At 40.7% G+C, this 106,526-nt stretch overlaps 11 protein-coding genes across 13 annotated transcripts; 8 read left to right on the forward strand and 3 right to left on the reverse strand.

The window, feature by feature from the left end:
* The first annotated feature begins 415 nt into the window (after positions 1-415).
* Positions 416-2,641, forward strand: chchd10 (coiled-coil-helix-coiled-coil-helix domain containing 10). Its single transcript, XM_068574549.1, has 4 exons — positions 416-634; positions 1,602-1,818; positions 2,035-2,176; positions 2,423-2,641. The coding sequence occupies exons 1-4, from the start codon at positions 594-596 to the stop codon at positions 2,440-2,442; spliced, it is 420 nt and encodes a 139-aa protein (XP_068430650.1). The 5' UTR covers positions 416-593; the 3' UTR covers positions 2,443-2,641.
* Positions 2,642-3,396: 755 nt separating this feature from the next.
* Positions 3,397-8,877, forward strand: cdc37l1 (cell division cycle 37-like 1). The gene is made up of 7 exons (XM_068574254.1): positions 3,397-3,737; positions 4,676-4,975; positions 5,119-5,212; positions 5,500-5,615; positions 6,015-6,137; positions 6,274-6,447; positions 7,842-8,877. Exons 1-7 carry the CDS (start codon positions 3,645-3,647, stop codon positions 7,953-7,955), a joined length of 1,014 nt encoding a protein of 337 aa, XP_068430355.1. The 5' UTR covers positions 3,397-3,644; the 3' UTR covers positions 7,956-8,877.
* A 2,448-nt stretch (positions 8,878-11,325) lies between these two features.
* ak3 (adenylate kinase 3) lies at positions 11,326-17,908 on the reverse strand. Its single transcript, XM_068574255.1, has 5 exons — positions 17,267-17,908; positions 15,687-15,806; positions 15,381-15,553; positions 13,444-13,562; positions 11,326-12,638 (listed from the first exon to the last, which is right to left on the reverse strand). The coding sequence occupies exons 1-5, from the start codon at positions 17,412-17,414 to the stop codon at positions 12,527-12,529; spliced, it is 672 nt and encodes a 223-aa protein (XP_068430356.1). The 5' UTR covers positions 17,415-17,908; the 3' UTR covers positions 11,326-12,526.
* A 303-nt stretch (positions 17,909-18,211) lies between these two features.
* rcl1 (RNA terminal phosphate cyclase-like 1) lies at positions 18,212-25,397 on the forward strand. 2 transcript variants are annotated; one of them, XM_068574224.1, is made up of 9 exons: positions 18,212-18,433; positions 18,928-18,999; positions 19,215-19,390; positions 19,550-19,624; positions 19,753-19,877; positions 20,237-20,362; positions 20,631-20,787; positions 23,914-24,017; positions 25,192-25,397. In XM_068574224.1, exons 1-9 carry the CDS (start codon positions 18,304-18,306, stop codon positions 25,343-25,345), a joined length of 1,119 nt encoding a protein of 372 aa, XP_068430325.1. In that variant the 5' UTR covers positions 18,212-18,303; the 3' UTR covers positions 25,346-25,397. The 2 variants fall into 2 exon arrangements, with proteins under 2 accessions (XP_068430325.1, XP_068430324.1); XM_068574223.1 differs by lacking the exons at positions 18,212-18,433; positions 18,928-18,999 and having other exon boundaries at positions 19,310-19,390; positions 19,554-19,624.
* On the reverse strand, positions 25,343-29,571 carry anxa3b (annexin A3b). Its single transcript, XM_068574222.1, has 14 exons — positions 29,325-29,571; positions 28,947-28,979; positions 28,812-28,859; positions 28,544-28,631; positions 28,308-28,402; positions 28,111-28,224; positions 27,725-27,815; positions 27,530-27,609; positions 27,234-27,290; positions 26,914-27,007; positions 26,631-26,726; positions 26,430-26,488; positions 25,977-26,099; positions 25,343-25,810 (listed from the first exon to the last, which is right to left on the reverse strand). The coding sequence occupies exons 2-14, from the start codon at positions 28,956-28,958 to the stop codon at positions 25,754-25,756; spliced, it is 1,014 nt and encodes a 337-aa protein (XP_068430323.1). The 5' UTR covers positions 28,959-28,979; positions 29,325-29,571; the 3' UTR covers positions 25,343-25,753.
* An 850-nt stretch (positions 29,572-30,421) lies between these two features.
* On the forward strand, positions 30,422-41,375 carry si:ch211-282j22.3 (ER degradation-enhancing alpha-mannosidase-like protein 3). The gene is made up of 20 exons (XM_068574577.1): positions 30,422-31,339; positions 31,457-31,502; positions 32,360-32,460; positions 33,157-33,196; positions 33,315-33,427; positions 33,674-33,827; positions 34,085-34,219; positions 34,409-34,514; positions 34,665-34,762; positions 34,885-35,010; positions 35,119-35,202; positions 35,909-35,992; positions 36,158-36,282; positions 36,456-36,621; positions 36,868-37,025; positions 37,451-37,568; positions 38,203-38,376; positions 38,507-38,672; positions 38,828-39,019; positions 39,139-41,375. The coding sequence occupies exons 1-20, from the start codon at positions 31,245-31,247 to the stop codon at positions 39,411-39,413; spliced, it is 2,556 nt and encodes an 851-aa protein (XP_068430678.1). The 5' UTR covers positions 30,422-31,244; the 3' UTR covers positions 39,414-41,375.
* A 1,419-nt stretch (positions 41,376-42,794) lies between these two features.
* On the forward strand, positions 42,795-62,524 carry npdc1a (neural proliferation, differentiation and control, 1a). Its single transcript, XM_068574885.1, has 9 exons — positions 42,795-43,152; positions 52,650-52,799; positions 59,494-59,604; positions 59,799-60,011; positions 60,583-60,649; positions 61,302-61,383; positions 61,541-61,620; positions 61,783-61,882; positions 61,992-62,524. Exons 1-9 carry the CDS (start codon positions 43,047-43,049, stop codon positions 62,061-62,063), a joined length of 981 nt encoding a protein of 326 aa, XP_068430986.1. The 5' UTR covers positions 42,795-43,046; the 3' UTR covers positions 62,064-62,524.
* Positions 62,525-67,489: 4,965 nt separating this feature from the next.
* pou5f3 (POU domain, class 5, transcription factor 3) lies at positions 67,490-69,909 on the forward strand. The gene is made up of 5 exons (XM_068574216.1): positions 67,490-68,248; positions 68,413-68,524; positions 68,953-69,083; positions 69,375-69,539; positions 69,649-69,909. Exons 1-5 carry the CDS (start codon positions 67,490-67,492, stop codon positions 69,907-69,909), a joined length of 1,428 nt encoding a protein of 475 aa, XP_068430317.1.
* Positions 69,910-72,056: 2,147 nt separating this feature from the next.
* On the reverse strand, positions 72,057-74,365 carry fut7 (fucosyltransferase 7 (alpha (1,3) fucosyltransferase)). The gene is made up of 2 exons (XM_068574176.1): positions 74,270-74,365; positions 72,057-73,187 (listed from the first exon to the last, which is right to left on the reverse strand). Exons 1-2 carry the CDS (start codon positions 74,363-74,365, stop codon positions 72,105-72,107), a joined length of 1,179 nt encoding a protein of 392 aa, XP_068430277.1. The 3' UTR covers positions 72,057-72,104.
* A 4,217-nt stretch (positions 74,366-78,582) lies between these two features.
* clic3 (chloride intracellular channel 3) lies at positions 78,583-82,553 on the forward strand. The gene is made up of 7 exons (XM_068574128.1): positions 78,583-78,669; positions 78,808-78,890; positions 79,491-79,600; positions 80,789-80,914; positions 80,993-81,099; positions 81,211-81,386; positions 81,557-82,553. Exons 2-7 carry the CDS (start codon positions 78,852-78,854, stop codon positions 81,719-81,721), a joined length of 723 nt encoding a protein of 240 aa, XP_068430229.1. The 5' UTR covers positions 78,583-78,669; positions 78,808-78,851; the 3' UTR covers positions 81,722-82,553.
* Positions 82,554-83,609: 1,056 nt separating this feature from the next.
* On the forward strand, positions 83,610-106,113 carry LOC137783639 (patatin-like phospholipase domain-containing protein 7). Of its 2 annotated transcripts, none has more exons than XM_068573803.1 (36): positions 83,610-83,773; positions 84,358-84,476; positions 84,564-84,638; positions 85,550-85,637; positions 85,773-85,855; positions 86,159-86,259; positions 87,082-87,222; positions 87,315-87,474; positions 88,295-88,375; positions 88,712-88,840; positions 89,058-89,138; positions 89,593-89,722; positions 89,816-89,887; positions 90,056-90,132; positions 90,277-90,432; positions 90,530-90,607; positions 90,872-91,077; positions 91,753-91,884; positions 92,045-92,168; positions 94,243-94,356; positions 94,598-94,664; positions 94,756-94,905; positions 95,422-95,485; positions 95,708-95,876; positions 97,308-97,490; positions 97,669-97,787; positions 98,007-98,163; positions 99,233-99,349; positions 99,497-99,566; positions 99,811-99,927; positions 100,098-100,246; positions 100,395-100,547; positions 100,661-100,780; positions 102,163-102,247; positions 103,237-103,352; positions 104,195-106,113. In XM_068573803.1, the coding sequence occupies exons 2-36, from the start codon at positions 84,420-84,422 to the stop codon at positions 104,300-104,302; spliced, it is 4,029 nt and encodes a 1,342-aa protein (XP_068429904.1). In that variant the 5' UTR covers positions 83,610-83,773; positions 84,358-84,419; the 3' UTR covers positions 104,303-106,113. The 2 variants fall into 2 exon arrangements, with proteins under 2 accessions (XP_068429904.1, XP_068429903.1); XM_068573802.1 differs by having other exon boundaries at positions 84,419-84,476.
* Positions 106,114-106,526: the final 413 nt, after the last annotated feature.

A 106,526-nucleotide genomic window follows, 5' to 3' on the forward strand; every position in this document is an offset into this window, starting at 1 on the left:
AATTCATTAGTTTATTTATACTTTCTATGTGTTCTATTAATAACCTCAATCTGCGAAGTGACCCAAATCTCAAACGTAAAGTCCCTCTGGGATGTAGTGCAGTAGAAAGTACTATACAAGTACTTGTATCCTATTTTCAGTACTGTACATTCCACCAGCTTTAATAAATTGAATAACTTTTTTTCTACACAATGAAATGGTGGACTTTTCCCCCAATACTATTAATTCTACTGTCATTTGTAACAACACAATTCATAAAGCTTCAGTTGATGCGTCGGCTGGCCCGCACCTGCCCTCCGGTCCAACAGATGGGGTTGTGTCCACAATGCGCGGCCCTCAGCGGAAGCAGCGGAGGTATTTTGGGTCAGCGTGTTGAGGTCTTATGACATCTGTGCGTGTGCGTGTGCGCCGGCAGCGTCAAACCCAAACCCTTGGGCAAGCCGCACAAGGTCAATGGCACGTGCGTGAACTGCTTGCGTCAGCCGGCGCGACCAGAGCCGAGCAGACCGCGAGGAAAGCACGTCGTGGAAGCAACGACACAGCAACCCCCGACTTTAGTCAGCCTATACACCCGACTTTGAGTCGCTTTAAACATGGCCAGAGGAAGCCGCAGCCGTCCCTCAGCTCCAGCCAGGTATAGATACACTTACCATCAGGGCAAAACGGACTTTTCCCGGGGTGTTGGGATATTGCAAATGTTGATATTCTGTTTGAAACGCAGGAAATATTGCTCATATAGATTTAAAACAGATATGACATTGACCGTATAGAGTACATTTGTAAGTCAGGCTAATAACCACATCATCATACACCGGGAAGACATTGTCTAATTGTTGCGTCACAGCTCCCTGAGACAATGTCAACTCCGTTGGATGACTCAAGTAAAACTATACACACATATGAGACAGTTTATTTCTGATTGGTGATGGATTTAGTTTTATGACAACACAGGTACGGGACTTTTTTGGTTTGGTTGTTTAGTGTAACAGAAATGTATAACTTGAAATTCACCAAAACAAAAGAATAGTGAAGTTAGCCATTATAAATGCCAATGGGGTTACTAATGTTAGAGAACACTGATGTACGTAAATCAAATAGTTATACAAAAATATGTAAATGAGTTGACAATTTAATGCCATGTGGCTTTATTGGCATGAAAGTTAAAAAAAAAACAACAACAATGTTGTCAAATCATTTAAGGAAAAATATAAGTCTATCATGACCATGCAATTTCTTTTTTAATTTAAGGAAATTCACTACCTATCATAAGCATTAGTTACTTTTTTCGATATGAACGTCCTGAAACAATTATAACCCTTGTTGTTATGAACAGATTCCTTAGGACTTCAACTGTAGCAAAATAAAGGCATCACTGTCTAGTGCCTTGTTATATACATTTTATAGACAACAAAAATAAGCATGAAGCTGAGACTGAAAAGTCCTGAGTGATATGTGATACACATTCTCATTGTAATGGTATATGAAGGTATAATTCAATACACCTCCGATACAGCGGAATGGACAGAAATGTTATGTCCCCTAATGCCCCGTTGAACTTCTGTAATGCTAAATAAATGTACTGTGTTTTGCTACGTTTGTAGTCCTGCAATGTCTCACGCTCCGGCACCCGCTCCCCCACCTCCCGCCGCGCTGGCCCCGGCTCCAGCGGCGTCTCAGGGTCCGGGCATCATGTCCCAGATTGCCACCACAGCTGCTGGAGTGGCGGTGGGCTCGGCGGTGAGCCACGTCCTGATCGGCGCCCTTTCAGGATCAAGTGGTGGAAGCAGCAATGCAGAGCCAGCCAAGCCTACAAACCAGGTAAAGTAAAATCCATGAGATGTGTTGCTGCTTATGGTCCTACTTGTGTATTATTTCTTATGTTATTAAGTAACTAATATATTACCGACATTTTGAATATGCTTGTTCATTGAAAGTAAGACCCAGACTGTCGCTTGTTGAGCTGTGGCTTTCCAGCTGCTCTGCAATTCTGACACAATGTGTGACGTCTTTCGTTCCTTGCTTGTACAACTCCAGGAGCCTCCCCGGCCGGCTCCAGCCCAGCCTGGCCCATGTCACTTTGAGGTCAAACAGTTCCTTGACTGTGCCACCAACCAGACCGACCTGAGTTTATGTGAGGGCTTCAATGAGGCGCTCAAACAGTGCAAGTTCTCCCGCGGTGAGTCCATTGTGAATGATGGATAGAGTCACATACTACAGCACTACTCCAGCCATGCACACCTTTCAGAAATTATGTACATATGTCTCATATCATATGATCAGGAACTTTCGCTGTTTGTACACTTTTACAGTTCAGATGGTTTTATTTCGCGACTTCTCATAAGGAGCTACAGCAACTCTCTACAAATAAGTCTAAAACAGCAATGATTTTGACCTGTATCATGTTGACCTCTTTCTGTTTTAGGTGTGACGTCACTGGTGTGAATGATGGATCATCAGCTGTCATGATGGACATACTTCAATAATGAAATGTACTGTAGACATGACCACATAACACAAACATGTGAACGTGTACTGCAAGTAGTGAGCATGTTGGTTTTCTTGATTGACGACAGTGTATGTATGAAATGTTTTTGGCATATGATGAACCTTTAATAAATAGCTGCTATCTACTTTCACATTCTGTCAGAGTGGGTTGTATTTATTTCATGTCCCGTTTTTAGTATCAAGTTATCCTTTACTGTATGTTTTTTTTTATAATTGTCAATTTATGTATTTATTTTCCATTAGTTTCTTTTGGTATCAAGCTTCTTGTCAGCTCAGCTGTAATGGTGATTATAAAATAATTGTTTTGTGTACCCTCAACCATCACAGCCTGCCATTATAAATCACTTTTAATTTATCCAGGGTCATATATCCTCATCTTGCTTTCGAGGTTTTATTGACTTTTATTGTCTCCTTCATCATTGCTTCGTTTCAAAGATTGTTTAATTAAATCCATCTAGCAGTACCTCCACACCCCTCTAGATGGCGGTCTGTAGCGCACCAGTCAGGACCTCTTGTTTTTATTTTAGGACTTTGCATTGACAGATGATGACCAAAGAAAACGGACAGAAAAATGTAGATTTGTTAACCCCCATATGAAACGCTTTCAGCATTCCAATAAGATAAGCTCAAACAGACTTATTTGGGAAAAGATAGTACCGTGTAAAAACTACTGTTCCCACCAATCTCTGATATATTAGAGCATGTGAAATTTTCCTGAGACCTCAAACAGAAGCAGTGCGACTTTATCTTTCGTGTATAACACGTCAACAATTGGCGTTTTTAAGTAAAATTAATTAAGTCGAGGTAAAACAAACAGTGCGCAGTTTTAATACGCGAGCGCTTGTCACGTGGTCAAAGTTGTTTACCACGTGCTCCGCGTGTCACCCACAGACTCCTCTTAGGACGTCACAGCTGAACAACTTGGAGAAGCCAGACTGCTGCTGTGTGTAGCTCGCGATGTTATTAACTGGATCTAAACTAGGTGCGCCATATCCCCCTGTCGGCTCGTCTCGGCGCTGCTGACTTTTATTTCAGTTTGGTATTTAAATCCTACATAACTTCGGCCGACAGCTGACCCCGGAGAGCAACACAGAGCTTCCTCCGGCGCGCGCAGCTAGCAGCAGCAGCTAGCTGGAGCGATGGAGTGGCTGAGTAACGGAGCTCCGGTCCAACGCGACGGGGACTCGAACTGCGGACCGCAGGGGTCTAGTGGCGTCCGTCCTCACCGGCAGGTAATTAGCTCATGCTAGCGGCCGGGTTGCCTACCCAACTTGGCATCGCAGAGGTAACTTAACGGCATTAAAAGCGCGCTAGCTAGCTAAACCTGTTTGGTGGATCAGTGAAAGGATTTAAAGCCGACCTTGATTCCTTGATTGTCTGGTGTTCAACAGGGTGAAGATATACTCCATGACTCTGTACCTTTTGTCTTCTCAGCTAGTTAGCTAACTAGCTAGCTAAATGATCACATTCAGCCAATGATTGTCATGCTGCACTACCCAAGTGGTCCAGGCTGCATGTCGGATATAGACTGGCCTCATGCACACTCAGACTTGTGCCATCAAGCTCTCTTTGGTCCCCCTTAACGCGGATAAAGTGGTTACACAGAAATCACTTGCTGTGTCATCATCCTGCCAGGACATGGCTGAAAGAGAAACCCTCATGTGTGGGATGGTGAGGGTCCCCGCCCCCCCCCCTCAGGTCCTGGATTTGATATTCTCAGACACCAAGTGACAGCTGTGTGTGTATGGTTGCTGTTGACTAGATGAGGCTTTCGGCTGTTTTGGTAGCCATGAGTAAAATGGATACAAGTCTTATTTTTATTTTTAGCCCTCTTGCGCCACCCTGTACTAAATACAGCATGGTTGTGGTCAAATGGCTTACATTTTCTGTGTGTGGTTCAGAGGGAGAATGCAGTTTGTAGCTTTTGACTTTAAGCTGAGCCAGTCTTTATATGGGGAGGATGTATATAGGCTATTTTGAAAACTTGGGGAGAAAAAAAAAGGATGGAGACTAAAACTTGAAGTTATAGCCTTTGCAGTATGTTGTTAAAGTGGCCTCCCCTTGCAAAGTGTATGTCATTAACTGCTAAATTGACGAGTCCCTGACACTATATTACCTTTCTCTCATACTGCTAATGTTCTCCATCCTTCTTCCATTTACCTCACACCAGTCCCCATCATCGCACGTTTGTGATTGTGCCATGGCGTCACTTTGCCAGAGCCAGCACCGCTGTGTGAAGGCCTCCATCGTCTCCAGCTGGAGACTGGCAGAGGCCCAGGAACAGCTCTGCTCTCTTGGCGTCCACAGCTCCGAGTCCCTGGAGCAGGAACGTGCTCGGACTCGGGCTTGCCCAACTGAACTCACGCACACTGAAGATGAATGGCGCCGCAAGGAGAGCATGCTGGGATGTCAGGAGCCCAGCCACAGTCCTGTGCTCGGAGCTGTCCGAAGTTGGGATGTTTTTGATAAGGTCAGCAAACAGATTCCAAAAGAACCATTATATCGTGGTGTTGTCTAATAACATTTTCTTATTACTTGACTGTGTGTACCTACTGTTTATTAACAATTTCATAACTTTATCAACAGTTAATTAATGTCGTCTCTCTCTTCCAGAGCATCATCAATGGCCCAAGTCAAAATATAGAAAGGGATCAGGACAAGTGCAAGAGCTTTCTCCAAAAGTATGACCAAGAGCTCAGACATTTTGGTAAGTGTAATCTCAAGACTGGTGCCATCAGACTAATTGTAAAAAAAAAAGGTATAAAGTATATTTGTAAGTACATACAAGATCATCACGTAGCTGTTTTAGCTGCAGAATCTATTTTCTATTTTTACTGAAATATTTACTTTTCATGTGCTCTACTATGTCCACTTTAGGTACCCAGTTACAGAAAACTCTCACTTTTAATTGTTGTAAATATAATGCAAAGTAATGGTTTGGTTCATAAAAACGTGAACCGATATGTTTTTTGTTAAATGTTATCAATTTATCAGGTATGTTGCGGAGATGGGACGACAGTCAGCGGTTCCTCGCAGACATGCCTCAGCTCATTTGTGATGAAACTGCCAACTACTTAATTCTGTGGTGCATGAGACTCCAGCAAGAAGGGGTGAGATACTGAAAGGATCAGGCTGGTGTTGTTTTTATTCTCACAACAATTATACTAAAGGTAATCGAAGTCGGATGAAGCCTCTGTGGCAGAGAACTCTTTTGATGGCTTCTTTCAAAAACTGAAGAAATATCTTATTCTGCTTTTTCAAAGTCTCATATGTGGGTCTCAGTTTTATCCTAAACTAAGTATCGCACAATATGAAGGTGTTAAATACAGAATTCACCATTGTGCTTCACGTAGAAATCTTCTGAGTAGGATCATTAAACACTGAAAGTAGCCAGAAACTCACTATATACAAAAGCACATCCTACACAGATACTAGGTATCAGAATTTATTAATCATGCAGCACAAGTAGCTTGAATCATTCCTTTTTAAAATCGTGTATTGTTCTGTAGAAACAAGCACTGATGGAGCAGGTGGCACACCAAGCTGTAGTCATGCAGTTCATCCTGGAGATGGCCTCGAACTCTCAGCAGGATCCTCGAGGCTGCTTCAGACGGTTCTTCCACAAAGCCAAAGTAAGAAAAAAACATTGCATTAATACTGTGATTGTACTGCTCCTCCCCCTGTATCCACCTGTGGCTCTCATTCTTACGTATGCAGGCGTATCCACAGGGCAGCTTTCCTAACATTGATACCCTGGTTGTTTTGTAGGAAGGACAAGACGTCTACTTAGAAGTCTTCCATGCCGAGCTTGAGGCCTTTAAACACAGAGTGAAAGAACACACAGTGAAGTCGAGAGATGATGCAACCAACAATGTGGAACAACAGAAAACTGTCAAAAACTGCAAGCTCGACCCCAAAGAAGCCTTGGACTCTTTCCCTTCAGTAAGTGCTCCTTCCCTCGTTTTCATGGGTTGTTGCAGTTACTCCACACAGCTGTTGGGTGGCACCATTGAGCTGTTGTATGTTAGTCCTGTGGTTATGTACAACAAGGGTCCTTTTATTTGAATGCGAGATGTTACATCGTCAGCAGTCATGTTCAATTTCTTTGTGATATCTTTGCCACAAAAAATACACAGAAATATATTTACAGAAAAATGCAGCAGCTGCTAAACATTGATGCTGTGTATCAGGACCTGGAGCTCATGCTGCTGATGTTAACCGCGAGACCAAACAGCCTTTTTGTTGTCTTGCTTAATTTAAAACCTGCCATACACATACTTAATGGAACATCCTGGCTTTTAGTTCTAGCCGACTCAGTCAAATGTGCTGCATGTGTGACGTGCGTCCCAAGTTAAAACTTGATAACCTAGCAGTAATGCAAAAGGAAATAAAGGAGCAATTTCATTTGGGCATCACAAATTCCACTGCAGGGAAATCTTGAAACTGTTTAGCAGCGCTAGAGTGGATGTAGGTTTCCAAACAATAGATAATGTCCTCACATCAGTGTTTGTTTACTCCCACTACTCTAGTTGTCAGCAGCTCGGGTAACACAGAAAAAACCTATGCATCATGATTAGATCATTGTGTTCATCAATCAGAGGAGCTTTACCTACTCCACCATGTTAAAGGGATATGTGGGTAAATGTTAATTCTCTGGACTCTGCGGACTAATTTATGTTTTTGTTTAATTGTCTCCAATGCCAGACATGAAGGATTCAACATGCTCTCTGCTAAACTTGATCCTTGTAGTTTCAAAGCCTTTTGTAGTCTAGAGAATGAGACCTTTTCCCCTCTGTTGGCCCCGAAACTTGACTAGTTGCCAAATTTAGTACGCAGAGAAAACAAAAAAACACCCTCTCCTTCTCCCACAGAGGAAAGATGGCCCCCCAGGAATGTGATCCGGCCTGTTCAATGCGTTGCTTGGCTCTCCAAGTCTTGCTTCTGTATTTCAGCTGTTTTCTTCTCATGTCATCTCAGTTTGAACTCCGTCTCTGAGGGGGAAAGAAATTACACATGCAAAGCATTTCTCTAAAAGGAAAAGCAGGTGTTTGACTGCTCCCAGATTTGTTTTAGTTTATTGTAAAACACTGGAAAAAACATGTGACTTCATAATCAAAAATTCTAGTTTCAGATCAGATTAGGGCATTTCGTGTTTAGGAGGCAGAGTGCAGTTGCATCATAATCCCGGGACTAGGAAACAGTGTGTTAATCCCCCAAAGTCTCTCTGCAGCTTAATTTTAAACCTATATTTGATTTAAATGTGCGCATGACATTCCTCATCTATAAATGTTTTTGGCTCTTCATTGAACCCGCCTGTCTTCCTCTCCCTCCACTAGGTGGCAGAATATCCCATGAAGCATTGTTTAGAGGCTGGACTGTGGACAAGCACAGGGAGGTGGACAAAGGATGATGCTACGGAAACAGACGATATACTCATGATGGAAACCTAGGGATTGTACGCTCAACCCCGCTCTCCCTCCATCTCCATCGCCTTCCTATGTAGGAACAACCTGAGTTTTAAGCCCTCTTTACACAGCAGACCAGGCTGAATAACCGCAGTGCAAAGCAGGAATAAAAAGACAGGATCAGTCTTTTTAAACTGCAAGAAATAATGTTTGCTGATGACAAACATTTCTCAGTGTTGTGCTGCTGTGGTTGTTTCACTGCAGTGTCTCTTGCCAGCTGAACGGACGTGCAGTGCTGTCACCCTGCTTCTATAGGTGGAGTTCTTATTCCATCTATATATCTCACTCCATATCTATATCTCACTTAGATGCCAAACAAACTGACAAATTGAACATTTCGACCAGGAACACAAAGAATACTACACCAATAAAGTCTCTGGGCAGTTAGGTACCAAATCTAATGGCTGACACAGCAGTGGACGTCCAAGGAGTGTTGTGTTTTTTTGTTTTTTTAGCTGCTTAAAATTAATCATGTGAAGCACGACTGACAAATCAGTGGCTTTGTATCCTGTGTGCTGAGCTTTGGTTAGTGGTGAACGTTTCCTACACATACAGGTCTGTTACACCGTTGACATTTATTAAGACGATATGTCTTACAGTAACATGAAAGTACCTGATCATGTGACCATAGACTTCAAGCATAAAGGAAAAGAAGGTGACACTGTGGTGGTATGTCTGGAATGAGAGAGAAATCTTTCCAGAGAGTTTCCGACTTCTTGTCAGTCTCTCGTCCGCTGTCATACCTGTTTTATATTTTGGCATACATGACCTCACATATTTTGTATTATTTTACTAAAAGCTTTCCTGCTAGCTGTATGCTAATAAGCAAAGAGCAGTTTGTCTGTGTTTCATTGGCGTAATACCTGAATTTGTACAAATACAGTTCCAGTTGTTTCTCCTTTTTTTAGATTTGTGTTTTTCTTCAGCATTTTACTTGTGAGGCTAAAAATAAATTGCAATCTTGGAGGAAAAAGGTTGATTTAGGAGTTTGGGGTCAGATTCACCCTGCAGGCCTTTGCTCTTCCAGCTCTCAGACTCACAGCTGATATGCATGTATTGAGTGGCACACAAACCACAGGTCTCTCAGGCTTATCAAGCAAAATGTGTGGATGGCTGGTCAGTTAGCTGGCTCAGAGTTATCTCCAGTAAGCAGACAGCAGGGATGCTTCTAAATTATAGCTTTTGGTGCAAATGCTGCTCGAAGAGTTGACAATTGTTTATCTTTGAACACTTTGCAGGCAGAATTAAGGTCGAGGCATGTTGTAGATTTTCCTGAACGATTGCACAATAGTGGTTTTAGTGGTTAAGCTTTTCTGAAAAAGTATTCCTTGTGTTGTCTGAAGAGGCTTAAAGGAGCAATTGAAGTGCTGAGTAATCAAACTACCTCCTTTACATCTTCCATTAACATCTTTGACATTCAGAATGTTTCTAGTCATCGCTGTTTGACAAAAAACACAAATTCACCCAATATACACAATGCTTATGATATTACTGGAAAAATAAATGGTATTTCCACATACAACAGAAGATGACACCGGTTGTTCACTTGGCTGCATCTGCTCATATTGTCCTTTGTGACACAAATAACACAAATTTACGGAAGCGGCTAACGATAATGCACAGACAAATATTAGGCTACAGACATGAGTGCATGCTTTTTCATGTGAGACCAAAAAACTCTGTTTTTATTATGTGGTAAAGCAAAGAGGGACATTTTAAAGGGACAACGTCAACCTGTTGTGTTTAATGTCATCTGGGTGCAACAGGCATGTCATGTACTGTGTAAAGAGGGCACTATGATTGTTGGCTAATATTCATCAAATTAATTAGGCTCCTCCTCCTAATGAGTTATTTATCAGATATGCAAATGATCGCTTCAAATTTAACTGGCACACAGGTGATGGAAATAAAAGGGTTTATAGGCCTGCATGGGCTTCGTGAATTTATTTTCAGCGACAGGCTAGAGTACAGGCTAGAGTACAGCCATCGTACGTTTTCTTTCCCATCTTTCTATCCGGAGTGCCCAGCATCTGAAACGAATCACAACAGCTGTGCAGACAGAAGTCAGTGTTGTGTTGGTTAAAAAGTTAATAATTCTGTGATTTACACCGAAGAAGGAGCTGAAAAGCACAGCTATGAAGGCGAGGGATAAAAAGGGCTGAGCCCCCCACAAAGACATCGTTGTATGTTTGTATGCAGAAAGGAATCCTCTGCATCTGAATGTGTCCTGCACTTTATATTTCTCTACCGAGGTCGAGATGGAGTATTTGAAGCATGTGACTTTATGCTTCCTCCTACTGCATTTAGATTTTTATACTTTTTTTTTGTTGTGTACCCTGTTGTCTAGAATTTAAAGCAGGCTTGAGATTAGCTTGTGTTTTGAATTTCACATTTTCTTTTCTTTTTTGTATGCCATTGTTTGCTGACCTTATTGTTTCGTATCAATGTTTTCAAGGGAGCTTTCGTCAGGTTTACCAGGCTTCCAATTAACTGTACCCTTGTTAATAGTTTCTTTTTTTTTCACAAGACAGCCAAAATCGGTACGAAAATCTGCTTGCGCAGTAAGATCTTCACTGCAGACGGGGGAATCAAATACACCACGTGATGCATTAGTACAATGCATGTGTGGATGACGTTGTTCAGCGGCACACCTGTCATTTCACTACTCATTATTTCCCAGCTTTACATGTAGGGCACGGTGCTGGTGTCGGGCAGTATCATCCAAACTGTAAACATGAACAGATGAATTGTAAGCAGTGAAGCTGAAGCGATGTGCTATCGTGGTTTAAAATGTACTTTATTTTTTTGGTCCAAAGTGACTAATCCACTATGCAAACTTAAGGCTGTATGGCTTAAGGCTGTTGTACTGAACCTGTGGTTTATGTTTATGGTTGCTCAATGTCCTAAAATATTTAAAGATTATCACAAACGTGAGTGAAGATTGATACACTTGATGTAGGAATTTCAGTCACTAATCTTTGAGTTATAGGAAAAGTATACACTTCTCATTCAGTGACTACTGTAAGATGTGTCTTCTCTTGATGCTGTAAATGACTCAAATATAAAACAAGTGCTAAGTGTTTGTGTCTTGATGTCAACTGCTACAGTTCTTTGACCTGCAGACTAATTCCTGTATACAGCAGGTTCCTCTTAACACCGAGGATCCTGAAATGTCATCTATAAATCCTTATTGAAGTAATTTAACACGTCACCTGTTTAAAACATTATTTTTTTAAAACTGTCTAGAGTATGACGGTTAAAGAAAAATAAGTCCACCGATGTGTCAAAATTAGTTAAATCTATGACTAGAAAGTTACTCGGTTGTGTTATTGGTGTACAATAATTATACTACATATAGTGACTAGTGTCGGAAGTTTATTGTGACTCATAACAAATACAAATGACAGTCTGAATAGGTGTGCTTTTAAATATTGTATTCAAGTGTTTTAAGAAATACACAGTACAATTCAAGAAACATTCTTCAGTACATTTGAAAGGCAACTTTTCTGTAGCTTTCCACAGTGAAACATTCTGACGACTTGAGTGCAAACACACTGAACTGCAGATAAACTTTGAATGCTACAATCTCCTCGAACTATACGATAGCACACTACAGTTTAAAATGTTTTGGGTAAATTCAGTTTTTAAATCAAGTTTTCTGTTGTCAAGTCACATTAAATGGCAAATTTCAATATACACTTATCGACTTTGCCATAACAAGGAGTGCCTGGTTGAAATGGAAACATATTTCAGAGGCAACGTAATTAAGACTTACGGTGGTTAAAAGAAGCGGTTACACAATGATGGTTTGATTAAGAAATAAAGAGTATTTTATACAAATGTGGTTTATAAATTATTTGATCTGTGGTCCACATTTAGTAAAAGTATCATCAAACTACAAACTACATTCACTGAGCTATTTGTTATTTGTCTTTAACTTGTTACCCTTCAGTGCAAAAGTGAACTTGCATTAATTTGTATCACAAATTCCCTTTAATAACACACTGCACAAGAAACAGTCCCGAGTTCTGCATACATTTGTCATGCTTAGGCAAAAATGTTGCTTTCAAAAAGGAGTTCTTTGCGCAGAAGCAGGAGAGTCTATTATTTAGATCAACATGTCTTATTGCTTGGGCCCACTCTTTTCATCAACTAAGAAAATAAATCATGATTGCGATTCACAAAACCTAAAAAATAAAATGTTCATTTAAAGACTTTTCTAGTCGATTCTGTGAAGACTTCTGGCTTTAAGGCACATTATGATAAAGATCCTATCTTTAAATTCTAATGATTAATATTTGAAAGACTGCATGCACACCGGAGAGTTTCCCGAAACTAATTTCATCAACGCTGTGGAAACGGTGCACCGGTGGCATTCTCTCCAACAGCATCTGCAATCTCACTTCTTGACAAACGAGCTTGGTCCTCCTTAAGAACATTAGGAATATATTATTACACAGGTGGTGCTCTTGTTTCACAGGAAGCGGCAGCTGATTGGACAGAGTGGTTTCTGGAAGTAAACGTTAACCCTTCTCGTCGGCGTCTGTTCAGGCTGTCTATGCAACGTTCTGCTTGGCGGGGGAGAGTTTCCGGAGGAGGAAAGCCTCGACGTGCGGCCAGATCTTGTTGGTTTCTGTCCCAGAGAAGGTCTCCAGTACGCCTTTGCTCCTGGAAGGACAAAGAAAAATTTAAAAAAAATAAAAATCGGATTTTACTACATGAACTCCCATTTCAATATTACACAGCAACTAGACTCATGTACACAATCCATTCATAGTTTTTAATGTGCAGAAGACTGAACACGACGCAAGATATTTTGTACAGCAAATAAACAAGTTCAAACAAATTTATTTTTTATCCTATTAAGTGAACACTCATTCATTTCTATTCCCAGTCTGTGCCTGTACGTCTTCAAATGATGAACGGTCTCACACACGCTGTGGGTCAAAATAAGTGGGACACTAGCGAAGCATCCCTGTGGTTAGAACAAACACAGACTAATATGTTTTCCTGCCTAATTAGACCAGAAATAGAAATGATGATGCATTATGTACAAACTGGGTCGGAATCCTTGCAAGTCTCGTATTTGTACTTTTTGTTTTATTCTTTCTTTGCTTGGGTTATTGATTCTGGTAAACTGTCAAGATAGAAAAATATATTTTAATGAATCTTTGTATAGTCATTCAACTAGAAGAAAATGGGTGTTTGCACTTATTAACTTGTCCTCTTGGTTATTTAGCAATTTTTCAATCAAGCAAGTAAATAGGAGGACTGTGTAGAAGGATAAGGCCAGAGGGTCAAGGTTCAGTCAGTGGCATTATCTTTTACTTCATGAGGAGTACACTTCAGTGAGATATCAAACGAACTAGGTTATGTGTTGGGCTGTAAAATAGGTTACTGTAACAAGCAATGTCTGAACGTAATTGACACAGACGGAAATAGGTGGATGTACATTTTGAATAATCTGTACTACCTGTAGTACTCCAAGACGGGCTCCGTCTGGGTTTGATAGGCCTTCAGTCTTCGCATGACCGTGTCTGGTGTGTCATCGTCCCTCTGGACCAGCGGCTCCCCCGTCACATCATCGAAACCCTGAAAGGACACACAAACTCCTGTTTATGCTGACTTAATTAGTTAAATACTACAACTGTACCGCATGCTGTAACATGCTCTACTTTTTAAATGCACTTTTTTTCAAGCCTCAAATGGATGGGCGCTGTAAATAAGAGGAAATATATCATACATTTTTTGCCAGGGAAAAAAAAAAAAAAAAAAAAAAAAAGTGACAAACCAGCTGAGCCAGAATTGCTTGCGAAAGGCTTAAGGCCCCATAACCTCTAGCTATGAAACTAGTCCACAACTGAAGGAATTGTGCAGCACAGACACAGTTCAGGCACTACAATGTAAACATCACTCAAGACACATAGAAGTCCTCTTTGCTTTCAAAGTTGTCCAAAAAGGAGACACAATGCCGATAGTTGCGACGCTAAATAACGTCATTTAATGGGTTGCTCTGCGTGAACAACATTTCAACCCAGTGTCAGCCATCATCTCTGCGTTACCGTTGAATACACGTTGACAAACGTAACCCAGAATAGCAGTTGGTCATTAGATAACAACCTCGAACAAACAGTACCACATCATATCTTTTATAGCCACATGCTGGCCAAACCCACAGGCCTGATTCACAGCAGCCATTTCCCCTTGTGGGGAACAGCACAGGTGTTACTAATAACATTAACGACGGCTCTCCGCTATTCAAGCGTCCCAGCGACTCATGCCAGTGAGCCAGCATGCACCGTGCCAGGAGCCTGAAAGTGAAGCAGCTGAATGAAATTAACCCATCATCAATAATTTACACCTGTGGCATGTAACAATGTTGTGGGAAAGATCAAATCCACACTCAGCGTATTAAGTGGATTTCTGTCTTCTGTATCATTTATATAACATTTGTGAAGATAAACCAAACACAAAGTGCAGCTGTGGCTGAAGTATTAGACAAATACATGTCTTGACATGCTGGTTGTGTGAGAGGAAAAGTTGGGAGACCAAAGTCAGTCGGTTTCACCATCTGGAGGACATGTTCCACATTAAATTTCCCAGGAATCCATTCAGTAGTAGTTGGACGGACCAACAGATCAAAATTGCATTCTCTAGAGCCGCGAGCATGATTGAAATTCAGGTGTATTAAACTGACTTAATTCAAAAGAGGAGATGGAAAGTGTGCAAATATCTCCATACTATCTCAAGCCAGTCTAAATAGAAACACGCGTCACACAGAACAGGGGTCATAGCAATAGCTTGAGGTTTTTAGTAACCACCTGCATACCTTCATAGTATCAGTCTACTCATGTGTGTATTTCAGCAGATGTTATATAATATATATTATTATGTTTTGAAGCATGCAGAGACTCTCTTCTTATGTTTACTCAGACATGCACAGGCCATGAGGAGCACTTTGAGGTGTAATAATGCCTCAAACTATTCAAGTTGTTCTGAGTGCTTAAGTCCGATCTCTGCTACTAGACGTACCTGATGAAATTACCTCTAAGTGTGTTCACTGTTTTAAGGGCAGGTGACAGCTGCTTCAAGAACTAGTCGAAGAAACACTGCCATTTTTTTTCCATTCTTCATTCCTCTTATTACATCCATTTCTTTCACTTTGCTCCCTCTCAAGCAGGACTGTGAGGAGTAGACTGAAGCCAATGATTAACTCCTCCAGACGGTGCAATTAATCTAGCAGGAACGTGCTACAAAGCACTGCCACAGTGAGAACATGTGACCACAGGCAACGTCAGTTATGAAACATCCAGCAGTTATACAAACAAGCGGAGTACTTTATAAACCTTAACTCTGCATTTATGGTATGTATAGTTAAAGGGAGTAATAGCTGAGAGGGGATGTACTTACAGAGACTTTAGGAGGGTTGAAATCTACGTTGTAGACTCTGCCACTGGGAAGGTGAGTCCAGCGTGAGGTGAGCCTCTGTTTGATGGTCTGGAAAGGTACATTGAGGTTTATGACTGTGTCCACACTGTAGGCGTTATCCAGAGCTTCTGACTGGGATACGGTACGAGGGAAACCTGGTAGAGATGGGCAGAATAAAGCAAGGCAAAAGTTACAAGGAAGAAAGAAGGTGATAAACAACTATACCAAAATGATTACATCATGCAGTTGGGTTCATCAATAAAGCCCAGTGGATCAGATCAATCCTACCATCAATCAGCCAGCTGCTCTGATCCATCGCTCTTAGGTCCTTCATGATAAGACGAGACATTACGTCATCGGGTACCAGCTGACCCTGATCAATAGAGGACTTCATCAACAGGCCGAGCTCTGAAACACACACAGGAAAACAGAGACAAAGAGAGAGAGGAGATGCTGTCAGTTACAAAACTCGTTGTCTTTTTTCTAACAGTATTGCTACTTACACCAAAGTATTAAATATGAACTGTCCCTCTTGCTGACAAGACAATGTTGACCTTTTGGATTTGAAGGTCTTACTATAAACATCATCCAATCAAGCTGCACAAGAAAACATTGTGTCTGCTCTAAAGCTACTTAATGGAACATTTTGCAGGATAACAGATATTAGAGGTTCAAGAAATGAATTTCTTGCAACTTTGCAGAAATGACCTCAATGTGCTAAAATACTGCTGTGATGAAACCATAATAAAGATCAATGGGTAAAACAGAACTCACATGCAACATATAACTAGAATGCAACAAGGAAATAAATTAGTACAGCAATGACTGTTATTCTGTGTTGTGTGTGTGTGTGTGTGTGTGTGTGTGTGTGTGTGTGTGTGTGTGTGTGTGTGTGTGACAAACACAGACTACTGAATGAGTTACTGTTTCCTTTGTTTGTTTAGCAAATATGATAAATGAAGACAGCACACCAGTACGCTCGAGGCCGACACACTGAACCCAGAACTAGGTGTTTAGAAAGCAAAGGCATTGTTGCGTGGCAACTAGTTCCTAAAGACATGTATTGGCAAAGTTAGGAGAAGTCTAGTCCTGATAATGTATCAGTCAGTTTCAAACGTGATAGTGTTCATTTGCAGTGCACACACCCAAACGGGCATTTCTGAGGTTCAGTTTGAGTTGTGAGGAGGTTAGTCGGGTGCCTTCTGGAAGTGGAAGGTCACCGGTTCAGTTCTAAGGATAGTTTTGAAAGATTTGAACTGAGGAAATGAATTCAACAAATTGCTTTGACTGTCAGCTGCTGCAGTGGAGCCGCTCAGCTGAACATTACAAACTGAGGAGCTGGAATGTGTACAACAGTTTAACGGGACGTGAACTTGGGGAAAGCAGAGACTCCTAACCCCACTGTAACCTTGCCTTTCTGCTTCGATCCTCAGCTGTAAAAACACACCTCTTCTTCTGTAGTCCCTCCTCTCAAGGAACAAAGGTGCAACCTGCCTTATCTTTGCACCTCTCTATATCTTCCACCAAGGTGATATTGAGGAGCTGTGGGCCTTCTTGCTGAGCTGGGTAAAGTGTTTCCAGTATATACAGAAAAACAACATCCTGTATAAAACTGCAAGTCAGTTTGACCTTGGATCATGAGAACACAGATGCTCAGATTCAAGACAATAAATCAAACTGGGAAATGAGCAGTAATAAGATGCTTATATTTGGTTTTCAGCATGATAATAAATTGTGTAAATAAGCAGTGCATCCAAAAATAAGGATGTTGAATAACATTTCTGAAAGGTATGTGCGTTAAACATCTAAAGTTGCAGCATTGTGTTTAAAACCACATCGACACTGATTCAGACGGGACAGTATCTTACCGGTTTGGGCATTGATGTTGGCTCTCAAAATGTCCCCACTAGAAATGTGTTGCAGTCCAAAAGTTTTGGTTATGCGCGCAGACACTGTTCCTTTGCCCGACCCCGGAGGTCCCATGATGACGGCACGGAAAATCCGCTGAAGAACCATCTCTGGACGAGTATTTGTTCAAAGTGAATATTTAGCAACAGGATAGCCGTGTCCGTGTCCGTGTCCTTCCCATGAAACCTCTCTGGATGCTCTGTCTGGACTAGACCAGAGACGACTGTGCGCAACCAAAAGTGGGCGCGTCTTTCGCAGTCTCGACTTTTATTTCCTTACAACATTACAAGGAAGAGGAGGAGGAAGCAAACGAGAGCTGTATCCTTGTCTGTGCCCGCACAACCTAAAGAGCTTCCCTATCAGGCGTGTTGACACACTTCCTCACCAATGTCACCGTTTAGAGTGTGCTGAAGATGTAACGTATTCATCCCAGGTCTGAGCTGTAGCACGGTTATGTAACCTAATGTTATCTAATTAATATACCGAAGGGGAAAGATTGTTGTGGAGGTAGCGGCGATTAATCCCTGCAGATCCTTGATCCCCTCAGCGGACAGACCTGCAGATTGGCAGACGAGCTGGGTTGAATAACAACCAGTCTGCTCGCTCTTTTCACCCTCTAAAACAAAAAGAGAGGAGGTTTTTGAGCGAGATTGAATCGTTGTGTGTTCGTTTATTCAAAGCATTACTTTCATTTGTTTACAGTTTTGCATTACAAAAAAAACAAAGGATAGAGATAATCCTTGCACATTACAGTGGTAACCAACCTGTTTACATGTTCGATCACGTTATGTGCCTTTAAGAGCCAAAGCTTTCGCCACGCCACGCCCACCGTGTTTTAATGAATGGTTGACTGGCGCCATATAGTGGCCGAAAGCAGCGACGTACCCTTAAAAAACGCATTTTTGTCCCTCCTGCCTTTCCGTATTTTCACCTCCCACCAACTTCTTCCTGGATAAACACACGTGGATTTCCACTGACGCCAGGCAGAAACAATAACATGGCAAGCCAGGGTCTCGCCTACGACGGCTGCAATTTCTTCAGACAGAGGCTAGTTTTATCCACACTCAGCGGGAAGCGTGTTAAAATCTCAAACATACGGTCCAAAGACGACAACCCGGGGCTCCGCGGTGAGTTGCAGCTTCACTCTGCATGTGGCGTCGCAGTTAGCTCGGCGGCTAACGTGCTAGCGCGTACGCAGTTGGGAGTGTGTTTGATCACTGGGCGTCAGATGTGGGGAAGAGTCATGGGACAGTAGTGTAGATGTGAGATCCATTATATCTTATCACACTGTAAAAAAAAACACATTGTTTTGTTTGTCAAGAGCATTGAACCAGTGTGTGCAGAGGTGTGTCTCATGAAGAGTGACTCGTAACACATGTGAGGGAGGGTCATCAGAAGTTCCCACAATACTTAAGTCACTTGTGTACGTCCACATGGTTTAAATACTGAATGCAACATGTATAAATCTACGCATTAGTTTGCTCTAACAAACTTGTTAGTATTTCAATTTTTTTGTAGTCTTGGCTTTAATGGAAGAAAACATGTCTTTCGTCCTCGGATTAAGCTGGTGGGAGATGTTTGATTTGACTAAGTGGATACCTTTCTGCTGTGTCTTTTCCAGATTTTGAGGCCAGTTTCATAAGACTGTTAGAAAAAGTGACCAATGGCTGCAAAATAGAGATTAACCAAACAGGTAAGTGTTATCATTAGGACAATACCGTTTACTGCCAGAGGACTGTTAAGCTTTTTAGGATTTTAGAGGAAGTTATTTCGTGTTTTCAGTATTTCTGTTATTATTTTACATGTATTTTGAACTCTTTGCATGTGGCGTTCAGCTCCATTAAATCTGTAAAGTACCACCTACTACGTTATGGACTCACTCTCTGTCCCTGTGTCTGTCTTCACAAGGTACTGTGTTATTCTACCAGCCCGGCTTGTTGCATGGTGGCTCTGTAGAACATGACTGTAACATGCAGCGCTCAGTTGGCTACTATCTTGAGGCCCTGCTCATGCTGGCTCCATTCATGAAGACCTCCTTAAAAGCCACACTGAGGGGAGTCACCAACGACCCCATCGACCCGACGGTGAGGACACATGCATGAACCTGATTTCCTTATAACTATTTTTATGTATTTTTTACGTGGTCATTTTGCACTTTCTGAATTCGATTTAGACTCAGATTGTGAGCTTGTGAACACTTGGCGGAGCTGAAGCATGTTTTGAGGATGTTAACTCTTTTGCAGGTAGACATGCTTAAGGCCACAGCCCTCCCTCTGATGAAGAAGTTTGGCATTGATGGAGAGGGCTTTGATATCAAGGTGAGGACATAATGGTGGTCTGTTGATGAGCATGGTGTCATGTTATACATTAAAATGTCGTGCTGTAACTTTAGACAATCCTTCTCTTCTCTCTCTCTTTCTCTCTCTCTCCGTTGCTGCTCCCTCAGGTGGTAAAGAGGGGTATGGCACCTGGTGGGGGAGGAGAAGTATTTTTCTCATGTCCTGTCCGCAGGACCATCAGGCCAGTGCAGTTGACTGACCCAGGAAAGATTAAGAGGATCAGAGGAGTGGCGTATCCTTCACCTGCACTCATGACTGATGTGATACAAACTGTCAATTACCAGCCTTTTCAGTACTGTTGTATTTCGTTGTCTTATCTACCGATTATTCATGTTTATAAACAAGGATATTGTGGGAAATAACAATTTTTTCCTCCTCATAATATCCTTAAACCCAATTAGATGGCTTCAGATGTTTTGTCAAAAAGCCAAAGATGTCAAAGCAAATCACCACATTTGAGTTGCTGAATAGGTTGCTGTTGACTAATTGACAATCACTTTCTAGTACCTATCCCGTCATGAATGTCAGAAACTTTGTGGTTTCTCAAGTTTGTGCTCCTTCCAGCTTTAAGCCTTGACCTTCTGAACCCAGATATTCAGTTCGAGTTTCTCCTCAGATGGCCAACAGGATAGTGGATTCCACCAGGGCCGTCCTCAACCAGTTCATTCCAGACATCTACATCTACACCGACCACATGAAAGGAGCCAACTCTGGCAAGTGAGTATCTCAATATACATTTTTCAAAAGCGCCGTCACTTGTTGCTAAAAAAATATCTGTTGAAGTTGTACTCTCTTTATTCATGACTTTTCAGTCCTCACACCATCATTAAGTAAAATTCATACTGACGAGACACACTCGTATTGTAGCATACTGGTTATATGTAAACATAGCCCGGGAACAACACTCTTGCAGCATTAGCAATGTGCCAATTATTCCAGCATATTTGGAGATGGACACAAAGTAATTAATGTTGGGTTACTTCAGGTCTCCAGGTTTCGGTCTCACCCTGGTAGCCGAGACGCTGAATGGCTCCTTCCTCAGTGCTGAGATGTCGTCCACGCCTCAGGGGCAGGGAGACCCCATGCTACCAGAGGACCTCGGCAGGAGCTGTGCCAAACTGCTTTTGGAGGAGGTGCATCGGGTAAGTCCTGAAAAAAAAAAGTACGGTCCTTTTACACACACATTTATCATGTTAGTGCTTTTTGGCTGGGATCTGATTTATTGTTGTCTGGGAGGAAAGTAACTTGCAGTTGGATGTGAACTATCTACTATCCGCCATCTCCTGCAGGTAACCAACTATGGATAAGTAACTCATACAAGCCTGCTTCAAAACAGACCCAACTTTTAAGAGTTGCACTTTTTGTGACATTTTTGTTCATAGTGTGTGTGTTTGTGTCTGTTGCTTTGAAACTTCACCCAACCGACGGCTCTTTCTTCACCTAACCGATCTACACAAATGCCATTCAAAATATTGTGCCTGTCCTGTTTTATTTGTATAATTGTAGCCGACATGTAACCTGGTCATATTCATCTCCAACAAGTCTGTACAGATTACATCCAATGCTAATTTATTATTGGATACTTTTGAAATTATATATTTTCTTCAAACGCTGAGCAGCTACTTCATGTGGTAAACAGGTTTCCTAGTGAAACTTCGTCTGTTGTCTCTCATTTCCAGCTTGTCCCCGGACAAATCAAAATTCTTGGGGGAATACCTGCCATAGACAGTCAGGATATATTAGAGTCTGAGTATGCAATACTGACACTCACTGCCCTTGTTTACCCGCATTCTCCGGTAATGACCACAGACTGGAATTCAACTGAAAAACAGTTTAATGGGCAAAACTACAACAACTAAATAGCATTTCCATTCAAATCAATTGTTGTGGTCATGCATTTTCTCACTTCCATTTTTTCCAGGCTATAGCCAGTTTAATAAATCCTGTTTAATAAATGTTGGAAAAGGTAGCTTTGCTTGAGAAGAGGTATCCTGTCCTGTCAGGACTTGCAACTTCTGATTTATTGTTCCCAGTGACACTTTGGTTACAAGCCACATTTTCATAATGTTTCACATTGTGTGCTGAGCCAGAACAGGCCAGCTCCTAGTCGACGACAACCCACGCGTTAACAGTATCATTACAAAAAGAATGAAAGTGTCTGTTGAGAAAAATGCTGATACGAACTTGAAACAGACTTTTGTGAAGTCACATATGTCTGTTCAGAGGTCAAAGGTCAGTAATTGTTTCAGCAGTGAAGGGGCGCGTCAGCTGAAGAGTGATTGTCCGAACAAACTTGATAAATGAGGGTTCCTTGACAGGTGATTTATGGTTATGTTTCCTCAAGTGTGCCATGGGCAAACACTACAAGGCACACTTGTTCCTCTTGCTGGCTGTAAGCCTAACTAACTTGACTACGAGTAAAAATGTATACATGCAAAAAACTATTTGACATGGTGGGGGGAAGAGCTGTCCACCTCGAAATTTGTACAATTAGATCCAGTGATTGTGGGACTTCAGTGTGCCTCCACATGGCGCTTCCTCTCAGCCCCCTCTCTTAGGAGCCATGTGAGTCCAGTTAGCTGGTCAGCGTACTTGTTGGACGCATCCGCTTAGCACTTAACAGAGTGGGTAGCTAACATTTCTCTCGAACAGCTGCAGAGGTTGGTGGACTGAAAGAATTTTGTTAGTTTTTTTTTATTTTTTTAAAGTTTTTACAGCTGATAGACAAGGTAGATTTAGCTGTTCAGTTACTGCACAGCATTTGAATAACTGCTTTTAATACCCTAATTGCAGCCGGAGGACAAGGTGATTTCAGGAGCTGAGAAGAGTTAAAATGGGAGTGTGAGTCTTGTGCTGGAATAGTTAATTTTTGAAAACTGAGCAAGTAAAGGAGATTAGCTGGATTCACATTAAAGGGCATGTGCCCTCTGTATCGTGCGTCTTGTTTGTTTAATGGTTAATCAGTACCGTCTTCTTGTAGTAAACCAAAGCTACGCGATGGACATTTTGTTTTTGGAAGCAACATCAACACAGGAGCGGATGTAAGTGGTTCCATTTTTTTTGTTGAGTTTTTGATATGAAGTTAGTTTTTGATAAGTGATCTTTTAAGAGTTTAATAACTTGGCTGCGTGTATGCTTGTGTTGAATTTTCTCATGTAATCTAATCTCAATATACTCAGAACATCTCAGGATGTGTTTTTTCTACTAATGTAAAAGCTGGTGTTCGTTAAACTAACAATACAAAATGTTTATATCTCCTTAATTATTTTTTTCACCCTGTTGACATGCACTCAGTTTGATTTCATTGGGTTTTACAGGTTATATTAATTATAATAATGCTTACGTTTGTTTGCACAATCGTTTTTTCCCCTGATTGATAGTTTGATAGGGGGTTGCCAGTTGCTTGAAGGATTCAAGGGACTTTTCCATGAGGGCCCGTTGGTGGCGGCTGGCCTCTTGGGAGACTGTCTGTCTGGTGTTTTGTCTCCAAGGAACCGACTTTGTCAAATGGTGTTAATGTGTTTTATTTCTCATACTTTACTGAAATGAAGCTGCTTATTGAAAAGGATATACTGAACAAAAAGTGGGAAATCAGAAATTTTAGGGGAAATATAAGTAATTTCTGTAGCTCAGAACAGCACAAAAAGGTAATTATTAAGCTCATTTTGTTTAGTATAACTGATGGCATTCACAGACGGGGCGGGTAGTTTAATGTTGATTTGGGTTTATAAACTGCTCCCTGGGTTGTCTGCTAGCCTCTTCATACAGGCTGGGGAAGAGCACAGAGCTGCTGTCAAGTAATTACAACGACGTGATCACTTGTCTCCAGAGAGTGGATCCTCTGTCCTCTAAAATGTCTTGGATGTGGAATGGGGAGGGGGCTAGAAGAGTAGAAGGTTAGGAGGCAGGAAAAAGCAGCATTATTAAAGAAAAATAAGAAAAGTTTTTTTAACAAACTACTTCCAAAGATTAAATTATTACGGTACTAAAAACACAATAAAACTGTTAGAATACATATGCTATACAAAGTTTAATATTTGTTTTTCAGACATTTATCATCTGGAATTTGTCACAAAAACATCTGGCCTACAAACAAAATCTTACTTTGTTATGCAAGTGTAGATGGCTATCAGTGTTGGACCTGAGATGATCAATTCCCTGTCATGGGGTCGCCGAGTCCTTTTCAAACATCTCCACCGCCATGGCGTACATTTCTGTGTTTTTGTTGTTGAAACGAATCGCCCCTCCTCTCTCTTTCTCTGTTTTAGGGTGGCTACGTGGATTCATCCAATCAAAGCCTGACGCTGCTCTTGATGACCCTCGGCCAACAGGACGTCTCGAAGGTTCTGCTCGGACCCCTCTCCCCATACACGTAAGTCATCCTCACTCCTTAATAGACACAGAGCATTGGCTTTTTTTTATAAGTTACTACACAGATGCGCTTTGTTATTCTTCTGCTCGTCCAATCTTGGCAAGTGACGATTCCCAAGTTCTCGTCCCGCTGTAGAGTAAGAAATGCTGGACAAATTAACAGAGGAAAAAAAATACATTCTTCATTGACTCATTGTTTGTTTTCATGGATTTTCCCTGAAAAATAACACAATTTTCTAAAGGTTATTACTAAGTTGCTCTTAAATTAAATGTCCCATGATCCCAGAAGTTGTTTCTGACTGCAAACACACACTGGGCTCTTGCAATGAGTGCAGCTCAGAAAGTCTTCTTCTTGTTCAAAGGTAAGAGAACGCAGGGAGCAAATGCAAGTTCATAGACCAGAATTTGTTTGTGATGAAGAAATATTTTTTGTATTCATTGTCTAACAGGCAGAAGAATAACAAGACTCTGTTACATTCAATGGACTTTGGATTGCTTTTTTTTTTTTTTTTCTCCCGCAAATTGTTGTTGTGCTTTTGCATGCCTGTATCATCATGGGACAAGGCCAGCTGTGCATAGTTGGGCTAGTGTGGAATGTGTGCTTGTTGAATGCATGATGAAATAATATTCATAATACATTTTGACTGTTTTATGTAAATGAATGGAAAAGCAACTGAATACAAAGTGGAGTTCAGACGTCTCTATCATCACGAATGTGGAGAGAACTATGAACTGTCCATTTTCAGTTATCATGGTACCGGTGCTGTGTCCGTCTCAAGTACAGTACTATGATAACTGAAGATTGGCAGTGCCATCACAATGCGCTCCTCATTACTCTGGTAATGCAGATTTTTCTGAAGACCAATGAAATCCAATTTACATGTTTTTGTTCCTAGAAATTGGAATCTTTGACATTTCATACACTAGTTTTAAGAATTGATGGTAAGGTTCATGAGATAAGAACAGACTCATGCCCTTTGACGGTAACCTACGTCATTTGAAGCACACAGCATGGAGTAGACCGAGCACACAGTGTTGTAACTCCCACTGTGTAATATGTGTTGACAGTTGGACTATATTTCCTCCAATTTGAGGTGAACGCCTCTCCCTTCATGAAACTGAAATTCTATCTCCCATTTGTCTTTCTTCCCCTTCTCTCCCCACTGTCTCTACAGAATCGAGTTCCTCAGACACATTAAAGATTTCTTCCAGATCATGTTCAAGATCGATGTTCAGAAGCCTTCAGAAGACGAAAGGAAAGGAGGGGACAAGGTCCTGATGACCGGTGTAGGAGTCGGTTATAGCAACATAAACAAAACCCTGAAATAAAATACATATCTTTTTTAATAAACATGTCTTGTCTTAGTTCACTAACATCAAATGATAGAATACAGTATCTTTTTAATGTGAAAGTTATGACATTGTTACATTATTTGTGTTTTGATATAATAGAGGATAAATGGAGTTGACGGGTATTAGTCCCGTGGAATACAAACCATTTTTTATAAATTCAAAAAGACATTCAACAGCATCTTCACTTCTTAAATCTGTGTGTTAATAATCAGTCTGCACAGCACTGTCTGGTTGAACATTACTGGAATTACATTCAAAAGCATTTCTAGAAGGTTAGTTCCAGCTAAGGGTAGGTCAAATGTATCAATTTGGCATCAGAAAGTGACTGGTCGTCCTCTTTTGCTGCCATTCTTCCCACCACGTCGTCACTGGAGTTGGAAACAGTTAGTCTTGGCCACATAGACGCTTGAGGGTGTCGCCATAACTGCTTGACACTTCAGACTATACAAACAAAGAGGAAGTAAAAACAGAATTGTTTTAAGCAGATGTATCTTCTGATAACAACCCAACAAAAAGATTGTCCAACTTTCTCAGAACAAGATGCCATAACATTTAACATTTGTTGAGGTGCATATGTAATTTCATGTCTCTGGGCGTGTGCACTGACCTCTAACTGGGAGTAAAGGGACGATCCAAACAGCTTCTTATACTCTGCTCTGATGTCCAGCAGGTCTATCTCTGAGCGACTGACTAGTATCCTGGTCAGAGTGGACTCTGTGGTCCCCGCACCCTGGACAAAGGAACATTTGGGAAAGAAGCAAAAGGCACAAATTGGACCATGTGTGTTTCTGCATTATCCTGCTGCTTCTATGCCTGTGCTGTCACATGTTTTTTGGTCCTCCTGCTTTCGAGTCTGACACATTTCAACCAGTGGTGCACATTTAGTCAAAGAGGCCACAATAAAACAGTGGCTTAGCATTCCTTTCCCCTCCACTGGAGACAAACACAAATGTCTGCTGTGGCTAAAAACAGGATGCAACCAAACAATATGTGGCCTTTGTTTTGGGAGCTTATGGCTTTGTGGTATAAATGGCCCTTATGATACACATAGACAGTTTACCTTCATGCTCTTGAAAAGCCTCTCAGCCAGGTATGCGGGTACAGTCTTCACGCACTTAACTAGGCAAAAAAACAAACCAGGTTAAGAAGTTGTATGTTAAATGGATCTAGTCGACGAGGGTCATAACTACACAGACAGTATGATGCATTATAAATGATAATGTATTATAAATAGGCAGCCAGTATAATGCATTATTCTCACCAACAGCCACCAGTAGACTCTCCATGTTTCCAGACATCTCACTCTCAATGCTCTCCTGTAGAGTCTTCTTACTAATAGTCTTGTACTCTACCAGAGCTGCAGAAACACAACAATACAACTGTTGAAGATCAGATGGAGGCAAACATTTCTTTGTAAGCAGGCTAAAGTTAGCATTTAGCTCAAGCCACCATTTTACCACCTCAGAGCCGCTAACATGGCTGCACATGTGTTTGTTTTTATTTCATTAGCATCGACAGAACAAACATGTAAGGGGTGAACTCACTCTGGCGCAGTTGGGGAATACTCCTGTGGCACAAGATGTCAATAAACTTCCCCTCGTCAGTTCCCCACTTCTTCTCCCCTGCTTCATACAAGGCCTTGGAGGAAAAAAGGGGCAGAGTGGAAATACATAGCTTTAGGCCACACGTGTCGATGGTTAAGACAAAGTGCATCGTATCATCTAAAGTGTTAATTTCAGGTTGAGTATAGAAAAAAATGGCAATTGTGGTGCCTTCAGGCTTTATGAATTTGCAATGTCAAAATAACAGAAGTTTGCCAGAGAAAATAACTACTCTGTAGTGTTTTCCCAAGTAGTGAATATACCTTAGCATCTGCTTTAGCTTTGGCAGAATCCACATTGGTGCTTTCATCTCTCTTGCCCTGTGATGAGAACCAGAAAAAACATGACGTTTGTACGATGTAGAAGTAATCCATTCTGATTACTTTTTATTTCTCCACAATTCAGATTTTTTTTCTCATGGTGTAGGTTGACTTTTTGTTATATTTTTTGAAGATGGGATGAAACATTTAAACCTGTCTAGCGACAATAAATTGAATGACTTAGGTCTGATTCTCATGAGTTGGGAATGCAGCCACTGTTTTAATGTAACGTACGGTACCTCAGCCAAGATGAGCAGTGCTTTGCCGTAATCTCCCGATACCTCTGACTTCAGATCATGAATCAGCGCTTTTCCAGTTTCTTGAATGAAACAGCACAAAACAGCTGATTTCACAACAAACTAGACACATCGTGAACATTTGCCAACTGTTTCACAACAGAGTTCCTGTTTAATCTGTAAACAACAAACACTTACCTGCGAGGTATGCTTCAGACAGGGCCTTGATCTGCCTGTTGGATCTCGAGGCAAAGATTTCCGTCAGCGTACTCTCGGTGGTCCCTGCTCCCTGATGCAAATCACACAAAATGTTATACGCACAAGTTCATGATAACAGAGTGAAATGCGATTGCTTTTCAGCGGTTCTTACATCACATTGTGAGTGCAGGGAAATGTATGAATCCAAACCAATCTGAAGAAAATCAAGTCTGTTTAAACAAATTAAACTTGAAGTACTGGTGTCTCTGCTCCCGTTGAAACCATTTTGTTTGTTTTTTAAGAACACTGGCGCACCACCAGGCCAATACTCACTCTGTTATGAAGCAGGTTCATGTCATTTGAAAGTCAATCCGACGCTGTCTCACCTTGATGGCTTTGATGACTTCCTGACAGTCGTAGACGGCAGGAGGAGTTATCAGGGCGACCAACACATCCTCAAAGTCTCCGTGGGTGTCACCCTCCAGGTCAGCTGCTAATTTCTAATGGAGAAAAGTTAATGCCATACATTTTTCTCTGTCTTTGTCACACTCCGAATTGCTATTTAAAAAGGAAATGTATATACCCTGCCTGTGGCTTTCTCGTAGGCCTTGGCAATAAGCTGACGCTGAGCATTACTTCTTTGGGTCAACACCTCAATTAGTGTCTTTTCTGTCGTACCTATAGAGAAGAGACACAAAACGGGTTTATCACTGACACTGCACTAAGCAAACATGTATATAAAACATGTTCCACTATCTGCTGGTGGCGCATGTTGGTCTGATATAGCAGAGGACTGATAGTGGTGACTCATTAACTTACCAATGCCCTCTATGGCTTTCCTTAGTGCAGACACATCTTCTTCCACTTTGAAGTTTGCCTTGTCCTTCACGGTTCCTCTTGCACTGGACTGAAGAACACAGGAAAGCATGTTGGAAAATGTAAAACGTCGCTATCTGCAAGTGTATGCATTGTTTGTGGTTTGCTATTAAATACTCTAAGCTTTCTTAAATGATTTGTCACTATCCATTCAAGCGATGATGTAATCATCCTCTTAGGATCTAAAAAGGTAAGAATGTGTTTAACTTACTGTCACAGTAAATGAGGAGGGGGAGTCTAAGAGCAGGTCCAAGTCGCCCTGCAACACAAGTCAACAAATACGCTTTCATTATCAACTGTATTTGCTGTTAAAGGCCTACAATGCAATATAAATACAACTACTCACCCAGTCAGTCATTGTTGTGGTTGAAGTCTCAAACTAGGGAGATGTAAATGCGCACAGTATTAGTATCATGCATTTCCTCAGCACCAGAGTTCCGCTTCGGATTCACTCTCATCCTCTGACTTTCACTGCCTGCACGTTTGCCATCCACGTCGGGTAAAATAAACAAACCCACTAAACTATTCTTCTAAATGTAGTCGTATGAATCCGTATTAACTACGTGAACGTGACAGTTTATGGTCGACCAAGCCTTCATACTCGTGTGGACGCGTGTACGTGACTAGAACTGCACAAAATGAAAACCACAACATTGTAATGTCGACCGCTACAATCTGAAATGCCATTTTCTCGATAAGCAAAGTATAAAAACAGTATTCTTACCTCAGTAAGGGGACTAGATGGATGTCAGAGGAGTAATTTTACAGTGCCCCGAGATCGCCACACCTTTCAGAGAAGTTGGAAATTGGCAACGCCCTTTATTATATGGAGGAAGTTGAATCACGGATACGTTTATTTCCCCATAAACTCCTCCTCACTGATACATAGCTACCTGCTCCGTCACGTCTCTACTGTACTTAAGTGGAGGTTGGGGAAACTGTGCCTACTCTCTGTAACGCAACAATATACCCACTTCATCTCCAGAAGCCATTACCCTCCAGGACGGTCCGTGTACGTTTATATTGTTTTACAGTTTAGTTAAAAAAATTAAAAAAAATACAGAAGTACCCTTTTTTCCTTTTCGTCTGAATCCAAAAGCAAAAATGAAACTACCAGGTTTTGCAAATACTGTGTGTATTTTTTTTTACTTATATAAAATCTAAGGCAATAGAAGGAGGGAGTGTCGGCAATACAGGTGTACAGTCTATGATGCAAACACATACCAAGGTAACATTAGAAGAAAATAAATTAATCAATATAAATAAATACACCTGGGCCGGTAGGAGCATGTTAGTAACACATACAAACCAAGCGGTTTAATATGTATGTAAACTGCAATAATTAATGGATTTATATTAATTGTTTTATTACGCAACACAGTTTGTAATATAGTTTAATCAAAAACATTGTTGTACTATATTATTTTTTCCATTTTATTTTTGCTGTTTGTTATGGAAGATTCCTGACAGAAAAGAAATGAAAAGAAACAAGATGAAAATGAAATGGGCGTATACTTACACAAATACACACAAACTATCCCCATTTGACTCCACCCACTTTGAACTCGTGTCTCAGTCAAGTAATTTTGTTAACTGTTCCCTCAGCGAAGCCTGCCAGGGGATCTTTCTTTTGTCTGGACAATAACCCAAAATACATTCCTTGTCCAACTTCAACATTAAGCATGAACCAAATCTAAACATTATATCGTCAACCACCTGAAGAGTGTCACTTGCTAAAGAGGAGAGTTCGCGTTAGCCTACGTGGGAATACAACTTTCCTTAAATGTTAAGCTCAGGGCAAACAAACCCCATACAACTGATCAGCCGGGTAGCAAAATAGCCTGTCCATTCTTTGACAGCTCGGTACTCGACGTCAGGGTACTGTATGGCAGCAGTAATACTTGACGACGTGTCATTGCCCATTTAACTGTATGACAGTCAGTTAAAAGTTCAAGTCAAACATTTATTTTTAGCCAAAATATGTTTGCTTTATTTCTGTATTCAGCCAAATGCTAACGCTAGTTAGCTAAAAGGGCGAACTAGCAACTTGTTAACGTTAGCTAGCAACACGGACCCTCCCAACACTGTTGTGGCTAGCGAGCGTTAGCTACACTGTCTTTCAATTGTGCAGCTACCTCAATATGTGTCGTAATATTTCTTTACTTTAATTTAAGAAGACGAGTGCAGTTAAATCCAGTCAGTGTTTCGTGGTCGGTCTTGTTTATCTTAATCAGGATGAAAGTTATTGTTATCGGGGTTCAGTGGTAGCCAGCTGCCTCTATTGTTGACACGGATACGGTCAGCTGAAGTGCACTGTAGGCATGCGGTGGTGTTAACAGTACTGGATCAGCTACACAACAACTTCACTGGACATACGGAAATGGGGCTGGGAGGAAGCTAACAAGAACTCTACAGCCAACTCATACCCGAATGAGGATGATCGGGGCTTTGAAGGAGGACAGTTGCGCCTGCTGGACTGTTTGACATTGTGTGGGCGTTGGACTAAGGACAGGAGTTTGTTTGTCCATATTACAGTTTAACCTATAAAAGGCCACATTTTATAGGTTAAACCTTTCAGGTTTAACCTTTGAGGAGAAAAGGGAATCAACTGTGTTGGGATCTGGTCCACACTTCTGGCACTGGGATGTTGCTGAGGACCTTACTGATCACCAGTCTTCTTGGCTGGGCGAAATGTCAAGAGAGCCAGAGCATGACACCAGAAGAGAAGACTGTTATCAGGTAAAAACAATCTAGAGACAGAAATATACAATGCTGTTTAGATGTGATCTTGACCCTTTTTACAATGTATTTGCCATTTTCAGTTTTGATTAATTTATACTTTTCCTTTTTTTGCAGGGACCAGATTATTGAAATGTTTGACCATGCTTATGGCAATTACATGGTAAGGTGTTCACTTTGCTGTACATTAAAAAAGTATTTGTAAGAGGGAAATTGTTAAACTGTGAAGAGGTCAAAATTCTAGCCAGACTTGAAGTATATAAAACAACTTTATTGTGAGACTAACATGTGTTGGCATTTATCTTATCAGGGTCATCTGGTTAAGAAAATCTTGAATCAGTGGCTGGACAGAGTCCTCATGGTGGTCGGGTTTGATTTAGTGGGGTTGCGCAAAAAGCGAACTTGCAGGATTTAGTTGCAGTGTTTGACTGGTGCCAGCAGAACAATATGTGATTCATAGTGGTCCTAACAATTGATTAAATTCTTGTCAGTGATGAGATCACTTTCAGGAGTCATCGTTTTCCTCTCGGAAAGCAAGCAATGAGCGTGAACAGCAAGAGACGATCGGGTCGTGGATAGCTAGACTCATTTAGTAGCTCAGGGTTTAAAACTTAAGCTGCATCAACGGTCAATAGTTCTAAGTCCTCTCTGGTGTACAAACTATGCAATTCAAAAGAAAATTCCTTTTAACTGCCCCCCAAAAAATATTTGGCTTATCTCAACTGTAATTTTTTGTATTACACTGGATAATCTCTTGGCTGAGCTGTAGTCTTCAGACCTCAGCTCCATAATTAAATCAAGGAATCTCATTGGAATATGATTTAAGAACATTTAGTGTGAAAAAACAATAGTTCCACTAGTGATCCAACAGTTGTGTTCTGTGAGGTATTCAGCTTTAGGCTGCTAGTTTAATTTCTCTCCTAGAGAATTTTCAAACCCGCACCTTTCCTTCGTAATATCTTTTCTGTCGACTGCTAAATGAATGAAGCTTGAAGACAGTAACTGGTGTTTGTGTTGCAGAAATATGCCTATCCAGCAGATGAGCTCATGCCTCTAAGCTGCAGGGGGAGAGTCCGTGGCCAGGAGCCCAATAGAGGCGACATAGATGACTCCTTGGGGAAGTAAGTTCAGTTAAATTTCCTCAAACAAGCAAACTAGTCAAGCATTTTTTATTTACCAGTTATAACCAAAGTTTTACGCACTTATAAAAGTCTAAGATTTACAGTAACTGGCTTGAAGTGCTTTGTGCCTTAATAGCATTGCTTCATAGAGCTGTGCCCCATCTGCTTTTTAAACTCCTAATTTGCTGCAGTGTAAAATGAAACTACATTTTGATGAACATTGTCTTCTTTTTTTCAGTTGTTTTGTACTGTATATATTTTTGCCTGCTTTCAAGACTCCCTCTTCTCTGAGATTTGCAAGTGAATTTAGATTTAATACACACTGTGACAGTAATGTAATGTGATCTCTTGCTAAAATGTATTTTGCGCTTTCAAAGAAGACACATATTACATTTTTTAATAATACTGTGCTGCTCCAAACACTGACTCCAACATGGAGTAGATACTCCAGTTTTATAGGAATACATGAATTAAATGCAAATATAGGTCAACAAGAAGACAATAAGTTACGTGCAGTGCAATACATCATTTATGCACTATGCAGCTTAATGTAATTTAATGAAAATGCAACATATTTGACATTTAATAGTCTGTTGTTCATTAATATAAAACTGGATCTGTGATGAAGTGGGACATCAACTTCACCCTGCTGTTCCAGAGGCTCTGTTCATAACATGTTGTCCATCTCTTCTGTAGGTTTTCCCTCACACTGATTGACACCCTTGATACCCTGGTGGTGAGTTTTCCCTCCGTTTACAAGAATAACAGTAGTTTGATCGGCTTTAGTTTTTCCATTTTTTCCACCCTTTTTTAAAAGTAGATTTATTCATCCCTGTGTGTGTTTGTGTGTGCAGGTGTTAAACAAGCTTGATGAGTTTGAGGATGCGGTGAGGAAGGCTGTGACAGATGTACGCCTTGACAACGATGTAGTGGTGTCTGTGTTTGAGACCAACATCAGAGTTTTAGGGTATGAAACATGTCTCTTATTTATTTACTTTTGAACTTTGTTTTTAAACTTCTGCTGGTTTTAATAGATTCATCTTGAGTCATTAAAATATGTTTTTTTCGGTATGTAGAATTATTCCCTTTCATCACAGTGTATTGCTAATACTAGATCTAAGTATTGAAAACATTCAACCTTGATCTTTCTGTTTTTATTTTTGTGTGTTTAAAAGAAAATCTTTCTTTTCTTCCTTCATATACTTCTCCCCAGAGGGCTTTTGGGAGGCCACGTGATGGCCGACCTGCTACGGCAGCGCGGGGAGAGGATGCTGTGGTATCGGGATGAGCTCTTACACATGGCCAAAGAGTTGGGCCATCGATTACTGCCTGCCTTTAACACCACAAGTGGCCTTCCCTATCCTAAGGTATTTCTTATTGTATTGTTCAATACCACAGGGTCTGTTTTAGATGTGTAATATGTAGAAGGAACAGACAGCCGACTGACAAATCTTATCAAGGATGGCCCTGGAATTGAACTCAATGCATTGATAGACAATAGTTCCTCCACAGTCAATGCACCACAGAGGAACAACATTTACAACTAGAAATTATTTGAGCTGAGTTTATTTCCAGAACTTAGAGTAGACAAGATAAATGTATCTTTTCTTTTTTTGTTTTACAGGTGAATCTGCGTTATGGAGTTCTAAACCCACTTTCACGCACAGGCACTGAATCGGACACCTGCACGGCGTGTGCTGGAACAATGATCCTGGAGTTTGCTGCTCTCAGCAGAATGTCAGGAGATTCTGTTTTTGAGGTATTATCTCCACACTTTTCACTGCAGCTTTATTATGAAATTACTGAGCTATAAAAGTAGAGTACAGTCATTTTTGCAGAAATGTTAGCTTGCTATAACTGATGCCTGTTGTTGAAAGATTGTGTAAGGATGATGTAACTATTTTTCCAGAAACATCTTAAGGATAGAATACTTGTTACTATGTTATAGGACCATGCAAGGAAGGCTCTGGATGTCCTCTGGCAGAGGAGACAGAGGGGAAGTGACTTAGTGGGGACCGTCATCAACATCCATAATGAAGAATGGGTCCGGAGAGGTGAGGCAAAACTTTAATATAGACAAGAAAGTAAAACTGAACCCACACATAACACACTGATAATTCATAATTGCATGTACAGTACAAACCTCTTCCACAGCTTTTTACATTAACCATATTATACTAGTCTTCTCACTTCTGTGTTTGCAGAGAGTGGAGTTGGTGCTGGTATCGACTCGTACTATGAATACCTGATGAAGGCCTACATTCTTCTCGGAGACAATGTTTTTCTGGACAGGTTCAACATTGTAAGTCCTCCGTCACTGGAATTTATAGGCTGTATTGTCCTTACTGATGCAACGTCATTGGCCAGTTTGTTCATATTGTCATTGTGGGTTGACGCTATACGTTTCATGTTTTTCTTGAACAGCACTATAGTGCCATTATGAAGTACATCAGTCAGCCTCCCCTGCTGCTTAATGTTCACATGCACAACCCCACTGTGAGTGTGCGCAGCTGGATGGACTCTCTCCTGGCATTCTTCCCTGGCTTACAGGTCAGAGATCCTCGATTAATCACATTTACTACCATTAAACATTGTAGAAGGCGTAGAAATTGTTGCACACGAGTCTCTGGAGTCAAGTCACATTTATTGTTCATACAGGTTTTGCGAGGAGACCTGAAACCAGCTATTGAGACTCATGAAATGCTTTATCAAGTCACCAAACAGCACAAGTTCCTTCCAGAGGTAAATCATATTTGCTGTTTTTGTTTATTTAATGACATATTCGAGGCATATGTAGGCAAGATATAGAAAATATACTGTAATGCTCATATGGGTTGGGCAATATAGATACAATCATATATGTCAGTATACATAATTGTGTATCACAATATAATTATACATTGCATTATAGTGAGCTTACTGGAAATTCAAACGAAAAGTTCTGCTACTGCCTACTTATTATTCATTGAGTTGAATAGGACAAATACAGATGATGAGGCAAATATCCTGTAAATTCAGTGTAGCCATTAAGCAATCTTTCGAAATACAACACTGCCTACAATAACCTAATAGAGGCAGTAGTATTGAAGGGGTAACAACCTCAGTCTAAATAGTTTAATAGTTTCTATCACTGAATTAATATTGCTATATCACCCAGTATGAACGGTTACTGTACAACATATTCATTCTAAAGTGATGGTTAAAGTATCAATGAATAGATGTGCAGCAGCTGTAGCAAATCATCACGGTGTAAGATATATGATACTATGCTATGAGATATACTATTAGTTGTTGCATTACACCAAGTAAAGGAATAATAAATGGAAATGTCTTGTGGCTAAGCCTCGTTGTCCCATTGTTCATGAAATTCATTCGTTAATATGAAGAAGAAGAAGAAAGAAGCCAGTGTCACTAATGCATGTGGCTTTATGTGCTTAATTCCCTGCAGGCGTTCACTACAGAGTTTAGAGTTCATTGGGGCCAACACCTACTGAGACCAGAGTTTGCAGAAAGCACCTACTACCTCTATAAGGTAGACACTATAACGATGATACTATTCAAATGTACTATTACGAATAATTAGAAAAGTCAACTCTGTTATAAGTAGGCTAATTAACAGAACAGCTCCACTCTGGTACTATATACACTAAGCGTTTTTATTAGGTGTGTGGTTGAGATTATATTTTCCTTTCTGCAGGCCACTGGTGACCCTTACTACCTCAGAGTGGGACAGTCCATCGTGGAAAAGCTCAATGCCTACGCCAGGGTGCCTTGCGGATTTGCTGCTGTGCAAGATGTCCGCACTGGGACGCATGAAGACAGGTATACAAATGCCATGACACGCATGTTTACAATGCCGTGTTTCATTTGGATAAGCGACCTCAGAAGGTGTTCAGGTGATAAAGTAACTGTTGTTATGGAAACACATCCTATCTCTTATAAATGTGTGATCACATCTTTTGTCTCAGTGCATGTGGATTTTTCTGTGTGTGTAGGATGGACTCATTCTTTCTGGCTGAGATGTTTAAATACCTGTACCTGCTGTTTACGGATAAGAGTGAACTGCCTATCGATATTGACGACTTCATCTTCACCACGGAGGCTCATCTCCTCCCCGTTTCTCTCTCCACCGCCCTGCCGCCCTGTCAAAGCAACAATACGGTGAGAGCTCTCACTTCATCTCAAACAGTTACAAACATTATATATTCATATCGTTATATTGCCAATTTTAATTTTGATATTTTAACTATACAACATTACTTGTAGACAGTGTAGTTAATGACAGTAGTTAGTATGAATAGGTTTTTTATCTATTTTATTTATTGCCATAATTTATACTGTTTGTTGTATGTGAATTGACATTTTAGTGCACAAGCTAAAAGTTCAATTGTTGTTTCTGTGCTTCAGGAGACTGTTCCTGTTTCTAAAGAAGAAGATCTGTTCACACACTTCTGTCCCAGCATGGAGACGTTGTTTCCCAACAACCCTTCATATGCCAAAACCATACGGGACAGCTACAAGTACCTCACTGGAGTGGGACGTGCCTTCCACCCCTTACCCGTCAGGTGTGTTGATTAAGAGGCGCAACAGCTCGAGTGCTGCATGAAAGAGTTTTAAAAGTTAGTTGGCATTGGTGCGCTTCCAGTTCCCTTGTCTCGAAGTCAGTCAGTTGTTTTAATGGGTTTTTGGTTGTAAACCGGAAATAAGGTCTGTGGTTAACACAAGCTGAAGAGATTTAAAATATTTTTTCTACAATATAAAACATGTCAGTATTTAACTCTCTTGTGAATCTTGTGGTTTAGAGTACTTTGCCGGGTGTTTATATTTCTGTCACAAAACCTTACATTTGAGATTAAAGTGAAGGTCAAGTTTGAAGATGTAATGTAAAAGATGGGCATGGTCTCTAGGGAATCTCCAGTAAATTTACTGGTGAAACAAGTTTGCCTTTATTACTTTAAGTTTTAACTTGAGTGTGTTTGTACTTTTACAGGGAAATTGAACTACCGCTCCATGATAATGGGATGGAGCCAGTAGAGTTCTTGAAAAGCATGGGTATTTCTCTCACCCCACTGAATGAGGTCTTTGCAGGACAAATCGGAAGTCGGAAGGTATTTCAGTTACTTTGTACTCACCTTGTGACATTTAGATCTGCTATGTCTCCAAAACTTTAGGCAAGTCAATGGTTTGCTCTAAGGCCCAACATTGTCCCAGCAACCTCCTAAACAGAAAATGTCCATTTTGATTTCCTTTGAAACTGTAATTTTTACGAGCTTGCAAAACATGTTTTCAGTTTGAGACCTGATTTGGTCCATTTGGTTCATATGATGCACTAAAACAAATGCATATTCATGCATGAACATACAAAGGTTGGAAGCTGTGCTTTACATATTTATGCTATTTATGCTCAGTAAATATCATCTGGTATCATGAGGTGTCCTAACAGGGAGGAGGAAAAGGAAATAATGAAATCCCAATAAATGGATTAACCATTTAATTTTGCTTTTTTAAACAGTTTATAAGCATTGGGACTAGAGCAACCTTTTATGGAGTGAACATTGGGTCAATGTAATACTAATCTTTACAGTATGTCATTGTCCACAGATTCCCTCATAAACCGGGATAAAACTATCACTGGTTGAAGCATAACATTGTCACAGAACATCATTTTGTTAGCTTAAACATGTCACTTACCATCATGAGAAAATATTTAATTTAAATGTTTTTATCCATGAATCCCTTCAGGAGCATACAGCAGTGTACCGGGTAAAACTTGTGGCAGAGGTGAGCCATACCATAGAGGAGGAGGAAGTGTTGCCCCACGTTGTTCAGCTCATATCCCCCCCATTTCTGGGTAGGACAGTCCTCACAGCGGGACCTGCCAAGTTTGGAATGGACCTCACCAAGCAGGAGCACGGGGTGAGCTCTAACAATTACTTTCTAGATCTTTTCTGATCCATGCAAATGTTATCATGTTTTGTTTTACCTGCACTTCTCTTTGTCTCAACCCAATAACTTGCAATAACACACTCAAACTCTTGTGCCTCAGGTGAAGGGCAGCCTAGTGAGAGCCTCTCCATTTACTGCATGTGAGGCAATAGATAGTGCAGTGGCACTTAAAGGGCACATCGCTCTGGCACTGCGTGGAGACTGCATGTTTGCTGTAAAGGCCCGTTGGCTGCAGGAAGCAGGGGCCATAGGAGTCATCTTTATAGGTGAGTATGATTACTAGAGGAACTGAACCCCCATTTTTTATCTTATAGACCACCTCAAAGTTCAATACTAATGTATTAGAATGACTCTCGAATCCTGAAGGCTGGACAGCATGGAAATTAAATAATTCAAATTGCTCCCTTATTCTTTTTCTCAGACCACCGCGAGGGAAGTAACAGCGAGGATACTCCCCTCTTCCAAATGGTTGGAGATGGCGACTCCACTGAAGACATCACCATGCCTTTGGTCTTCCTGTTCAGCCAAGAGGGTGCCGTGCTCACAGCAGCTCTGGAGGAACATCACAATGTCGATGTGCTGCTGCTGCCTAAGGAGAGGCAGCTGGGACATGGTGAGGAGTGTTAAAGGATAAGGCTGGTGATGGTCTGGAAAGACCTCCTGATCAAATTGTAATTCCTCTCTCTGTTCTTGTTCTAATTTTGCATATCATTGGCCATCCTCATTGTTCAGATAAGACAGAAAAACATCTCGGCATGAATATCAAACTCCGTCTGACAGAGGAGGGGGAGCTGGAGGACGGATCAGCCAGAGGGCCCACCTTGGAGTTCGTCTTGGAGAAACAGGAGGTGTTTCTTCAGGAGGAGGAAGAAGAAGAGCTGAGAGGACAACAACCACAGCAGCGTCAGTTCTGCTCAAAAGTAGCAGAGAAGGACAGAACTGAACCTTGTTCAGCAGATTCCTCTGAAACCGCAAACTTTAACAGTAGACCCCACGCAAACCCTTGACCACTGCTGATCCTGAAGCAGTCAAGTTTCCTAACACTGATTTGTCGTCAGTTCCTGAAAAGGCGTGTGCCTCAGAGCCCCTCACTGCCTACACGGAGCCCACGCTGACCCAGCCTGCATGTGTACCACCGATGGAGGCGATGATAGCAGTGTGATGGCCACATTCACATCCTGTTTTGACTTCTAAACCTGAAGATGGTATTACATGTATTAGACAAAGAGTCAAAGTGGGGCTTTTACTGAAACTACTGAAATGAGGGATGGCATGAGACTAAATTAGGTAGTTAGAGGCCAAAAGCTGTAGGTTAAAATGGCTGGGCTGGTGCTGCCCACACCCAGCCTGTAGTGTTGCTAGGCACATGCTGTACAAGTGTTTGTGATGATAATGACATAGATCACTGACTAGTATTTAAAATTACCTTCCCTTAGAGAAAAACATAAATAAGGCAAACATGTACTCCACTAGTTTGTTTTTTATAGTGGAGTGCACCTTTTCACTGAAGTATTTAGTGAGGGGGAATGGAATATCACCTGGCCAGCAGGTGGTGTGAGCTGCCGTAGCTTCTCAATGGTATCATGGTAGAAGATGAAGGAGATGAGCTGGGGCCAATTTGGAACATTTTTTTTTCTTTTGTACAAGTAAATATCTTCAGGGAATTTCAAGCGTGAATGCAGTTTGATGTGTGTGTGTGTGTGTGTGTGTGTGTGTGTGTGTGTGTGTGTGTGTGTGTGTGTGTGTGTGTGTGCGCACGCATGCACACACACAATGTGTTTAATAACTAAAACACCTAAGAACGAGTCTCAGCTGAAACATTGCTATTTGATGAAACCCTTCCCTTTTTTTTACAAAGTCATGCAAGTAATAAAAAGTCTGTAGGATCAACAACCTTGAAATTTAAAAAATTAAGTTTTGATTTTTTTAGGCTGAATGCTTCTTGTTTTTAAGCCTATACATAACTTTGTAGTCCTTATTGAATTGTAATTTATCATGCTATCTTAAAACATTGCAAAAAAAAAAGAAGACCAAAACTGGTTTTCTTGCAACTGAAGTCTTCATAAGTCTAGTTTAGTTCCAGACGCAGCATCACAGGTTGGTCTGCGGTTCCAGACTGCTATGCACTTTGAAACACGGGTATGATGATCGTCTATGGCATTTGTTTGTGTGTGTTGCAATAAGTAACTTATCGTCCAATTTACATTGTCCACTGACGCAATGTTTTAAGCCATCTATACAAACAACTCTACAACGATGGTTCGAAAGCCCCCCCCCCAAAAACTATTCAAATATTTAGTGAGTCATCCATTTAGATTGCTGGAGCAATGTTTCATCTAAAATGGTAATTATGTATATCATTTCAAAAGTATGATGGATACAGTTATCTCACTCTCTACACAAACTGAACTATATATTATGAGGATTCACTTCATGTAACAATTCAATATATGCAGAACTCTTATCAGCTCATAGTCTTTTCATTTTCACTAATTAGTTGCATGATTATTATTTTGTGATACATTAAATGTTAGCTTATGTTTGTGTAGGGGGAAAAACACTTTTCATGCCAGAGTACAATTTCTTTTATGTCTTTACAGTGGACATGTTTTTGATGCTGCTGACTAAATCTTTTGTCTTAATCCAACATTTCTTTCTGTTTTTAGTTTTGTTTAGCCTGTATGAGGTTTTGCCAACCCGTATACCTCAGGACTGTGTTTTACAGTTTACACAGAAAAATGCACCATGGACAAGAAATATAGGAATCTTTATTTTTTTGAAATAATTTTTCATGATATTTTATTTTGAGCTGTTCTCAAAGATTTCTGTTGTTTAGTGGCTGAAAGACAAGTGCCAAAAAAGATGCATGACGTGGCTCCAGTTGCCGTTTTTTGCATCTTCTCTGTATTTATGTTCCAACTGTGAGCTGAGGCAGTCCTGTCAATAAATTTGAAATCACAAATATCGAAGCTTTTATGTTTTCCTGCATTGTAGGTTTAAATTACTCTGCATTCTCAGCAGCTGTGGATCATATAATTTTGGAAATGATCAAATCTGGAGCTTCTGGAGTCAAGTTTTAATTAGTCTGTAAATTGTGAGACTCGATCACTGTTACTTTGAGAGGAAAGCACTTCTTTGTAGTTTGAGCTTTTCCCATATCGATAAGCTATTCAGGCGGCACTATGTCTTTTCTGTTGAGCATTCAGAGAGGAAATGTACGGATTTATCATGCGTCTAAACAGAAAACCAAAAGCCTCTGTGCTTGAGCTAGCAGGTTGTGTATTGGTAAGTCCACTGAATGTTTATTTTTTGTTCTCTTTAGTTTTGTCTGGAGGAGATAAGACAGACCCTGAAACCATTTGTGCCAGATTGTAACAGCTACTTCAGAACAGACAATCATAAGGAACAATGACGTTCAAGATGACGTCATCGATGATGACAGTGGTACGCTTATAAAAGAAAATGAGTCATGCATTTTGTATCATGAAATTACAAACATTTATACTGTTATTTGATAAGGTATTGCTACCTTAATATATTGATTGTTGTCTACCAGTGCTAGTTTATATTTGATAACTGATAGAAACAGCTGCTGTCAAGTGATTTGCCACCTCAAAATGTTTGTTTCTGCCCTGGTCAATTTATTGTAGTCTTTCAGCTCTAAGTAAACTGTGTTTGGAAAAAAAAAATGACCAACGGTAAGATATCAGAGAAGGAACATCCCCCAAATATTTTTGGATTGTTTATTTATTCATAAAATATATCTTCATCATTATTTTACTGCACCTACTACATTTAGTTGAATTGGCAAACAAACACTACTCGCTAATCATTTTTATCAGCACATTTCTAGCGGTGTGTAAACCATGTAACCAAACACATAATAATCTAATGTTAATTAAACCAATAAACCGGTTGACACGTCATCACGTCTCACGTACCTCCTGGGCCCTGGATGTAATCTCTCAGTAAACAGCTGCCTTCAGGTGCTGTGGGAAACTGTGACGTGTCGAGTGTAAGAATTTGCAGAAGCATGGTTATTCTTATGATAAAGGCATAACAACTTATAATTTAAAGTTGCATGTCCAAAGATGACGTTCAAAATCAATATAATTTAATTTAGTTGTCAGTGATTGGACACTTTTCTCTGCAGGTTTTAGCTGTTTAATTGTCATGTTTAAGTTTAGCGGAACAAAAATATATTTTAACAGATTGATAATACATTGTCACACAGTCTCTGACCGTCTGCATACAAATGCAATGATAATAATAATCCGGAAACAAGTCTAATGTCTTTTCGCTTATAAATCCGTTTTTCATTTGGGCGTCTACGAGGAGACCCTGAAGGCAGCATGTCAAACACACGCACGCACACACAAGCACACCTCCTCTCCCCTCCTACCCTGAAGCTCCGCTATCTTTAGCACCGCCACGGATTACAGTGCGCAGTGTGTCACAGACTGCGTCGCGTTTTTCCCACCCGGTTGCATCGCTGTGTGTCGCCTCCCTTCGCTTCCTGAAGCTCTCTCGCTTACAACCCCAAAAAACGACCCCAACAAACCGAAGCATAAACCAGCAAGTGATGGGGGAATGACGACGAACTCCGTCTGCGGTTCTCCGTCACCGAGAAGACCCCAAGGATGCTGCTGCTGTGCAGCCCGCAGAGCGGCCGCCTGCGCCGGGCCTCGCTGCTGCTGCTCGCCGCGGTGCTCCTCTGCGTCGTCCCCGTCCGCGCGCGCCTTCCAGGTAAAGACGCAACGACACCAAGCAATTACCCTGAATAGCCGTGACTGGGGGGCATCAAGAGGATGCTCTCTCTCTCTCTTTTTTTTTTTAATTATTAAAGGAGACACGTGGGGTTTTTATTTTTCTAATCGTTGCTGATGAAGTTATGGGATAACCCATAAGTTGTGGACAGGTTAGACAGGTATGTGTTTGTCTTACACAAGAGCACAAAGAAAAAGACAATTCCCTTCCTTCTTTGGTTACTCGGTGAATTTCCTTGTGTTCTCACCGATTTGTAGTCTGTTAATATTACTGTAGGTCCAAATCAATAGGACATCCATGGAAATAGACAAAAGAATAGTCTTTTGCTGTGATATAGATTATGTAAATTGTTAATGGTTTGATTCAGTATTGCTTTGATTCGCTGATTAATCAGTAATATCTCTACCTGAGTGTCTTTTAAAAACAATAGCCTACTTCTCACTTAATCTGAGCAGCAGCCACAAAAAAAAAATCAAAACAAATAATATGTCTCACATTTGGAAAATGACAACTGTTTGTAATATGTATGACAATCAGTTAATCTGGATGCTGCTTCTAGATATTGTAAATACATGTGAGTGCAGTCTTTTAGTCTGTGTGAGTGTAATGGGTCTCCACACAGTGATGATTGCTGGGGAGATAATCTGCCTCTGAGCTTTTAACACAGATGTGTGGGAGAACCAACAGCTGGGTTTTCACATGTAATCGCTCTCCTTTATCTGCAGACACACACACACACACACACACACACACACACACACACACAGAACATGTATTGCTGTGACCTGGACAAAGACTTGTGCATTTATGGACTTTAATAAATCACATAAGGAGAGAGAGAGAGAGAGAGAGAGAGAGAGAGAGAGAGAGAGAGAGAGAGAGAGAGAGAGAGAGAGAGGCAATTTTATTGCTTTTCATCAAAATGTAACCAATCCAATTATCATACTTCCCCTTCGACGGTGCTGAAAAACACATCTTGGAGTGTGGGGTGTGTGGGGTGTGTGTGTGTGTGTGTGGGGGGGGGGGTGTTGGTGACATCGAGAAGCTTTCCAGTGTCAGAATGAACTCACGGTTTTGTACAAGATGGAGACACACTGTTGCCTCTGGTGTGTGTCTTGTTTCACAAAGAACAGACGAGTGTGTATTATTGTTGGTGTCGATGTCAGTAGGTGGGCTGTTTTTGTTGAGTGTAAATAACACATTTTCTCACTCCTAAGTGAAGTAAATTGATTTTTTTTTTAAGTAAATGGTACTTTATATATCGTTGAATATATTAGAGGCATCTGCAGAACCACCCAAAAGCACATTCAGTATTACCAGTGACTCAGGTTTCAGGGTGATTTTGCTGGAGTGTGACAACAGCATGAAATGCATAGCAATCAGGTCAATTTATTCAGCAAATGTCAATGTGTAAATATGCCAGAAAGCTTTCTCGGAACATTTGGTTCTTGGGATTGAAGTTGTCTAAAATCTCCATAAACCCAACTGATGCCTCGTCTGCTTGCCAAGATACAGAATGAATTTCCATAACATGCAGAATGTGTTGTATAATTCAGGCTCATTGGGGCCTGTCGAATCAGCAGCAGAATAGTCACCTTTTTTACTGGATATGTACGTAATGTTCTTGTTGCTCTAATTTGAGCATTTCCCTGTATCAACATTAATTCTCCGCATTCAAATTCAACCTGATCATTGTTGTGCTGCCACGTTTAAATGTCAGACGTGTCATTCACCAAACCCACGTTGAGCTGGTGTGATGATTATTCAGAGACCCTCTGCCTCCGGCCTTTCCTTCCACCAGGATTAGCCTTTAACGATTAAGATCTTCGATGTCTCACACACACACACACACACAGCCTGCAGTGCTTTCCAATCACCTTTTTTGTTGCCCTGCAGCATAATTAGTCATCTGCGGGCATTGGAGCTGGAATTGAGAGCTATGGAAAGTCAAGGGAAATGACAGGTGCACACTGCATGAGGTATGAAGGGCACAAAGAAGATGAGTATTTATATGTAAGCATTTGTATCGTCACTGGAGATTTAGTGGATCTATGTTAGTATGGAACTCTGTAAAGGTTTCATGACATTTCTATTGGTCAGGTTAGCCAATAATAAAAAAAAAGGAATACCACATTTAAAAGGTTTTGATGGCCACTAAATCTGCCTCAAACAATAGATTTATATTGAACTAAGTGTTGCCAGGAAGTCACATAGAGTTTAAAGCTAACAAGTGTTTCCTCTGCGTTCAAATGGATCTGCTTAGCTTGTCTGGTCTTTGAGGGGATTTGACATTACCAGCATTCTTCAGTGAGAGAAAGGATAAATGATCACCAGATTATACGTTGGTTACCCTCAATTGCAACATTCAGGCAAGATATTATTGATCTTCCCCATTGTGGTCCTTTTTGTCTCAACTCGGAGGTCTGAAGAATAAGTGGTTGGCCGAGGCTTTGCTGTGGCTTCGTCAAACCACCGCTCTCTCGCTCTCTGTTCTTTCTTTCTATCTCTCCCCGACCTTCATTTGAGAGCGCACTGTCGGCGACCAGACCTCTCCAGGAAATGAGAGGGCCACAATTAATCAACTTACACAGCGCTTCCAGACATCGGATCAAGCCAGAGTCAGCACAGTTTCGCTGGAATGAAACGCACTATTCTCCTTTAGTTTCAGTACTACCCTGCAATCAAAATGCACTGCTTTTCTGATAAAATCAGAAAGGAGACAATTGACTATGTGAGCTGTTTTGTATGCGTGAGTGTGTCGCCACATCCTTACCAGGAATGTCAGAGTCTGACACTTCATCCGGAAATGTGTCTGTCCTAGATACCTCAGCAAGTTATTTTTTTCATCATGACACCGAGTTCAATAATGCAACAGGTTTGCTTTTGAGAAACTAAGTTCGAGGTCATTGCGAGTCAAATCAGCACAATCAAGTTGGGGTTTTTAGTTCGCGTTGGTCGATCCACTTATTGCATACTCGGTATGCTCGGCTCTCAAAAATGTAATTCCAACAACTGGCCTAGCCAGAGGCTAAAGACCATGATAACCATGAAAAGGAAAATAACAAAAGAGTGATTTCGGAAGCTTTTACAGACATTACTGCCACATAATCCCTTTCAACCTTTATTAGGTTTGCTGCGGGGTGTTCCGCTCTCATGATAATGACACTGTAATTATCCGCCGTGTAATGATTTGGACTCGTTGATGTGCGGCATGACAGAAGATGCTGCAACAGAAACGAAAAAAGGACGCGGGGAGAGACACGACGGCTCCACATGACGGGGAAAAACAAAGATTTGTTCCTTCTACGAACTTGACGAGCACATTCTTTGACTCTTTTTGTCTGCATTCACTTCCTTTTCACCTTTATGTCGCGTAACCACCTCTACGGCTATTTCCTTCCTCAGCAGTACAATGTGGCTGTGTTGAGCAGGTGCTAAGTCATGCCCCATTTTCCACGAAGCGTGGCGAAAAATGTTGCATGAGTCACTGAATCCGATTATGGTGGGAACCCAACACCTACATTGCACTGGTACTGAAAGTGATAGGGCAGACAGTTTCCACACATGTACTCATTTGATGTGGGCTCATGGCTTTCTGACACTGTTTTTTGAGTAGTGAATATGTAAGTTTACGTGGCAGCGGTTTGCGCTATTTTGTTAAAGACTCAGAGCTGACTGAGCAATTTTATGATCACACAATTGTTCTGTCTTCTCAATTGTAACGGGTAATATGGAAAAATATGTGATCAGATTGAATTTGATGTGGCGATATCAGTGTTTATTATGATATACAAATCTTTTAGAGAAGATAAATAATACACAGAACAGTTGTTTTTCTTCTTATCTATTATTAAAATATTATATTGGGTCTTTATCATAAAAGACTGTCCATTAAATTTGGACAAATGATGCCCAATACAACTAAGCACGAGAAACAGTCAGCTTGGCATTTGTTTATTTTTTTGTCATTTTTGGAGTGAGGCCTGTTGGATAAACAAGAGCATAGCAGCATGGTTACACAAAAAGCAACACATGAGCATGCACGCACACGCACACACACAAACACACACACAGGCGTTATCCATGTGGAAATAAACAGTGTGTTAATATATCAAGTGAAGAGCACCAAGCAAGAGCTCTTAAATGTTTCCACTTGATTTGGAGTGTTTGTCTAACTTCCTGCCTGCTATCAGAGGGTCAGGAAACGCACACAATGGAAGTGTATGACCCTCCTGGCCTACCCATTTCCCTAAATCTCCTCCAATTCTCCCTGACACACACACACACACACACACACGCACATGCACACGATTCCAGATTGGGTGACATTTTATTGTACTCTAGCTGTAGAACAGCTTGAAGGAGCACAAGTTAATGGCGACATGAAACAGTGTGTATCTGTATCTGTGTGTGTGTGTGTGTGTGTGTGTGTGTCTGCGAGTGTGGCTGTTGACCAGGCTGTGACGAGGCCTCTGTTTGCCTCTCAGCGCGCTCTCTGGCAGAGCTGCTGCTGAGCACACAGCCTGGCAACAGCAGCAGATGGTTTAAGAAAGTCCTTTTTTTTTTTTATATTCGTTCCAAGGACTACGTTCTGTGTGTCGGACTTGCGTAACGTTTTCTTACAGCCTCGCTGTCGTCGCCGATACCAAACGACTGGATAGGGTGCAGGAACGTGTCTGTTCCATCTCCCCGTTTTGTCTCTTGTTTTGTATTTATTCTCCTCCTTGATTGAGCTTTCTCATTAGCAACGGCACCGTGTGGGAGGCTTGTTGGTGCAGGGCCGCCCTCCTGAGGCAACTTGGCATTCACTTGTGTGGCTCATTTGTTTTGCTGCTAGATTTGAGCTGCTTTGTCATATAATTATCATGACGAGCGTCTTCATGGCTTCAGCTGCGATTCGAAAAAGTTCCATTATGTATTTGTGAGTTCGGTGAATAAATAATGTGCACGCTCGAGGGCTGGGCCAACAAGTTTGCAGCTTGGAAGCATAATTTACAACGTTGACGTATGCCTTCTTTTTTTCTTTTCTTTTTTTAAGCGTGTTTATTTATTCTGTGGAAACACAATATGTCTGCACAGTTGCAGATACAGTTTGGCTACACTATTATTATTAATAATTCTCCTAACATTTCACCAGTCTGCTGTCCACTTTATTTAAAAGAGATGGAAGTATAATATCCAAAATGTAGTCTATTATTTCCTTCTAGATGCACACAGAAGGAGGCAGGCACACTGAAAGAACTGCTGGGCTATTTACGCGATGGTCTAACATCACCACGATTTGCATTTATATGACTACAATAACGTCTTTTCTTTTTTTATTTAGGGTGATGGAAGATGACATTTGGTATAACCCCGGTCTGTGGTGCACTAAAGTATCAAAATGAAGTTGGAACAAAAAGGTTTTCATGCAACTGCTGGTGAATAGTAATAAATGCAGTTTTTCATTGATTGAGCTGCAGCTCTTTGCAAATTTTCAAACTTGCTTTGCTTTTTCCATCCTTCTTTTTCTCACGTAACCGTGCGTCACATTTATAATAAATCACGCATCGAGTCGTTTGTGTCCGGGTGTGTGTGTGTGTGTGTGTGTGTGTGTGTGTGTGAGAAGAATAATCATCTGCATCCATGTGACTGCAGTCGGTTCCACCATATTAACATCTAACGTGATGAATAACAGATCAAGTGCTGGCTCGAGGCGCTGAGATGCCGGCTCCATTACCATAAAGACAGCAGATTTCTGAAATACTGTCAACATTGTTTTCTCGCTTTCAAAACAGAGTTTTAATGCCTCTTCCTTTTTTTGTCTCTGACACCAGGGACTCGTTTATGTGCCAGGATTTACAAATCGTCTTTTTCGTTTATGATGATCTGTGGGGTCTGGACAAATACAGCCAATGATTCAGCTATCCACTGAGATGCAGTCTCTTGCGATGCATTATACCGACGTTATTGCAACGATATCTCAACACGCTCTCCTGTGACACTGTGAGTCGGAAGTGACTCTTGCTTTACTACAGAAACTTTCATTCTCCAAGCTGTTCCCTTCACTGGCTGACTGGCATTTTAATGAGAGCACATATTGTTGGCTGCATGTCTCTTTTGTCTAAAAGTAGGAAACATTGCGAGTGAGCCTGTGATTTCCAACTCTAATAACATGCAATCATACAAATGCACATATCGGTGAGTCACATATTGGACCAATTTATTTTGAAATGATCGAATCCTCGCAACAAATTCAATTAAGTTTATTTTGTATAGCCCAAAATACAAGATTTGCCTCGAAGGGCTTTACAATCAACGAGGACGGGTCAAGGAGTTTTACACGGGGATGGGTTGTTTGCTCTCTGACTCGAGTGCTGCCATCTGCACCTGATCTGGGGCCGACAGTCACCGATCGGATGAAAGAGTCATAAACGATAGCCTATGAACAACGGTGGAATAATTTGGCGACAGGACTCGAAGAGGGGGAGGGGGGGTGCCGAGAAGAAGACGAAGGAGAGGGACAAGACGCCGGGGCAGCACGTTTCAGAAGGTACCAGCAGGATCTTGTGCCGTGACCCTCGGCTTGGAGTTGAGAGTTGAGAACGGAGACGACGCGCTAATTCCCTCGCTTATGTCAACTATTTGGGCAGTGTTGAACTCATCGCAGCCATGCAGAATTCAACACAACAAAGACATCTGGAACATTGTCTTTGGTTTGAAATAACAATCTTTAGAATACAGCAGACTCTGCAGTTACTCTGGAGCTTGTGGGGAGGGGTGGTCCTGAGACCACAAGGTACAGAATACATTCCCCTGTTGTTGGACTAATAAGGAAGGAATAAAATAAAAATAAAAATGTTTGTGATCGAGAGTACGAAGGAAAGTTATCAGGTAGGCAACCACGGTAGCTTACAGAAGGAGTAAAAACAGATTCAGCCATATTTTGACTGACGAAGACGAAGTCTCGTATAGACACAGGCCCTAAAATCTATTTACAGTGACATTAATTTCTTCCATAAGGTCACGGGGGCTGAAGGAAATCAATAAGAACACGTGAAATAGATATCTGGAGGGAAATTAAAAGGAAGCCACGTGCCATGTAAAAATAGACGCCACGACAATTGGAGGAGGAAGAGGAGAGAAAACAATTAACAGAGTGAGCAATGAGCACATGACCACATCACACTCACAGGGACGTGAAGTAACTTGGCGTTGGGGCTGAGCAGGCGAGGAATGAATTAAATATCGAAGTGACAGAGTTGTTTTGTCGAACTGCGGGTGAGAGGGGGAAAAAAAAAAGACTTTCAACAACAAGCACCGAGCGAAAGCGCTCCGGGAGTTGTGTGTATATACCTGAGTGTTGGTTTTGTGACAGTGAATACATTACTGGCCTCGCAGATGTCACACAAACATCCCCATCCTCCTGCTCCTCCCGCGTCTTTGACACAAACAGAAAACAACGCTCCTCAGATTACACGTGCGTCACTCCACCGCTCCCTCTCTGAGGCCGAGCATGAGACGATGTGGAGGTGTGGGTCCATCTCCCTGGCACGGCTGCGATGCACGGGCGAATCAAGATGTGTGTGTGTGTGTGTGTGTAATGAGTATGTCTTCGGTTTTGTTTAACTGTCTGTGATGTTTTTGAAAGATTGAGATTTTCATTCGTATTTCTTGAACGTTTTTGTTTCCAGTAGCGTGGATTTGCTCATTTTTGCTATTCCAAAAAAAAAAAAAAAAATTGATTTGATGAAAGTTCAAAACAGTTGTTTACGTCTATCTTTAGAAACGGGTATTGTGAACAAAAGTGTAATCGGTAAATCCTCTCATAACGTTGTCCCATTCCCTTTTTAGTGCATCGTAAAGCTACTACAAGGAGCTTTGATGTTGTGTTCATACTGGCGGCCCTTGAAGACAAAAAAGTCAGTCTTTCCGAGCACCATGGTCCCTTTTTGTATTTTACTGCAGCAGTCTGCCTCGTGCGGTTCTGGTTCTGGTTCTCCCGTGCCTCCCTTCAGTGGGCCCAGCGGTACGGCTCGAGTCTCCAGCTGCACAGTGTTAATATTGACTACCAGAGCAAGAAGCAAAATGTTAGTTTATGAGTGACAGATGGAGAGAGGGCTGTGCATTTAGTGCAACGACTTAAGTTTATTATCCCACATGACAAGTCAGACAAAGCAGCAGCAGCAGCAGAGTATGTTGAAAAGGGGCAATGTAACAGTAGATATAAATACCTTTGGTCTGTTTTTATTTAGATGAAGAAATTATATAGAAAAATGGATGGATGAATGCATATGTATGAAACTCTTTTGTCTTCTCTTCTTCTCTGCAACCCTCCCTGTCTGCACAAAAACACGCCTTTCCTGATGTTCCAGGCCTTGTTGCCATGGCGGTCATTCAGATATATCCCCCTCAGCGATTTCCTGTCATGTGTTATGAATGTGTAATTCTCCACTTATCTGGCAATTGGGAAAAAACCATCTGGTTTCGAAAGGAGTTGTGACTGTACTCGGTAGCAGTACTCGGAGATGCAATATTGTATCTCATAACGCCTCATTTATCAAAGCAACATCGGACAGGTAGCAATGAACACATTTACAAAAATATGAATTATACAGAAGACCCGTTTGACCTCTTCAGTAGATCCTTTAAAACACCCACCCAGCATAACCCTTTTTTTTTTCTTTTTTTTTTACATTGTTCGGTCACCTTTAGACTTGAACAACCCTGACCTTTTGAGACCCATTATCCTCCAGAAATACCTGGTTCATCTTCTGTCTTTTCTCCATATACCTCCTGTCAGTTATGACAACAGAAACACCCACTGTGCTGTTCACCTTTTATCCAGCCTGCTGTGCAGCTCTGCCGGGCTCATTATCCGCTCTGCACTCCAGCGCTCCTCTTGCCCTCCGCTGCCAAACACTGTGGATCTGTGACCCACTTCTCCTTGTGTGTGTGTGTGTATGTGTGTGTGTGTGTGTGTGTGTGTGTGTGTGTGTGTGTGTATCAAAAGTCTATTCATCTAACCTGATTGCGGGCAGTTCTGTAGGATCAGTCTTTACTTTACTGGTTGAACCTGACTCTGATTGTCAAACGGGTGGTCCAGTAAAACCATCACAAATGTTCATTTCTAACGCTATTTTGCTCTCGGTGCCCACATGGAAGCCTTGATGAGGTTACAGCAAAGACTGGGATTTAAAACATCACAAACGCGACGCTGCGATGTAACTCTGCCGTAAGCAGAGGCTCTATTCAATTCATATTTCATCTCAGGTATGAGGCAGAAGAGCTGACACATTCACTGATGAAAGCGTTGTCAACTTAAAGCATCTCTTATGGAGAGCACTTTTATAGCACTTCTTTCCACACAAAAAATGTCTGCATGTTGTTGGGATACTGATGAAACTGTTGTGTTTCTCTCTCTCTCTCTCTCTCTCTCTCTCTCTCTCTCTCTCTCTCTCTCTCTCTCTCTCTCTCTCTCTCTCTCTCTCTCCCAGCTGACAGTACGTGCCCTCGCCATATAGACTGTGCTAAAGATCGACGCCACTTCTGCAGGCCTGGCTCCTCCCGATGTGGCCCCTGCCTCTCCCCATTTGTGGAGAACCAGGAAGGTCACTGCGTAGTGAGGAAGAGGCACCATCAGCATGGTATGAACTCTACGGTCTAAGCATTTCACACACACAAACGCACTCTTGCATGTTTGCATCGCTGCACACACAAGCTGGTTTTCATTGGATCACATTAATGGTGAACTGAACTTACAGATTGAAGGGAAGTCAGAGAATTGTCCCTGCATTTTCTTACACTTACATCGACCGACTAACTCATTCAGTGTTTTAATATGCACATAAATAACTTGTTATGGTATGGTTTGTCTCCAAGGAAAGCTCCCATTTAAATCAACTAATCGTTTAAGTTCATTTGTAAGACAAAATGTCAAGATTATTTGGTTCCAGCTTGTGAGGATTTTATACTTTTCTTTGTCTGATATCATTATAAAAGGATTTTTTTTGGACGAAACAAGGAATGAGCATCGTCTTTTCTAGACGAAGCGGTTTATCGAGGAAACATCATTTTTGTTCTTTATGACAAGTTGGATTTCGAATGGAAAACACAGAAAACATTAAGCTTGACCAGAGTAAATTGAAGATTGATTAATACTAACAAATTGCGACCTCAATTCTACAGAGACAACATGCTTACGTTTCAAATGACACTCCCAACAAGCGAACATCTAAATGTGCTGACTGATTCGCTGCCGTTCTTCCGCTGCTTTCCTTCACATCTTCACTGCACATCTATTCTCTGTCACTGCCTCTTTAATTTTCGGTCGATCTCCGCATCCTGTTGCCCACGTCTCTCTTCCACTCCACCTCATTTTCTCAGTTGCCTATTGCTTCTGTGCCTTCCTTCTCCTCCCCCGTCAATCCTAGCTTCCTTGTTTCTCCTCCTTTTCCGTATCTCATGCATCTCCTCTCATTTGCTCTGTTCTTGTACAATTCTCTGGTCTCCACCTCCTTGTCGTGGTCCTCACTCTCCCTCCATCTATATCTCTGACAACTATGGAACGGTCTGATCCTGCGTTTTTTAACCCGCCCCTACTGCGTCTGCAACACACGCACACACACACACAAACACAACAACACACACATGCATCGCCCCCGCACTGGCTTTAATCACTTAGACACTGTCTCTCTCTCTCTCTCTCTCTCTCTCTCTCTCTCTCTCTCTCTCTCTCTCTCTCTCGCCCTCTCTCTGTCTCTCTCTCCCCCTCTCTTTCGCCCTCTCTCTCTCGCCCTCTCTCTCTCGCCCTTCATCTCCATCACTGAATCTAATTTAATTCAACGAAAGAGCCAACTGGCAAAAACAATAAATCATATTTGTCTGATTTCCGTGGCATGACATCTCACTGCTGGCACGCACACTGTGGTTTCTATGGCGCTGCAGAAATAGAGAGAGATACATGTAAACATCTCGTGTCTATTTGACTGCACGGGCTTGATTGTGTGACTGACTGACTGACTGACTGACTGCATTTATGTCTGTCGGTGGGCACGTGTGTGCTCTCCGCAGGATTAATAATTTAGATGGGTCTGCGTCAGGAGAGGATAAGAATTTGGCTCAAATGATTGGCGGCGGCATCAGAGAGAGAAGAAAACACGAGGAGGAGGAGATCAGTGCGAGGATGTATTGGAGGGGAACGTCACATCGTGCAGAAGTAGAGACGAGGCTTTCTGTCATGACGATGAAACCTGATCAGTTATTCAGACTTGAGGTTGTAACTCATGTGTGACGCTTTTGTTTGCGTGGTGTCGTGAATCCAGCACATCATAAGCCTCAGCTAAGCTCCCCAGTGGTTACATAAACCCCGGAGAGACGACAGCACACGGTGATCCGCATGGGAGACCAACTCTGACTCTTTTTTTTTTTCACACTGGCGTGGACACATGTACAGATGAAACGGATGAAATCATATTTGATTTATTTGGTTTGTCAGAATGCATCAAAAGCAGACTCCGCCGTCCAGCTGCTGCTGGTTGTTTGTCAGCCTCGCACGACGCAAATAATGATTTAACGGCTGATTATCTCAAATGTTTCGTACACTTGCGCAAGCATGAAAAATACACATTCTCAAAACTGTTGATTCTGACGCACTGTTTTCCTGCACCGCCAGTAGTAATAGTAGCACTTGTCCAAACTCACGCACATATACGCTCGTGAATAAACCTTTGTTTTGTCAGCAAGCACTGCTTGCGTCATGAAATATACCCATTTGTTCTTCTAATTCAATTCATAAAACACATCTTGCCATCGCCATCAAGCTGACTCACTGGCCTCGCAGCCAGGTGGAATTGTTTCGGCCTTTCTACTGTTGTACAGAATAACCGCAGAAATATCACAACATGTTTTGATATAATTAGATGCCGTGGACCAGAAAGGAATACATAATTTAATTTTAGTACTAGAGGGCAGGAACTCTCAGTACGTCATCCTTGTTTCACAGCACCAAGGATTCTACCTCGTCACTCTCCTCCTGCTGTTCCTCTTATCCTCTCTATGAGCCCATCCCAGTCCTGACAGTCACACCACATCTTTTACTGAAATGTAAACTGATGCTCCTCCTTTTTTTTCCCCAACGTCCCCTCCTCTAAACCACACTTATGTCTCACAGTCAAAATGACTTCATCGGTGCTTCTCTGTGTCGTACATTCTCATACGTCTGTGGCCTCGAGCTTGTTGGTGACTTTGACTGCTTGTAAATTGCAGGAATTCAGAGTTCTTTTCATCACTGGAAACCCTTCTGGAAGGAGTCTAAAATGTCAACATTATGTAAATTAACACCAAAGAGGATGAACGAGCATATTGGATGTACGAGGTTGAGGCCGGCAGCACTTTCTATTGAAAGTAGAACCTGCTTGTATTTGACATGGAGGCGTGTGCTGCCATTGGTAAACATACAGTATGCCTGGAAGCCGTGTGCTTTGTTCAGCCACCGCACAAAGTATATTCATGTCGCACGGCTTTTTAGTGACTATTTTTGTACATGCATTTTTGACTTAATATAATAACGTAGCGACAAACGGTGAAAAAAAATGGCAAACTTAGTTTGAACTAAGTAACGTGATGTTAGACGGCTAAACAGACGGCGAGCTGAACTACAGTTTTAGTTCATTTGCAATTAAATACACAATGTTACACTTTTTGAGCGGTTGAGTGAATTGCGAGTGATGTTGTAGCAGTTGCGTTTCCTACTTCTCCATACCTCTCGTCTATTCATCTTGCAGTCAACGTGCACTAGATTGATGCATTTAAAATGTGCAAAATGTTCTTACGAGGGAGCCACAGGATCAGAATATCTTGTAGGAAACTCTTGTGTTTAGTTTGAGTAGAAAGCGGCCACCAGTTTCACAACTGCAGTTTCAGTTCAACCTTCACCATCTTTCAGCAAGCGAAGTAACCGCAGTAACAGTGTAGACCGGCTCATGTGGTGGAGGAAGTGGATGCTGCTTCCTCTATCGTTATTTTTGTCATAAAGTGATTTTTTTTAATTTTTTTTTTTAAGAGAAAAAGTACCTTTTCGTATGTTTAATTTCAGTACATAAAATATGTATATGAAATGCTGTATACTTATCTTCTCTTTAAAATGTTTTTTTTTTTTTAAATTACTTTGAAAAACAAAAATGAATACTTAGGAAAAAAAATAGTTTTCAGATACTAAAAACATTTTCTTTAAAAAAAATAAACAAATACATTTTATATTTCCAACATTGTCCTGTGATTTTGAAAGTATTGTAGAAAAAAAGAGGCCGGCAGGTTTACGAGCAGATACCGGCCATGACAACTGAAGTTCTGACCCAAATAAATAGGTCCATTTTTTCATGACTTTGAATTCATTTTATACCGATCGAGGAAAGACAGGTGGGGTTGTTTACTGAAGGTGAGGACATTGGAACAGATTTCCTGTTTTTACTTGAAACTCTGCATCTCACCTGTGACTCGTTTGTATTGCAGGTGGAGGCAGTGCCACCGCACTAACTTATCAACTTTAGTTTTTATGGGCAAAAGGACATTTTAACTGTGCACCACTCCCTCATTCGAAACTGACTCACAGAGCAGATACGAGTTTCTGTTTGAACTGGGACCTCGTCGACCTGTTTTCTTTTAATCGCCTATCAAGCCTATTCTCTAAACCCTGTGGAAGAAGCATGAATTAGAAAGATCGAAAAGAGGCCGGCCCCGTTTTATATTTTGTTATTCATGGAGTCGGTCAAGATTCGGGTTTCACAGACTTTGAGAATGATGCCAGTCAGACCTGAAGTCTCTGGATGTTTCTCTACCTTCGAAGTATGCCACACATCTCCTTTCCCACTAGAGGGCAGCAGGACACACTGAGTATAAATCAACAACCTTCGGGAAGGACTGATGACATGCTCATTGTGAGGGAGAGGCAAACTGTAAACTGGCCCTTCTACTTCGAGGAACTCACCTCTGGTAAAACACAAGATTTAAAATGGTGCTTTTGTTATGTCCATTTTAAAATGAACTGGTCGACAAAATCAAATGAGTTCAGATTACAGTCAAATCTCCACAGTAACGTCGACCGAAAAGTGGTAAGATGTGTGAAATCTGACTGTCTGATTTGAGATTTTCTTTGCGAGGACAAGGAGGCGGGGGGGCGAGAGATGTGCTTGTGGTTTGAGGGGAGGAAGAAAGGTGAATGTTTTTCAAGAGGGAAAATAGAACAGTACAGATGTGTGTGTGTGTGTGTGTGTGTGTGTGTGTGTGTGTGTGTGTGTGTGTGTGTGTGTGTGTGTGTGTGTGTGTGTGTGATCCTCAATCCCTGTTGAGTTGTTTATTGTTTGTTTGTTGTACCCAACTGCCCCCTGGGTGCCTCTCAAGAGGTTATGAGTCATTATCAAGCCAGTGACAAAACTCTCTTACACAAGGAGAGGTGTGCGTGCTTAGTCAGCGTGTGACAAACCACACGCATACAGAACGTCACCGTCTTTCTTTTGTGAATGATCACCTGCGACCTCGAAAGGGTCCTGAGTATTTACATATCAATACACACTGCTGGCCCATTTTTAACCATTTCCGTGCTGATTTTTAAAAAAAATCCACACTTAAGAAACGCGCGGCAAACAGCTCATCATTTTTCTTTTCTTCTAAATCCTGTATTACAACATGCTCCTGGTGAGCACGCGGGCACAGTTGGAGCTCTCAACCACCTGCAAAGTACAGATGGTGCATCCCGCCTCCACAGACACCTGCCATGGAGTGCACTAAATGGCCATTAGAGGAGGGGGGGGGCAAGAAAATAACAAAGCAGGCAGTGAAAGTGCTGGCATGTCATATCGTACACATTAGCTCAGCCAGATGGCTGGCCTTCTGGAGCGAAAGCGACAATGTAATCATTAATGTAATGTAGGTGGTGTCAAAATGTGCCTTAACACGTTTTGTTTCAATAGATTTATCCGCACTGATCGTTTACTTATCTGCGCTGGCTTCTGCAGCAATCACAACTTGTTTTGGCAAATGACGCTGAACGGGTCATCAACTTCAGCAAGCAACTCAAACGACGTCAGCTTTTTGCCATTTCTTCTGTTTTGTTTTCTTCTTTCCACTTGACTTGCTGCATTCTCCAGCTTTGCGTGCAAACACCTGTAATTTGATATTTGATATATTGCGGGGTAACTTTTATGAAGGGAAATAGCACTTTGATCACCGCAATTAGCAGTGAGCTATGGGATCTATTGTGAATGTAGCAACTGAGACCAAGTGAAGCCAACGTTGGGCTGATTGCTCCTGCCCCCTGCGGTGCTTCCTCCCCCGGCCACACACACACACAGACACACACTCACACACTCTCTCTCGCTCGCTCTCTCGCTCTCTCTCGCTCTCTCGCTCGCTCTCTCGCTCGCTCTCTCTCTCTCTCTCTCTCTCTCTCTCTCTCTCTCGGCCCTGGTCACCCTGGACACCTCAGCAGTACTGCAGGAATGTGGCTTACTGTCTGGCCTTAAGGGCTGTTAACAACGCTTTAGTATTGTCTCCTTTTTTTTTATCAGTCCACAAACAAACAACACACATGGGCACACTCCCTCTTCATCACTTCAGAGGCAAGACCCTGCAGAACACGTTGATATGAGGCGAAACCGCATGCACACTCTCGCTCTCCCCTTCTTACTACACACACAATAGTTATCGTGAAAGTGGCCACGCTGAAAACTAAATAAAATAATTCCGACAGAAAAGACGAACCTCAAGCTTATAGAAAATGAGTTGGTACAACAAGAAAATTAGTGCTGATTAGTTCATTAGTGCAACTATTTTAATTTAATTTAATTTTCAAAGTTAGGATATGGTTTTCAAGCCAAAGGGCTTTTCCTTGGTGCAGTTTCCCAGTTTAGATTCATAATGTTGGAAGTGATTTTCCACTGATTTTAGAGATCAAGTGATTAATCGAGGAAGAACAAAATCAATAAGATAGTGAAACAAATATATTAAGTACAACCGCTAAATAAAATCTCTCTTCTTTTTGAAGATTTGGATGTTATGAATTGAACATTATGGCTAAATATTTGTTAATATGGGAACTTTGGTCATTGGTGTTTCACCCCGTGATGCATATGGAGTGACTGTCAGAAGTCAGAAGTTAGTAACTGAGTTCTATGTTGTGTGAATAAATAAAGGTACTTTTCTGTATTAAGTCATATATAAGTGGTACAACATTACATGCAATCTGTATTTCCTCTTGCCTTTCTTATTTCATTTGAACTTAAACTTATTTTTGAGCTAATTGAGGTAGAAGTTGATGGGTGAAACTTTAAATCTTGTCTGTAGGTAAACCGGTATTCTACCCCGACCTGGATGAAGAGATTGATTACCTTCACGCTGTCATTGAAAAACAGGAAGTGACAGAGATCAAACCACAGAGGCAAACCAAACATCCTGGTAAGAGCCTTGAGCGCAATTTAAAAAGAAAAAAAAACAGTTTTGATCTTGGATGTGTGGGGTTTACTTCAAGTTCTTCTCGTTTACAGAGTATTTTAAGTGATTCTGCGATTCATATTATCCCCATATGCCCTTTTATATATTATTGTGGTTTTCCCTCATGACTCTATTTGTGTCTTCTTGACTCTCTCCAGTGGCAGATGATAATAAAAGCAGGACGGATGCCTCCAGACTCCAACAGGCAAGCCAGGATCGTGCCTCCTCTGAGCCCCTCAACGCCACCACTCCAGCCGCTGCAGTGTCTGCCATCCCCATCACACCGACCCCGCCGCCCAGGACCGTCGGAGTTCGGGGCCGAGTTGGTCCTATAGCTGTGCCAGCATCCAAAAGGGACAACATCATTGTCAGTGAGTATGATCTTATGTCCTCAACACAGACCAGAAAGCTCCACTGCAACCCAGGAAGTGAACGCCGGGTGTTATAGAATGAAGTGCTGCCGGTACGAGATAATGATACAAGCACATGGTGGATAACAACTTCAATTTAACAAATTAGACATTGTTAAGATTTGGGTAATTTTGTCAGTCTCGTCTCTTGTTAAGCAGAAACACACACACACAAACACACATACTTGATGATGTTATATGACAGAAAACTCATTGTCTTTCCTCCTTTAGTGCTTGCTGTCAGGATTTTTGCCAGCACGATTGTATCACTTCTGTTCCTCATTTGTCCCAACTGAACATTTGATTCTATTCGTCCCAGTGTGTTTTATTGGTTGCGTATCATTTTACCCAAGATGATCATAATAACCTATAATGAGAAGATATAATTGTATTTATCACCCATAAAAAAAAAGCTCTCTCAGCAGGGAAGTAATCAGCCTCCCGCTCAATCACTCATGGTTTTACTCCCTAACATGACGCGTTCCTCTTTTGTTTTCTTCTTTCTTTTTCTTTCTTTTGTGTCAACCTGCAGTTATGATCTCGCTGTGTGTGGTGGTGGGCACTGTGGCAGTGATCCTGGCAACCGTCTGTTACGTCAAGTAAGTCTCAACACCTGAATTCATAATTAACGTAAGAAAACACTTTGATATTTTTATTGTCGAGTAATTAAATACACTAGAAAGACCAATAGACACATAAATTACACCCATGGAGATCTTTTAAAAAAAATTATATTTAGAGAAAACTAATTTAATTTGGCTTTATGATATTGCAATTGAAGTATGTATGACATTGTTCAATGCAAGCAGGAAAACAACATCAACTACACTTTAACACATATTTTCTGGAGGGGTCAGCCTTCGCCTCGGGCTGTTTAAGATTAATTAACTATGGGTGTGTTTTCTGGCAAGTTTAGCTAAAACTCATAAAGAACAACAAGCTTTTGTTGGTTGGTTTAGTAACACTTCACAGAAAGAGTAAAGAACTCAGAGATTTTTTTTTAAAAACTACATTTGTTTTGTTTAATTATTTTTCATTTTGTGACCAGTGATACTTTGTTGAATGGACTCCTCAGTTAATTTCACGATGTGTTGGTTGTTTCAACTCATCATGAACATTAACATCTATTGATCACCCTTGAAAGCCGACTTCCACTTGCAGTTTGTGTACCATCAGATCTGTGAGCTTCAGTTCAAGTTTTTTTTCTAAATGCCGAACACAGGAAACTCAGATTCATAATATCCCCCACAGGTTGCAGAAAGACGCGCGCCTGGCTCAGAAGGTGGACTACCCTGCGTTCAAAGGGTCCGGTGCCACCACAAACGTTCCCTCTGTAAGCCCACAGCTTTTTCTTCACCTAACTGCTATTGTTAGAGCTCGCTTTGTTTCGATTTCTCACTTCTTCTGCGAGAACAACAAGATACGATTGTGCACCGAAGATATGTTTTCCAACGTGTCATCCACACTTCCTTCTTCTGTTGTATCCTCAGATGGGAGATAAGACTCTGGCCCAAAGCGCTCAAATGTATCACTACCAACATCAAAAACAGCAGATGCTCTCTATGGGAAAGTACGTTTTCTGTTCTTTTTGGGCCACGCTCTCTGTGCCACTCCACCCCTCACCCTCCCCCTTTTCTCTTTTTCTTGTCTCTCATTTCTTAATGCAGAGTTCAACCACTTCCTCTGACCGTGTCACCTGTTTGCCTTAACGCCACTGTGTTTTTTCCTTCAGTAACAAACCTGAACAGAAAGTTCTCGACTCCGAGGTCACATCGGATGAGGAGGAAGTGGGCGGAGACTTCACTGTATACGAGTGCCCCGGACTTGCACCGGTGGGAACACACACACACACACACACACACACTCTCACACACACACGGTCACTTATCAGTTGTGATGATTTTATATGACTGAAAACTCATTTTCTTCCGTCCTTTTCAGACTGGAGAGATGGAAGTGAAGAATCCGCTGTTTGATGACTCCACTTTACATTATCAGGGGAATCACAAGTAAATCTTGGACACTTCACACAAACACACATTTACACACAGGTATACACACCTCTTCTGTGGAAGAAACCACTGGATCTCACATTGCATGCATATAGAAATGGAAGATCCTGGCAGAGGTGATTAAAAAAAAAAAGATTGTTTTCTTGTTGCCCCTTTACTATATCTGACCCCAGTAAAGCTTTTACTACAAATGTCTGTTGGATTCTTTGTTAATTTATTTCTGCAACTGATTGTGTCATTCCTGTCTTTTAACATAATGTTATCAGAGTTCTCCCAGATATGTCCCTGTAGGTGATTTGTCTCTAAATTAAGATTGTTCCTCCACCGTTTTTACTTTCCCTAATTTCTGCAGCTATTTCCAAAGAATGTGATACATTAGCAGACGTGTAAAACAGACACACACACGCACACACACACACACACACACACACACACACACACACACACACACACACATATACACATTCATACATACATACATGCATACATACATAAGCTGCGAAACAGGTGCCCTCTCCTTGTTTTGTCATGCATAGCTAGTGTCTGAACCACATTCCTGACAGATCAGATCTCTGTGATACCTCTGTATAAACTCCCGAACACATCACAAGGTGGTTACCGGTGGTGTTGCCGATTTTATTCCTTGTCATATAAGCTGCACATAAAGATTTTAAGATTATAAAATATAAATATATATATGAAAATGAAGTACTTGATGATGTCTGTTTGCATGGTTTGACTTACTGTGTTTGAATAATGGCAATGCTTTGCTGGACTACTCTGCCTCCTGTATGTATGCATCTTGTTGCTGGAGGAGGAACGTTCAGTAAAAGTGATTTATGAGCACTTGAATGAAATGTTGGTGATTGACTATACTGATGGATGTGTAGGTGGTAAATATCACTATCTTGTATTGTCCCTCTTTCCTCTCTGTCTTCTTGTCGGGCCCAAGTTAACTTCTTGCTGCAAAATGTACATACAAAGAGTGAATGTGTTCACTTTTTATAGATATTTGTACATGCAGAACAAGGATTGGAATTAAAGTTTTTACCACACGTGGAAATTACTTATATTTTTGTGCTTATACACTCATTGGAAATGTTTTATTTCATATATATATATATATATATATATATATATATATATATATATATATATATATATATATATATATATATATATATATATATACCTCAGTTTTAAGCCTGAATTTCATACTTATTTTCGTTTTCTAGGGAAAGATTCAATAAAGGCCTAAATGTAATGCAAAGGATGTTGGCAACTTTGATCACATGCTCTGGCGTCGAGTGAAATACACAGAATTTATGTGTGAACTTATTATTTTAGGACATAACCTAATTCTGTGCTGCCAAACAAAACGTAATTTTAGATTCTAGTTGGGATCCCAAACTTTCCAAAAATACCGAAAATTTTAGACTGAATTTTAGGTATAAAAGGCAAATTTTTTAAATATTCCACTTGATGAAGTAGTGCTGCCTTAAAAACATGAAGTCAAACCAGTGTCAGCAGTGTGACCGTGACAAGAGACATGGCCAACACTTTAATGGGTTGAGACTGAGCCGAAACCGGACTATTTAAGATGAAATGGGACCATGCAAACTGTAGGCACTCTTTTGAATTGATCCGAAAGATTCACTTCCCCAAAAAAAATCACACACAAAACAAGCCCCTACACCTTAGTGAGCAATTATGTAAAAAAATTTTTTTTAAAGAAGACAAACTAAGGGATGTCTGATGCATTTAAATACATTTAGCCTTTCTGAGTCAGCAAGTCAAGCATTTCCTTATCAGATGAGCTCTGCCATCACACATACACATTTCACCTCACAGTGTGACACATTTAATGCTGCCTCTCTTCCACACACCCTGTGTGTGTTTGTGTGTGTGTGTGTGTCTCTCGCTCTCTCTCTCTCTCGCTCTCTCTCTCTCTCTTCTCTCTTCTCTCTCTCTCTCTCTCTCTCTCTCTCTCTCTCTCTCTCTCTCTCTCTCTCTCTCTCTCTCTGTTGGGGGTAGGGGCAGAGGGAAATCATGCATATACCTCCATGTGGGTTTTGTGTATGTCGGTGTGTGTTGGGGAGGGGATGGGTCAGTCTGCTGTCCCCATTGAGCTGCATGCCGAGGGCCATTAAAAGCCCTTTGTGCCGATGGACAGTGGAAGGAAGGCAGCCATTGGCCCTCCGATAAAAACCTGGGTGGGTGGAGGGTCTGTAAAGGTGGCTATCAAAGGCAGGGCCGCAGAAAATCAAAAAGCCATCAGACTTGTTTGAGAGAGACGTTTGAGCTGCTCAACAGGATGGGCAGTATTTGCATTTCAGGGTTATTTCTTTGTTAAATCACTAACTTTTCAAAAGTAGAAACTATCCATATTTATTTTCAGTAAAATGCATCACAATAAAGCACTAAAATGACATTTTAAATGTCGAGATGGCAGTGTCATCATTCAGGCAAATATTTAGACCTTCCCGTCATTTTTAGCAACCTTAAAAAAGACATCAGTATTTAGAGCATTTTGAATAAACACAACCACAGACCCCAAATGAAACTCACACAACACCGCTTGAGATGAGAAGTGCAGCTACATGTCTTGACATGAAAAAAAAAACTACATCCTAAAATAGACGGTGGTATTTGTTAATAAAAAAAAAAACATTTCCCCAAAAAGCCATAGCCAGCTCAGACATGGTCTCACATGTTTCTTATTACTAGACCACACATACCCTCTGAGTCTTTTATCACACACACACACACACACACACACACACACACACACACACACACACATAAATGCACAAACTTTACTTTAAATGCACACAGCCCACCGTGAAGGCGTGAAGGAAGATAAATAAAGACCATCATCAAATCATTATAAATAGCATTAGGCAGTCTGATTGTTTGGGGGTTGGTTTGGTTACATTGCTCTAGAAGTAGTGTCTCCAGTGGTGTGATTAGTTGAGGTGTGCAACACATTCACACTGTGGCTACATCAACAGGCTTTCTTTTATCTGGAACTTTCTCCCATTCTCTGTTTGACTGGACTTGCCCTGCGAGCAGATCTCTGAGGTGTCTTGAAGAGGCCACTTAAAAAGAACTAAAGACAAGATCTGAGACAACTGGGTGGGGGTGCTGGGGTGAGGGGAGAGGAGAGGGGGGGTACCCAGATACTCCCCTCACACATCTCCTCCTCACTGTACTGAGCTATTCAACACTAAGCCCCCCTCCCTCCCTCCTTTGGACACCCTGAGAGCTCTGTGCTCTGCTGTCCCTTTCTCTCTGAAGCCCAGCCTGAAGTCTGCTATCTCTCTTGCTGTCTGTCTTTTGCATGACAATTATTCCCCCAAGTCCATGGCCCAGAACAATGCTGGTATAGTTGGGGTTTGATGTTTTTTAAGCTATTCCCTCTCAGGTTCCCTGTAACTTTGTATCTGGGAAGGCACAGCCCTCTGACCGCTTAGTTATAGTGTGAGTCCATTCGTCAAACTCAGAAGAAATGTTGTCTCTGTTAAGTAACTGCTGTTTGTAAGCTGTGGCCATGAGCGATAAATACGGTGTGATCAAACAATATATTTCTGTGATACTTCGAGACTAAGACTTACTAGACTTTAGTGTTATTCCAGTCCACACTTATGTGAAAAAAATACCATCATTGTATAATTAAATGAGTTACCATGAGTATCATTTTATTTTAAAATGCTAATGCAATCAAACAAGTAACAGCTACACAAGCTTCAAAATAGATGAATCTGATACACATTCATATTAAAATGGAAGATACATTCAAACTCAGCTGGATTATCGCATTTGACCACAGCACCTTGGTCCTCCGACCAGTTTTAGACCTTTAGGCCATATCAAACTGAAGCCAAAGTATGTTTCCTCAATGAACCTCGGACCTGCAGACCAGGGTGAAACTCCAGCCTGGTGTTTGTTTCAGAGCACGGGAGGGGGTGAGACAGGAGGAGGTGGGTGTGGGGCGGAATCTTGTTGAATCAAAGGGTTGAGACTTATTGTTCCAATCTGAAAAGGAGCTAATGGTCGACCATCGCAACTCGGGATCTGAAATCCACGGGGTGCCCCGGGGCCAGGTCGTACAATGGCACCCCCTCTCCCTTCCCGCAGTGTGTCTTCCTGCCGCAATCTGCAGCCAACGACTCGCGCTGGGGGAGCGCATCTGTACCAGTGCTCCGGCCATCCAGGCTTTTGAACGACCATCGATCAAGGGTGAATGGGAGACGTTTACCTGAATGCTGTTGGGTGGTTTTATGATTTAGTTCTTAGTTTTCTTCCATTCATAGTTTGGCAAGAAATGCGGAATCAGAAGCAGCCCCTGTTTCTCAGTGTTTTGAAACTTCTTCTGGCAACCTCAAATATAAAACTACTGCATACAAAGTATGTATCTTGACAAAGCAGTATTGAGACATAACTCTTTAACTTTTTTTTTTTTTTTTAAAGTGCAGCAAGGCGCAGTGTGGCTTATCATAAATTCTCCCTGGTTATCTCTTCACAAATAATCCTTTGAGTTGATTTCCAGTATACATGTTATTTAGTATCATCTCTGATTGTTTCTAAGTAAATGCAGCTCAATTCATTAAGTTAATTTGTCTTTATTACAGATGCCAATCTATTTCAGTTGAAATGTTAGTCATTAGATTAACGACGGTCTAAATGCCAGGGATTTTAATATCAAAGCCATGTCCTTAAAGAAGAATAACTTTAACAAACCGAGCATTATAATTAATGTATGAGGTGAGCACATTATAGTGTTACAATATGTATTTACAGGAGCATTGACTTGTGCTTATTTTGAAATGGAAATATACTTCTTTTTTTTAAGTTGACTCAAACCTGTTGAATTATGAATATGTTTCTGTCTAATGGTGACGAAAAATTTCAAAATCACTTTTAGAAAAGCTAAACACATAAATGGTCTGCAGCAAAATGGCTTAAAGTGTGTATGTGAAAACACGCCCACTACCTTGAAGAGAATCAAGGTCATCAGCAAATTCACCATCAGCTGTGCTCAATTGTCTTCGCCAGCCAATGGGTGAAGAGTTTCGGCGATCGCCAATACCCGCAGCTGTGATTAGCACAACTTGTGGGAGCTGAGGCCGGAGAGGAGCATTTGAGCTTGAAGGTGAGGTGATTGGTATTAAAGTAAGAACTTCATGGACTAGGCCGTAGGCGCATTGGTGGTTTTTCACCATAACGACAACCGCTCAAATCTACATTTTTGCATAATATCCCACAATCCTCAAAACGCGTTATTTTTTGTGGCGAGGTGCTGGGTTATTTTTTTCTGAGACTTTCTTCTACCATCCCTCTGGGGACAAGTGAAACAGATGACCAGTTTTTAGAATTACTTGTTTGTTTTTTTTAAAACTTTTGACCAGTTCTCGCGCAGTTAGAAAGATGTCTGAAAGATCGCAGAGTCCGGAGTGCCAAATCCGGCCGTATGACTTCAGTCGCACCAACCCTTGCGCCCATGTTTTGGGTCATGAGGGTTCGGGCAGCTCTGCGTCATTCCAGCTTCCCCACGGCGTCCTACCAGACCCGGGCCTCTTCTACAACAAGGCCGCATATGGTGGCCTCCCACCAGCACCCGCGCAGACCTTCTTCCCTTTCCCACCCGTCACCAGTGACTACAGGGGATCCGATCTTCAGGTTGGGGAGTTTGGGCAACCCAAGCACTGGTATCCATTCGCTGCGCACGAGTACACCGGCCAGGTACCCGCCGTAGTAGCAGCCACCCAGCCTCTAAACCCGAGTCCCCCCATCGCCGAGATGCGGGAGCAAGTCAAACTGACCGAAATAAAGACTGAGAAGGACACCAGCAACGACTACTCAACGGAGATTAAGGTTCAGCAGTACCCAACGGCGCCAGCGTCCGCCGCCATGTCCCACGGAGTCTTCTACTCTCCGGCCTGGAACCCGTCCTTCTGGCCCGGCATCTCCCATATTACACCACCCGGTAGCAGTAACCAAAACCCATCAACATCATCCGCGTCTTCGCCGTCTATGTCCCCCTCTCCCCCAAGCAACGGCCTTCCAGGGAACGCGTTTTTCAGCGTGAACACCAACCAGACTGCCGCCGGGCCCCAGGCGCAGAACCCGGCCTCCTCCACGCGGAGCAGCGGGTCCTCCAGCGGCGGGTGCAGCGACTCGGAGGAGGTAAGAGCAGCCATTGATTCAGTGCTCCAATTGTGATTACCAATGCAACTTTACTCTCAAATGTCTCATTTCTGCCACTCCAGGCTATACATGTGCCCTCGTTTTCCATCTTGATGTTTGTTTGTTTGTTTGTTTGTTTTTTTCTTCATTTTTTTTCTGTTCAGGAGACTCTTTCCACAGAAGAACTGGAGCAGTTCGCAAAGGAGCTGAAGCACAAGCGCATTACCTTGGGTTTCACTCAAGCTGATGTCGGCCTGGCCCTGGGTAACCTTTATGGTGAGTTTGGATACCAAATGGAGATACTGGTTTATATCTCACTATTTATATATTTTTAAACGAAAGGGTAAGAGTTGTTGAACCCAGGTGATTTTTTTAAGTAACAAAGGGTCAGCATCAGACACGGTAAAGCTGATAAATTGTGATGTCGTAACTGAGTCCGCCGTCTTTATGGTCTGTCTGGGAGATGCTCTTTAAACATTGAATGGAGGTCCAGGTGGACACCTTCTGGATTTTTAGTTTGGGATGTAAATTGGTTCTTCATCAGGACCAAAAGCCCTAATGTAAAAGGAGCAACTGATCTGGTATATAATAAGAAAACATCATTACTGAGGCGTATAGTAATCTCGCAACTTTGCTTGGCCTTTGAAGTCAATTACCCTTAATTTATTGTGCTCTAATATTTTGATGTGTGTACTTGCTCATAGGTAAGATGTTTAGCCAGACGACCATTTGCCGCTTTGAGGCTCTACAGCTAAGCTTTAAGAACATGTGCAAGCTGAAGCCCCTTCTCCAGAGATGGCTGAATGAGGCAGAGACCTCGGACAATCCCCAGGATGTAAGTCTGCTTCTCTGGCATCTGCCGGCTAGTTTACAAGACAACAGATGATCACCAAGCTGCATGGGTCTTTTCAGGCTTAGTTAACTTTAACCCCCCCCCCCTCTCCCCTACTCCCTTCCCTACTCCCTTCCCTACTCTTGTGAAGTGTAATATGCCACCTAGTGGCCACAAGAAACATGATTTGACCCATGACCTCAATTTGTTGGCTGCACCAATGTATACAATACACATCTTTATAAATAAGGCTGTACTCGACACTGCATGACTAAAATGTTTCTTATTTGTCAGATGTACAAGATTGAGAGAGTATTTGTCGACACCAGAAAGAGGAAGAGGAGGACCAGTCTGGAGGGAGCTGTGCGCTCTGCTCTGGAGTCTTACTTTATCAAGTGTCCCAAGCCCAACACCCAAGAAATCACACACATCTCTGATGACCTGGGTCTGGAGAGAGATGTAAGCACAATGTCTAAAAGGGATCCCCTTTGCTTTTTTAATTAATTTTTTTAAAGAAGCATGCGTCGAATTGGTCACTATTTTAAAAGGCAAATGTTGTTCCTGACAGGTTGTTCGTGTCTGGTTCTGCAACCGAAGACAGAAAGGAAAGCGCCTGGCCTTGCCTCTAGACGAGGAGTGCGACGGCCAATACTACGAGCAGAGTTCTTCCCCGCTGAACATGGTCACCTCCTCCATTCCCAGTCAGGGCTACCCTGCTTCCAGCTACCACGGCGCCCCTCCTCCTACACTCTACATGCCCCCGCTTCATCGACCTGACCTCCTGAAACAAGCCCTGCACCCCGGACTAGTCGGTCACCTGACTGGATAAGCTCAGGTAGGCCAGAACCACAGATTGCCTTCCCACGCCTCTCTGTCTCCATCTCAACTAAACCCGAAGACGAGCCAAGCGTCTAAGATCGACTAATCTTCTTGCTCTTCTGCCGACTATAGCAGGGAGATTGATGAAAGTGGTTACTTGTTCCTGTTTTGCTGGTGAAATTCATCAAACTGCCATCCATCAACTGCTTTAACCTGAGAGAAGTCTAAACTGAATATGCCTTTTTTTTGTTTTTCTTTAGATAATGCATAGTAAGTTATTTAACTGGCTTTATTTATCATTTCAGATTTAGAACAATGTTAACAGCTGTTAACTTGCTACAATACGTGGTCCAGTTGTTGGGTAAGAATGTGATTATCAATGGGAGCATGGTTAGAGGGGCGGGGAATGCCTTTGTCCCAATCCTGGGCAGGTTTTCTGTGGTGAAGGTGAGGAAAGATCTTGGATGTCAATGGATCACAATGTCAGTTGATTTTAAACCAAAACCGCCATCGACAGGTCGTCAATGTTTGTGCAATACTTTCTTTGTTTCATCTGAATAGAGCAGCTGCTGTATTTGTGTGATCTGCCTAATTTGAAGTGAAATTCTCATTTCACCCACACATGTTTGCACAAAGTTGCTTTTGTATTGTTGAATATTATCTTTTCTTTTTTTTTCTTTTTTTTTATCTGTAAAAGAAAATGCCCCGCTTGTATACGGAACACAGATGTTGGCCTTACGGTTGTTTATCAGTCTTTAAACAATATCTTTAGCGTTCTTTTAGGGGGCGGGTGGTGGTGGTGGTGAGATTCTAAGTAATAATTTCAGGAAAGGTGATTGATAACTTGTTATTGACATGTTTTAGCTGCTAATCTGCCATTTGCACACAATCAATATTTTTCTCAATGTCTCAGGTGAATTAGGAAATTAGGTCAAATCTGAGCTGGATCATTTATGCTGTCGAACTGTTTTTCAATATTACTCGTTTTTGTTTTTATTCTAAAGGATTTTTATGTTTGAAATGTTGAATAACACCCAATACTTGAGAAACGTTTTGTGTGCTTAGTGAAGTATTTCTCTCTGGTCTTGTATTAAGATAAGTTTTACTCGGGTGACTGTCATGTTTAGACATTAAATGTCATTTATTCACACTTTTCCTATACCTCAACTGACTTAAGATGCCTCTGCATTTATTAACAAGAACAAACACTGTTATCAAAATATTGAAACGACCCTTTTATAATTATTTCAGTAGTCTTACAATCTTACTGTATAATTTTAGATGTGTGGAATCATAACTGCTGGATTTTCTCAGCAGATTGCAAATGGATGAAATTTAAAATGGCTAAATCGAGATGGTTTCTATCAAAATATAACCTTAAATGTTTATCTGTATCTAATGATTAAGTAAAACTGTCCATGTCTTGAGACGCATGACCAAAGAAAGTATTGCTTTTTTTACTCCAGTAAAGTTAATGCTTATGTCCAACCCGTTGATTGTGAGAAGTTGTAACTTGCAGTTTAATAATGTGCCTAATGCTTAGAGTCCAACAACTTAATAACCATCGAATGAACTGAATAGTGAGGCTGGTGTCACTATTCTACAAACCCTCAGTAACTGAAAATACCCTCTTATGCTTGTTTTTTTTGAGGAAGTTGAGCTTTGAAACAAAGTAGTGTGGCGTTTCCTGCAATGCAACGAACAAATTATTAGTGTAAACCATTGTTTTTACTTGGAAGGGACATGAAATGACATTACATCATCAAATCAAACATGTATTACATACAGTGCAAATGTAACATGACAAAAACATTAAAAAGAAAATATTAAATCCTTCAACATGGTGCCTGCCTTTTTTTGAATAGTTTATTCTGAAACTGTAAAAAAAAAAATGCTGACATTGAAAGGACATGCTGACAATGCAAAGACTGTGCGGTAATGTTTATACCAGCGTGCTGTGTTGAGGTAACTTTGAAGGCATAGCCATTCTCGGATGAGTGTCTGTCTTCCTATCAAACTCTCTGGCAAGGAAGTAAATCAGACACTTTCCCAAACTGTTAGACTATTTTAACCCTACTGAGGTCGGTAGTTAAAGCATTTTAGCTGTCTGAATATATGTGTGTATATATATGTTTGTGTGTGTGTGTGTTTGCAGAGTGTCATTGTTTGAGGTTTCCTATTTCTCAAGGTATGTGGTAAGTGAGCTCAAGTGTTATTAGCATTGACCCAGGCCTCTAGGTTGGAGTAAACTTTCTCCTGGGCTAAATTGTTGTACTGTGTGCAGATCTTACAAAGTCTCTCCCTCCAGTCGTTGTACAACTTCACTTTCCACTGATGTTTCCAGGTAAAGTATTCATTGTAGCGTTTCTTGTCCCCTGCAAGCTCTTGTAGAAACTTCCCTAAGTCTTTAGCGGATGCAAACTCATCAACATGGATAAAAGAATTAGGTGGAGCCACCGCTTTGTAGTCGTCTAATGGCGGTCCCAGGACGACGGGCACCGCCCCACCTTGGAAAGCATTCCTCCACAGTTTCTCTGTGACATAATCTTTGGTGACTGAGTTCTCAACAGCCAAATAAAAGTAGCAGTGAGATATAGTAGGTAAGAGGGCTTGAGAGGAGAGGGGACTCTTTGTCCAGCGACCGTAAACCTTTACAGGAACTGTAGCGTTGAGCTCTTTGTACACTTTGCTTCTCATGTGATGGCTCCTGTAGTTGCTGACCACCCAACAGACAAGGAAGCTCTTATTCAGTGGGACTTCAACCAGATTCCCTTCATCCTCCTTTGGTAGCAGCTCGCCATAGGGTATTGTGATATCAGCATCTCTCCTGTAGGTGATGGTCATGTTGAAGATATTTGCGTACGGCCACAAGTTTCCATTGTAAACGGGAGCTTCCAGGGACATCCAGGCCCACCTCTGTCCGAGTGGCCGTAAGAGGTGAAGGGGCAGCTTCTGGTGTCCCACTACCAGCTCTCTGTTGTGAAACACCACCACGTCAGCTGAGGGGAACAAGGAGCGCTGGTCCACCAGTCGACAGCGAGGGATACGATAGAGGTCCCAGCACACGTCACCCTTCAGGCTGAACGCCCTGCTGAAGGGCCAGTACCACAGCAGGATGGTGACGTTTCTATTGCTGCTCCCGTTACGGAAGGTGGAGGGATTTATGGCTTTCAGTGCCTGGAATCCTCTCGGCCATCCATTGAAAAGGCACAGTGGTAAAACACAGAGAAAGGAGAGGAGGAGGCGCTTCTTCCTTGAGCCGAGTACAGTCCTAATGTTAACACGAGCCTGTCGCAAAAAAAATTAAGAAACGGGATCATGAAGGAGCGATGAGAATTTGTGTCTTTATCTTTTGTTAAAGCAGATGTTAAATCCCCAGATCAGGGATTTTTGCAGGTTTAAGTCTGTTTATTACAAATCATTTAACATCACATTTGATGATTTTGCAACATTTTCTGCCGTGTTTTAGAAATTTGGATGTACTTATCTTACTGTTACATGCATTCATCAGTTTCCATTTATTTTCATATGACAAAAAATAGTAATTGCAGTGTGTTATTGCAGCGCAGACTTTTCAAATCAATGTTTGGATGCCCTGGTGGTGTGGGGGGGTATAAAGCACTGATGAACAATACAGTTCCCAGTTTGAGTCCAGCTGGGGATGTCATGTTATTCCCCATCTCTTCCCTTATTTCCTGTCATCTCTATACTGTCAACCAGAAGTATAAATTGCCCCCAAGATTTACTTTTGCACCACTATATATGAAAACCATAACTAATTCAGAATTTAGCACATATGTTATAGTATTGTAGAGTACTTTACGAGTTGAAACATTTTTTTGAACACGTTCCTTAATCTATCTGAATCCTAAGAATGACCAGTAGTTTTGTCACTGACCCCCTAATTAGGCTCTCCTGGGCCTCCTTAGTAAATATGATGTGCAAATTGTACCAAAGCTCTTTAAAATGATCTTTTTATGTACTGTAATAAACATATTTCACTATTCCTAACCTCTAACAGTTCAGAATTAGTCCCATTGGATGACCGAAAAGTAACCACAGCATCAGGAAAACATTGAATTACATCAGGTTTTTATTCAAACTCTACTAAAAGTTACTAATGGAGGCCCAGAGACAGTAACACAGCGCTTGCATGACCTGACACCGACATGTCAACAGGACAATTAGGCTACTTAGGAGATTATCGGGGTGTGGCAATCATGACTGTGTGAAGCAAATACAGTGCACCAAATTATTTTTGTCAGTTACTATAGGGTGAAAACACATTTTTGTACAGGTCTTGTCCTAGTCTGTGTCAATATCAGAGTTCTAATTGAACAACATAAACGCTGATCGTAAAGAGAACTCACCATCAGATACTTCAACTCAGCAGTCCGATACACTGAAATCAGAGACCATGACGGTTTTCTGCTCAACCGTGACGCAGGAGAAACATGAGCTTCCATTTTTCTATGTAGAAAAATAGGAAAAAAGCATTAGGAGAAAGTTATTAATGCTGTAGCCGAAACTGGAACACATCCATTCATTTGCATCATCTCGTCAGTTAGCACTTCTGTACAAACATTTATTGCTGTTTCCGTGAAAATAGTTTCTGTAATGTCTAAGGGAAGATTGCAATCAAAGAAATTGTTGGGCCAGAATGATGAAATAGTTGAGTCAACAGAACACATCTCTCTTTTTCTAGTTGTTAGCTTTACTGCTGTACTGTGTGAAACACACTGTTTGAAATCTTTGAAAACCTAAGAAATAAGGGTTGTACGAAAGATCACAGTTTAAAAAAATGGAGTCTCACATTGTGTAAAACAAGTAAAAAGGACATCCGATTGAACAGGATGCAGATAAGGAAACTCAAAGGCAAAAAACACAAACACTTTAAAACAACACCAAAGACCAAATACTGTTTACAATTATATACAAATGTATTTTCCAACCTGTGGAAACCACAAAAAATCCTCTATGTTTTTAGTCCCACAGCTGTGTTGTTAATTAAATGGGATTAATCAAGCATTTGAGAATGTAAATGTTTATGTTTGCCTCTGGTACCATAAAACATCCTGCTCAGTTAAAGCTTGCTTTATTCCCTTACTTTGAAGACGTAAAATTAAACTTACAAGAACAAGAGAGTGTCTATTTTTCATATAATAAGAATAGGATGGGTTATTCTTACAATCATTAATCATTTTTTAAGTAAGTATTTATAGTTGAGCCTTCAAGGCAATCTGTGAACAGGATGTGGTGCAACATGAATGATGGCAGTGGCACTCTTCGACTCACTGGCAGTTGCTCAGTGTGAGAAGCTGCAACGGGCACAGCAATTTACTTTCAACCCAGAACACATGTATTCACCTACAGTCGACTATACCGCCAGCTTTGGCATTGTACTTCTTGCAGTAGACAACACATACGAATATGTGAAAACCACAGATTTTAGAGGTCCGACCACATGGACCAGAGTGATTTATGTCCAAGAGAACACCAAACTTCCTCCACTAACCTGATCACCAGATGAGCAGCCAGTCCTCAGTCATCACTGATACTATTTTTGGTCGCTGCTGGTAGAGACATCAAAAACACAGTTCCTTTCAAAGAAGCTGAGGTGTGGCTTGTGAGAGATGGTTCAATATGATTTGAGGTCAGCATCCTGCTTCAAGCCAGTCAATATAATGCTGTTCTGCCCCCTTGTCTCTTTGGCAACTCTCTAAAAGAGCAGAACGTTTCTGTCATGTACACTCACAGGAAAAGAGGAAGCGTGACCAGAATGAAGGTGGGGGTTAGTCAAGGGTGAGCACTCACCAGTGAGTAAATACATGTTGTGGAGAATAAAATGTAATAGTGGGCGGTATTTATTGGCCACAAAAATCAAAGTTTTTTACAGTTAGAAATATGTGCATTCATGGGCAATGCATTATGTAATTGCTGCAAAGGCACTGGATGGCACAATGCTCCATGCTTGTTGTTGTTTTTGACTGTGCACATGTTTGTGTTATGTTTCATACTCCTTTGGTTATTTGCTGTTGTTGATTTGTTAAGATTTGGGGCAAAAGGTGGATCCAGGAGCAGAACACAACAAGGAGGCAGATGAAGTTCAACTGATTTATTTCAAAGCACTACAAGTGGGGCAAAGATGAGGGCGTTGGGGCAAAGACGAAAGAGGAAAATCAGCCAGGCTGAGTGTGGTGAGCAGGGCTGAGGTTGCACAGTTAGCAGGCAGCGAGAAGTTGGCTGGCAGGAAGGAAGGTGAATAATACTGAGGCATGAGGAAAATAAGGTGCAGTAAGAAATCTAAGAGTGCCGCTGTAGCTTATGGAACAATGTAACAAGGACTTGGAGGAAAGCCAGGGATGATGTGCTGTAGGGCTGATGTGGTTTGGAGCAGGTGAAACAACTTGGCAGAAATCAGGAAGCAGGGAGGGTGAGTTATAGAAACCACACCCACAGACACACACAAAAAGAGACAGAGGAGCCTGTTTGGCCGACGGTGGGTGATGTAAGGAGCTAAAACATCAGCCACTGTCATCATGGGCTAAAAAAACCCCCTCCAAAGTCAATTTAACGATCGAGCAAGTGGTGAGCTGATGCAAGTTGTTGGACTGCATTTGTGCATGGAAAGCAGAAATATTTTTTGCTTGTGGATACTGTTCATGTGATCGCACCAAGTATGTATGTTCCTGGGTTTTGAGACTTCGGGGATATCCCAAGTATCTTTATTTCCTTGCATGAACCGGAAGTTATTCTGCGTCACCATATTGACGGGCCGTCCCAAAACTCTCATTTCTGTTCGGAGGGTCAAGGAGAGCTCTCGGGGGAGCCATGAGCGTTGATGCACGAGAACAGTCGACGTGCCCCCCTCATTGTTCATCAGTTATTTGAGTGGGCGGCCTGAACTGATTATTCTTAATCAAGGGTCTCAAAGTGGCGGCCCACGGGCCATTTGTGGCCCTCTTCCCAAACGGCCCTCTACATAATACCAAAATGATCATATTTCCGAGCCGCAATGTTTGCAGATGATGTGGTCCTGTTTGCCCCCTCGGATCGTGACCTCCAGCACTCCTTGGGGGCGTTTTGCAGCCGAGTTTGAAGTGGCAGGGATGACTGTTAGCACCTCCAAATCTGAGGCTGTGGCGCTCTGCCAGAAACTGGTGGATTTCTCCCTCTAGGTGGGGACAAAGTGCCAAACCCCAAGCGAAGGAGTTCAGGAGACGCTGGAGGGATTATATATCCGTTATAACGCCTCGGGATCCACCCAGAATGAGCTGCAAAGTTTTGCGGGTGAGATGGAAGCTCTTGCGTCACAAAACTTGTGATGTTCCTTTTTCGTGTTAACATGGACAATTGAGGTCAAGGGAGAATGCCTTTCAATGAGATCTCTAACATGGCAGTTCTAAATAGCAAATTACTTTAATTGACCTTGTACAATACAACTCTGACTTATGGATTCCACTGCACAGAGTCATAATGACTGCCATTACGCCCTTATGATTTCCTCTTTGGTGCTTCCATGCTTATGTAATGACATATATGACATGGCATAGAGCCACCAGTCTGTGTCATTCCGTTATAGCAGCTTTATCTCACTCCTCTCAGCTTGCTACATTGTTCCCCTTGTCAACTTGCTAGAGGGGTTTCTGTCTCCTCTCTCCGATCATTGAACTTTTGTGAATACCTGCCTGACATGAGAGTATTTTCTGCCGGTCATGAATGCCGATCGACAACTGAAAGTAGGCTGCGGGATGAATGCAAAACAAACACATCAAACTAAGAGGAAGACAGGGAACAAGCAAGAGACACCAAACTACAAAAACACAATTGATAACTCTTAGAGAGAAAGATATGCAAAGGTAGGTATCTTATTTTATGAAAGTGCATCTTTTCTTGTGAAACTGTAGCTTTCAAAACACATTTTCTCAATTCTCAATATCTTTCTGACAAAATAAGAAAATGCACAATGTCTATAAAAGGATTTTTAATCAGTTTGTGAAAGGTGTATTCCTGCTTCAACATGACAATTCCAGGTCCAGGCCCTTTAAGAAGGAACCTGATCTAACACCTCTGAGGATGAAGAAGTGCCACCTGCGAGACAGGCTTCACTGGCCGACTTTATTGATGAGCCCGACCTTATTGATGCCATGAGGTTGAATGTAAGCGAATCTCTGAAGTCAGGTTCCAAAAATAGTGGGGGCTTTTGTTGCAGCTTTTTAATACTTTTAGAATGTTCAGTCAAATATGTTTGTAATGTTCACACATATACCATAGGGACAGGGATTTTATGAAGAGGTAAATACAATTAGTTGTGTTATACAATCATTGTAAATCAACATTTTAACTATACATTATTCTAGCTGCACATAGCCCTGAATCAATTAAATTCTATAGATTTACTTTAATTTGTCTTTTGGGAAAAACTCTATGGCAGCCTCAATGATATGCTAATAATGCGCTGACATATTAGAGTAAAAGAAAGAAAGTAAACAGAGATAAAAACCAATGTCGACTGACTGACACAGTCACAGTCACAGATTGAGAGTGGAAGATTGCTTTCAGAGAACACACTGGAAGGCTGACAGGAGAGATCCAGATCTACTGGTCCGACTGGAAAGGCGAGGGGAGGTGTGGCCTGCCTCCCATAGCATGACAGGTGTGGTGATAGACAAACAAAAAACAGAAACAGACGCAAAGAAGAGAGAGAAGAGAGGAAGAGGTGAAATACTTGAATAAAATTGGTAAAGATGTTCTTGGTTCAGTGCTGACTGTGAGTATAGGCTTCAGTATCTTTCTACCCAGTTGTATTCATTTCATTGAGTAGGGGAAAGAGTGAAATTAGGAGATTGCAAAATGGTCATAATTACAAAGATTCTTTTAATGACGGACTTGTTTTTCACATTGACAGGGACTGAAGATACAATATACAAGACAAAACAGAGAGAAATAAAGATGGCAGAGGATCTCCCCAAGATTGAACTCTTTGTTAAGGTAAGACTTACTTTAAAAAAAAATCCTGTTTAAACTCTACAGATGTGTATAAAACAGTATAGATATATTACATCTATTAGTTGTTTTATTTAATTTGAATAGCCAACATCCAGCAAGTTGCAGTTATTAGAACTAAGATATAACTCAATTTGTAGTTTTAACCCACTACTTCTGGAGTTAGTATTTGTACATCTTAATAAAGCGGACAAAAACAGATGAAAAAAAAGAGGTTGAAGCGTCTGCTTCAATGTTGTTTTTCATTAATTGCGTAAATGCTTAATATCTCTATGGCCATCTCTTGTTATTCCTGGAAAGTGTCCAAGTGGATTCTTATGGTGAACAGTAGAAACTAAAAAGAGGCCTGTCCAGTTTGTAAACCATCCTCAACTCACCAGTTGAAATTCCTCAGCAGTTGGTTTTGAGCTGTCGGAGCGGAGCAGGCTCGACAAGCATACCTGTGCAGGTATTCATGATGTGGTCAGGTAGATTACAACCCTGATGCTGGAACCAACCTATTGGTGTCCTATATAAAAAAACAAGATCAATTGCAAGCAATGAGAAGTGCATGTTTTTATAATGTGATGTGTATTTGTCTGTCAGGCCAGCAGTGATGGTGCGAGTGTGGGGAACTGCCCTTTCTCTCAGAGACTCTTCATGATTCTTTGGTTGAAAGGGGCCTCCTTCACTCTCACCACTGTGGACATGAAGAGGTGAGAACAGATCTTTTTTGCTTTTTTCCCAAAGTAAAATATATTGGTCTTGTTTTTGAGACAAGTATTTACAACTCACAATATAATGTGATGAAATACAACAAGAAACAGCAACTCCCTTTGTAATATAGTCGGAACAAAAATTAATATTGGGATATGTCTGCAAGTTTGCATTGTAATATATTTGTAGGTGCTTATCTTATTGTACGCAACCACTATATGTCAAGGTAATGGCACACAAACAGCTGATGTGGCACATACAACTCACAAGACAGAGACAAAAATGATGTTTGAGTAGTAAGTAATTTACTGCACTTCAATATTTCATTGATCCGTCCAGTGGGCATGGTTTGCAGATGGACTGCATCCGGTGTCACACATGGTTAAAAAGGGTACACTATCTACAATAAGGGTACAATGATAACACAACAGACAAACATATATACAATATTTATCAAACATAAAAAACACACAAAAATGCCCAAAGAGATCAAACTCGAGACCTACTGACTGTCCATCATCAATTCACTTTTAAGCTAGGGTTAATAATCTTAATCGAAAACATTATTTCATGTTTGTTGATATTATCTGAACATCCCAACACCAATCAATAAATGAAATGCCCTCACACAAAAAAAGAGAGTAAGAAATTTGATATCTGAGGCTGTGGCAGATTCACAATAAACCTGTTGAATGGCTGACTTGCATGTCTACTTCCCAGCCAATCTGTGAGCACTTTGTGCATGCACTCAATGCCTATCAATCTTCCCAAATGTATAATTATGAACGTAAACATATGCCTAGTAAGTACTCACAGATTGCAGCTTGACATTTCAAGCTAGTGCTGCTAGTTACTTTAACTGGAAAAGAGTTGGCAACACTTTTAGTTTGATTTTTTTTAAAAATCCAGCGTACTCCTTCTAGTTTCTTTCAACCGTGTTACTACTAACTAATAATAATAAAAATAAAAATAGGAATTTAACATATAATAGTACAAATAGTATCGAGAGTAAGATTTAAACAATAAGATCTAATTGGGAAATGTATCTTGAGGAAATTTGATGAAACTGTAAAGAAAATGAACCCGTAAAAGTGAGCTCAATATCCCTTTTTTACTCCTTTGTTAGTTTTATCATTTGACCATCATCTGTGAGCTTAACCTTTTCGTTGTTTGCTGTCCTGTTGCAGGGCTCCTGATGTGCTGAAGGCTGTGGCTCCAGGCGTTCCGCCTCCGTTCCTTCTCTACAACGATGAGCTCAAAACTGGCATTAACAAAATTGAGGAGTTCCTGGAGGAAAAATTAGCCCCACCACAGTGAGTAGATTATAGAATGTTTTCTATCATGTATTTATCAATTATTGCACTTACACACCTTCATTCAACCAATGGCAGGTATAAAAAGTTGTGCTGCCGCTACAAAGAGGCCACCACTGTTGGAGATGACATCTTCCGAAATTTCTCAGGATATATAAAAAATGCTAAACCTGAAGAAAATGACCGTAAGGGCGTTAGATGGATGACTCAAAAATAAATGTACAATCATTTCCGTTGAAGACATAACCACATGCTGGAGACCTGAAGGATGAGAAAAGCCTTTTACACTTTTTCAGGGCTCGAGAAAAAATTTCTGGCAACTCTGGTGAAGCTGAACATGTTCCTGGAGACTCCTCTCCCCCATGAGCTGGACCAGAACCCGAATGCCACTGAGTATTCGCGCCCCTACCTGGATGGTGACACCCTCTCCTTGGCAGACTGCAACTTGCTTCCCAAACTTCATATTATCAAGGTGACTTTTATTAGTATAAAAACTACCTTTTAATCATTTGGACAGAGATCTACATGTTATTGTCTTATGGAAGAAGATAAATTAGTTCCAAGTCATAAGAAGCTGTTCTAGGACATTCTGCTGATGTTTTTTTTGAGAATAATACAATCCTAAAACCCGTCTTCCCACAGGTGGTGTGCAAGAAGTACCGCAACTTTGTCATCCCTAAAGAGCTGAAAGGTCTGACACATTACCTGGATAAAGCCTACGAACAAGAGGAGTTTATTCAAACATGCCCACGCAACTCAGTGATCCACGATGCCTACGAGTCTGTGGCCAATTACCTGAACAAATAACAAATCAAGAGGGAGAGATACAGCTGTGTAAGGGAGAACAAAGAAGAATGGAGAGAGAGTAACGTGGAGAACAGAAATAAATGACGAATTTAACATTTATGTTGTATTTGTGTTAAAATCAGAATTTGGATAATGCAAATGGTTTGTTATGGCATGTACAACAATTGACTTAAAAAAGTATCATCAAGTAACAAAAGAAATTGGGTATTAATTTGCCAACTGTTACTTTAAATTTGCTTACAGTTTAAATATGTACATGTGTACTGTTGCATACCCAGTAAGAGTACATAAGCACTGTAATCCCAGAGAATGTTTATGTTATGTCTTGTTTTGCATGCATATACTGTGTCTAAGCAAATACATTATGTTGATTGCAATTTATTAATGACATGTTGACATTAAATCAGATGCAACTTTAGATTAAATAGCCTGTTTAGAAAAGTATTAATGTAAAAACAGCCTTGGCTGTAGATAAGGCATATTCCAAAAATATTCTTTGCTATCAAAGTGTCTTTTAAACGTAGGGTTTTAAGCTAACAAGGAAAAATGTTTCTCTTGATGAAAATTAGTTAACAATCCTAATCATTTTTCACACTCCGTTCCATTTATTTGTTTTACGACTTCATCTCAGTAGGAACGCAGCGGTGTTTAACTTTGACACTAATGTAATCTAACTGAAAGAGGACAGGGTGAAGAGATGTATATTCTGACATGGTATAGACTGTGTAAAATGTATGTGTTGCTTGTATAAATATGTAGTGGGTTTGCAATGTGAAGAAAATGTACATGTAAATGTCAGGAAATATATATGGAACACAGTATGTTGCCTGGAAACCAATAATAATATCATATATATATATATATATATATATATATATATATATATATATATATATATATATATATATATATATACTAATACATTAAAAGCTTTTAATCTTAAATTTAGTCTATATTATACATTCATTAGATTATCACTGAAGCATCAATCAACATAGAGCAGCATTTAAATATTGGAACTGTTCAAGGGGGTGTTAATTTGAACTACTTTATATGGTCTTGCATCAATTTCTTATGCACATAGGTCTTTTTAAGCTTTTAATATACACAGTAAATACTAGCTACAGCCGCTAAATAATTGTAGTGGAGTAAAAAATACTATAATTTGTCTTGTAAATGTAGTAGAACACAAATATTATGTAGCATAAAGTGGGAATACTTAAGTAAAGTACAACACTTTAACATTGTACTTAAGAACAGTAGTTGAGTTAATGTATTTTACTATTTATAATATCATTCAAGATTTGAAATAAAGACGCTGTCAAAACGCCTTTTCGTCTATGTGTTTGTACAAGAGAGTCATGAAACACTTTTTATATATATATATATATATATATATATATATATATATATATATATATATATATATATATATATATATATATATATATGTATATATATATATGGCAGTGTTTTTTCCGATGTTGCAGCACATCAATACTTATTACTTCACTAGTGGACAGGTTTTGACAATTTCTCCTTGAGGTCTTAATAAAGTACTTTTTTATTTCATTCATTTAATATCAATATATGTAAAATAAATGTGAAAACTGTACCTCAATAAAAAAGTGCAAATCCCACAGGAATCCCGAGTATGTGTTAAAGCTATACCGCTATTGGTTGAGAGAGACAAAGTGAATTAAAACACTACATCATCTCATAATTATGACATAGTTAAGTCATAATTATGAGATAGTTAAGCAATAGTATCTCACAATTATGACTTACAGGATCTTAATTTTTTTTTTTACTAAAGTGGTGTAAACGGGCTTCCATAGAACGGGCTTCCATATCGATCAGTAGCCAACTCAAAAAATAAACAGTCGACAGGAAAGGACTCATCGCATCACTCGTGGACAGACAAACGTGGGCGGAGCTAAGCAAGTGACATGCAGCATACAGAAAACTTTGAGCTACCTGCTAACTTTGCTCCATCGTCTGTGAGGCGATGCCACTACTAGCTTAACGCAGCACAACAGAAACGCTCGAAAAGTAAGTCTAGTCTTTTCTGTTCGCTGATAATTTGATAATGCTGAGATGTGACGTTGACTTCGGTTGTTTATCACTGGCAAGACGGGTTATCTAAGTCAGCCAGCTGCTAGCTAGTGTTGTTTTAGCTAACGTCAAGCTACAGCTACAAATACAACCATAGACTGCACACACAATAAACAACGACAGCCGCTAATTACATCGTCCCAAGCTCATCGGACTAGTTAGCTGTTAGCTCATCGTGTAGCTTCTTGATCATGTCACGAAGTCATGTTTAAATGAGGACACGAAACCAACGGATGAAGCGGCTGGTGGAGCATACTGTTGGTTCGCAAATCCATCTTCCTCTTTACATAGTTTCCCTTCTCCCCTTTGAAATGATGAGCTTTCAATGAAAGGTATCATCCTCACATACACAGTTATTGTATGCTGCGGTCATACCCACATTTCACCGTATACAGGGCTAATGTAAATTAGCCATCTTCTGTTATTTTTAATTATTATGATCAATGCTTCTCGCCTGTTTCATGAACTTACTTGCTTGTGTTGTGTTTTCTCTGCTATGCTCATTATGCACCAAACATCAGGGCAAATCCGTGTGAGTGAACTCCTGCTTAGCTTTAAACCTGTATTCAATTCTGACTCCAGGATGACCTGCTCAGGAGAGGATGATGGAGAACTCTGCAGATTGACAAGGGCGAGTTTAGTAAGCAACGATCATATTTGTATATTTTCATTTGAGCCACAGTTTTGGGGGATTTAAGAAATTGTGCTAATCTTATTTATGTTCTAGCTGCTGATGAACAGCAAAAATGAAATCAGCACACGCCTGCAACAGTTTGTGGAAGAAAGGATGCAGAACACCATGGTATGAACAGTTCATTAACAGCAGGCACAGCACGGTCCCCTCTGCATGCAGTGATGCCAGACTGGGATACTTTTTGTATTTAATATGGCAGTTAATAATAGTTTTGGGTAGGTTTGTAAATTTGTAATTGTTTTTTTTTGTCATGTTTCCACCGATTTTAAATATTCCAATTGTATTGGTCCCATCACTCCTCTGATTTGCATAAATTAGAGGATATTCTTTTCTTCCTATTCACATTATTATTATTTCATAACGCAGAGATAAAAGACATTTAAAACATTAGATCTCTTATTATAAGTGATTAATACTAATCAAAGTTTTGCTCAAATCTGGCAACACTGTCTGCATAAAGCGTGGGTGCACGTATCATGACATTAAAAGACAGGACTTGTGCTCTGTCCTAAGACCAAACAACATGGTGTTTGTTTTCACTATGCAACATAAACACATTTTCTGTAACATCGGTTACAGTTCATTCTAATCAATATACAATAAATCCATACTATACTGCTTAGTATCAACAAACCATGAGAGTGGCAGGTTATTATCACTGTTGTTTCAGCTCTATCCACAACTTTTCCAGCAGTTAGCAGCTCCTCATGTTTGTTTGTGGGATTATCATTGTGGGACAATATTTTATTTGTCAACCGTAGACTCAATTACTCTGTTTTAGTCTACATACTGCTTATGGCAGTACTGGATACTTTATGTAGTCTATTTTCCAGTGTGAATTCACTGCATACTCAAAACAAAAATTAGTATGTGGTATTTAACTGGGGCACAGTTTTGGACTTTGACAGATAATGTTACTAAACCAGCAGATAAATAACATCTTATTCTGTGGGAAACTACATTACTAAACCTTCTCATGTGTCTGTACTGTTGTTACAATGCTCTTGTCTGTCTTCTAGCTCACAGGTGTGCTGATTGGAGCTGCAGTCGCCATCTCACTGATTGGGATTGTGGTGCTTTTCCTTTACAGGAGATACAAGCTTGCTCGTGAGTCACCCAACAACAAAAAGTCACTTTTGTCTGGCTCTTTAGAAAATCCAATGTTGTCTTTCTAGTTCTTTTCAGAATGTGGTCTCATTAACAAGGCTTTATCTGCTTTTTGTTCTTTCGTTCTGTGTCAAGGTGAAAAACCGCCCGGTGTACCCCAGTATCGCTTCAGAAAACGAGATAAAGTGCTCTTCTATGGAAGAAAGATGATGCGAAAGGTTTTCTCTATGTCCATTTGTCTCGCAATATAATAATAATAATATAAATGCCAAGGCTCCAGTAGCTTATTGTAATACACTAAAAGAATAAGACCGAAAATTACTTTTGCATTTAGCTTAGTTATGAAAGCAGGTCCTCAGTAGTGGCTTCCTATATTTAATCAAGAACTTTCTTATTTTTTTTGTTCCATCTGTCTCTATTTATTAGGTCTACACTTGTGTCACATAAATATGAATACATTTTTCTGTCTGCAGTAAACAAACTGCAAACATGAAAATCTTGCTTGTGTTTATCTTTCTAAGGTCCAGACGATGTCAGAGATTTCTCCTTCCAACTCTGCCTTAGTGACGAAGCAACCGCAGCGCATACGCAAACGAACCAAAGTTCTCAGTATAGCTCGCAAGTACGCTTCATTTATTTATTTAATTTTTTGTGTGCGCAAGTAAAAAACCTTGGAACAGTTCTTCAGATTTGTTTTTTGTCTTGTTTAGTCAATTGATTAAGGGGATTTCAGAGTTCCTACATGTCCGGGAAATCCTGAAGAATAGTTGAGTAGTTTTTCACCCAAGGGAAAAAAATAAATAAATCCTGGTAACTCTTGTGTTTTCCTGGAAAATCATTTCAATATTTTCCTGTAACTGGGAATGAACTCCGAGGCTATCTATCAGAGCTTCCCAAAACGGATAACATTTCCAGCTGATAGGGCTAAGCATTTTTTGTGACATTTTTTGTGAGTCACATCACATGGTAGCATGTGCAGGTTAGATGACATTACATTGTTGTCTTCCCAACTTCTTTCAAACTGTTGTGATGTTAGATTTGTCCGCATGTTTGGTTCAGTTGCTAAAGTTGAGAATGTTTTACTTGCAAAGGTTTAAGGCTTGTGATTCAACTCTAGCTAGGAGCAATGGTTTCAAATGTGTGTTGGGCATTGCTGAGAGACTTGGATAGTAATGAATTATCAGCTGGGGTCCAAACAATAAATGGGGGTACAACTGTATGCGGGTCAACCACCGGCTAAATACTGGTTGTAATTCCAAGCGCAATGCTGCATTGTTTACATAATATGGACCACAACATGAGGAACATATTCATGTATTTGCGCAACCTGGATTTCATACCTGCTTGATCATTGTTGGAAATGGGCTAGTCTTTGAAATGAATCTCTAAATGGGACTGGTAACCCTGAATTTGTTAAATATTTTGTTCTTGTACCCGTCATCAGAATCCTTAGGATCCGCAAAGATCCTCCCACCCTGCAGCCGAAGGAACCTCCACCCTCCCTGCTGGAGGCTGACCTCACAGAGTTTGATGTGCAGAGCTCAAACATGCCCTCCGAGGTCCTATATATGCTAAAGAATGTCAGGTTGAAAAATATACAACTTTATCTACAAATTTGACTTTTTCCATTCTCCTATTAGTTTTCATAATGTTTGTGTGTTCTACTACTTGTTGTAGAGTCTTGGGCCATTTTGAGAAGCCCCTGTTCCTAGAGCTGTGTCGACACATGGTGTTTATCGAACTGCAGGAGGGTGAAAGTCTTTTCAGGCCGGGAGACGATGACGATAGCATTTTCGTGGTCCAGGATGGACGACTCGAGCTCTGCATCCACGAGAACGTATGTGGATATCATTACATTTACGTTACATTTTCAGCAGTTTGCTTTATAGAAAAACATTTCTCTCTTATTTAAACACTCTCAAAGACACTGCACGGTGGAGACAATGCATGGTGGAGACTGATTGACATGGATGTACAGTACAGTCCCTTAGCTTAATGAGGGCGCACAACACAATGCACGTTCATACTGCACGCTGTAAAAAAAAAATCGGCGAAAGGTGAACCGCGTTATAGCGAGGGACAACTGTACCGCAAAATAAAATATAATTACACATGGATGTTTAATGCATTTTTAATATACAAAAATATAGAAATACATCATGCTAAAATGAGGACAGGTCATCCACCATCGTGCCTCTTATCAAAAAAGATGTGACATTTTGTTTCAATCAAGTGTGAATCAAAGGCACAGCACATTTAACACTCTGTTAAAACTGTTAGAAGGGCCTCCTCAACCTCACAATATCCATGAAAACATAGGACCACCAGGGGGCAGTAAAGCAACATTTATCTCGATGCAGTCTGCTGTTTATGGCTCAACAAGCAGAATAAAAAGTATTGCTCTCCACGCCTTCTGTTTTTGTATTTAAATGTGTTTTTCTGCTGCAAATTGCTTCTGCCAATATGTACAAGTCAGGAGGAGCATCCCATCTACATTTAATCTCACCACTGTGGGTAGTGTATTATTTCTCCAATTTCACTGGAATCCTGCTGATTTGTATGAAAAGGTGCAATATGTGTGGCTTCACATTACAGTTTAAATAAAGACTATATTGTTGGTTTTATTGCTTGTATTTTGATTTTCCTGTTTTTTTTAGGATGGTACTGAACCAGTGGTGAAGGACGTGCTCCCAGGAGACAGCGTCCACAGCCTGCTCAGTATTCTAGACATCATCACTGTAAGCTCCTTTTTTTCCCTGCATCTGCACATCAGACTTACTTCTCTCTTTCTGTCCTCTTTTGCTTTCGGCTCTGTTTGTCTCAGTTGTGTCTCATTTGTTCCTCCATTCAGATAACACTTTTTAGGGTTTGTGTGATCGTTGTATTTGATTAGTCAACTTCTTCAATAATTTTATTGGTAAATCTGGAATGAAAGGAATCTTGAATGGAGACTTAAAAAGTGCATTATTCCATGCACAGTTCTATCGACACTGCAATCAAATATGTATGTGAGGCTTTAGTGTCTGCCTCTTTGTCATGAATTCTTTCTTCCTGTTTTGTGCTTCCTTTTCCAGGGTTACCCAGCTCCATATAAGACTGTATGTGCACGGGCTGCAACTCATGCAACCATCTTACGTTTACCAGCATCAGCCTTTGAGTCTGTGTTTAAGAAATATCCAGAGACGCTTGTTCGAGTCATTCAGGTAACAGATTGTTTAACAATAAAAAAACACACACACACACACACACGCACACACGCACACGCAGTGTGTACTATTTGTTTTTCTTTGAGACGTGTTCCTGTTTCCTGTAACACAACAATATAAAATAAAACACAATCACATTTTAATGTAATTACAATCTAATGTATTATATTTTCTGCTCTGTTTACCGCTGTGTTTGATTTTGTGTGTGTTACAGATAATCATGGTGCGCCTCCAAAGAGTCACCTTCTTGGCGTTGCATAACTATCTGGGCCTAACAACCGAGCTCTTCAATCCGGTAGGAGGGAAATTAATTGGTTCACACATGATTGTGTGTGTGTGTACACACAGTCACACAGAGAGGCTCCCTTTGAATACCTAAACTAATGTATATGAATGTGGACATAAACAAGCACTGAAATGCACATACACACTCTGTCACACATGCAAGTTAATTTCACAGAACATTAAGCATAGTATCAAAACTTGGTCCTTCATAAATCGCAGTAAAAATGATTACAACCCCTTCACAGTAAACAGGGAGGCAAGTAAACCTGGCTCGCCTCAGACTTTATGATGATGAACCCAAATACTACTTCAAATATTTTTGGCAGGAAATATGTGGAGGGGCTTTCCTGGTGTTTTTTAAATGTTTTTTGTTTTTATGTAGAATCTCGTCCTCACCATGTCTTACTGTAGTCCTGACTAACTGAAATGTGGACGGTTATTCTTGTTTGTTGCTTAATTGACAGGAGACTCGGGCGGTGCCCTTGTCCAACATAAACAGCGTGATGGGAGATGCAGCATCTGGGAAGCCGACTCGTCGTTTGTACTTCCAGGACGAGTTGCTCTCTGGGGCCACGGATAGCTCCACAGAGACAGGTCAAACTAATAAATCTAAACATACACTGATTGGAAAAAAGTGCTTTGTGTTGTGTTGAGACTGACCCTGTGCTGGCACTGTACAATACGCAGATAGTGTAAAGGACAGTCCTTCAAGCAGCCACAGGAAGCTGCGAGCCACCTCGATGTCCACCGACTGCACAGGTGGGTCACTGATTTGGATCTAAGCGGTCACCAAATGGCATATGTCTGTACTCATTTCCTGCAATCACTGATCTGAAAGGAAGGACACGCACACACACACACACACACACACACACAAATACCAACATACCTGAAATCGTAATTGTCCTCCTTTGTCCTGAGTTGCAGGTAATGACCTGAACATGGCTTGTGAACGGGCTCGAGTCACTATAGATGAGGCTCCACCCAGTCCTGTCACTCCCAAAGTAAGACTCTCCTGTCACCTCACCTCTTCACATTGAATCACAGTTTGGCTGTGTAGATTTAAAACCACATCCCAGCATCCACTGCATCTTATGCTGCTGTTTCGTTCATCCTCATAAATCTCTCTCTTATATCTGTCTTTGTAGTCCAGTCTGAAGAAGAGCGTGACAATGCAGCACACACCCTCCGAAGTGTTCCACTACACGGACAGTGGGGGGCACTCTGATGCCTTCCACCTCAGTAAGAGTTGCACAATCCTTCAGGCTGCTAAGAAGGACCTGCTGGGAATCATCCAGCTGCAGGTGACCGGTTGATCACAGAAAATGAACAAAAATGTATCACTTATTCTGTATATTTTTTTTTGCTCACACCCTTGTTTTTTTTTTGTTTTTTTTGCAGGACCCAAATCTACTTGAGGGCAGAGTGACCCTCCATCAAGTCAAAGCTGGTTCTGTGGTGGCTCGCCAGGGAGACCAGGTTAGAAGAACAACTTCAAAAGCAGTTATATCTTCCTTTCTGTTTCTGAAACCTAAGATTCATTTAATTTTTAAAGTTTTTCCACCTTTTGAAGAGTACACTCATCAGCTGTATTATTTGTACAAGTCTAATCATAACAGTAATAAACTATTGCTCTAACTCTAATAACCTAAGAACTCACAAATCAGTGTGTCCCATTGGCACACCCGAAGCTTCACCTTCAGAATGTCAGATTTGTGCTCTCCTCTCCTCACGGTGCTTTAGGAGGTGAGCATTCAGTTCGTGATCTCTGGCCTCCTCCATGTTTACCAACGGATGATTGACCGTGAAGAAGAGACGCGTCTGTTTGTGACGCACCCCGGAGAGCTCGTCGGTCAACTTGCTGTCCTGACCGGAGAGCCCCTCATATTCACTGTTCGAGCCCAGCGAGACTGCATCTTCCTCTCCATTTCCAAAACCCACTTCTACGAGTCAGTCACACATCTCCACTCACATCTGCACACACCCATCCAGGCAGAGAGCAGTAACTGTAGATGGTGACGTTTGAGTGTATAACAGATTTATAAATTGTAAAAGCTTTTTATTTTGATAATGAATAATACTCACAGACCTTATCTAAACATTTAGATAAACTGCAGTATGTTTGGGCCATCTTAAGGCCTTAAGGAAAGTACAAATAAAATGTGTTCTTTGTTTTCAACTTTAGCTTTCTTGTTCATTTTAATAAAAAGCTTGTTTAATAAAAAATGTAGGAATTAAATACAATAAAATATGTGAAATAAAGGTAGTTTACAACATAAAATCAGGTGAAACAAAAACTTATATTATGTGAAATGTTTGAAAACTAACTTTTAAAACTTGCTCACCAGTCAATGAAGTTTGAGTATAACACCTGTTTTCCAGTTGAAAACTTAAATACATTTTTAATGTTGTGTCCTTCCCCCCCATAAATGACACATTTTTATAGTATGATATTTTTATAGTAAAATAAGACATCAAAGATTCTGATTCCAGACTAAAAATATTGTGTCTGTGTTTGGGCTTTGTGGTGCAGTGTAAACCATAGACTTAAAAAACCTACTTGCATCAAGTAAAATGTTTACAAAGGCATTGACAATGGTCTCTTGTGGTTGTGTCCTCCACAGGATAATGCGTGTGGAGCCCAAGGTTGTGCTGAACGTTGCTCACACAGTGGTGCAAAGGATGTCGTCCTTTGTCAGACAGATAGACTTCGCCCTCGACTGGATGGCTGTGGAAGCAGGCAGGGCGGTCTACAGGTACTCTGCTCATAAGAATGAAAAATAGTCTTCAGAAAATTCAACTTTGGAATTTATCTAAAATCACATGAATGTCATATTAATGTCAACAAACATTTAAAAAGTGGAGGTTTGGCATATTTGCAGTGATTTTTGAATTTTTTGTGTGTATATTTTTCAGGCAAGGAGAGAAATCCGACAGTACTTTCATAGTGCTGAGTGGTCGACTGCGCTCTGTAATCATGAAGGAAGATGGAAAGAAGGAGCTCATAGGAGAGTACGGACGCGGCGACCTGATTGGAGTGGTAAGGACCATGATGGTGGGGGGGAGACGGATGGTGGGTCGTAATTGCAAAACTATAAAATCTGTTTTTCATTTTTGTATATTCATAAATATTAATGACTGCATATCAAGAGGAACATTTCTCTTTTTTTTTCAGAAACACAGTAGATCAAAAACATGCACATTTAAATATGCATCAGGAAAACTGTTTGTCATTAACGGTAATTAATCCTCACATAACATTCACTGTCAGTATGTTCTTCAAAAACACCACCGTTGGTCTACTCTCACTACCAATGAATAACAAGTCAACCAAGTACATCTAATGAATATTTAGTTAGAAAAAGTGACTAAACTCTAGCTGCAAACCTGCTGAAAATGATTCTAAACAAGAAAATACTGTATCTTTATTATCCGTAACGTACTGTATGTTATAGTATACATACAGTTCTATTCATTTATTCAGCATACATCATGAAATATGCTTTTCTTGGGGGCTTCAAACACATTTAGACTAGCATTTGTAGGAAAAGACGCAAACATTGTGATCTATAAAAAACAACTTGACGTGGGCTGTGCGCACCTGTATGGAAACACTGAGCCATGCATACAAGCATTTTGGGCGATGGGAAACTGGCGATGCAGATGATGAGGTGGAGAATTGAAGCCAGACATGTGAGAGAAATCATTGTACGTCTAATGATGCCTCTCACACATTAACTTTCACTTCATATCTCACTTTACTTTTCACTTATAGATCTACTTAATCATAAACAGTCAAACCAGTTTTGTTATTTGTTCACATTTTAATTATAAAAGATACAAATCAAGTTAAACCTTAAATCCTTATTTTGCTTAACATAAGATCAAGCTGCTCTCCTCCAGGTTCAAACTACCAACACTTCTGGTCAGCTGTAGTGCAGCGTTTCAGAATTGCAGAACTGAGCGCCACTAGTTTCCGATAATCTCCTAATTCTGTGCGTGTATCACCAAGTTTATCTTAGTTTTCATAAAGTGTTTGTGAATAAAATGGCTGCAGTAAACACAACTTTTTTGATTAATTGATGGTTTATAGGGACGGATGCATCGGATAAATGTTTAGAGTTTGTTTATGTATAGTCACCTAAACTGGCACCACCTGCACTTTTTTGGAAAATTAGCAAATAAAGCCAGTGACCACTCTCGCACAATCCATCACTCCATATGCGTTATCAGGCACAATCATAATACCATATGAAAACATAAGTAAAAAAATATATGAAACCTATTGCACTCTTTTTAAATGATATCCAGGGAAGGAGATGCCACTGAGATGCCAATCATTTTGTCAGATTCCTGAAAACATACATATTGCGGTGACACTTGTGATGTGTTGAGTGGGTCCCTTCATCCACCACCACTTCAATTTCTGTTGCACATTATACATATGGTTCCTCTCCGCAGGCCCATGTCTAATGTCTTTGCATTAACATTCATAAGGTGCTTTTTCATTGACCAGTCATGGTTGAATGTAGGCGTGTGAAGGTTGGGATGTGAGGCTGAACCATGCTGCACACATTTAAAGGGTAATTGAGAATTCATAAAAAAGGAAATTGAACAGTGGCAGACGTACAAAAGCATATTTCTTGGTGTATGTGCATTTATTCCTTTCAACGTACTCAAACATTTAGTGTTGCTCCTTTTAACTGTATTAAAACAAGGACTTTGTGTTTTTCATTTTGATGAACTATGTAAAGCAGTCACTTTGTTACACTTTCCAATTGGCTGCTCTCTGCCACGATGCTTCTAATAATACCTGGGTTGATGGAGGCTATGGTTACTGTTACCTGGAGGAGGGAAGCTGTTCGCAGCTCCTGCGATGGTGGGAATGAGATTGTTCTGAAGGTGGCTAACATTCTAAGACGAATTTAGCACTGCTGTGTTGACGTCAACGCTGCATGAGATGGAGAGATCTTATTTATAGCGCTTCTTTTTTTAAACTTTGGAACTTGTGAAACGAACATCATCGCGATGGACTAACATACATTAAAACTGATTGGACCTTTTTGGTTTCTAACCAAGAAAATAATGTGATGTGTCCTTTTGTTTCTCTGCAGGTGGAAACTCTGACCTATCAAAACAGAGCCACCACAGTGCATGCTGTACGAGACTCTGAGCTGGCTAAGTTACCAGAAGGAGCTCTCAGCTCCATCAAGAGGAAGTTCCCACAGGTAGAGTGAATCTCAATTGTTGAAATAAATTTTCAGCTGAAAACACTTTGTTTTCTGTATATAGAGAGGAAAAATTCTTTAAAATGTGTTGATTAAACCTTTGATAATGAGAATGTTATGAATTCATCAACTGGCCAGTATAGTGGTAAAGGGTTCCCAAAATATTTTAAGCATCGCTAAATACATGGTGAGGAAACTGCAGCTGACATCTGATGCCTCTTTTATAATATGTGCTATTCAGGTTGTCACCAGGTTGATCCACTTACTGGGACAGAAGATCCTGCAGCAGGTCAATGGTCCTCTAACAGGTTTGTGCGTCTACATGTGCACTTGTGTTAATCTCAACTCCCTGACGCAGGAGGAGTTTACAAGTATGTGTGTATGTATGCATGTCCACAGCTCGCAGTTTGGCCCTCCACACTCCTGGCAGTAAGTGGGATGCAGGGAACCAGGCCTCCAACCTTTCCACTGTGACAGTCCTGCCCGTATCAGAAGAAGTACCTCTCACTGCCTTCACCCTGGAGCTGCAGCACGCACTCATGGCAATAGGTAAGACAAATAAATACACAAGCTGAAAATGTTCCTAATTTGTATGTTTCACTGCCATCGTCAACAGAGAGATCAGGGCTTGGAGTTGCGGACTCTAAGTGTCCTGGATGGTCTCTGTAACATCTGGCCACACTACTGCTGCTGTCTTAGACACACACAGCCTGTCTGTGTCTGGTCATCTTGTATTGGGCAAACTACGGCTCGTAGGCGTTTTAATCCGGCCCGCCAAGTATTACTAGACGGGACAGCTCCTTTGCTGTGTGTACTTTGGGTCAAGTAAGATAACAACGGTCCGTTCATATTGAACTAAAGAATTGGCTTTTATTACGAGAGCATTTACTGTAAGGCTTTATGGAGTGACCATGAGCGGTGTGACAGTATATTACTCCTAGTGCAGCTCATTTGCTTGTTTTATCGTGATATTTTTTATTAAACTCGTGCCACTTGCCTACATGTGGACCACTTATAAACTGACCAGACTTATTGACTGTAACTGCTGTGATCTTTCACACACAGGTCCGACTCTGCTGTTGACCAGTGACGTTATCAAACAGCGACTCGGAGCTGCAGCACTAGACAGGTATGTTGGATGGCTGACTGAATATTGAATTCTTTCAGCACAACCCAAATACTGAGGCCAACAAGTAGTACGAGTAGTAGTATATTTCTATTTTTCCTTTTCATCTTTCTGGTTCCCTCATTAAATTCAGTTTAAGTATGCTTTATTGGCACAAAAGGGATATACAGTGTGCTGCCAGCTAGGCAGCATTGCCTGCCATTAATGGACTCCTATCCTCCTCAGTGTCCATGAGTATCGTCTGTCCAGCTGGCTGGGCCAACAAGAAGACCTCCATCGCATAGTTCTTTACCAGACGGACTACACACTGACCCCGTGGACGCAGCGGTGCATTCGTCAGGCTGACTGCATCATTATTGTGGGACTGGGAGAGCAGGACCCTGCCGTTGGGGAGGTGAGGTGTTAGAGAGGTGATAGCAGAGTCGGTGGTGAATGTAGCTCTAGCGATGTAGTTTTTGTTTGAAGAGTATAGGGTTGCTTAACATTAGTTTGATCATTGGCTTGTTCTGTAAACAGTTAAGAAATTGTGAAAAATGCCCATCACAAGGTTTCAAAGTCCAATGTGACATCATTAGATTGCTTTTTGTGTCCAGTCAATCTAAAACTTAAAGATATACATTGTTTTCTATTTAATTTTCTTGCTTAAAACAACAGTTCCCAACTATTAAAAATAAGTTATAGTTGTATCTGTTCTGGGCTATTTTCAGTCGCAGATTTGGTGAGCGAATAACTATTTACTGCAGTAGATCTTGGTGCATGTGGGAATGACTCCAAATAAACTACAATACCCATGTTCATTGGAAGTGAACCAGTGGAGGTTTATGATACAGATGAATCAGCTATATCAGGCTTGGAATACATAGACAAGAATGGAGGATAAGTAAATTGTTGGTTTTAAAAACAACATCAGACTTTAAAACAATATTGTCGATAATATACTTTGTCAACTTGATGGGTTTTGTTATCTGGAACTGAAAATATGAATCTCTAGCTGGAGGTGAATTGATAACGTTGGTGGGTTAATGGTCTGTGTTTCAGTTGACTTTACAATCTCTAGCCTTTTGTCAGGATTTCTCTCTACAGAGAAAATCACACCAATTACTATGAACAGGTCTCTTTGTGAGACCGGATTTATGCTTATATCCTGGGGTTAAACAACTTAATAGTCACACCGTCTCTGAAAGGTTTGTATCTGACGATTGGGCATATTGGCAAAATGAGCAAAGGATGGATATTGTGAAAGAGAGGTGGGGTGCAAGAGAAAGGAAGTGCAATCCAGCTAATTAAGGGGAGGTAATTGCCTTCCAAGATAAAATGGGCACTGAGAATAGTAAGGAATGTGTCCCTGTTTAACAGGAGATGGTGGGAGAAATGAAAAGATTAATCAATATTTGCTTAGAATGAGTCATGGTTCTGGGTTTTATCTTTCAGGACACAAACAACCTCGCACACCTTGCACATACACTAAACCTTATGCAGTGGGCCTGTTGAGGGAGTAAGAGATCGGACCTTCCTCCGACTATTCAGCTTTTAAAAATGGCACATGGAAAAAATGTGATTTAAAATGCATCACAAAATGTCATAAAAATAAACCTCTCAAACAATTTCTAATTCTGTTCTGGGTCTCCGTGAAATATGAAAGCGCAATCGCATACCTGTACACATGCAGGTAATGTGCAGACTTAAACCCAGTGTAGTCCCTAGAAGTCAGGAGTTTGCAGTTTATTTCTGGGCTAGTATTAAACATTCTGTCCACGCGCTCCACAGGAGCCACTCTGAAGTAAGAAATGATCTCAAGCATCTGTGCTTGCCGTCTTCCCTTTAGCTGGAGCGTATGTTGGAAGGCAGTGCAGTGCGTGCCCAGAAGCAGCTGGTGCTTTTGCACAGGGAAGACGGCCCCCCACCCAAAGGAACTGTGGACTGGCTCAACATGCGAAGCTGGATCTCCAGACACCTCCACCTCTCTTGTCCCCGAAGGGTCTTCTCTAAGAGGAGCCTGCCCAAACTGGTAGGATGTAATGTTTTTTTCTCTAATTTCTCATTTGCAGATGAGTTGTTTGTCTTGTCTTTGTCGTTTTTCCTCCTTAATTAACTCATTTAGTTTTTCTCATTAGATTTTCTCTGATTCATTTACCATATCCCTCATCCTCTCTACCTTTTGTTACAGTAATTTACCTGTTTTTCAGTTGGAGCTGTATGAACGTGTGTTTGAGAAACCGGCTGACCGTCACTCAGACTTTTCACGCCTGGCTCGAGTCCTTACAGGCAATGCGATCGCTCTTATTCTGGGAGGAGGAGGGGCCAGGTAATGCCATCCCAGTGTCTGTCTTACCAAACAGTTGTTCTAAAAGTTCCTATCATAATATATTGTAATCTAGCACACAAACTTTTAAATATAACATTAAATATCACACCTCCTCTGGGCTTAATGGAGTTTATAATTATATTTTAATTACAAAGCTTTCTCTCTGCTGGCTGGGTATTTGTGACTTTTCTATGTTTCTTTCTCGAACCTCGTGTTCAGGGGCTGTTCCCAGGTGGGGATAATGCGAGCTCTCTGTGAGGCTGGCATCCCGGTGGACCTTATTGGTGGCACCTCTATCGGTTCCCTGATGGGGGCACTATATGCTGAGGACCGTAGCCACAGCCGCTTGAGGATGAGGGCCAAAGAATGGGCAATGGTGAGAGTCAATGCAGCAATGAGACTAGTCTTGATATGAAACAGATCAAATTTGAGCCCTCTTCTTATCATCAAAAGATGAATACAAGCCCTGTTTCCATTGTGTTTTTTATTAGACAGGAGATATTATGGAGGTGACGGTAATTATTATAGAAAGATGTTGAAATTACTTAAACATGAACAATGAGCATCTGCTGACTGCAGAGTTTAGAAAGATGACCAAGATGAGGTTTTTGTAATTGCATATAGATTTAATTCAGCCAAGTTATTGTGATAATCAAATGGTTTTAATGGGATTGTTTAGAAGACATATTTAGCTTTGTTCAAGTTTGGTTCTCCAGTTTGTAGAGGAACATTTTAATTTAAATGTTTTAATGTTCTGCTTGTAAGTCTGTCCTTGTAAAGGGGACTGTTTCTAACAGCATTTTTAAAAATGCAGTTTAGACCTCTATTCTACCTTTTTATTAAATTAACCTCGGTGTGCTGATAATCCATTAAAAGTAATGGGTCGGTGTTGCGCACACAGCGCTGAATGGTTGGTATATTTAGCCCATGGACAGCACTTTTTTAATGTAATAGGAAGTTCATCCTTGTGTGTTTAACCCTGTGATCGTCCATGACGGTAGATTTGAGACACCTGCTCAGTCTCGAGGTCTACAGGCTGAACATGTGGCATGATTCGTCTTCCCACAGCTCCTCCTCCTCAGGCTCTGTCCTTGGTTCTGAATCATCTGTGTGGCTGCTCCTCAGTATCAAACTAAAATAACCACTGTTGTAATAAAACGTTTGCCCTTAGCAAAGTAAGAACCCGACAATCTGCTCTGTTGAAATGTTAAGGGATTTTTTTTTATGAATGGGTGAATTTATCCTTTTTTACGAAGCAAAGCATGAAGAAGAAGAACCTTCATATGCACTATCATCCAAATACAGAAGATCTTCTTTAGATTAAGTTTAACTTTTTAATTTTCAAGAATTCATTCTGCTTTGTGATGAAGAAAACATTCTTGTGTGGAGAATAGAAGCCATTTTTAAACTTTTTTTTCTTCTTTTTTTCTCCCTCCGATGTGCAGGAAATGACTTCTGTGTTTAAGAAGGTTCTGGATTTGACGTACCCAATCACCTCCATGTTCTCCGGCGCTGCCTTCAACTCCAGCATTAGCAATGTCTTCAAGGGCAAACAGATTGAGGTGAGTTTCCAAAGAACTACAGAAGAGGACACACAGATAACAATCAATTAGTTTCAGCTGATTAAGATAGTGTAGGATAAGCAAACGCATCATGTGAACTTAACTTATTATGTTTATCTGTTTGGATGGAACCTTTTGTGTATGCAGGACCTTCGGATCCCATATTTCAATATTACAACTGACATCACTGCCTCTGCCATGAGAGTACACACTGATGGTAAGTACTGTGTTATCTTTTTTACAATGTGAATCCTTTGTTTTGTCATTTGACGCTTTTTAGGTAAGAAAACTCTTTTTTGCTTAAAGTATTGTCTGGCCTTCGCAGTAGATACTTTCTGTTTTATTTGCCTCTGAGATTTCTGCCACTGGTGAACTGACCCTTTTAATTAGTGTCAGTTGAAGTTTGTTGCTTTTAATGAAATACATAGTGCTAAATCGGCATACCATGTTTGCTGTTTGAGGTTCTCTGTGGCGGTATGTTCGTGCCAGCATGTCTCTGTCTGGGTATCTGCCTCCTCTCTGCGATCCAAAAGATGGACACCTGCTGATGGATGGAGGCTACATCAACAACCTGCCCGGTGTGTTACGCTCAGTCTTTTCACTTTACTTCTTTCCTCCCGTGACATTTTTTCTCTCAGGGCCTCGACCATACCGTTGCTACTATTTTAACACTCATGTAGGATTTATTTTCTCTCTCTCTCTCTCGTTCCCTTGCCCCACCATTGTTTCGTGTCCTCCTCTTCTCTAGCTGATGTGGCACGCTCCATGGGGGCCAAAGTGGTGATAGCTATTGACGTGGGCAGCCGGGATGAAACCAACCTCACTAATTATGGCGACTCACTCTCAGGCTGGTGGCTGCTATGGAAACGCCTCAATCCCTTAGCTGAGAAAGTAAAGGTAATGGATTGATTAAAAATAAAGACACAGACAACATACTGTGCAGAGATAGGTTTTTAAACTAAATGTGTCCTGTGAATAATGATGAGGATGTTTATGTTGGTGTTTTCTAGTGATACATATGTTTAACTCTCACTTGTGGTCTTAGGTGTTAAACATGGCGGAGATTCAGACCCGGCTGGCCTACGTGTGTTGCGTTAGGCAGCTGGAGTCTGTAAAGAGCAGCGACTACTGCGAGTACATCAGACCTCCAATTGACAGATACCGGACACTGGAGTTTGGCAAATTTGATGAGATTGCCGTAAGTTTGAGTTTGACAAATCGGGCAAATTTCCCCAAGGATTTCTGGTGTATCTTTTAATGGTTTTGCAGCAGAAAAAGTAATAATGACTTGAGAGCATTTGTGTTATGTAGGAGGTGGGATACCAGCACGGAAAGACTGTGTTTGACGTGTGGACTCGCAGTGGAGTGGTGGACAAAATGTTGAAAGACCGACACCAGGAGGAGTTCCACAACACACAAAGCAAGAACAATGTAAGGACGGAGGGAAAAACACAAAGGAATGCTGTAGAATACATGACAAGAGAGCCATCAGGCACAACAGTTCAATGCAGAGCAACAGCAGAATTTAACTATTACTACAGATTGTTATCACATTTCCAATTCTTGTCTTCAGTGAAGCAGCTGACAGGAGACATTTTTAACTCAAATGTCTTGCATTCATGGTTTAATGAAAGCTATTTAAAAATGTATAACTACCAAGCTGAAAGGAAATAGTTTGTCTTCAATGCAATCAAACTGATCGGGTCATTATCACATTATCTCAGTAACTGTTCTGCATTGGTACCCATTTGGGCAAAAACAAAGCAACCTTCCCATCCTCTTGAATTTGCTGGATATCTGTAATCTCATTTGCAGTCCATGTATGTTTTTGTATTATATGTTCTCATTGTTTTCTCAATTCACAATGTATCGTAATTTTCAGCTGTATTCTGTTGTCAACCAGCTCATATTAGTCCCTGGGCTACATTGCTGTCAAAGTAATAACATTAAAATGATGCATCCATCTCCTCTTAAAGTACAAAAGAAACAGATTTGTCCTACAGAAATGGCAAAGAAAGACAAAAGAACTATCGTCACAAGAACGGAGACAAAATGACGAAGAAAGATGAGATATTTACCCCCAATCTGACCAACGACAACATGGGGAGGAGGATGAGGAGAAAAATAGCAGGGTTGATATTGAAATGAGTTTTGACAATAGCCCCAAAGCAAGAAACTAACAAATGAACCTCAATAGTCATGGATGCCATTTTGAAACTGTAATGCTTAAAACTTAGATTAGTCTTCGATTGATTCCAATTTTCATTATTTAGTAGCTGACAGCGAGCTGACAGCTTTTAATTACAACTTTCAGTGGAACATATGCATCACAAATTTCACAAAATGCTGAGCAAACAAAATGCCGTGGCAGATAATTGAAAACAAAAAGGACTATGCTGCTAAAGCTAACAATAAAAATAAAGTAGTTCTAGTAGAAGTAGATCTAGAAGAAGCATATTATGATTCCAAGAAAAAATCTAAACATTAAATTGTTAAATGAGCTTGTGTCACTGATGCACACAAACAAGAAGATACCCACAGTTTAGGCAATAGTCTGATTTGGGCCTCACCTAAATGTATATGACTGCACATTAAATGGAGACAAGACTAAAGCCAAATCAGCTTCACTTCGTCGTTGTGAATCTGCTGCCGGCTTTTTATTTAGTTGTTGATTCCTGGCAGCTGAAATGGTTAAAGCACAACCGGTTAGTTATCTTTTACCTGATTATCGAGACCCAGTGCATGACTGTTTGTTAGCAAAGTCTATTTTCGTATGACTTTCATGGATATAAGTGTGTTTCTGTGTCTTTCAGGTGGTGTCATGTCCCAATGCTTCCTTTACTGACTTGGCAGAAATTGTGTCCCGCATCGAGCCCGTCAAACCTGCTCTGGTCGACGGTAAAACCACTCGCACACTTTCACGTTCAGCCTTGATCATATATATATATATATTTTAAACATGTACATGGAGACATGCCGGAGAAACGGTAATACCGTGCATTCTGCCTCTGTTGTTTGTCGATGGGTTTTCTTTTCATACTAGAAAGCATGGAAATAGGTTCCTGAATATATTTTTATCAATTATTTGTTTAACTGTACATGCAGATTGGTCCCACGAGCTAGTCACAAAGCCACGTGTTAAAACTCTTTGTGGAGTCACAACTCAAACGCTAAAACACAAACATGTGCATAAACATTCCTTTTGTCACATTTATTAAGACACATGGGCGCCTGCTTTTGTTTAACATATCATTGTAGAGCTGGGTGGACATGAACATGTTTTCACTCGCTATGAATGTAGAAAGACCCTTAAATCAATTATTTACATTACAATAGTTATCGAAATGGGTCGCATCGACTGAGGTCAGAGAACCTTGAGGTCAGAGCATAGAACTGTACTATGGAATGTGTAGTACTTTTTGATGTACTATTATAAATGTTCCATTTATGACATGGAACAGAAAGTGGCTTCAAATGTATGTTAAGGGGCCTTAAAAGGAAACACATTCAACCTCAGGATTCCTTTATGCACCCTGTTGTAACATGCTGATGTAAAGTAGGACCTCTGCGAATATTTCATTAAGCTTTGCAATAAAATAGACAATATAATTATAATAAACAATTTCCATATTTGAGTCTTACTTAGAAACCATCTTTAAATAATACAGCAACCAATGGTTCTCAGCTATTTCCATCCACAGTCTTCTTTTCTATGTGTAACCTATTTGTATTCCTTCACTTCTCACACTGCCCTGTTATTTTTTCTTTTCTAAATTGTTGACCTGCACAACCTCATTCACTGTCACCGCTTCTACGCCACATATTCCAACTTATTTACCCACAATGTGCTCCTTTGCTTCCTGTTCTTCACTCCTTCCCATTATCAGAAGAGTCAGACTACCAAACTGACTATGAAGAGGAGGCATTGGAGAGCGCTCTGTCTGACATGGAGCAACAAAATTTCTACGGAGAGCCCGCTGAAGGGGAGGAGACTGCTGACACGGTGTGAACTACTGCATGAGCTGCTGCTTTTAAGGGTGGACAGGAAAGGCTTTTTGTTGTGTTAAGTACAGCACTTTACAGCTATTGCATTTCAGTCTGCCTAGTACAAGCAGATCTTTCTTTTTTCTCTACGCAGCTCATTTTTAATACACTTTGCAAAAGTAAATAATGTTCTGTTGGTCATTGTCAAGAAAGAGGATAAAGTTTATTCTGGAGCCAGGCCAGTGATCAATAATAACATATAACATATCCTGAAGTTTATTGGAAGACACTGCATATCTACCTCATTTAACTAAAACACATTATTTTAATTTAAGTGCCAAAATAAGAAGATTAGGCTAAGACTTGAATAATGTTTTCCAAATCAGACAAAAAAATAAATATTGCATATTACAGTCCAAACGAGATGCAGGTCTACTGGAGTCTGAGTTTAACTGGTAAGTACAGCTTTAATGTGGAATAAAACTTCCTAAACTTCACCAAAGAGAAGGGGACCCATTTTGGGCTGAGGATTATAACACAATAGAGGCAAATCTCAGTGGTGTAGAGATAATTATTTAGAATAAGAGAATAGGTAACAAATTCCTAGAAAAAAAATTGAAGCAATGAGGCTGATGATACTTTATAAAATAAACAAAACAAATGGAACCAAATTCCATTACCAATATTAAGCCGATGCATTGGACAAGGCTCATGTATGATAGTAGCCATGCTACTTCAGTAGACGCTAACAGATTTCTGATTATTTAATCATCAATCAAATTGTATCATTATGCAAATGGTTGATATTTGTATTATATCGGAATTCCTTCAGGAAAACATATTTGTACTTCTGATTCTCAGGATGAAGAGCTTGAAGGCAGACATGCACACCACAGCACCTCACTGTCCAGCAGCCAGCCCCAAACTCTCACCACTTCTGACAGTCCATCAAACCAGGAAGTCCTCTAAACAGTCCATTAAGTGAGGACCAGTCTCCTGAACTCTGCCCAATCACCCCCCACCCCCCAGCTGGTCCCACGCGTATGAAAATGACTGCATTTACCATGTTGCCCTCTGTAACCTGGCTTTGTTCGCTGTGTGTCTGACACAACAAATGACAATACAGGCAGCTAGTATCACATTTCCTCAGCTATGCATTCCTGCTATCCAAGAACAGCTGCAAGTCTAATCATTTCTCATATTGACAGTCAAGAGCATTCTCTGTCACTTAACATGAAGAGTCCAGTGGAAGATTGAAATGGTTTTGCCAACCTTCTAAGGACAAGAAAGGAAGAAAAAAAAAAAAAGGTTTCTGACCGTACGCTAATTTAAATCCTTTTGAAATTCATCTATGAACACAACTCTTCACAACCTCAAAAACGTGGATCAACAACACCAGAACTATTTACTACATATTTAAGGCAAGAATGTACACAAGCTAAGCCCGAGATGAATTTATGCACACTCCACACCAGCTGGACAATCACTCCAAAAATGCAACTCAATGCAAAAATACACTAACAAATAGCCTCGTTTAACATGTTTAACATGCCTCTCCATGTCACTTTACTGATTTTAACTTCCTTACCTTAACTTCAATCACAACTAGGGCTACAACTAACGATTATTTTCATTATTGATGTGTGATATTTTATTAATATAGGCCGAAGGATTAATCTCTTATGTCAGAAAATAGTGAAAAATGTCTTGGATCCCAAGCTGACATCTTTGAATTGTTTTTTGTCTAACCAACAGTCAAACACCCAAAGATATGTAGTTTACTCAAAGGAATTCCAGAAAAAGCAACACAGCCTCACATATGAGGCCCTGAAAACATCAAATAATTGGCTTTTTTGCTGCATGAACGGCTTAAACAATTAATTGATGATAATAGTAGTTTCATGTTGATTAACTGTTTAAGCCCTAATCGCTTTATTGCCAGAGCCCTAGCAAGACTGCATAACAAGCAATTTTGATGTTGATATTCTTTCTGAAAGAATTACGATCAAAATAAATATTGTGCGACACATTTCTTTGAAAAACTAATGTTTCTGTGTTGTCTGGTCGGTAAACTATGTAATAGGGATTGTGCTGCAATTTCTTGTTACTTGTTGGCCAACGCATGTTGAAATACAAATGTAGCTGCAACAAGCTAATATCAACTAGCCAATTTATCCGTCGGGCTCTAATCATAGGAATATCAATGCAAATTTTGGTTTTCATTTTCTTCCCACTTGATCTAGCGCCCTGCGAGCCTCACCATATGAAGCTGTGATCTCGGCTAATACCGGAGCTACAGTGCCTGCAGCCTTACATGTGTAACAGTAGAGATACCCTGTGATACACAATATGGGGATCCCGTATGGTGATGGTGAAATGGAGTCTGGAGATAGAAAGTAGATGTTAGTACTTAACCAATGAGGTAATGGTGTTTGCACTGGAGTTTTGTTGTACTTTTGGGTGGTTTCCAAAAACCAAGCACAATGAATTGATGTTGTCTGGCAGAATGAATGTTTCACTACTTTATTAAATGGGACATAGTAATGGATGACGTGCTGATGTAATGTTTGGAACTGTGCCATAAAGTTGATGTTACGAAGCCTTAGACGACCCGTACGGGAAGAAAAACACTTGTGCCCTCATTTAGCATTCGTGTACAACGATGAATGTTTACCACTAAGCCTGCAATGTATGACATCAGTTACTTGTCTATATTTGTGTTATTTAATAAATATAGTTTTTGATAATCAATTGTTACTAATAAACTGTTTGTTGTTGTATTCTGTGTCTTTCATTTTTCAATGTTCTGGCTTTGTATTTTGCTGTGACAAAAACAACCGAAAAACAATTCTTTTCAACTTTGATTAATGTGCTGATTATTTTTTCAATTGGTTATTTGGTCGATTAAATGATGGAAAATAGTAAAAAAAAATTTTAAAAAAAAACATAATGCCTGCAGATAAGTGACACCTTTAAGCAAAGATAACGAATTCAGAGGAAAGTTGTATGTATGTTGGGCTTTGCAGATTTAGTGCTAGCACCAGCATACATGCATACATCTGCATCGTGCTCTTAACTAAGATCAGACATTGGCATTAAGACCACAACCTGAATCTTTACCAGCTTCTCTTGTACAGAGCCATTTGTCCTGCAGAGATGGACGAGCAAAACTCATTTTCCGGTGTCTCACTGA

This window comes from Clinocottus analis, unplaced genomic scaffold, assembly GCF_023055335.1.
Source record: "Clinocottus analis isolate CAN_PGR_092001 unplaced genomic scaffold, fCliAna1.0.p SCAF_13, whole genome shotgun sequence".
NCBI classification, from domain to species: Eukaryota; Metazoa; Chordata; class Actinopteri; order Perciformes; family Cottidae; genus Clinocottus; species Clinocottus analis.

Excerpts from the sequence above, each read along its gene's own strand:
- rcl1 (XM_068574224.1), top strand. The coding sequence starts at position 18,304 with ATGGCAAGCCAGGGTCTCGCCTACGACGGCTGCAATTTCTTCAGACAG. Across the intron at positions 19,878-20,236 it reads AAGAGGATCAGAGGAGTGGC|ATATTCAGTTCGAGTTTCTC; the intron begins GTATCCTTCACC and ends TTCTGAACCCAG. Across the intron at positions 24,018-25,191 it reads GGACCCCTCTCCCCATACAC|AATCGAGTTCCTCAGACACA; the intron begins GTAAGTCATCCT and ends CTGTCTCTACAG.
- chchd10 (XM_068574549.1), top strand. The coding sequence starts at position 594 with ATGGCCAGAGGAAGCCGCAGCCGTCCCTCAGCTCCAGCCAG. Across the intron at positions 1,819-2,034 it reads CAGCCAAGCCTACAAACCAG|GAGCCTCCCCGGCCGGCTCC; the intron begins GTAAAGTAAAAT and ends GTACAACTCCAG. Across the intron at positions 2,177-2,422 it reads ACAGTGCAAGTTCTCCCGCG|GTGTGACGTCACTGGTGTGA; the intron begins GTGAGTCCATTG and ends TTTCTGTTTTAG.
- si:ch211-282j22.3 (XM_068574577.1), top strand. The coding sequence starts at position 31,245 with ATGTTGCTGAGGACCTTACTGATCACCAGTCTTCTTGGCTGGGCGAAA. Across the intron at positions 31,340-31,456 it reads GAAGAGAAGACTGTTATCAG|GGACCAGATTATTGAAATGT; the intron begins GTAAAAACAATC and ends CTTTTTTTGCAG. Across the intron at positions 33,428-33,673 it reads ACCAACATCAGAGTTTTAGG|AGGGCTTTTGGGAGGCCACG; the intron begins GTATGAAACATG and ends ACTTCTCCCCAG.
- clic3 (XM_068574128.1), top strand. The coding sequence starts at position 78,852 with ATGGCAGAGGATCTCCCCAAGATTGAACTCTTTGTTAAG. Across the intron at positions 81,100-81,210 it reads TAAACCTGAAGAAAATGACC|GGCTCGAGAAAAAATTTCTG; the intron begins GTAAGGGCGTTA and ends ACACTTTTTCAG. Across the intron at positions 81,387-81,556 it reads CCAAACTTCATATTATCAAG|GTGGTGTGCAAGAAGTACCG; the intron begins GTGACTTTTATT and ends GTCTTCCCACAG.
- cdc37l1 (XM_068574254.1), top strand. The coding sequence starts at position 3,645 with ATGGAGTGGCTGAGTAACGGAGCTCCGGTCCAACGCGACGGGGACTCG. Across the intron at positions 3,738-4,675 it reads GCGTCCGTCCTCACCGGCAG|TCCCCATCATCGCACGTTTG; the intron begins GTAATTAGCTCA and ends ACCTCACACCAG. Across the intron at positions 5,213-5,499 it reads CCAAGAGCTCAGACATTTTG|GTATGTTGCGGAGATGGGAC; the intron begins GTAAGTGTAATC and ends TCAATTTATCAG.
- ak3 (XM_068574255.1), bottom strand. The coding sequence starts at position 17,414 with ATGGTTCTTCAGCGGATTTTCCGTGCCGTCATCATGGGACCTCCGGGG. Across the intron at positions 15,807-17,266 it reads CAACATCAATGCCCAAACCG|AGCTCGGCCTGTTGATGAAG; the intron begins GTAAGATACTGT and ends TGTGTGTTTCAG. Across the intron at positions 12,639-13,443 it reads CCCGTCTTGGAGTACTACAG|GAGCAAAGGCGTACTGGAGA; the intron begins GTAGTACAGATT and ends TTGTCCTTCCAG.
- fut7 (XM_068574176.1), bottom strand. The coding sequence starts at position 74,365 with ATGGAAGCTCATGTTTCTCCTGCGTCACGGTTGAGCAGAAAACCGTCA. Across the intron at positions 73,188-74,269 it reads CTGAGTTGAAGTATCTGATG|GCTCGTGTTAACATTAGGAC; the intron begins GTGAGTTCTCTT and ends TTTTTGCGACAG.
- pou5f3 (XM_068574216.1), top strand. The coding sequence starts at position 67,490 with ATGTCTGAAAGATCGCAGAGTCCGGAGTGCCAAATCCGGCCGTATGAC. Across the intron at positions 68,249-68,412 it reads GGTGCAGCGACTCGGAGGAG|GAGACTCTTTCCACAGAAGA; the intron begins GTAAGAGCAGCC and ends TTTTCTGTTCAG. Across the intron at positions 69,084-69,374 it reads CCTCGGACAATCCCCAGGAT|ATGTACAAGATTGAGAGAGT; the intron begins GTAAGTCTGCTT and ends CTTATTTGTCAG.
- anxa3b (XM_068574222.1), bottom strand. Across the intron at positions 26,489-26,630 it reads GAGTCTACTGGTGGCTGTTG|TTAAGTGCGTGAAGACTGTA; the intron begins GTGAGAATAATG and ends TTTTTTGCCTAG. Across the intron at positions 26,100-26,429 it reads GGCTTTTCAAGAGCATGAAG|GGTGCGGGGACCACAGAGTC; the intron begins GTAAACTGTCTA and ends TCCTTTGTCCAG.
- npdc1a (XM_068574885.1), top strand. The coding sequence starts at position 43,047 with ATGCTGCTGCTGTGCAGCCCGCAGAGCGGCCGCCTGCGCCGGGCCTCG. Across the intron at positions 43,153-52,649 it reads CGTCCGCGCGCGCCTTCCAG|CTGACAGTACGTGCCCTCGC; the intron begins GTAAAGACGCAA and ends TCTCTCTCCCAG. Across the intron at positions 61,384-61,540 it reads CCACCACAAACGTTCCCTCT|ATGGGAGATAAGACTCTGGC; the intron begins GTAAGCCCACAG and ends TTGTATCCTCAG.
- LOC137783639 (XM_068573803.1), top strand. The coding sequence starts at position 84,420 with ATGACCTGCTCAGGAGAGGATGATGGAGAACTCTGCAGATTGACAAGG. Across the intron at positions 91,885-92,044 it reads GCAGGCAGGGCGGTCTACAG|GCAAGGAGAGAAATCCGACA; the intron begins GTACTCTGCTCA and ends TATATTTTTCAG. Across the intron at positions 95,877-97,307 it reads AGGACCCTGCCGTTGGGGAG|CTGGAGCGTATGTTGGAAGG; the intron begins GTGAGGTGTTAG and ends TCTTCCCTTTAG.